The sequence below is a fragment of the Megalops cyprinoides genome, chromosome 22, assembly GCF_013368585.1.
Source record: "Megalops cyprinoides isolate fMegCyp1 chromosome 22, fMegCyp1.pri, whole genome shotgun sequence".
NCBI classification, from domain to species: Eukaryota; Metazoa; Chordata; class Actinopteri; order Elopiformes; family Megalopidae; genus Megalops; species Megalops cyprinoides.
Genome location: NC_050604.1, coordinates 17,131,532 through 17,267,954, shown reverse-complemented (window position 1 = coordinate 17,267,954; position 136,423 = coordinate 17,131,532). Strand labels below are relative to the sequence as shown.

The following is a 136,423-nucleotide window of genomic DNA, read 5'->3' as shown; positions in this document are numbered from 1 at the left end:
ATTGGAGTGGGCCAACCTCATATTCATTCACAACTTTGATTAAATTAATTTAAAGATTAGGAAGGCTCTCCTCTTTTTTTATTCCTAAATAAATTTGATTTTATATGCAAAATAATGGAGCTTCTGGTTTGCTATAATTGAAGAAGACATGTCTATGGAGATTTCACTTTCTTGAGTCAAGCTTGTTATAATTAATGCCATTTTTAATTCTCTCTAGTCTTCCCCTAGTTATCCGAACTAAAACATGAAAACTGATATCCGTATTGGACCACTTATTCTCTTTATCTGTTTTTAAGTTGGGCATGTTGGATTTGTGTATGATGTGTTCTCATCCATGATTGGTTCAAATATATCACATGAGGTATGTAAAGGACAAGGATATCAAAGGACAGTGTATGTTGTGAAGAGAAAAGCAGCAGGCTCTGCTTACTGTCCTTTCTCTGAAGAGCTTGTCAGTTTGCTGATGTTGAGCAATAGTGACATCCTGGATCATGTTGTCAGTCAGTCTGTGTTACCCAATGAGAGGAAGGGTTCTCTAACAAACAAAGTCTTACTCACATCTACACACACACAGGACATGATGAATGCTTTTTCTGTTTTTTGAGGAAAATTCCAACAATTCCTTTTCTCAAGAACATATTAATCTTTGTGGAATTTGATCGTATATGTGGAAAACTGCACATGTGAAAAAGCGCTTTAAGTTATATATACATATCTGTTCATGCATACATGAATACATATATATAAACACACACACACACACACACACACACATATATATATATATATATATATATATATATATATATATATGAGAGAGAGAGACAGAGGGAGAGAGATCAAACATTGCCATCTCAAGTTGTGGAGTCTTGTCAGAATGCATCACAAGGCTCAGAGAGTGTGAACGAAAATAGTTATTGATTATGTGCAGAGATGAGTGATGTGCAAAAGCCAATAAATCCCAAAGCATGCCACCATAATGAAAACAATGTTTTTTTTTCATATTTCAGCTGCTGTACTATGAACTTCAGCTTCTCTTCTCTTCACAATCATTTGGATGTCAGCTGAAATCCGTGTGTGGGTATATGTGTATGTTAACCCTTCCTGCGCAGGCAGCGAACTCTGTGCCTTGGTTTGGTTTTCCCTTGTACACAGCTGGACAGGGGGCTGTGGCTGTCTTTACCACTTGTTTCTGGACACAATAGTTCCTTTTTCTATCTCGTGTGCTTGTCTGCCGGTGCCGTCTACCCTGCCATCATGGTTTATGTGTCGTGGTCTGGCCTTGATGCCATGGGCCCCTCATTAAGAATCAACATTTCTGATGCCGTTTTACTCTTACACTGCTTACAGTGTGACCAGCCCATGGGTTGAATTGCTGCATTTAAAAATGCAATTCTCTGGCTACCCTTGTGGTTATACTGTCCGTGGCCATTTACTTCTGTAATACATTGTCTGCCTGATGAATTATGTGCCTAGGTACAAGGAAGAACATAGGCAAGCATAGAACATAGCATGGAAGACAGGTTATTCGGTCATCTGTAAAATTCTCCTCTCATTCATTATATCTTTCATGTCACAGTGACTGCTGCTTCCAGGACAACAGCAGTCTACAAACATGCTGTTTTTTGCCCCAGTTGATCTAATAGTGAAATTCATTAGGGAAGTGGGAGAGATACGCAACCGAACACAGTTAATCAGGTTAGGTTGTCAACAGTACCATGGCAGGCGCAAACGAGGTCATGAACTAACAGTAACCCTAAACATTTATGTAAAACAAACTTGACCTGAAATGTACATAAAAAAATAAATGCTTTACGTCTCCTTACATTAAATCCTTTCATTTGTACATAACAGTTCCGTAGTCAAAGATAATGCAATTTTAACAGACGTTGCCTCTCTTTTACATCATGTTGCCCCAATGACACTACCAGAGAGGCTGTGATGCTCTCTTTGGGAGGTTAAGCTGTGGTTATGCGTGGATAATAAACAGCAAGGAAAGGAACAGCATGTGCAGGAGGGAAAAACAGTATATACTTTCATATTTTTTGTAATGCTTTATGAGGAGGAAATATGAAACAGAAAATGATGACTTAAACATTTATGACCTAGCCTATATATTCTTCGAAAAAGAAGTGGAGTTTCTTTCCACATGCTCAGAAAAGGGAAACTTAGGTGGATGTTGAATAGTGACATCAGTGGATAATTGTTTGTTCCCCAGGCAATGTAATGTTTTATGAAACATTATGTATGTGTCTATGTGCGTATGTTTAAAAAAAGAGAAACCTTGGTTACAAAAATGTATGAGCTAAGGAAATGCAGGCTTGCTGCATAGTGTCTTAATGTCATGATGTCAGGTTTTAATGAAAGTGTCACAGATATACTGTTGTCATGTATGGTAAATGTATTCGTTATTTCATAAATATCTGTCCTTTCATGTGTTATTTGCTCAATGGTTTTCAGACCTTTTAAGCTGATGCGCCAAGAAAAAGTGCTCTACCTGGATTGGTAAACGAGTCCATGGAAGAGCAGTACAGTTAGACATACACAATAATCATAGTAATAATTCAGATGATCCTTTGAGTAAGCGTGTGTGCATGTGTGTTCATGTGTGTGGGGTTGTCAGCGTAAATGAAAAACAGTTAACGGGCTGGTCGCTATCTTGTCTGTCTCTTGGCGCAGGTAGAGATGCCAGCTTGACTTAAACATGGGACAAGAGCTGGTATTTAAAGGCTAGATAGCAAAATGACAAAGGGGAGTTGGGGACAAACAGGAGATCTTTTGGCACGTTATTATATTTGTCACTGGGGCTGGGGGAGGAAAATAGATTTAGCGAGAAAAAGGCTAGGATCAAATAACTACGTATGGGTCATAAGTATGAAAACAATCTGACTTGCACAAAAAATGCTGTTATTACTTGTAATGCACCAGTTATATGCAGTACATTTGTGAGATTAGAAGGAAAACGCTTCTAGAAATCAATATTCTTAAACAGTTTTTATTGTTGGGTTGAAATTGAGGAATGTGAAATTCAATGTAACACCATGCCTGCAATAAACAAACATAGTTAAATTTTTGCTTCAAAAGCTGTAGGTTCTAATTTTCCAAAACTCCATATGAAAATGGAATATTTGTATGTTGTATCATGTTTTCTTTACTGAAAGCCTTATCTTGGATATGTAGAGGGAATTTGGTGCTTCAGAGAAACACTCGGGTTTTCCTGTACGTGTACTTCCTGGTAGTTTCTGCACATTCGGCATATGATTTGTAAAGGATTCATCTCAGAAAACCAGAGTGATTCACAGTCAGCATTACTAGAAATAATACTGGGAGCTTTAGCTAGCAACAACTCTGATTACCATAGGTAAGCTAAAAACTTTGGATACTCTGATTTTCAGTATCTCAAAATTCCCTCCAATAGCAACAATGTATTGAATTAATTTAGCCTTTATTTTTTTTTACTTTTTCATTCCAAGTTTGAAAGAATGTCATTTTAGTTCATGATATTTTGACTGCTTTTTGACTCACAGCTATTTGAAAACGACTGCAGTCAAAGAGCATACTGTGACGCAAAAAAAAAAAAGGAGCAGTGCGCTGGGCATCACGGCAAAACATGGTGACATAACCATAAGAGCAAATAGTGTCATTTGCAAAAGCTCACTTGTGATAGGCAGAGGGAGAGAAGACTTTGGGGAAATAAACGTTTGGATTATCACTGCACCGAAAAGGCTCGCGGAGTACTGTGAGGTCAGCGCTAGCGACGTCACCGTTTGCCACAGATCGGTTTAGTGGGCTGTAAGGCGACACAGGAACTTGTCCTGACAGAGAGCAATCTCACACCACGGAGGGAATCTCTGGCGACTGCCTTGACCGGTTAAAATAGGACCGGATGAGCCTGAGTCACACTTGATGGCAAAATGGGCGATGAGGTACAACCTGTTTTTTTTTTTTTTTTTTTCAGTAGAGCTCAGTGGCGCGAAGGAGATCGCTGTGCAACTGAAAATGAGCATATGACTGAAACCAGACTGGGGGAACCAAAATGGTGGCCCTGTCTCCTGCACTATGCTGTCATGTCTGAAGCTGCAACAGACCTGGAAAACTTAATCAAGTCAGGAGTCTTGGAGCCAGGTGGCCAGAGTGTATGGGCTCACCCGCCTCATGGCTTATGGTTTCCAGTCAAAGATGATTCAATCAGAAATGTATATTTCGGGTTTTGCCTTTATCCTGTGTTGTGTGCTGAACAATACCCTCCTGCCTATGCTGAATGCTATATGCCTGGTATTCCGGAGCTCTCCATGCCCATCTCCTGTTATCTTCCACTGCTGTCTGCATTACATAAAGCACTGTAACAAGACTTGTTTTGACAGGGTCAGGAGAGGATAGCCTAGAACTCTATCTCATTTCACAATTAAAGACAACAACGAGTAAACAGATAAACAAATACACAAATAAACTTGATCTGTCCTAAGGGTAGGTCTCAAAACTGTGCCACCTCATATACATGTAAAATTATGGGCAGTGTGACCAGATTTTTCTGGGGAAATGCAATTTAATGAGACATGACAGGGCCTCAAAGTTTTTGAAAAGATTATGAGATATAAGCAACATGATGGTACAAATACAAATATGGTTTTGAGTGTCAAAAGGTTCTTTTCCTTTTTGGTTCTTGAGTTTCTGAAGTGCTAATATACACAATTGAGCACATACACGTTTGTGGTTCTCATCTAGCCTGTCTCACCTATGCACTTGCTCATTCATAATGAGTTATTTAACAGAAGGTGTGGAGTGCGTGGAGTTGAGTTTGCCTTGTTCAGTTTATAAAGAAACTTTTAAAATACAGACAGCAACATTTCAGCCAGACCAGGATAATATCTTCTCCCACTGGTTCAGGGTTCAGGTCAGAGACAATTTTGGCTGTTTCTTTAGATTTTGTCATCACAGACATTGCATTTCAGTTATTCTCTTGAAGCTAGCCTTTTTAATGGCTTTAAAAATTCTTATTTTTAAAATATTCAAAAATGCAAGAGACATATCCACAGAAGCCTAAACATTTGGTGGAAAAAAATAAATCAAAGGGCTCAGTTCATGGATGGGTTCATGAATGGTTTATGTATTGAGTTGATGAATATGCAGTTAAATTATGAATGACAAGTTTCACTGTGCAGTCTTGAGGATGCAGTGCAGTCTTGTAGCATCCCAGTGTGGGAGAGGAACTAAACATGAGTCACATTCACTACCAGTGAGATCACCACCGTGTCACTGAAAGTTGCAGACCTTTTAACTAGCGACAGTAGGCAGCGAACAGTGCAGTCATGTTCCCACAGTGCCATACTTAGTTCTGGAACTCTCCTACTTTGACACCAGCGTCGTGTTCCAGGGACAGAGTATGAGTCACTTACCATGTCTGTAAAAATCTTGTTACTGCATCCAATAAGATTTTCAGAGCAGTGCTTCCCTGCTCCTTGAGTTACTCGGGCAACAGTGTATTTCATTTAATATTATTGCTTAACAGCCACAATCAGGTGTGTCCCCCCCCCCCCCCCCCGGATTGTTTTGAGCGACATCTGCCTTTTTGATCTTTCAGAAAAGGGCTGTGATTGTTATTCAAACAGCAGAGATCTGAAAGTTATTGTGCGGTGGCGCGCCGTGGGTTGCTTTCCTCGCAGGGAGAGGGATTTCCTGATTTATTGATGTGCCCCGGCTGTTGTCTGCGCCGGCGCATCCTTGAGATGAAAGCAAGGCTCTCCGGCTTTCTCGCACGGCGCCTTCAATCACACGGGAGGCCGGCCCTAGTTAATTCTATTTATATTCATCTTCAAAGGCGAAGTCCTGCACATTTCTCACAACCGAACCTTGTTCTGTCACCAGAGGGGATGTTCGTGTCGAAGCTTGTGTGGAATATCCAGAGGTTCACGAGATAGATGTCTCCTCTGGAGAGCTGTTGCTGCAGCGCTAAATTATGGGATTTGAGACGATGACCAAGATTTTGGGGTTACTTTTTAAAAGAATGTATGTCAAAGGCAAAGGGACACATGGGTAACTTTACAGAATGAAAAGGGCACAATAAGTACATTTCCCATTCTGATTATTGAAAGGATTCATCGTTTTCCTAAACATTAAGGATGAGTTATTTGTCCAGACATTAAAAATAGCAAATGTCTTTGCAATCAGCATCTGACAGTGCAATATTGACGTTGCAGGCCAACCATATTGTACCAAGGGTGGCTTTTCCCTGGGTTTCAGAAAAAACTGTCAGTCTGTTTTAGTCATTTTTGTCTTCCACACCACCCTCCCTGTCGCCTCGTGACTTTCTCCCAGCTTGGCTTGATTCCTGTCACATCGTTTGATGAGTTCTCCCCTGCAAGGTACATGAGGCTGGCACAGTCTTGGACCATCAGGACCAGCACAAATGCTGAGAGAATCAAAGTGACAGTGGAGTTTGAGGATCTTTCATTACTCTTACAGTGGAAAAAAAAAATATATATATATTTCATTCACTTCAGCTCAACTTGTTCTACTTTGTTCCAAGGCTGAGTGTCTGATTCATTTGGGAGTAGTTGTGTCACAGGGGCACTTTCTGTCTAGCAGAGCACTCGTTTATTTTATTGACTTCTGCATCGATTGAGGCCACTTCACAACTGGAGGGACAATAATTTAAATGTGGGCGGCGATGATAAACTGGTCAGAACCCTTCTCCTCCTCTCACAGGAATACCATCGACAGTTGGCCGAAGAAAACAAGAATGCAACAGTTTCCCAGTGAGGAAGATAAATCTGCAATGTGAATAACTGATGTGGGAAGAGGTGCCAGCTTTAGAGCTTAGTGAGTAAATGATTAATGCCTCTGGTGTGAAAGATCAGGCCCTGCTTTGAGAATGTTAAGTCCTAGTAATTACATCACTTTATATCATTGCCTGGGGCTGTATTCAGGAGCTCTGCTTCCCTAAGAGTTTGTTACAAAGGATGACACAATATCCAGGAAGTTGTGAATATCCTGTCGTAAAGCCGGTTATGTTTGGCAGTTAATGACTCAACCAAAAATCCAAATGCATAGTCGCATCCAAATCGTTGCTTGACATCCTCAGAAGTGCTACTTAAACAAAAGGTCCGTGTGTAACAGAGGAAACGGTCCCTGGAAAACTGCAGATGATCCGCTTGCTTAGAGTAAATGACGTCACGAAGCATGTTTGACGTGAACAGTTGAATACGGACAAGGAGATGAAGCCAGAGACCAGAGAGAGCCAGATGGTCAATGAAGTATGATGCTTCAAGAGGAAATTACTAAAACATTTGCTATGCAGCTGCTTCTTAGAGAACAGGACTGGGAACCAGAGGGCTTCAGGTTGTCATCCTGGCTGTGACATCGATGGTGTGTGCTTAGGCAATGCACTTAACCAGAACTGATGCAGTACGTATGGAGTTGTAATGAATAATGTAAGGTGTGAAAGACATGATACTGTGACTAAGTTGCCTTCAACAAAAGAATTGGTGGCTTGTCCATTATTCTGCTCTTTTCCATGGGAAAAATAGTCATACGTGCACTTAAATGACAGCTTAACTCTACAAATCTGTTCAGTTCAATCCTGGCTGCCCTGCCTGTGCTGTCTATTAAATAGTAATACTGCATTAAACACAGCGAGGAGTAGCATGCTTTCTATGAATGGGGATGAGAGGAGGCAGGAGGTCAGGCCCTCAGGAGCCAGCACTGAGGATATGGAGGCAAGAGGAACAGCTGAGACCAGTAATCATGTGATAATATGCCTTCCTTTTCCCAGAATCCTCTGCATGCTTCAAGGGCCTCTACATTTGTGGCTTTGGCCAGTATGTATCAGTAAGTGGCACAGATCCTCCTATTAATCTCCTTTTTACTTTGAGAGGGAGTCCTGCATCTGGTGCCTTACATCAAAGTGGACTACCCTAGAGACAGTGCTTACAAGAACATGGGTTACGTCACCTGTTCTCACCTGTCTGCTGTTTTCTGCTATGTCACACCTGGAGTCTTTGCTTTTGTTCTAATATATGCACAGCCCATCTCAAGGCTAATACCTATTGCATGTATACTTGCAAGACATTGCAGTTGCAAATTAAAGGGTTTTAGGCTTGTCCCCTGACTTCTCACTTCTCACAGTTTCATAATGAACTCTTTAAACTGATTTATAGTCAGAATAGCGCTTAAAGCAGCACTGTTTTCTGGTGGTTTCATGTATGTTCAGGAAGAGGTGAGTCAGATAGAGATACTGCACACTGTGAGTTTCACTGTGTCAGGGGCTGTGACTCCATGTGAATATTATACTGAGACCATGTATGTGACCATGACCCTTAAAACACATGTTGGCACAAGAGGAAAAACTCTGCAAAACCCCTTCCAGGCAGGCAGAAACAGAATCCTTAGTAATAGCTGAGGTCTGATAGATGACTTCGGTTCCCAGTCCACGGAAATGCACACTGAAGGTTGCAGTCAGGGTGCTTTCTCATTCGATAAGCAGCAGTAATCAGCTGTCCACACGTATCATGACAATGCGGCCCCAGGTGCAAGATATTCATTTTCACTGTCAATAGAGCAAAAAAAAATCCCTCCCTTTGTCTCAACTGTGCTGTTCTGTGGTCAGAACACAGATCAATCACGCTAGCCGTTTCATTCTATGTTCCTCTATTATGTGTAAAGCATAATGTTTTTATAAATGTTCATTGTGTTACAATGTAAAAGACAAACAAAAAAGCATTGACCTGAGAGTTTTGACCTTGTGTAGTTCTATATCATCATAACAAATGCTGTGCATCTGCCCAAATGGTTTGGCTGTGTAAACAGTGGTGCTAGTCTGTCTACTCTGTCCTAATGATTTATTCTTTATCTTTCAAATCAGATGAGAATCATTCAGTTCAAGGAAGGGGCATAGATCCAGTATGCAAAAATGATGCAATCAGACATTACACTGTCTATCTTTAATGTGAGAATGGACAAAACAAAGCAAATGGTTTATTTGATGTCCCTTGTAATCTGAATCAGTGAAGACACTCCAAAATACTGCCCGCAGAATTACTGTATTGTCTGCAACATTGGTGTGATTTTTCCTGACTGTGTACGACCCCCAAACACGACTGCGCTCCGGGAAGGTGATATGCTCCACTGAAGGAAGTTGAGGAGAGTCGTCGAGGTGGAAAAATTGTTCTTTCAGCAGCACCCGTCACTGCGCATAATTCTGGCAGGGCATCTCTATCACGGCAGCCACAGAGAGGATATGGATACCGGAGTAAATTGAGTAAATGGGCAGTGTCACATAGTTACAGCTGCAGCGGGGACTGTGGGTTTGAATCTCAGGCGGAACACTGCGGCTTTGCCCCAGGGGAACGTACAGTGCCTAATGAACCTAATGACTTCAGTGAATCTCCAGCTATGCAAATGGGTAATATGCAAAACCTAAGCTGTGTAAGTGACCTTAGATAAGGACATTTAAAAACCAAATACATAAAATGATGTAGTATAAATAAGTGTTCTAAGCAGTGCTATATGAACGCTGGCATGCATTGATTTGATTACTGCCATTGATTTGGAGTTTTCTAATGTATTCTAAATTCATTTATTTGTTTCTGGCAGATTACCAGCTGCTGTTTGAAGAATGATGGCTGTACTTTTCGCACTTCATTGAATGATTTTTCCAGTGCATAGTGAAAAGCTTTGCACATTTTGCAAATGGTACACTTTCAAATTACGTCAGCTGCTTCATCTGCACGAATATCTTTATGAAACATTCGCTGGGTGCCTGGTGAGTTATGCTGATTGGCTACTCAGTTGAATGCTTTTTTAGCAGAGACTGGGAAACATTTCAATGGATGCACTGTATGCATGTCACTCAACACTACATTGTCCGTAAGGCCAGTCTGCTCTCTCCCCAGCAGGCAGCTGTGCCTTAGACTGACTCAAATAAATAATAGTGGCTCCAAATGAAATACTATTTATATACCTAGTGAGTAAAAACATTCATTTATCCTTGGAAAACATCTGTTTCCCATGGGAACTGAACACCTTTGTCTCAGGGCAACATTTCAAAGAACCTTACCCCTGTGCTGACCAATTTCCTGTTGTGCATTCTAGTAAAGGCAGAATATACAATAATGGGTCTGAGAGTGAAAATACTGTAAAAAGCTGAGAAGATTTTTCTGAAAAGCAAAGTGTGATATATTTTAGTGAGTTTTATGTTACTGGTGTGCTTGCACTACTGAGAGGTAATGTAGAACTCTAGTGACATCTGCTGGTAGTTTTTAAGATTACACGCCTTGTGAGCACTCGTTTCTTGTTTGTATATGTACATGCTCTCTAATATCTTTCAATACAATTCAGCTTCTATCTTAAAAGCTGGAGAGCATTGTATTCTGCCTTTCGTTTTAGTAGTGTTATATTAATGATTATGCAAGGAAGCCTTAAGATTTATGTTAAATTAGTAACACGTTCATAAATGGTGGGTGGAGTGTGTGTGTGTGTGTGTGTGTGTGTGTGTGTGTGTGTGTGTGTGTATCTGCATTTGTGTGTGCCTGCACTTGTGTGTGTGCGTGCACGTGCATACGTATGTGTGTGTGTTTGAAAAGGGCACCTGAAAGATTTATGCATGAATTTGGCTGAAATGGACCGGAAAGAAATGATATGATTGTAGTGCTGCTGAAACTGTATAGCCCTAGCTCCAGTTAAACATTGTGACACACTCCAGTATGTCATAGTATGTCACCCACTTCACCATATTATATTCACACTTTCTGTGGCCAAATAAAAAAAAGGAAATGGTGGCGCGTAGGAAATAAGTCCTCTCTTTTAATTTATTTCAATGGGTTATCTCTCAGCTCAAGTAATGATAACATTAGAATGTGGATTTGTCAAACAGTGAAATATATCAGTCCAAGACAACATCCACACCCACCACAGTGCTAAACATTCTAACCATTATAAAAACTAAAAAAAGGAGCAACTGTTAGTGACATACTCGACATACTGGACAGATTAGAAAGTTAAATGCTATATTGATTATAATATTTAATGAAATTCATTATATAATTCATACTATTCATGCTGTTTTCCTAAACAATGTCTAATGTTTTTTGAGTTCTGTAGCAAAATCCTTTTGTGAGAAATGTGTCTATCCCCCAAAACCTGTTGTTATGTTGTTGTAGTGTAAAGTTTTCCATGCTAAGCTAAATACCATTCCGTCAACCAATACCATCATATTGTTCACAAATAATAAAAAGTATTCGAGAAGACACAGCAGCCCTGTTTATTCCCCCCTCTGTAGTTTTGTATTTTTATTTTTAAATCCCCCTTTGGCAGTTATTACACTGGCAAGAAGCCTCTGGTAGTGCTCTGTAAGATTCTGGCACTTCTGAGAAGGAATTTTTTTATGATTCCTCCTGGCAGAATTGCTCTAGGTTTTTCAAATCTGAGCTTTGTTTGAGAACTGCAAAAAGAGTTCAGTCCACAAATGCTTGGTTGGATGAGAATACTTATTCTGTGCCTTCTTTGTAGATTTGGAAAAACCTGAATCGCTTTCATGGTGGAACTGGCCAAGCCTGGGCTGCTTGGTAGAGGGAAACAGATCTGTGACCAGCATGTCTCAGTATGTGTTGGAACTCATTAACTTCCTCTATTTTGACAAAGGCTCCAGGACCCATAGATGCAAAACAACCCCAAAACATAATAACCCCCCCCCCTCCCCCACACACCACCACATTTTGCAATGGCCATGAGTGTTTTTTTATCCCCCCTACAACTTCACTCTGTTATGCCAGAAATAAATTTGATGGCCATGTCTAAATTGCTCAATTTTCTTTTCATCTGACCATGAAAAAGGTTCTTACACAAATAATCAAATTCAAGGTACCCCTTTTTGCAGTTTGCTTTCAGAAGAAGGTTGGCCTTCTTTTCTTTTTAGAAAAAAATATTCTCTTTTCCAGTCATGAATTCTTTGTTCATAGAAGTAACTTTGAATGGATTTCTTTAAATATACGGATTTCTTTAAATATACTTTTTCTATTATATCCTGAAAACACCAATTTATTTTGGTGCTTTTAGTTGCCCTTGGATTTCCAGATGCCTCCTGATCCACTTGTCTCACAGTCTGCAGTGGCAAAATGTGCTTGCACTCCTTTCCTGGTGGAGATGCCATGGACTTTAGTTGTCCCAGTACTATAGTTGTATGTGTAGATATCCCATTCTGCACTTTTGCCCATCCTTCATTTCACTTGTTCTGTGTATGCAAATTTTATGTGCAATTGCTTCCCTTCTGTTTTACAAGTTCATGTGCATATCATTCTCATATCAAGATATGGCACACTACAAAAAGAGAAAGATATAAGAAAAATGCCTTCAGCAAGCTACAAGGCCTATTTGCTCACATCTGCAAATTATAAATCAGTGCACATGCATCCACATGTAGGCCTGCCACTCCAAGTCTTTATATTTCCAACAGAAAAGACAAAAAATTGTTCTGCCACTGAAGGCATTCGTATCCATCTGATGACAACTTTCAGCACACACACTACTGAGGTACAATTCCAAAAGAATGCTAAACTGTATTTTGTATTTTTCAAGTAACTGGTTTCAGTCATTTATTGGTCCTTATAAACGTAGTGTATTTTATGGCCAGTAGATGTCACTGTAAGCTTAGTATATTCATAAAAAAATAGGCGCACTTTCACATGATAACTAAACTTTTACAGAAATGTTGGTTTAATTAAAATATGTACACTAACACTTCAGATCAAAGGGAACTATAAAGCCTTATTTATGCTTCTGTTTCTTTCTTTTTTTTGCAGTCACAGAATGTCTTTGCAGTAACAAATAGGCAACTACAAAGACTCTTTCAAGACAGTGCAAGGACTCAATACTGCAAAAGTCATCAATCATATTAATGAAGATGCACAAAAAGCTCACCGCAGTAGCTGGAGTCAGTTTTGACCACTGAAAGCCTAAGAGGTGAAACTCCCTGCTTTGTCAGGAACTTGTGTGAGTGTGGAGGAGGTGCAGTTATGTTCTTTCTAGTGAGTAGAAACTGAACAGCAGTGATATTGAAGGAAATGGCTAGCAAAGTGGATATGATCAGGTACTTGTTGGTGGGTGGAAGATATTAGCAGACCTGCAAAGATGTGAAGTGAAGATGTATTGTGATATTTGTATTGTTTTGTATTGTTTATATTACTGTGATTATACTTGTGATATATCTGCAATAATTTTCATTGGCCTGAAGAGATGTAAGGGAGGGGTATGCTTTTACCTATTAATATGGAAATAAACATATATGAAAGGACAAGACCTGCTGTAGAGCTGTGCAAACAGAATAACCAAGACAGAGACAATGTGCTGTGTGCATTGGGTCTTTGGAAGAAGCTATATTGTTTGATTGTAGCTTTATTTGTGTGTGTATTTCTCAGTAAGGGGCACAGTATATGATGTATTGGTAAGGAAATAAAACCTGATTTTGGAAGGAGAGGGGAAGTCTCAGGATATCCTCATGGTTCCTGACACAATCTGTGTGTGTGTACAGTATGTGTGTGTGTGTGTATGTGTGTGTGTGTGTGTGTGTTTGTATGTGTGTGTGTGCACGTGTGTGGATGTGTGGGTGTGTGTCTGTATGTGAGAGAAAGAGAGAGAGAGAACCTGTGGGAAGTGGAGATAGCGGAAACCAATAAAGTGAGAAAGGATTGCGAGTAAAGAAAGCACAATTCAGAAATGATTCATTTTAGATGAAGAGATAGTGTTTCAGAGGAGGTATAAAAAGGAATGCTGGAATCAAAGCTGTGTGTGCCCTGCATGGGGGGAGGCCCGGGGCTGCGGTGGAGGGGCTTCACCGTGTTTAACTTAAAACACGAGCAGAGAGCGAAAGGATGAAATTCCTGTCCCACTGGAGGGTAGAAGGACCGTAAGGGCAGAGTGTGAGAAGAGTGTGTCAGCTGACCTTGGCCTGAACCTGCTTTTAGTCAGTTTTCCCTCCATCACTTTTCAAAGACACTTTCGGTTGACTGACTGACTGACTGAATGAGTGAACATGTTATATCTGTGTGAGCATTTTGTGAGCAGTTCAGGGGCAGGCGTTCATTCAGTTATTAGTTGCCTCAGTGTTTATGCTCAAATTTCTGTATGCCGCACAAAGTATGCATAGTATTGACTAGGGTCTGCACTTGTCAGTATCATATGACACTGAAGTATCATGTTTGGCTAAATGTTTATTATATATGTAAAATGAAGGCCATTAACTTTTATTTAGTCTGTGGTAACAGGAGTGTAAATGGGAAGTTGATAATTTGTGATGAAAGCAGTGAATTGTTTATCTTTTTCTAAAAGTCTGTGACATCTCAGTCACAACTTTTTAACTTTAATCACAACTGAGGTACAAATCATAGCTTATTTTAAGTGTTGTAAATTAATAACTGAGTTGTCTCACCATTGTTTCCTGTTCATTTGTTTATAATATGTGGCAAAAGCTTCAGTTAATTTCAGTTCAAGGAACCTTTTATCGAGTATGTCATAAAAGTCTCATCCATATTGTGCAGCTGTCAAACCATGAGACATTGAGGCTATTTTAATGGCCTCATATTTAAGATGTCGTCAAGAGATTCAACAAGACTCAACTGGACTGTTACCTGACAATCCAAAGGTACATTAATATAGAAGTGGGCACTTCATTTAACAACAAAAAAATCAGCCTTTATGATGCAGCGTGAAATGTATTACATGCGCAGCGCTTCTTGAGTGAGAAAACTGACAGGTGCCCCCCACCCCCTCAAACTGCAGGAAAATAAGTTGTCAGTTCTGAATTATATCTTTTTGAAGAATGAATATCAATTCATTGGACACGGTCATTTGTTAAGCCTCCCTGTCAAGACGAGTCTCTCGTCTGGGAGAAATCTTTCTTTTCTGTAGCTGGCTCGATGTTGTCTGAGCCCCGCGGTAGCGGCATCGCACAGCAGGGCGTCTGCCGGGGAATCCTGGCAGGCGTGCGTCGGAGTTACCTCTGAACATCAGCTATCCGCGATGCTTTCCGCCGGTGTCGTGACCTGCAGACGTCCCTGCACAGAACGTATCGCTCCCAGTTTGGGGAGAAAATTATAGAAGCCTTTCAAAAACCTTATAATTCTACAGCTGTTGACAGATAATTGGTGTGAAGATACTAATATATAATAATTTGTTATACAGTACATTCTGTTATTTATTACACAATACTATACTGTATATTAAACATATCCTTATATATGGTTTATCTTTTGAAACTTAATGTTTTACAATATATTTGTGTAAAGAACAAGGATTACAGAATAAATCAAAAGGATGGCCTCTGTATATGTTCACCTTTTTATTTGAAAGGGTTACCTTTTAACTGTGAATATCATTGAAAAAAGGATGTGTTTCAGTATTGTGTACATGTATGCTAAATCACTGGGGAAGCATTCATTTTAAAAGGCATTCTATTGAACAACTAGAATTAGGATTGGTTTCTTATGCGCGAACACATTTTGTATACTAACCCTTACTAGGGGGTGCTATTTTCCACAAAATGTTTACCTTTCATGATAATTCAGACAGACCGTCGACACGTTTCCAAGATCAAAATCCACAATAATGTAGCAGCGCAAGGTTATAGAGTATTGAACATCAAAAGTGGAACTCAAATTGATAGGTAGATGGTGTGTGATAGGTATCATTGCGTGTTCAATAATATGTGTGTAACACATGAAATACTATTATATCATCATCACCATCATCATCCATAATAATAATAATAATAATAATAATAATTATTATTATTATTATTATTATTAACAGCCTAATTTGTAGTACTAGTGGTAGTGCACTAACACCATCATCACTAACAATAACATATGAAATGTTCCTATAATATGGTGTATTAAGTCACATCACGGGTGCTGATTGTGTTAGATTAACTCATGTTTACAGTTAGTCAGTACCATTTAAATAAAATATAAAATCCCACTCTCCTAAACCTTGTATTCTATCAAATAATCGGTAAACGACTATTTTGATAGAAGCACAGACCTTACAGAGAACCCCTGTCTGCGCCTGCGAGGGTTTCCATTCAAATTGAACGCGCTTTATTTAATATCTGGTAAAACGCTTTAAAATCTGACACGACGACAGACTCTTTAGGGCTGTGTTACTTGCTGCAGGGGCGTTGATTGGTTGATACTGTGATTGCAATGCAAATCCACTCGGGACGCGGCCAGTTGGTGAGGTTGGCGCTGGCAGCTAGTAATTCAGTGGCGCCGGAGAGCCGGGAGAGGTGAGACTCGTCTCAGCCGGAGCTGTCCGTTCACTTACTGGTGCTGAAATCGTAATTCGGTGCTGGCACAAGGTGTTTTGTCCTTTGCGATTTTTTTCCACCACGGCGAGTGCAACTTCTTTTCGGGACTTTTACGTCGAAATCCCGTCATAAAAATGAGGATTTGAACTGTGGATTACTTCTGGAGATATCGCTGGTTTAAAACTATTCTTGTGTTCGATCGTATTGTTTTGAAAGAAGATATTTTACTGGAATACGTGTAACTGGATCCACAGGTAATTTTTAACATATTTTAACATGTCTTATCTATTTTTCGTGGAATAATTCTGCACCAAATGTTTCAGCAAACGTTATTGCCTGAAAGTAGCACTGGCAGACTCATTCACTCTTGACAGAATACTTCCGTTATAAACCTGTGCAATGTCAAAGAATTGTACCCTTCGTGTTATTTGATACCCAACAGGAACATCTTTAAGCAAGAGCAAATGATAATTTGAAATGCCCTCGTTTTTATATAGGCCCCGCTATACGGGAGCTACACGGTAAAATCTCTCAAAAGGACCATTTTTCAGTCCTTTCTTGTCTTCGCCACTCGGGACATTTAAGTCCGGGTTCTCTTAGCATTAATAGGGGTGGCGTTGTGCAGGGCGTTAAAGTTTGCGAAACCGTCTCTTCGCTGCTTATATTAAGTTTTGGTCTTGTGGATCGTAAATTAAACTCGCCTCCTAGTATTTTCAGCGAAACTATCAGTTCATCGTCGTGGCGAGTCGAGTTACTGAGGGTTTAGACCTTTAATTGAGCTCCACATAGTGCTTAGCTGGCGTGTTGTTTTTCGGACCGCTAATCCTTGAGTGACACCGTTACGGGCAAAGGGATTATGGCGTTATATTTTCCAGCGTCATAATATGCAGCGATTTGTTGTTTTGCTTGTTTTTTTGATATAAATAAACGTGTGCACATGTATAAATGTGTATTGTAGAAGCTAAACGTGATTCCGAGTTATATCAGTGCAGCACACTACTCCTACAGTACTCCACTACTACTATTCTGACTGCTCCTATCGGTGACTGGTTTGCTAATATTATCGTTGACTGTTTTTATTTCTGGTCGACATTCTCCCTTAAAGCCGCTAGGAACTGTCAAGATAAAATCAACACTGAAGTAGTTAGGATGTGCCGTGAAGCCCTCTTCTATTCAGAAGCATACGTCCCGAACTCTCTCGTTGTCTCACATCTAAAGTAGGCGCAACAATGCTGTAGCTCTCATGCCGATCAGCAGAGACAATATGCCCAGCCGCTTTATTGTCGAATGTATTGTGCAAACCGTCTGCAGGATATTAATGGAACTAGCCATTTGTGTCCACTTCAACCCAACTTTTTACTTACTATTTCATTGTGAGTGAATTATAAGCAGCTATTGAATTTTAAAAGTATGAAGGTTGGTTTTGAAGAAACCAAAACAACAGTGTCTCTCTCCACCCACTCTTTCTCTCTGGATTAGGTGGACATAGCTTTGTGGCACATCATCGAAAATGTCTGTGTAAATTTATTATGAACATACAGTATGACGTGGTAGCTCAGTAACATTTATCCCTAATTCGATGGTTTATTCCTACGATGATAACCGATAAATGGCACCATATTTTAAGTCATTAGTCCTGTGTGGTCCAGTTTGGTTCTACTAAAAATGTTAAATTCCAGAATCCAAGGCCTTCAATAACTTATGTGTTTCTGTGTGCTGTCAGAGGGATACTATTGTTGCCCATGGAATATGGGGTTGGTTGGAATAAGAATGCAGTATAACGGAAATTTATATTGCAATGCAATTGACAACAATGGGACAAACCGTGGGACTGGATTTTATGTTCAATTTTATATAGTGTTCATTGTGAGCCTGATCTCAGAAGTCAAGAGCCATTACACTTCTGGTAATTCAGTTCCTTGTTGGTACATGTTTCTTGAGTCCATGCTGTTATACCTTGTTGACATTGCTCTAAAGCTGAGCTAAGCACATTCTACAGTAACTGGCAGTTTTAAATCATCTTGACAGTATTTCAAGTTTCTGCTTAGAGTGCACACAATCAAAGCAAAAAGGGGTTAACAGGCTACTGCACTGAAACTTAGTGGAAGACAGTTGCAGGGTCTGTGGTGGATAGCTACCAGCCTGATAACAGATAATTTATACACATTTAATGCTAAAAAGCCTGACTGCATTTACCATAAAATGGACTATGGTCAAATATAAGGCTAACCTGTGAATGCAGTATTCATTAGAGGAATGAAGACAGGGTACCTAGCTAGCTAGACATATTGCATCTCCTTGCAATGCCCGTTGACAACAATATCAAGGTGTTTTTGGATGCGCTATATGAGACCTCACTCAGCCTGTGCAAAGTGCATATGTATTCTCTTTTGTTTTTAGAATTTCCCCATTTTAAATCGCTATGAAGGATAATTGTCAGCATCTAAGCCTGTGTTTTTTTTGTTTTGTTAGGGTCCCAACAAAACAACTTTGAGGAATGAGCACAGTTGGGAAATTGGCTTTAATTACACTGGTATCTGAAAAAAAAAAATAGGTCATTTATGAAAAGAGCAACAGTCTGCATAGACAATGATGGTAGATTGTTGCCCTGTTCATACATAGTTAATTTGTAATTTGTAATTTCATAAGGTAATTATGCTATTCTGAACATTGTGTCTGAGGCATATTTGTTTGAGGGGAACAGTAGTTCAGTGCAGAGTATAATTAAATAATACAGTATATTCACAAAAGTATGAAAAAAAAAAGATTTCATTTTTGGCTCTGGAACAGTGGTAAATATTACACATTAGTACCGGAGAACTGGAAAGAGAAGTGGAAAGAATGAAGCGTGGCGGGAGTATTTGTGTGAACCTGCATCTAAGCAGGTTTCTACATCACTGCTTTATGATTCCACCTGTGTGCTTGTCTGAGAATCTGCTTCTGAGCAGGTGTCATGAACACTGCAAAAATGTGCCAAGAGCAGCTCTAGATAATTAGATCAATTTGACACACTGAAAATTAAACTTTGAAAAAGAAGGAATTTTTGAAGTCTGCCATGGCAGCCATCTTCGGCTCTAGCACACAAAAAATGAATGCAGGGTTTTTTTTTGCACTTCTTTTTCCTTGTGTTCCCAAGTCAACATGGCTCCCTCTCAGATGGTAAATGAAGTGACTGGCTGAACAATAGGAAGTGTCTGTTTTTTTGCCATTTTTTTCCCTCACCTGCCCTTGCTGTGTTACATGATCTGAACAGTCAGTTGCCCAGGGAACAACTATTTGTCTCAAAGCCATTAAATTTGTGCTCTGAGGACTGTTGATATTACTGCCATATGCTCTCCATGCACAGTGTAGAGAGGGAAGTGATAGTCACCATACATTTTCAAGCTGGCATGTGCTACACACTGAGGAGAAATAGAGAAAAACACATATGCCTCCCTTCCGAGAAAGGACAGTAAATATAACAAGAAAGGCCATAGGATGAAGTGGTACAGCTTCTTATGGCCAGCTGCTGCAGAATAAACTCGTGTTTGAAACAGGGTGACGCTCGATTAAAGTGAAATCTCAATTTGAAAATTGATATTTTCACCAGTAGTAGTTTCTGGCATTGTTATGGCTCAGACGAGGTTGGCTGAGGCTCAGACTGCACTCTTGTTTGAACGCAGTGAAAGCACTCCATCAGGGACTACCGTCCTTCGTAACAAACAACATTATTTTTACGGGCCCATTGTGGTGCTCGTTCCAATTAAATCTTTTTGTTTTTGCAACAGGTAGTGGTTGCATTCATCAAGGGTTCCTGTGATAATGGAACAGCACGAAATAATCTGAAGTGCACAACTCACCAGTGTAATTGTCTCTGAAGCCTGGAGCAGTGGGAGAGCTAATACCGATTCAACAGATGGTGTTTTTGGGTACAAGTGCCATTTTCTTTTCAGTCAATGTGAAAGGTACATTGTGGAGAGCCCTAAGTGGTATGCCAGCAGTGTACTAGCACAAATTCCACACTGGAATATTCAGTGTGCTAGGCTGTAGGAGGCAAAATTCGGAAGAATGTATAAGTATAAGTAAATAGGGCTGTCAGTCGATAAAAAAAAGATTATTCCTGTTTTTATGTTCTGCTGGTGTACATTTCTTCATACTATGATACTGTTTGTCAGAGGCATTGGAAGAGTACTGTCTGTATGATGATGTCTAATGCACTGTCTTAAACAGAAAAGAGTAAATATAAATGAAAATAATTACAAAAGACTACTTGCAATCTGCATACGGACTTTTGGTTTTGATGTGCTCAGAATTTTCAGTATGAAATGTGGAAGCTAGATGGTATTGTGGGTATTGTTGTGGAAGCTGCACATTCATTTTTCCTGCAGCTATGAGCAAAAGGATGGTTTTCAGATAAATTATAATACAGACCCATACCATGACCTCTGTATGGAAGTTCTTTGACATGTCAACTGTAAACTCTGATCATATGAGTTGTATTACCTGTGCTGTCTAATTTGAAAGCACCCACAGTCTGTGCATTTCTTTTAAGAATTCTCATGTCAAATTTCAATCAAAATCTTAACCATTCATTAAAGCTGTAGGTGCTTAATATCAATGATTAATTATTTAATTGTTACATCCATTAAACATATGTGAAATATTATTTTGCAGCTACAGTAACTGGTTTGTGCTGTTGCTATATCAGCTCTTGAAAAATATTAGACACAACTTCAGAAATCCCCCTGAAACACTTTGTAGTCATAGAAAATTTGATTGATACATTCAAAACAAATTGATATGTACTTGCACACTTGCGTAACGCTCCCAAAAGCAACAAATCTCCATGTGAGAAATAATGTTGCATCAACTGTAAAGACCCTCACTGGACTTACTTAAAGAGAATGAGAATGAGTGGTGCATTCCGGCAGGTATTACGCCACTAACCCCTCCCAGGTGAATATGAAGGCTTCCTTACATTCCAGAATTCCGTTATTAATAATTAAACACGTGAGAGTATGACAGTCATTTATCTGTCTGGTGGGGACAATGTTATCACTTGTCTCAGCGTGGAACCTCTTTCCCTCTCTCTGAACAGACTGATGAGGGCCATCACCGCAGGAACGCCAGGTCATGCAGTGGGTACGGGGCTGATAGGGGAGAATTCAAGCCTTCTGCCACGGCAGCCTTTCCAAATCTCCGGTGTTTGAAGCAGACCACTTAACCTTCTTGTTGTTACAAAAATGGGCGAAGCCAATAAACACCTTTTGTGGTTGTTGTACATTTGAGAGGTCAGAATGGTAAACCCAAAGCACAAACAGCATAGTGTGCTGGCTTTGTCAATGTCGCCTGGCAGGTGGCGGGATTTTTGATTTGAATATTGAAAATAAGGCAAACCTGCAATGGAAGGACTGATTTCCTCCCTGAAGTGAGTGAATGCCACTGGCTATATGAATCAGACTTGCATCAACCCTCACTTTCATTTCTAGCTGTATCTTGTCCCAGCTGTGTCTTGTTTAAATAAATGAAAATGTAAGCCACTGTGATTCAGTTTATATGTACATCTGTTCACCTAGTGCCAGGTGGAGCAATAAACACGATATGCACGTTTTCAGTGAGAAATGATTTCAGTTGTCAGGTGTGTATTAATGGTGGGGGTCTTGCCAGGAGCTACATCCACATACACAGTAAGGGCTAAGGGCCTTAAAAGACACCTTGGGTTGTTCTTTGAGAAAATACAACCCTTGGGAAACGTTTTTTTTTTTTTTTTACATTTTGGCTGCACAGTACCAAGCATTTATAAACGATCCTTACAAGGGCCATATATACACATGATATATGACTACTGATGGTGTTTCAGAGAACAGCACTGAGTGCCTTTTTAGTCAGAAATGAATTGTGATGATCACTTTGAAAGTAAAGCAGTTCCAACGAAGGACATGGGGTCACTGAGATAACACTAACAGCTTTGCGGTATGATTAAATCAGACCGTAACTGGCTGATAGAAGGATACCTGAATTCAATCTATAGGGTCATTATCCAGAGAAACGTATATAGAAAAAATTCATTAGCTGGTTTTAATTTTTAAAATGATGATATCCAGATTTTCATGTTTTTAATTTTTTATGTGTGGCAAAGATTATACGCTCGCTTACATGACAAGTAAATGAAAATAAGACAGAAGCCGTAAGGTTTTTAATAGCACATTTTTATGTCCTCATGTAAAGTTTTAGATATAAAATTAGATTAATTGTGGATACTGCCACGAATGCTGTCACCTTTTGCATATAGTTGAAGACAGCATGTACCCCTGAGGTAAAGCAAAGCTGTAGCAAGCATCAACACTCATTTTTACAGTACATAGTTGTGAAAATCTCCATTTTGGGAGGAAGGGGGAAATGACCGTCTCTGGCCTGAAGAGTAACTGAAGTTGTTTGTCGACAAAACACTGCAAGATGTCTTCCTTTGATTTCCTGTATTGTCCATGGCAAAAGCACTCTGCTGCATCTTCACTTTGTGCATCTATTCCCATGAAGGTTGAGAAAGGTCAGACTTCGTAAGTATGAACAGTTGGAAATCCTTGCTCCAAAACTCAGAAGTTCAAAAACACAGGCTTTTGTGTGTGAAAATTCAGAGGGAGACTGAATTCAGGGATGAGAGGAGCCATGGCAAATTTATTTATTTATTTTACCTTAATTGACCCTAAATGGTAAAATAAAGAACCAGTTCTCTTTTACAATGATGGCCTTGAGGAGGAAATTACTTAGACCGTTAACCTCGGTACAAAGGCCAAATTGGAAATTAGCCACCTGGGACACCTGGGAAGCACTTGCTCTTTGTGGAAAGTGCCATGGCTCCATGGAGACGGCTGCCCCCTACAGGTCCACCAATGCTACTTCCAGTAGCAGCAGCGGAAGGCGCTTCCAACCTTAGTACTAATTGAGCCCAACCCTGTTTAGTTTCAACCATCAGACAGGAAAGAGTTGCAGGGTGCTATGGCTGCATTCTCCTCATCTCCTCATTCAGGCCCCACATATCGAACCACCAGCCATTATAAAATTACAAAACAACACATTTTAATGGTTTATGCTGTAGGTTTGCATCTCTGTAATCTAAAACAAGAAAACAACTGGCCAAGGCATCGACTCTGTCGTTTTTGAATGCGGAATGGTTCAATGTTTGATTTGCGCATTGGAGATATGGAAGACCGGCTATTGTGGGACGTTGAATCCTGCTCATTATCAAGGGGCAGGGGCATGGCTGCATTCTTTGTTGTTTTCTGCTGAATGACAGAAGATCGAAACTCTGACAGTGATATCACCTAATGGTCTTGTGAAGCATGGTATTTTAATGGCTACAGGTTGTGAATGATCAGAGGAAGTCGATACACCATTGCTGATTCTACCAAATGTCATAGCATTTCCTTGGTATTTCAGCTCCTGCGGATTGAACATTAGCTATGTATGTGCTTTAGTATATACAGTGTTGCATATTATTATAACAAAGTATCTTCAAAATATTATATATTTTATTTCTCTTATTCATGACTATTTCATAAAATGAAAGGAAGGGTAAAGTAATGCATATTAATACTGTACACACACACACAATAATGTGCATTAAAATACTTACTCCACGCTCTGTTGTGGGTTATGTGTGTTATTATTAGAGCCCAACCAATGCCTTCATCTGAGATGACTTACATAGGTTATTCATCTATATATCTTAATGTTTTACTGTCGCAATTTACTGCTTCAGTAAAACATTAAGTGCCCTAGCTGCTCAAGGGTACAATGCCAGTCCTTTACCTGGGTATGGAACCTGTAGCCTTTTGGTTGCATGAGTAATGGCTGTGAAAGTGCAAGCAAGGTCTGAACCGATTTTCTCATCGCTCAGCTAAACTCTAACAGCCAGCCTCGTTACCAGTTCAGCTAAAGGCAATTTTACCCTAGATCTATCAAAAACAATGCTAGCTAATCAAGTCTCAGGGAGTGACATTACCGGTGAAAATGATCTGCTACCTGCTACCCTGCTGGCTTTACGCAAGACTCACGCAAGCTACTAATTTCAGCTCTGCTACACATGCCACCAAGTTCCTGCAATATATAGTTACAAAGTAGTGTCTCTTGTGATGAAGGAAATGCTCATGGCATCACTGGGGTCATGAAAGTGGCAATATCACTTATATTTCACTATACCTTAGCTCTCTGTATAATGTCAAGGAAAGTGGAGCATTGTTTTCCCAATAAACTGTTAGATACATTTCCCCCCATTCTTCTAAATGTATGATAACTGCTCAAATACACATTACTGCAGGGTTTTTGTTTGATTGGATAGGGTTATCAGCCTGAGGTTTTACAGGGAGTTGGTAAGGTTTTGAACAGCCACAATTTTTAACTACAGATTGCTTCGATGTGGCAACCGCCACTGAGGTTGAAAGTATGCTGCTGTAACATGTTTCAATTAAAACTTGTCGGCGTTGTGTTCTTTATCTTTGCTGAGTTTCGATATCCCTCGATGGATTAATATAAGATTATCTCAATTATTGGGATTTATCTGAGCTTTAGTCGATTCAAAACCGATGTGATCTAATCGTTTGGCTATGCCCATTATAACCGCGGAGTTGAACGGAAGAATTATTTGTCATAAACATTAACGGTAATCTGAGGTAGGGTGGAACAGATGAAGGAGAGATTAGTGGAAATCAGGCAATCCACATTGCAGCCAGCATATTCAAAACAGTGTATCAGCAGACACCTGCCGGGATTATCCATGGATATAGGCAGGAAGGGATGGCTGTCCGTGCAGAGTGCCTGTTTTTTCATCTGTCTGTATTCATCAGGTAGCAGAATGAGAACCGCTATTAAGTATTTCAAAACAAGTGTGCAATTTTCACATCAGCCTTTTGCCAGCAGAGATTGTGCACCTTCATTGTAATGACTGTCATTTCGCTCTCAAACCTGCGGAATCTCAAAGCACGCTAAAAGAATGTTCCAGTCACTCTGACTAGCGTCTCTCTATCAAACGTCTTTTCCGCAGCGCCTCTGCCAGCTTTGCAACATGTCCACCAATGCTTCATTAATGACAAGTGTAACAGCAGAGGATGGAGAAATAAAGGTAGTTGTTGTTCGGGAATTGGGGACTTCAAATCTTATTATGATAAGTACTCCTCTGTGTTGGGATAGATATTACTGAATAGACCCGTTAAAGAGGCTTTAAGAGGATTTGGAATTTAATAAAAAGCAGTACTCTAAAGACATATTTACATGTGTATATCTTATTATGCATTGCTCATTGTCTGTTGCTGATTTAGTCATATGTGCCATCTCCCCCAACACTGGCTTCCATAACAAGAGACCGATTCTCCTCCTATACCTCCCTTTCCCCACACCGCTCATCTCTTGTGGTCACCCGTTTAAGTGCAGCCACACGCATTAGAATGGGCTTTAGACAATGTGAGCTGAGATTGACCACAGAGCACGATTAATCTTCTTCGGTTACTGGAACCCCCCCCCACACACACACACACACACACTTTTAAACTGATAACTAGTTCAGTTTCAGCGAGCCTCTCCTGACCATATGGGTTATTTTACGCTCCAGCGTCCCCCATTTGCTCTCCGGTCTATAATGGTGAGCTTTGGCTGCTGAGTGCCTGATGTAGCCCTGTAGTGCGGTTTATCTCGCAGGACTGAGTGGAGCCAGAGACGTACGGCAGCTGTCCAAATGTTTCTTTCCAAACTCCGCAAGAGTTGCTGCCCTTTATTTCAAACTGTTGCATACACAGCAGAGGTGTGGCATCACGAACACTATTGGGTAATTTTGATACAGCGGGCGGTCTGTGTGTAACCGAAGAAACAGATGGGCCAAAACTGGCGGCTAATAAACCAAAAGAAGCAAACAACACATTTTTAATTACAGCTCCCTTTCTTTCTACTCGGCAGGTTTTTTTTAGGACTGTCTGACCTATCACAACAATGTAGTACGTCGGAATTGGGGGTGCCTATTGGTCAGATCCCATCAGAAATGCAGACAGCGCCTTCCCATGACTAAATAGCAGGGGGTGTTCCATATCCAAACATCAGTCTGCTAAAAAAGGCCAAGAGAAGATAAAAAAAGCCGATTGCTGTCTTTGTTCTATAGCCTAGCCTGTTTTGGTAGAAGTTTTCTTGTCCGTTCAACTTAAAAAAAAGTTATGAGGCATATAAATCCAGCAATAGTTTACACCCACATTCTGTGAAGTATTACTGCATGTTTGGCTAAGAATTTTTTCTCTGTTGTTATGTGTATTTTATGCGTTGTCATTGGGTGTATGTTTGTACAGTAGGTAGGTGTCTTTTATTGAGCTGTGGCATTAACTCACTTTTGTGGTGACATCAGAATTGAAATTCAGGGCCACAACCAGTTGGCTCTCCTCTCTGAACAGAATTCCCTGTAAATAATGACACTATCACAGTAAACAGATCAGTAAATACAGTGCCCCTGCTCACAGTGCTGTAAATAATGCATGTGCAAGTAACATTATGTTTACATTGTAAAAAACGTTCTGTTAGCCTGTTAAGTCAGATTTCATAAAATCTATTACATTACAAATTGATGCTGCTTTCTGAGCTCCAATGTAATATGCTAGTCAAAATATGATAAAGTTTTGCATATTTAACCTGATTTTACTCACAGGATTTGGCAATAGGATGTCACATAAGGATACTTCCCGTTCTAAAAGAGATTAAACAACATATGGCAGAGATTGTTGTGACATAATGCTCTTTTAATTGTATACGGCCCACAGTACTCACATTGCTGGTTGACATTTGCTGAAAACCCTACCGGCTTTACTGGTATCTGTATGGTTATATGAACAGCTGGGCTCACATTTTATGCAGTTCTACTATCATCATATTCTATAAAGGGGAACAGTCTGTGTGTGTGTGTGTATATATATATATATATATATATGTATATATATATATATATATATATATATATATATATATATATATATATACATATATATATATACATATATATATATATATATATATATGGTGACAGTACTGCTAGCCCAGACTTTCTTGGTGGATGCACTGAGGGATTTGCACTTAACATGATTTATTCAGACATGGCTTTGAGCGTATGGGTGATGTCATATTTCCCTGATTCAATAAAGAAATATCTGAGAAAGAGATGGTCTGGATTCTGCGTGGACTTGATATATTGCCTCTATTTCCTTGTTATTTATATCTGATTCATCAAGATATCATCTGTTGTCTGTAGTGATGTGGCTTTTGAGGGAGCAGAAGATGCTCTTAAAAGCTTTTCTCCCATGAAACCGTAAAGCTCTGCGCAGCATTCCCACTGAGGCTGTGTTTAAGAAGAGTGGCTCAATCAGTTCTGCTTTAGGCTGGAAGGCACCTTCATTTTTCATGCAGTGTCATATGGATTTGCTTCTGTAGCAGGGACTGTTTAATGCCCTACTCAGTGTGATGAGAACAGTTTGTGTGTGTGTGTGTGTGTGTGTGTGTGTGTGTGTGTGTGTGTGTGTGTGTGTGTGTGTGCCAGGGGGTGACGACAATGCGAAGAGTGTGCGGAAACTGCGCTAAGACAGCAAATGTAATGTAATTCGGTACACCACATCTCCACAGATATGCTGCTGTCTTCTGTCCTTAATGTTTTCTCTCTCGTGCAAAACGCTTGAGAGCTGTAATCGCTGAACAGAGCAAAGTTAGAACAAACACTTCAAAAAGTTTTGTAAACTGACGGTAGTTAGGACTGTTAAGCTGTGAATGAAATGCCAATAGCAGAGCTGATTCAGCTAAGCAGTTGTATAATTGCTGAGAGATTGTTCATCATCCTTTAGTCTTTCTGTGTGGTACTCTACAGAGCAAAGGTATCGACAACACATATCCACATTGGTAAAATCTTCCAGTTTTAAATTAGCATCTGATTATAGAGGGAAGACAACTCCAAATCCATTGAATGTACATATATAAATAAAGTTCAGGTGGCTATTGAATCAAGCTAATTGCATTAGTTATCTTGTTATTTGTTTCCATTGCCCCAGACAGGACAGTTGCATGGTAAAGTAAAGATTTTCAGGAATAGATGCATTAGAACTAATTTACTATAAAAAGGGTTATTAAAATATTGAATGGGTGATTAATTGCTTTTTAAATTATGTGGGACAGAAGAATTAAAATCTAATTTGAAGGTGTTGTTCAGAAATAAACACCCCTCGAGAGCCTTAGCCCAGATTCAAGCAGAATGAGAATTCTAAGAATAGAGATGCTTCCCTCATTAATAAAATGTAACATAATTGTTTAAATTCTGCTTATACACATTTTGCCCCGGGTTAAGATACACTTACAGACCAGCATAAAGCATGAATGTGAAGAAGGAGCCCCCACAGGCTTGTAATGTTCGGGTACTCCTGGGATACGACAGCGATGCAGGCCTCACGAACATGTGTCCGCTCTCATTATGGCCACTGATGTGAGAGGTAAAAGCTTTAGTGACTCTCCCCCATTCTCCCAATCACTTTGTATAACCATCATACAAGCATTTTTATCACAAACCGGGCATCTGGCCCATTCCGTTTCTGCCATATTAGTGCACAATATGCATATTCATAACCCCACCGAAAAAAGCATTCTGCCTCTGGTGCCTATTGTTTGAAATACAAGTCGTAATTTCCCTGAGTCTACAGTTGACCCGAGTTGAAATTTTTAGCAGCTGGACAGTGGGGTTGGCGAACACAGTGCATGACCGGTAGGACTCCTGCTTGTATCTGGGTAATAAAGACCACACGCAGAAACAGTACCGAGGAGCAGAAGGGCATTGTGGGGACAGACTTTGCCATCCACTCCTCACAACATATGGTCCCCTCTCTGTGACTGTAGATTAGCAGTACTTGCCCTTGACCTTTGAGAACAGCAGGAAAGGAATTATCTCGTCAAGGTCCTGTGAGGCTTAAAATAAAAAATCTCAGCTGTTCCTCGGCTTCTGACGAGCCCTCGCGGAATCGGGCAGAAAGACCCTATGCTTATTGCATTGTGTTGCAGTGTTAACAACCAGAAAGAGCCTCAGATAAAGGTCCTCTCTGTGGCTGCCGATGATGATAGGACGGCTCTAATTTTCTACAGCTTTTCTTCTAGGTGGTAGAACCGTTCCTGCTGCATTATATCACACCTGTGCTGTGTGTGCTATGCAGTCATTCTAAATGCCACCCTCTGCAATCAAACAGGTGTCCTGATAACATCAGCCACAGTCACATATTCATTTTGCATATATTGGCTAATTTTCTCACACTGCTGAAATGGTTGATGTGTGATAAATGTACTTACTTGAAGGCTGCTAGCTGCTTATGGTTTATTTTGTATTTTCCTGTTTAGCTACGAATGTTACACATGGGTGAATACTCAGAACACTCCTACGGCAAACATCTTTGGAAAACGGACCTGTCAGCATACATTTTAGGGATGCTTACAAGCAGACATCCTTCCTTTGTTTTGTTTCCTGGTACATACTTCCCTATGCATCTTAAAAAATCTAAATATACTGAAAATAATTTTGGCATAAATGTTCAGAGAAGTATTAGAATAAGTAATATTTATAATAATAAAGTAAACATTTTATTTTTTTATTTTATGTGACACAAAATTTGGTCTGGATATCATAGCTCTACAGATTTTGCTGTTGATAGAAAACCAATGTTGCAAATAGTTCTCTCTCTCTCTCTCTCTCTCCCTCTCTCTCTCTCTCTCTCTCTCTCTCTCTCTCTCTCTCCCTCTCTCTCTCTCTCAAGCAGCCTGTTCTGTCTTCATTGATTCCAGATACAGTAGATTGTGTTCACTCCAGGGTATGACACAGCAGACATGTTATCATAAAGCCAAGTCTGGATGCTGTACATGCAAGTCACTGCAGCTGATGTATTACTGGTATAAACCCAGCATGGAAAAACATCTGGTTAAAGGGATGGTCTGTGATTGTTTATATAATTTTTCCTTTCTTCACGGCAGAGAAAGACCAATGAGGACACTCGGATGGTGGCCAGCACTTCTACTGCTTGGGGTTTTCTCACTGGAGACTGAAGGGAGGCCCAGCAAGGATGGATACGGGCCCAAAGCCTACCAGCCACTCATCAGATTCCGGCATAAGGTATTCAGTTCATCCTTGTTTTATTCATGACCCGTGCCGAACAGGAAGAGTGTTTGTTTCATCTACGAGGCCACTAATTGCCATGCGGTACCTTAATTGACCTTTTGCTGTACTAGCGGGTTTCGTCCCAGGCCCTTGTTTGTGCAACTGTAATGCGGATCCTCACTTTACAATCAAATGGAGTCAGGGCAGATCACGCCAAGGTTAATGTGGTCACAACAACAGACACAAATGCCTAGTAAACTCGGAGTCATTTGCTGCAGTATTACAATATTATTGAATACGTGAATGCATAATAACTCACCACAGAATGTGGCACAGCTCGTAAACTTAATCAGACGCTGGCATTTTTTATTTTTTTATATAATCAAAGGAAAATTATGTTGCGCTAATGAACCACCGGTCTACAGGGAGCGTGCTTAAACACACAGAGGGAAAGAGAAGAGAGGCGTCTGGCCTGCGAGTTCATTGGGATTGCACGCACGTGGCAGTGGATAAATGAATGTCTAATTTGAGCGTGGGATCCCGTAAGGGACACGGTGAAAGCAGCTCCGCTCTCTCACTGAGACGCAGAAACAAATTCAAAATGCATCTCCGTACGCAAATGTTAGGTCTGAACGTTAGGGCTGAGTGATGATAGCGAGGAAAGGTTAAATAAAACTGTTCCTCCACTCATCCAGAGTGCTTAAAAAACAGCCCTCCAAAAAACTTAAGTGCAGAACAGCATGGCAGAAAGGAGCAAGGACAAGCTAACTGGACAAATAACTGTTAGGATCAGGGTTCAGATTGTTGGAAAGGCGCCGCTTTCATATGCTTGTTTAAACTGAATTGCTTCAGTAAATATCAAGCTGTATAAATGGATAATGTGGTAAATGTTTGCAGTGAAAGCTGCCCTGGATAAGGGAAAAAAACATTTGCCAAGCAAATGAATTATGTAATGCCTTGGCAGTGCTCAGATTCCACTGAAATAATTGTGGGATGAAAAATAATGATCATTTCAGTTCAAGGCCTTGTTTCCTGATAGTGATGGATCTTAGAGGTTAAAATGTGTGATTGAAAGAAATTTTGTATATTTCTTACATGCATTTCCCAAAACAACTCTTAGAGCAGGGACGTGCGCACGATAATAAAGACTATCTTTATAGTTGCTGTCTACTTAAAAGGTGCTGAGAATCATGAATTGATTTTATAATAACTAACTGGACTGTCTATGAGGCAGGAAATGCAGTAAAAATATATCAAATACTAAATGGAAATTAATCTAACAACAAAATAGAAGCATTCTGTATGCTAAGAATAACATAAATTAGTTATTCATGTTATGTACAATTTTAAAAAGAAGTTCACTAAAGTTCACCACTTAAGTTATCTTTACCAATTGCTCCAGCTACCCAAGTCATGAAACATGCCCTAAAAATGCATTCCATGTCTAAGCGGCCCTACCCACCACTGAGGTCTTCTGTCTGACAAAGATACTAAAAAACTAAATGTATGTAACTAGCTCATATTGCTTCTATATATTAACAAATAGGCTATGCATTTAAATGCTTTTCACCTAATGGAAATATGTGGCTGTGATTTAAAAAAAAAAAATCTATTGGCTGTCTATGCATGTTTCAAACACTCCGTGTTAGTGGTCATAACATGATTAAAGCATTAAATCTATAGTTTGCCATGATTTCTTCAGGCGGTCTGTGGAGGATTTACTTTCTAATGACGTACTTTGATTTCTTTGATTACTCAGAGGCACACTGAGTGTTTCTAAGAGCATCCTTATTTAAGATGCTTTTGAGAAAACCTTCATAAATGAAAGATGCTTCATAAGAATGTTTTAATGATCATCTTTACTTTAAGATTCTTTTGGGAAATGAGGCCAAGGTTCACAAACTGTATGCAACATTTAGTCACTTAGGAGAGTCAGACAGATGGTACAAAAAAGTCTGTGTGACCAACTACAGAGAGAGTTGCTTCTAGACGCTACAAGCTGTCTCATTGAAATTCATGTTGGGTTGGCAGAAGAATTTAAAAAAGCAAATAGAATCAATGTTTTCATTAATTAAGACACAACTTTTGCTGTTATTGGCATGACAGCTTGATGAATAATCTGTAGTGCATGCAGATTTGTGGATGGAGGGCTTGTAGGATCACTGGTATCCAATTTTCGAAATGGCCAAATTGGGTAATGAAGGTGTACCGCTGATTACGAAACACTGCACAATCCAGCTGGTTTCTGTTTTAATGCTGGTGGAATGTTTTTCAATCTCTTATCCACAGTAAAGCACAGTAAGCACTGAATCCCACCCTCATGAGTTTCAATAGCTCATTGAAGCAATTGTTAGTGTTCGTTTTTGTTAGTTGCATTAGTTGTAGTTAGTTTGCAGCTTTTGTTTTGTTAGTCTTGTTAGTAATGGTAGTTTATTCAAGTCTTAAAAGTAAGTAGAAGTAAGACGTTAAGTCCAAGAAAAGGAAAGTGAGAGGACTGAATACATTCAAAATATTAGTTTGATCTGCTTCCTGCCTCTGATCCGCACACGGTATCAGAAAAAAACAGTATTTGACTGTTAAAATACTGGTGCTTACGCTGGAAGCTATATTGTGGCATTGCACGTAACAGAAGCACAGAGTATGCATAAAATGTTTACCGGGAGATTTTCTGACAGCTTTGGCATTTGTTGTCTAAAATCACATCACCGCCCACAACATACTGTTCAAGATTTGCATGCTGTTGAAATCATTAAAAAGAACATCAACCAACACCATGGCCTGAAATCTAAGACCTGGCCATGGGCGACCGAGAGTGCATGGAGAGTGTTGTACAGTGCGGCAACTGCTGATTAGCTGGCACATCTAAATATGACAAGTTGTGCTGTGTGAAAGTTTTCAAAATCGAATCAAAGAAAACTACATGAGCAGTCACACGCATTCCCCAACATTATGGCTAGCATTGCTACAGTACAGGAGCACTGAGAACCTGTAGCTCTTCCTATTAGAATGTAGGCTTACTTTGAACCCCTTGCCTCCACTGTTACTTGCAGGTCATTTTTAATTATTGATGACCACATCATTTACATACTCGGGTTTCAGTGCATGGATTTTTGAGATGAGAACTGGTCCCATCTTGTCAACTCTTCTTTCAGTACCAAGCTCAGGAAAATATTTTTCATAAATCACTCATTAGTAAACTTACAACAAATAATGATTTTAATGATGAGAGGCCAGTTTCATGCACACATCCCACATCTCTGGCTGTCCATTAATGATTCAGTCTTGACGGCGTTATTCTGCACATGCTTTGCACTAGCAGAAATGCATGCAAACAAGTGCTCAATGTCTGTCAATTTCTGCCTTCGTAAAGCACATGTGACGTCTTCACAATGCAGCTATGTCACGCTTGCTAAGGTGTTATATGTACTTTAAGACACACATAATGTAAAGTGGGAGTCACTGGGACTCACTGATTCAGTAACATAACTATGCAGCCCAATGGGTGTTATATAGCCACGTTACCCAAATCAGGCAACATTAGTTTGATATTCTGCAAGGTACATTGCATACGTACTGTCAGAACGGAAACACAGTCTTGGTTTGATCTTGTTTAGCAAAGGTGTGATGCATGTTTGCCACATTAAGCAGAATAGTAATGAGTTTTTGTATTGTTTCTTCCCCGCTGTCTTCTTTTTGTATGCAGAAAAAAAACTCTAGGACATCACATCAAGCAGTCTCTGACTCCTTGCACTTATTTATTTAATTCCCTCATTGCGAGTGTTTCTGTCAAAGACATACTATAGTTATGGCTCTGGGTTTATGATTTGACACCTTGTTCTAGCTTTTTTTTACATCTCCTCATAAGTTTAGTAATAGGTGACAGGCGCAATCGACTGTTAAAATGGCAAATGACTCACTCGCTGTCCTACTTTTCTAACCTTTCATACCAGTTCTGGTATCTCCAGGCTCACGTGTTGTAACCGAGCAACAAGTGCCTTCCTTTATTGAGGCCATCTCTAGGGCTGTGGTTGACGCTGATTTAACTGCAGTTCTTCATGACTCAATGTTCTCAGTGACATCTTTATCGAGACCATTAAGTAGAATGTGTGTCACTTTGATAGTGTATGCATATAGAGACTCTGCCATATGTCTGTCACCCGGTGCACTTTGTTTTGCGGGCTCTGCTTTTTGAGGGATCGTTGCAGTTAATCCCTGGCATTAATGTGCCATGAATTTTGATGTATGCATACTGTATGTAGTTCATCTCTCAACCTGCAGAAGTACTAGGATATTAATGACTGAGATGAGTTCCAAGACTGAAATGGGCTCGCGTAGGCAAACCCAGTGATGCTGTATTTGCAGTGATGTTCACTGTATAATTAAAAACAACAACAACCAAAAACATAGCAGAACCTTGTAAAGAGTGATTACAATCCTGAGCAGATGAAATCTTAGCAGTTACATAATCTGCTACACCTCATATCATGTCAGCTGCTTTATGACAATAGTGAATTCAAGCAATAATAATGATTTTCCTTTTTTTGGTCAGGTCAATTCTTTCATAAGGTAGGTCTAGGTCAGGCTGTTTCATTGTGTGATACTGTTGTCTCAAAATTATTTGGTGCAATTGACATTACAGTTCTCCTTTTAACTTGAATATTTGGCCTGCTTGCTGATTAGATTTCAGGTATCATTGTGTACCTTTTGTAAAAGTAAGTCAGTCACAGTATTGGCATGAAGACTGAAAGTGAGGTGCAGTTTGTTGCCCATGCGGTGGCTGTCTGATCAAAATCATTTCAAAATTACATTTGAATATCCAGCCACCAATTACAAAGAGTATACATTTTTGGTATATGGCATACAGCGGTTATAACTAAATCAAGTCACACAAAAACAGTATCACGTGGTAATACAGATGATCACTGATGTTATTTGTATGAGGGAGAAGATCTTTAAAATGTGCAACGCCACAAGCTGTGGATGTTTTTCTAGCACATTGAGGACACTGCTGGAGCAGCGTACAGTAGATCATAAGTGGGGAACGAGGCCAAACTTGACTCTCATTAAAACGCTTCTTTGTTGCAGAAGCCTCTTATGACCTTCCTCTCTGAGTAAAATGGGCTCAAATAGCTTTCCCGATACAATGGAGTTTTAGTAATAAAACTGAGAATAGGAGAAGATAGCATTATGCTCACAGTAAGGGGGGCCAAATCCCAGAGGAAATAAAGCGCACTGGTCCCAGTCCCGGCCCCGGGCCCGGGCCCCGGCGCCAGTGATTTTCTGATTTGGGGCTGATGTGTTTTTTTGGGGAGTGCGCTCCCAGAGCGTACATTATCGGCACGGTGATCACAGCGGGGGAGTGGGTGGGGGTGGGGGGCGGGGAGGACAGGGCGGCCATCGCGCGGCCACGCGTCCGAGCTAAAGCGAGATTAAAAGGGGATAAGCAGGGAGACAGCTTTCCAATCCCCCTGGCTGAAAGGCAAGGTTTAGTGAAATGAGGTCCCTGGGATTTTACAGATGAGATAAAGATAGACCCTGCCGGTCGGGCGCGTGTACAGGGGCAGATGGCCGCCTGGCGTGCAGCTGGGTGCCTGGAGAGGAAGGCTCTGTCATAGACGCCACCATGTGAAACCACTGCCTCCACATGGCCTTTCATTACTTACGGGAAAAAAAAAATCTAATGAAGGGAACATGCTGCTTCATCATTATAGTGGGTTATGCAGGACAGCGTGTGTGTGTGTGTGTGTGTGTGTGTGGCACAAAGCACAAAGGAACACAACGTGCCGTGCTTCTAAATGTTTCATATTTAACTGTTTTTGTAACTTGTATGCTTCATTGCGGATTCAGTATTCATGTATCTTTGTAGCTGCGAGTGTGTCTGTCTGTCTGTCTATGTCTGTTGGCTGGGAGACTGTGTGTGTGTGTGTGTGTGCGTGTGTGTGTGTGTGTGTGTGTGGGTGTCTGTGAGTTGGTCACATGTGTGGATGTGTGCGTGATTTCTGTTTGTTTTGGTTCTCCCATTATCACGTCAGTTTGAGCTGTTGTATTGGAATATACTGGTGATTGATCTTACCCAATACTGCCTGAAGCCTTCAGTCTTACTGCTTCACACTCTACAGCTTTTTATGAATTAAAATGAGAGATTAATGTCTGTTTCTCCATGGCTTGGGGGATACTTAGGGCTGAAGGTGTTCAGCTGGACCTAATGAGCAGACACCAAGTCAATGGACTTCACAAAACATTTTTAGAAATGGAACATCTAGCCAAACATATTCCCTGGGTATTAATTTCTCGCGGAAGAACTGGAGGCACTAAGAATTTCTATAAATAAGCTTTCACATTGTGAAATTAATTGATCAGAAATAAGGGTTTGTCTGGGAAGTCTTATAGCTCAGAATCTGCTTCAGTTAAAAAGTTTGCTTTTCGTAAATGTGGTTCTGTTGCTTTGTCAGTATTATGTCTACCCCTGCATATTCCTCAGGGGCTGGCATCAAAAGGTGAACGACGTCACACTGAAAAATGTAGAAAAGGTAGATGTTTCACTTCAAAGCCATGTATACAAAAAAGGGATCTTTCTTCTGCATCCTTCCTTGACTTGTCAATGAGCTGGGAATATGTATTTTTGAAAGCAATGCCAAGCTGGGATGGGCCAAAGTATTGTTTCAGGTTTAATGCATGTCAATATGTTATGAAAGATTGCCTGGCTTTTTTCCATTGGTTTTGTGTAATGTTATCAAAGACCTATATTACTGTCTCTCTGGATGGGCTGAATTATGAACGTCTTTTTTTTAATTGCACCCCCTTGAAGCCCATTGGATAAAGGATGAATCTGTAGGCTGAACACATATAAGACAGGAATATAAATGCCTCTGCTCACATGAAAAGAATAAATCTATGCATACTCACATCATTCATATTCATCGTATAAGCTCTGTAGATGGTGATATTTCATACTGATTATGGCAATTATGCTTTATTTCATGATAATTGCCTCAAATTATAAATGATTCTGTTATAAATCATTTTCATACTGTCGCACTTGTCTGAATGAAATCTTGATTATTAGTAGTATTATGCATCAGCATTATTGTAGGTGATATCGTCAGTCCTTAAATTAGTCTCAAAAGAGGTATATGCTGCAGTCTACGTTTTGCTACTGTGTGAATTATTCATGTGCATGAATTTACAAACACTGTGTGTAGTTGTTACATTAAAAATGATTACTCGCTGTGTAATTTGTTTTAAAAGAAGCCAACTTATATACATTACATATAGCTCCCCTCTGTAAATTGGATTTAATAGATTAAAATCAATAAAACCTTAAATTCATTATTGATTTTTTTTTTAAAGATTTCACTATTACTTTTCATTTTCTGTTTTTGTTGAACTGCATAATCCACAATTACATTAATACAGAATTACACTGAACTATTACTCTTGAAGCAATCGTAGTGGGTGTGTGATATTTAATCTATGTCTTTTTCCCTTTTTTTCCAGCAGGATGGGAGCCCAGAGAATTTGCACGTTAAAGGTACCCAGTTATAATATTTCATTTCTGTGAATTTTATACTGTATGTTGAACTGATACTGATACTGAAAGTGTTACTCTAAATGAAATTGTATCGAAACCACTGCCTGTCATGGTATATAGCAGCATTTGGTATAACCCTCAAACAGAATCAAAGTTCTCTTTTATTATAATTGGATAAGTAAATGTTACTGCTATAGTTCCTCTGCTTGTTTTAAAAGAAGCAATACATTCTGCAACAGCATTGCTTTTTAGTACACCTGCCTAAACTGGTGTAATCTTGTATTTTACCTCTATATACATTTTTGTTTTTCTTTACTTACATTTTGTGCCTTGGACTGTTCATGTATCCACTGTGTGGTGCCAGCCATGGCAAATGTAATGTAAAATATGTAAGGTGAAACACAGCATAAAATATCTAATGCTGTGTAGAGATACAGTGTGTTTATTTTCCCACTTTTTTATAAAATGTCCCCGCCTTTGTGCATACCCGTCTGTCACACTGACTGTCCTCACAGACAAGGTCACCAGCGCCTCTTCTCTCTGTGACAAACAGATGTCCATGCTTTACACTGCATGCTGGTACACTGTGAACTGACCTGTGAGGTCGTCAGCAAGTGCAAGCTGGCTTGTACAGTTTTTTTTTTTTTTACAATTTCTACCTTTTTAAATAAAACCTTGGCCTAGAATAAATGGGTACGTGAATAAATGTGCAAATGTAAGCTATCCTTAAATGAAGCAGGTACAATTAAACAGATAGCAGTGTGCATAAATGTGAAAGCATAGCACACATGCAAGTGCATTTTTACATCCACAGCATGAGAGACATAGTTTTGTACAGAAGGAAGTATAGTCACTGACCATCTAAAAGTTCTGGTAGCGACAGGTCATTGTTGGTTTAACAAAAACACCCAGAGCTGCTTTAGAGTTTGTTGAAAGTAAAATCAAGGGAAAATTTTTGGTTGGATTTACCAAGCTTTTATGACTCTTTTATGACTTGGAAAGGCATTTACTGTATTTAGTATATGTTTGTCATGTCTAAATAAAATGTCAAAACACTAAGTAAATATACTCTTTGAGGAATGATTAAGCAAAGAAGTGATTTTTTGAGAATAGTCCACAAAGCTAATTAATATATATTCAGATTGGCATAATGGTTCGTCAAAACAATTTCTCCTGAGACCCATCTCACAGTGGTCTTTGTACGATGCCTTCACACCAGCAGCAGGAAATCACTGGGGTCTAATCATGTACTACAAAACTATTTCAGAGACTGTATACTCACAAGATTATCCACAAAGCAAGGCAGAATTTGATATGTGTTTTCTTTGGCTGCTGTGGTATACTGCTGTGATAATGAAATGCATTCATCCAGTTAGTCTATTCCATTTGTGCAATTTATTTATCCGTCTGCACAAATACCCCTGCCTGGATGTCAGGATCTTCTCCCATAGTACTGTATTCATTGCCTCTAAATGGTACCCTCCAATCCCTTCTCATGGAGTAGAGCTGTGATCTCAGAATAGCTTAGTCATCCAATATTATATGGTTTAGCTTGGAGGAAAGTCCCAGGCTTCAAGCACTCAACCATATCGGTCAGAGCACATAGAGGGTGAGGGGCCAGAACCCAGTTCTGAAAAGATGGGTTTTGGGAATTGAACAAACAATGGAAACATTAATGGTGAAATTAGGCAAAATTGCAAAACCGTAGGGGGTCGTGTGTCTTTTTTTTTACTTTATTGAAATGCTGATGGGTTTGCTTTCTCCAGGCACTTGTCTACTGAAAATGGCAAACACAAACGGCTTCTTTCAGAATGCCACAGCTTATCTTTGCAGCTTGTTGTGGCCAAAATAAAAGTTTGGCGGCTAAAATGCCTATTTATTGATTTATTGGGAAAGCGAGGCTCTGTTCTTTTAACAATCTCAGCGGTGGGATCTTTGCGCTCTGAGCTCTGGGATACAGCTGAAATAGGATGCTCTTGCTGGGAAAGCAGACTTCAGTGTGAAGAATGCTGACAGAATTTGGTTTGCAGCCTGCAGAGAGAGCACCACAAGGACTTATTTGAACGGGCAGCTGTTGGTCCGCAAGACTCCTACCATAGTTTTCTCCTTTAAAAAGCTCCTCATAGACAAAATCGGAATGACCAGAGGACCCTGCTCCTCCCACACATGCACATCACTTGGTCAGTTGGTTATGTCAAGTATACTCGCTACATATTTTCTTCAGAAAAACCATGGACAGACTCTGACATTCCAACTTTCTTCTGTGTTGAGGTTCCTACCGCCAACTTTTTGTTTGTTATCTCAGTCTAGCAGAACCATGCATACCGACATCTCACCTATCGATTTGTATCAATTGGAATTTTGGTCTTCAACCAGTTATTTTATTTATTTATTACATAAAGCTAATCTCAGTTGTATGCCACTGATGTGTGGTCATACACGGAAAATATGATATTTTGCATGTGAATGTGGAAGTACTATATTAGTCACAATGGTTTTTTACAAGGGGCAAATGAGAGCCTATACGCTGACTAAATGAAGAATGGATTCTGTGCTCATTAGACATATTTGCAGTACCAATCAATACAGATGAATGCATTCATTGCCTGATGTTATGTTCCTCCTCATGCCTTGTTTGATAAGCTAAGGCAAACTGACAGGCAAACGTCTGGGATTTGCAGCTGTGTTGCTATATTTTAAATGGACTAGAAATGCCCCTGTAGATGAATACATCAGTATATACAGTACATTCGTGTGCCCATTGTTTCCCAGTCTATTATAGTCCTAATTGCCACTCTGAGACTTCTGCGAGAGTCCTCTGTAAATGCAATCCTGATTGCTTTGATGAGCTGTGGATTAATCACTACCATGCAACCACACAGTAATTATAAGCCACAATGCAGAATTAATATCACCAAGCAGATCAAGTACATTTAGCACCGCCTGACATATTGTCTCTTTATCACACAACCTGCACTATTTTCAGTGCCCAGACCCTATATTAAGTATAAGAAATACAAGTGATAAACTAAAAGGCTGAATCTTCCACTGACATATACTGTAATTATTTGTGCATCTGAAATTTACTGTTGCATTGTATATTTTGCTGTTGTAAACCAAGAAACGTAAAAAATGTTATGCTTAGTGTAAGATTCAAAATTTTATACTTAAAATTTTATGCCTAGTGTAATTAACATAATAATCTATTTCACCTGACTGAATTTTATATGCATCATTTTGATTGGGTATCTTACCGCTGCAGGTCTGCTGGTAAAAATAGAACAGTAATGTAGTGACTCTAGCCTGACTTGCAGAAGGTTTGCCTATTGAGATTTTTCAATTAGGTCACAAATTGCTGTATGTGCCTGGAGGGCATAAAATCACAGAGATTCCATTGACATGAATGGGAAAATGCAGTCAGTGTTCACTTTTGAGCAATATGTGACAAAACTGGCTAAAATAAAATGAATAGCTGTACATTGCAGCAGGGCTCTATGGGATCATGAGCATACAAAAATCATGCATGTCAGTTAAGCAGATTTATGATATGAAAAATCCCCAGAAAGTTTCACAAGATATTTACACCTAACTGGATGCTTAGCTACAAAACTTATTCTGTGAACTGGCATTGTTTATGCTTGTTCACAAATCTCATCACAAAATGATCTTATTTTCTGACTGTATATCAATAGATGCGGTGTGAATATAAAAATTGAAAATGTTTGACTTGTCAGTTCTCTCATTTCACTTTCTTAACATGTCAGTGTTACTGTTCCTGACGACCAGTCCGAGAAGGGATGTCATTTTAATTTACTTCTGAACAGTACCATACGTTTTCACTTCCATTAGGGTAGGAATGTTCCTATGAACAGCACATCACTACGAGCAGATACAATGAGGGACATGAGTCACGCTTTTTCTACACATTCTCTAGTATACATACAACAGTTGGCCCTGGCAGCAACAATTGCAATTGTACGATTGTAGCTAACTGGCATGATGTTTCCCTGACCCTGTTTTTTCATGAATAATCTGTTTGTCGTCTCTCGCTGCTGTCAACAAAAGGTTAGTCTCTGTCTGATGCTGGGCAATGAAATGACAGTTCATCACTTATGCCTGAGGCAGTGAGGCAGATGCCTGTCGCCCACAAGATGCAAGGTTCAGAACTGACCCTGACAAAATTCACCTGAATGCATTCCTTTCTCATGAAAAATACAGGAAACCATGCCAGGGAATGGAATTTTCCACTGATCAGAAGCATCTTTAATAGTGTTGTCTGATTTATGTTCTGGTATATAGACTTTTCACCAAAGAAATCTGTAAATGGATGGGGTGTATGTTCCCACTCGAAAGCACTCAAACTTGATACATTACCTGTTTTTTTTAAATTCCCTCAAACATGTGTTACCTTCTGCTATACCGAAAGGCTTTTCAGGACATACCTGTCAAAGAAGAAGGAGAAATAAACATGAAATGGGGATTAGGGTGTATATTTTTAAAGCACTTTATTTGCTATTCCCTTCTATTTCAGCATGTGTGGATGAAACTAGCTCTAACTCCCGAGCTGTAAACAGCTATCATTCCTTTGGATATGAAAATTAAGCCTCCACTGTTTGGAGCTTGTTGGGAGATGATGTTGTTAGCCGTTAGCTAAACTTTTCCATCAAATGTTGGAACCAGAGTGTCTATTTTTTACTTAAAAAGGAATAAAATAATAAAATAAATAAAATATAACAATAGAAACTGTGTAAGTGAACATCTCATCAGTTGTCTCTAGTCGTTGACATTCACTTGGCTACCTTCATAGCCAGGATTTTTTTTTTTTTTGGCCTTTCATATCCACATCAAAGCACATGTCTTTAGGGTATGTAAGGTTTGACAGGGAAAGATATGGGTGACTTCACTCTTAGCATCATAATCTCTGGCTGAAGGTTTGTCAGCTGCTTTTATTGATAAAGAAATGAATTCAATTAATTTGTTACATTCTTTGAATCTCATAAAGCTCGTTGTTATTATTGAGCCATATTTATTAACTCTGCATTGTGGATTTGTATGTGGCCTTGGATATGATGATGAGTGATATCATCAACCACAAAAGGCAGTGCCTTTTGGCATTTGGGTATTAGTCACTGTTTGCTCATTAAACCAGCTGCAGCTGAAGTTGTGCTAGACGACTGGAAATAGGACAGATTTCTGGTAGCTCGTATTATGCTCTGAAACATCACATAACATGAACATGTCTACTTTTTAGAGCAACTTACTTTGTAATGTTCTTCTGAGAAATACATTTATACAAGGTGCACAGGTACCAGAAGGTCGTGGTCAATATCTCATAAGCATATATCAATAAAATAATGAGGTCATTAACCGTAGAGGATGGACATGTATCTCTGAGTATTGACTCAGGTAATGTGTTTTACAGATGAAGAAGTTAAATTCAGCATGTTGGTGATTTCATTGGGAATATGAGATTTTAGCAATTATCAAATAGGGAGTAATCATAATCAGTTATTGTAGGTATCATTTAGGTTGCATTCAAAACTACAGTGCTGTAAATGATTCAATGTTTAAGCATATTCTTTTTGTGCATTACTCTGTGATAATTTTGCATTGACATAATTACTTTTTCTTTATGACATTTAATGTGTTAGCTTGTAACAAAAGCATATGCCTAATACATACAGTAAGTAAGTAACATTGAAAAGATGAAAAGGTTATTGTCACTGTTGAAAGGGTGTGAAATAATTCCAGCTATAATTATATTTCAGGGTTGTTATCCCTCAGTTAGGTCATACACCTTGTCTACCACATTATTGTAACACAGCACTGTCTTCATCTTATAATAATGAAGATGGCTATTCGTTTAAAAACAGCTAGAAGTAAGAAGTATATTTCATGCAAATTAAAAGTACTCTTCTCTTACTAATGGCAAAATATGGCAGTATCCATAATTAAATCTCAGGGTTAATTGTTTTATTATTATGATTCATGTACAGTTGATATTAAAGGGTATAGTGCTAAGGATAAAGTGTGTTTACTTTGCTTTTCAATCTATTCTATTTAAGGTCAAAATTAATTGAAAAGGAAAACATAAATGTGTTTCATATTAAAACCTGCCACTTAGACTGCTTTTTGTACATATAAATATGAGGGTCAATTCTCTTAAACAAACATTTCCCGTCATACCACATCATGTCTGTGCATTGGAAAAGGAACTTTTTTCTTTTGATATGTGCTTTATAGGTACTTACCCCATTTAGAGACACATTTATTTAGGCCTCTCTCTGATACAAATATACCAGGTTTCCAGTCAGAGACAGGTGGAAATGAGGTCTTAGATATGCAATAACTTCTTAACCAATCTCGACCCCTAACCTATTGCAGCTTGCTTGTGTTTTGTCCTTTCTTACGAGTTGCGCTGCATGTTCCTCACCCGCTGGGACAAATGAGGCAACAGGCAGCCTCTGTATCGCTGCATGTCTTTTGCGCTGACGCCAATTGCCCTTTCCAGATGCCAGTTATACGCCTCGCCTTCTGGCAACCATTAAAAGGTTAGAAGCATCCCGAGTAGATGTAGGTGACAGAGCCGTCAGAGAGGATTCACAGCGCCTCGCAGCCTCACACAGAGAAGGCCCGCAAAGCTCCCGTGCTGCTTCTCAAGCCTCCAAAAGTCAATATTTGCATTTTCTGAATATTAATGTGTAAACCGTGTACGGGAGCAACCGTATTAAGTATCTGAGATCTGTTACACAATGTAGAGAGGGGGAGGAAAATCCAGTTGTGAAGACATACTTATGTAAAAAGGAAAATCTAAATGTAGCTCCTAAGTAAACTGTGTTCTTACCAGCTGAACACTGTTTGCCATATTTAGTCTAACAACAAGAAGCGAGTGCCACTTAAAAGGAGTGTCCTGTATCATGAAATGTGATTTGGACAGAATTGGACAGGTACCACTGGACATATGTTGGGAGATAATAAACATATGAGTTTGCTCGCATGGATGACTACTTAGTAGATTACTTTGAGCAGTTTCTTCTGGGATAATCAATACTGACTGGTTTCGTACTCTGTAGTCTTTCGACATTTTCACTGCCTTATGACAAGGATGAGAAAGGAGGCAACTGTGATCTTTCATCATTAGTTTGCAGCCTGCTGACATTCACGTTTGCTTTTATTCAAATTCCAGTCAAGCATAACTACCATATTTATTCAACATTTTTGCATCCACAATTCCATGTCAGTACTCTTTATGTAGCATTTAAATGTATACATTCATCATGCAAAATTGCCTATCAACGCTTTACTTAACGGCTCTTCCCAGTTAATTAATTTATTATTGTAGCCCTAATTATATCGTCTTCCCTTCCTAGTACCCCTGACTTTATTATTCCCCATGAAATATGTAAAAGAGCCATAATTACCCACCCAAGGAGGAACTGAAGTTTGTCCGACAGTTGGTAACTTGATCCTGAGGCTGTTTCATCAGGGAAGGTAGCACTGACTCTCTCTCCCATAGACACTAAGGCTTGAGTTTCAGTGTTGTGAGAAGATATAAGTGCATATACATACTTACAAGCATGCCTACAGAACAATGTTGCTATCGTTAAAGTAATGCTAAGGCTTAAGTCGGCCCCTTTTTAACTTGATGCATGATTATTTCGAGTTTAAATGGAATTTCATATATATTATTTATTGTCTTCCTCATCTTTGTGTGTTTTGTCAATGAAAAGCAAGTCTTATTTTTTCATATATGTTTTGGAAGTTGGTGAAATGAAAAACAACTCAAAATAACAAAGTTAGTATTACACCTGCTCACTTTTAATTGCAGTTGTAATTTGAACACAAGCTGCATTTTGCTTATTTTGAATGTGGCCTTGAACTTCAGTTGAACAGTCCTTGTTGTGTGAAGAAGCCTGCCGTCAAGGTCAGCCTGTGGCTTGATCGCAGATGATCAACAGCCCCCAGAGGTGCTCCACAATTTAGGGAAAAGTACAAGTGGAACATAAATATGAGACTCCAATTACAGGGAAAAGCCTGTGTTCCTGGTGCCCAATCTCCATCATGCCAGGCACCCAATACATCTACTGTCAAGGTCAGGGGAACTGGGACAAAATCGATCATTTGTCTGTGGTCACTTCTTGTTTAGACCTGTTCCTTTTATTTTTCTGTTCTTTTCACAGGCCATCTGCCATAAGTGCGTGAACTAAAAGACAAATGTCTTCTGGGCTATGCTTTATGGGTTGTTAAATGTGGGGCATTTTTATATTTATACAGTTTAATTAAATATCAATGTCGAATCATTTAACAATATTCAGTCTGCCCGCCTAAAGCTGTATGCAGATATGCAGACAAAGCTATTTTTTAATGAGCAGTGAAAGAATAAAGTGCATGCCACTCTGGTAAGGCCAGCTGTGTGAAGTGCAATGTGACGGGAGAGGTTTGAGTCATGTTTGGGGAAAAAAGTATCCAATCTTAATAGACTGGAACAGTTTTCCCCAGATCTTAGTGTATTGAAACAAGCTATGAATTTTAAACAACCATTTTTATAATATTCAAATTCAATAAATGAGATTATGGCCTGGTGCTTTCATTTTATCTGAAGATGCACAGAGTTTTCTAGAGGCAATACAACAATGTTTTGTTTTACAGTCCCCTTGTCTCCATGAACCTTTTTCAAAAGTCTGACTAAATAAATATATAGTACGTAATTATCTTGCTATTTTTTGTACTGTTATTGAGATGCCATTAAACTCAATGAATGCCAAATGTAATGGATATACATTTACTCAATATGTCAAACTGCTTATCGAGCGAGAAACAGTTGCCAAAACAACAGGTTGCCGCAAACTAGATGGCTTAATCCAATGCTGAGTAAGTACCACACGCTCGCTGAAGAATTCACAATGAGCAGTACAATGTCCATCCAGCCTTACAAACAGGCCCTGTCTGCCGGGGCAGGATGAGGGATGCATTTAAATTTGGAAGACTCAATAACACCCTGTTATCCCGTTTACTGATCTTATGGAGGACTATGGCATTGTGAAGCGAAAATATCCATTTCCCACCTAGCCAGAAGTAAATCCAAACCTCACACTGCATGCAGCGTGGCCAGTTATAATATGCATCAAAAAGCCTCCAGTGCACAGTATAACCAGTGAGAGGAAACATACTATTACTGATGAAAGATGAATAATTTCTTATGTGTTAAACTTTGTTTTCCTTTTAAAAAAAATATGGTTTCATGTACTCGTATCTCTACCAGCTAGCTTGTACCTTGTCTGGCCAACTATTGAAACTTGGTCATGCAGCGATTCTAATATTGTTGACTCCTTGCGTGGTTTTTTGCTTGTGTTGTACTCTGCCTCACAAGTCGCTTTGGATAAAAGTGTCTGCCAAATGAATAAATGTAAATGCAATGTAAATGAAACGTCCTTTGCTTGGAGTAATGAATTTAAGCAAGTACTGTAGTGCACATTTTCGTTCTTCTTACGCAGTATTTTTGCACCAACGTCTGTGGATGCAAAGTATGTAGTGGTGCTAGAAATCATTTAAGATGTGTTATGCAAAGTGAACACAAGGGCAGTAAGTGTTTGATACTTTTGTTAAATGTGTTCCTCATGATTTACTTCAGTCATGTAATCTCACAGCCCTCTAGGGCTCCTTCCTTATTCTGCTTATCTCCTATTGTTTTATGTCCTTTACTCAACTCCCATATGATTTCTTAAACGTTGCGCATTATACTGCCAAAATTGTTCTGTATGGAAGGCAGGCAAAGCCTATATCTGCTTTTATAAAATAGCCTTTGCTTCAGTGAAAATTAAACTAAATGAATGAATGAAAAGAAATTATAGAATGTTGTACAACACATTGTAAGCAAAGGCAAACATATAATGCTGCCTTAAATTACATATTGGTACATACTGAAGTTCTAAACAAGCATGTACTGTCCATTACATTACATTACAGGCATTTATCAGATGCTCTTATGCAGAGTGACTTCTAGCACAATAGAATGTAAGTATATCCATTCAAGTCAGAACAGGCTAACAACACTCCCACACCAGTGAGTTTAACCATAACACCATTAAAGCCCTACCGCAAGTTAACTTGTGTAATCTTACTAGGCAGTGGAAGCCAAATATACTACGATACATCAGTCACTGCAACACAGAATCCAAAATACATCACAATATTACACGCCCATTTTCAAATAGATATAAATATATTTTATATCCTTTTGCGTCACTCATTGCAGATGACCTTCCTTTGCAATACCAGAGAGTCATTCTAGCACTCTGTGTTAAGGTGCAATTAATCATGACTCTTGTAGATATTCATATCAGCAGTTTGAAGGAGGACACAACCTTACTCTAACAAACATTGGGAAGAACAGTTTTGCATTCTTCATAATTTGAAGAACACATGCAGCATGGGTAAATCCTCCAGTTGTTTTCATAATAACTATGAGTGTATATTATCGTTTTACATAATGCTAGGTATGGTGTAAAAATATCCCCACTCTGCCAGAAGGCACACTAATTTCCTCTCTGGAGGACTGAACTGTGGTGGTGAGCTTCCTTTAGTTTTTCTTGTGACTCTAATTTTAAGTGTAAGTGCTACGTGGAGATGGCAGTTGCTAACTCTTTAGAACACACAACAACAACTACTAAAATCCTTTGGAGCGTGGTGGGTTTAAATCACAAAAAGTAGGAAGGAATAGTGTTTTAGAGTAAACCTGACACCTTCATTTATTCATTCACTCATTATTTCATTGTATTTATTCTTTAAACACACATGATATGACCTTCCTCTTGGGCTGCTATGAGCAATAACTGTAAATTGATTTTAGAACTTCTTACCGGAGCAAGCCCCTGATTAATGCTGAATGACTATATGCATCGTGTTTCTGTGTCCAGTTCATGCAGCTCATTAATTACTATGATGGGTTCTAATGACAAGTATGATTATTCCTCAGATCTTGTATCATGCTTGACCAGGGCTATTTACCAGGGAATGTGGCTCTCTCAAGTGTGGAGATTCAGTTGAAAAATATATGTCAACCAAACAATAACCTGTAGTTCATGGAAGCAGCGAGTTAGACTTAGAGAATAATAATAAAAAAAAACTTCTTAGATGGTAACAAACAAGTAGAACAATTGTATGTCTTCCTTTGCCATCAAAACAAAGCAAAAATAAGAGCAACCAGATAAGGCTGTGATAAACTCTATTGTAGTCTTCAGAAAGTGAAAGTCAATTCACTGAAAGGAAATTCGACCAGAACCTGGCACCAAACGTGTTTCTACCACTTTCTCTTTGAAAGTTGAAATCATCAATAATGAATCGTAACCCCAAATTACTCGTTTGTCTTTGATGCCGTTTTAACACACCGTTACTGCTATCAGAAGATAACTGCGCTGCCCTTCCCTGTCTGCAGCGGAGGAAATAGATTACTAGCTCTCAGGGGGTAAACTTTAGAATTTGGAAGGAAATAAATATTAGAATGGAATACATGTAAGGGTGGATGCTCAGTGCCTCTACTTCTCTGTGAATATCAGGTAGACTGAAACACTCTTCGGTGCATTAGCTACTATACAGGAGATTTTTTTCTCGTTGCTTTCATTGAACATTTATAGTAGGTACCACCGGATAATTCAAAATGCTCACAATCAGTTCACATTCAATCTGTAATGGACTCTTCTCCATGAAAGTCTTCATACTTGAATCACTTGGATTTTCCAGTTTAATTGTTGATGTGTTATGTTAGGGCCTCTCTTGGTTTTTCATATGAAATAATGCTCGGCAGACTTTTTTGGACTTTTGTACAATAGACTGCTTGCTCTGGGGAGATTTTTTTTTTGTTCTGCAAAATTTAATATGCAGTGACCACATAAAGAGAATATCCTGGATGTATTATTTGACTGTGATCAAGCTGAATCCAGCTGATTTTATAATGACATGGATAACAGGACTGCTGTCAATAAAAAGTCAGAGCTTGAATATGGAGATTAGCTAAATGGGATGGTTTTGTTGTGTCACGATCTGATGCACAGAGGATACCAATGAATGCGACGATGGATATTCTGTTCGGTCACTCTTCTTCTTATGGCTTGATGTATTCAGACTTATTTGTGCTGCTAATAAATATTCTATCTGAGGTTTTCTCTGCCAGTCAGGAACAAATCAAATATTAATACATGAGCTGTGTCTGTGTCCTTGCCATACATCCTGTTTCAACCTATGAGAAATGGTTCGATGTTTACTGTGCTAGTGTCTCATGGCCATCCAGCTGTCCATCTGGTATTCCCGCTTATATGTCCAAAACAATAATTCAAAATCTGTGCTATTTTCAGTAGAATACTGAAATTATAATAAAGAAGCTGAAATATAGAGCAAATTACTTAACTCATCAATGTACCACCAACTAATTATAATAGTCATAGATTACCAATATAATGTTTTTCCAAGGGGATGTCTTGCACCAAAAGAAAACACATTCATAGATGAGTTCAGAAGGGAATTGGTTTTCTGTTGGTGTGGATCGGATTATGGGCTGAAAATCCTTCACTACATCCCGTAGTGCATCTTCTTTTTGTGTGTCCTTTCTTGTAGGGTTCTTCGGCCACGATGGGCTCCAGGGACCCTGTGAGCATAAGTACTGTGGTTTGGGGCGGCACTGTGTAGTCAACGAGGAGACCGGGCACGGGGACTGCGCCTGCATGGGCCACTGCAAACCCCACTACAAACCCGTGTGCGGGTCCGACGGAGAGCTGTACGAGAACCACTGCGAGCTTCACCGCTCCGCTTGTCTGAAGAGGCAGAGGATCACCACCATCCACAGCGAGGACTGTTTCTACAAAGGTACGGTCACCTCCAGCAGCTATTCAGTTACTTTGACTACTTGGCTGCTGTGCTTGGCTCTTTTGGGTTCATTTTCAAGAAATGATGTGCTGTTTGAGGGAAACATCATTTAATTACATGCCCTACTTGAATATATATATTAAATCAGAATTGTTAGGTAGACTAATGACATTTTCGAGGTCAGCCCAAGGCTCCTTGACTTTCTGGAGTGACAGATTTGCAAAGGCAGTTGCAGGGTAGAGGGCAAAGTGCAAAGAGAGAGTGCAGAGGCATTACAATGCATGGGTGTACTTATGGCATTTCCCTGCGCAGCATATTTGGCAAGTTACGAATAAAATGAAATTCATATCATTGCCTCGCCCCTGCCCCCTCAGTGTTGGCTGGTCTTCTTAGCAGATGTGGCGTAACTGCAGACCGGCAGACTGGACCTTTATGCCTACTTTAGTCTCTCTGTGATCCCTGAATATTGCTGAAGAAGGCTGGAAGCACTTTTCAAAGACTAATTAGAATCTGAAGGGTCTATATCTACTGCCCAAGCAGGATCTATGACATTATGAAGGAGGGGGGAAAAAAAATCACATATGGTAGAGCCTATTATAATCAGTGAAGAGCTTTCAAGATCAGAATATGGTCCCTTTTTAGCACTGCATTCAAGTGCCATCAGAATAGGAGACACTTCAAAATGTCTTAACTCTTTTTTTTGTAAGCTTTGAATTCAGCTCCAAATAAGATGTTGTCTTGCGCTGCTACTGTTGTGCGTGTTATCCATGCTGATAAATGAGCATGAAAATGAAATGCATGATATGAAATATTGGTGATATATTTGCATTTTGGTTGTTTTTTTTGAGAAAGGGGTGTATTCTGATCAGTATATATACTTCAAAAGATTAAACTGGCATTGTAAAGTTGCCATCACATATTCTTCAGCAATCGGCCCAAGAAATTCTATCATTCACCTATTTTATTTGGCTCTGAGTATAAGCACTCCATATTATTGAACTGTTTTTATTGTGTGCAGAAGTGTTTTATTTTCAGTAGGGCGAATTGTATTGGCTTCAGATATATTGTTTTTGTCCACATGCTGCTAAAGGCTGTTGTTCAATTGAACTCCAATGCTCTTCGTTTTACATCTTTTACACATTTAAAAGGACCTCATGCTGAAAAATAACACTGGCTTTGCTACACAAAGACAGAATGTGTATTGCATAATACTCTAAGTTGTATATGAGACAACATTTATCAAATCTGTAACTTTCTCATGGGAATTCCCAGTTTCCGTCCAGCAGCCTGATTCTAGTATGATAAATGTCATAGCTGCTACACCCAGATAGATAGACAGATGGACAGACAGACGTTTATGTTTCCCAATGAAGAAATGTGTTATGCAGCAGAATTGGTGAAAACAAAGCATGCTTCAAGTACCCAAATTGATTCAGACACTCCTTTGACAACAGCAATTGATCAGCAACTGTTGACCGTTCTGCCAGCTAAACTCAAATTGTGCCTTTGTAGGACACGTGAGCCATGCATTTAAAACCCCTACTCAGCTGCTGTGGCATCACCTGTCTTCATCAGCTCTCTTCTTATAGTAACTGGTCTTTACCAGTCACTCCAGGACACAGGGGAATTACAATGCTTCTGTTAATTCTTTTATAAAAAGGTATACTGTCTTAAAATATTTTCACAAAGCCATTTAACAGTAACAATATGTCATTTAAGGGATTCAAATGAAATGACCAAACTGAATATTGTTATTTTTACACCTTGAAATATTCTGACATCAACCAGATTGTTTGTCGCTGATGTCGAGCGCAAATCAACAATCTTGTGACGGTCATAAAAATGACATGCCATTTGATTAGCAGACAGGCAATTTCTCCCCAAGGTCGTGCTGGAACAGGTAGAGCGTCTTCCACCTAATCATTGTTTTGCAACAGCATAAAAGATAAAGGCCCTGAAAACCTACCAGCCATAATGAGCAGAGCAGGAAGGAACCAGGAATGAACAGAGCCCATAGTTTAGTCAGCTGAAGTCCTTATCTATGCAAAACACTGAAATGAAGAATGACAGGACTGTGTTTGGAATGAAGATTCTTTCCTTTATCCCCGCCTTTTAGATCTGATTGCACATTAACAGCATGCAGTAACTTATTCAGTGTGAGGTTCTCCACAGCAGTCTATTGACAAAACAGTAGACAATTACCTTATGTTACCTTACCTAATATTATACAGACAGGGACAGAGCCCCTGCTTAATATACCTAATATTAAACAGGGACTCTGTCTACAAACATTGTATTTGGGTCTTTTCAGGTCGTATTATTTGACTCTTTATATTTGAGTCTTTTTCTGGGAACATCATTCAAGCTTCTAAGCCATAAAGAGCAGCCTTATTATGACATCTAATTATCACAATTGTACTGAACACTTTTATAGTATTATTAAACCTCAGTGCAACACAATAACACAATTACATGTGTTGGAAACGTACATGGAACTCAATGTACATTGAACTTGAATTACTGAAATCAATCGCATGTAGTGATCATAAACTCTGGGAAAGAATTATTCATATACTAATGCTATTTAAATACTTTGCATGTAAAAAAGCAGCCAGCAATCCACTCATAGGATATCAAAACAATTTTGATCGCACTCACATTGTATACAATATGATGCTCTACTACAGCGTGGCTAAGCGCCTGGATGCCAGTTGACATGTTAGGAAAAAGAAAGCCGCTTTCCACAGATTAAAAATACTGCTTTCTTGAGCCTTGTGATAATCTTAACATGCAGCTGAGAGACCGGGAACCCCGCAGCCTACGCTGTCTAAGATTCTGAATGATAGGCAGAGCATCGTGAAGAATGGAAGAGACAGAAGACTGGCGGGGCACCTATGACTGGGGTGGTGCTTTCAAACCAATTATCATGGAGACAGTCAAAAATAATTAATGTGAGTCAAATCGTTACTTTATGTTCAAAAGAATTTAGTCGAGGACAGTGAAATTGCCGTGGCGTGGTCGCCTTCGCCGTGCCAGGAATTTGAATGGTGACAATCAAAAATAATTGACATGAGTCATATTATTATTTTTTTATTTAATAAAAGGTTTTTTTTATCAAAAATATTGTACATTAAAATATATTTTGTTCCAGACCTGAAACATTTAGAAGGGAAAATTGCTCAGAGAAAAACAGTAGGATGCTGTTTAAAATATAAAACATCCATTTTATCTGTTTATGTCCCTGAATGGATGTAATTCTTAAAAGCCCAGTGTATTGTGCTAATGTAATTAGCAATTCTAAGAGATGACAGTGTGTGCAAGTCTTCATCTTACACTGAAAAATAGCTGAGCAGCATTATCACACGGTGCAAAATTAGCAAAGCTCAAGTGCAGAACACAATATACTCATTTTTGTAATGCAGAAAAATTTCCCTGTTGACAAACTCTTCAGCTGTTGCTCTTATGCATTCCAGTTACTGTCCTTCACAAAGTGTTGAAGAATGAATTATTTCAGTCCTAATTGTGTAGCTCATCTTGATTAATGCCTCCACATTCATGAAAGTAGTGGAGGGAGAAAAAAGAGAAGCGCCTCCTGGAGTAAACCCTGGCCTTGAGCCTGTAATTATTATGATCTGGAGGTAGCAGAGATGTGCCAAAATTTGGGTAACGGTGACTGCATGCGTCAGTGGATAGTCACTGAGATGGTGAGACAAAGTCAGTCTGTGTGATTATTGTGTGCTATTAGGAACTGAGGAAAGAGTGTCAACAATTAAAGTGTGAAGTCAACAGGAAGGGAAAGCACTGGAAAAGTGCTGGAAGTTGCTCCGGATAAGTTGCTCTGCTTCTGAACGAATGTAATGTAATGTAATTTAATGTAATGCACCACGACACACACAGTGATGATGGTTTATAGGAGCATGTGGCTGTAGTTTGGACCGATCAGCTGACCCTCAGCAGAAATACGGTGTAAATCAGCTGCTTGGGATTCAGCAGAATGTCATAATAAATGTTTCTGTTTACTCGCTGGAACTAAGCTTGTGGCTCCTTATCAGTAACCTGCAATATGTGAATGCACATGGAGTTAAAAATATCCATTCTTACTGAGCAGCTTGGTATCATTTTTAGTGGACTTGAAACATTTTCTTTGACCAGTCGATGTCTTATAATTATTGGCATTCCCTAAAAACCGTATGTTCTCATGAATATTCATTTAAATTCATGTAACCATGAATATTCAACGAAAAGTGCAAATGGGAGGCAGAGTGTCATTAACAAAATCCAACAGAGAGTCTTTGGTGTCGATGAGGTGAAACAGAACCATGTCATGTATAGGGAGGGTCTGTATCTTGCTGTATTTTTAAAGAAGCAAGTACTTAAATTAAAATCAGGGATATTAAAAATACACATGCAGCCTCATTTTTTACTTGACAGATTATGATTTACTAGATGTAGTTTGCCTTTTTCAAAGATTTTTTTTTCTCTTGATTTTTTTCTCCTTATTAGAAGTGCCATTTGCATTAGATTTGTCTCACCCCATCACACTCTGCATTTGTGCAGAAGTACTGAAGTGTAATGACTGCAATCCTTTGTTTCACTTCCATGTAGTAGAACCTCTTTTTTTTCACACTACAAGTCCCACAGTGCACCACAATGGGACAGGTGCCACAAAGATAGGTGCAACTCCACTGATGTCACATAGGCAACTCACAGACACTTAGCGAATCGCAAGCTGCCAGAGAGCAGTGAGAGAAACTGATAGCTCTTACTTTCTCTTCACTGAATAAAAAGGTTCCATAAAAAGGGCGCGTTGCAGACAAACAAACCCTACCATGGTGCCACTGGCTACAATATCCAGATCATGGTTATGTTTGATGCTAATATATTTTTAACCTATTCAAAGAAGGAGTACAGTGAATGTTTCACCTGTACACCTTCAAATCTGTAAAAATCAGGTGGTGCGTGCAGATACAGTGAGAACTCTTTTTGAACTCTCTGATGTTGCCCAATGGCAGGTTTCTGATCGCTGGAGCTGTCAGGGTGAAGGTTTCCCTTTTCAGTGAATAGTACTTACATGGGAGTAATTACCTACAGGTAGTGTGAGAGGAAGAAAACTTTCTCTACATTCCTGGGAAATTTCATCTGTCAGCTGGTGTGTTGACTATGGCTCACCAGCATGTGAAGACAGTCTGCTCCTACATTAGATGGAAATTAGTGTCAACCACTGATAATTGCATACAACGTGTTGGGCCTGTGTTGTAAATCAAACTTGTAAAAATAATATTTCTCACCCTCCTGAGGAGGGAAATAAATATATTATTCTCCTGGCAATAACAAAATGCTGAAAAGGTGAAAAACTGAAGAAAAAGCATCATTGGAAAAAAGTGATGTTTTCTTCTATAATCTCGAGAGAAGTTTCTTTTTGATGCCAAGGAGTATACAGCACCATAAATGGAATAAAATAAATTAAGCTAGGGCAAGAAAAAATATAACTTATACAGTAATACCTCAAGACAGTAGAGTTTATTATTTGTTATATTGCATCATATGTTCTTCATATTTGAAATCACAGCTTTTCTCTGTGTCTGAATGTCTCCAGAATACCACTGTACAGTGTTATACAAAGAACTTTTATCTCTGTGTGCTTCATGCTTTTTTGTGTCTTCAGCAGCTTGTCGTATCCTTGAGTAATTCTTTTTTAGATGTAGAAACTAATACTGTTCTTGCACTCAGAGAATAATAGAAACCCAGCATTTACTCTTTGCCACTGTTGTGCATTTCCTTCACCTTGTCTTGTCTCACATTTTCTTTTACTTACAGTACAAATATTCTGTGCATTGTGTCCGTATTGGGTGCCTTGCTAATATACCCACTTCATAAAACATGGGATGCTGAATGTAGAATTTAGGGGATGGCCTCTATGATATATACATTTTTATTAAAGCCTCAGAAAAACCATTGTTCAAAAATGTGTTGTGAAACGGAGATCTGGCACCATCTGATCTTGCAATGCACTTGGAGGCTGTGTCATCAAATAAATGATGAAATTGTGTTCATCCAGGAACCCCAGTCAACATATGATTCATTACACTGCCATGCACCAAGACTATGTTTGACCTCCCCTCGTAAACTTTCACAGCCCTGTTTGTTCTCTCTGTCTGCAGGGTGCTCTTTGTACATTCCTACATACAGTCTTGGACACATAGGCAGTTTCTTTCTGCAGGCAGGTCTCTATTAGTTCGACTGATATTTCATCCGGAAATACCCCTTGTCTACCTGAATGATGACATGTGTTGCTGGTTTGGTATTACCACAGCAAGTAAAAAGGAGCTGTGCTCCGACTGCCTGCTCCTTCTCTCTCTGGGCACCAATGCACTCGCTCTTTCATCGATGTGGCGATTTTGGAGCTTTCTGTCGCTTGAGTGCATGATGCTGGCAGGGAGAAACGCCCCCTGTGGAGTCTCGCGGCAGAAGTCACGAGGTCACCTCTGTAGTCTGGATTCTCAAGGTCATGTGGGGCTAGGGAGGTGGGGTGAGGCAAATGTGGCCTATCTACTGTATGTGTGCTACGTCTGTGCTTGAAATGTAAGGTTTAAAAAATGATCGCAAAAGAAAGAACAGAAGAAAGGGAAAAGGAAGGAGTTGTGAGAAAATAAAGAATGCTTTTTTTTGTTCTTGCATACCCCCATAACCCCCTCAACCTGTCTTAACATTTGCTATTTTTGATTTACATTACCGTCAACTGTATGAGATAAACCATTTCCAAAATAAAGCTCAGGGCACCCCCTTCTGCATATTCACCTGAGGCCCATGGCAATGACACACAGAGAAATGTATGCATTTTAATTTAACATAATTACTGTGGCTTTTCTTGTTTGTATCCATGACCCAGTGGAGCCACTAATCGGCCAATAGTCTAACCAGTAGCGAGAAGGAATTAATTATGAATTTGTGTGCTTAAATAGGATTGTGAGCTGGTCATAGATTAGAACAAGATGTCTACCCAGAACCTCTGCCAGATGCCTGTCTGCCTGCATATTTTTAGGAAACTTACGAAATATTAAACATTAACTACATTCCCCAGAGTGTTAAAAATAAATAGAAGCTAAATCTGTCTAGGTTGTAATTTAATTCAAATTCTAGACGTTCCCACCTGCACAGAGGAAATTGGAAGCTGGACTCTGCTCAAGAATGAACAGATAGATATTTATCGAGTAAGTAGCCTAGAAATGTGTTTTGTGCAGTCAGTGCATTTTTAGTTTTTAGTTTTAGTTGCCTACAAACAAGTATCATAACCCCATGCTGCTACCTTGTGTAGCATTATAGACAAACGTCCTCAATCGTGGCACAGACAGAAGAGAATCAAAAAGAAGGTGGCCAGTGTTAGTCTCAGTAATCTGTTCAATGACCAAGTCTGTGAATCACAATGAATGATCAGCAATAATTTTAACAATAAATGATGGAACACCTGTAAAAGTGTCTAGCAAACAATGGAAGGATGAAATGGATATCAAAGGAAGCCTTAATTGTTGTATGAAGTACTATGAAGAAGTAATGCTCAACAGTACACCACACATCAACTTGCTTTAGACCAGAAGGACATGTGTTACATACAATAACACCTTAGGATTTCTGCATAATTTTAGTGATATGCAAATTAGGAAAAGGGGCATTTGTGTTATGCTAAAGCATCCAGGAAATCTCCCAGTACACACATATATGCCTTGCTAAACAATGGTATTTGCTTTTCCATCAGGTTTAGAGCCATAATATATTTTTTTATAAATTCAAGCCATTATGTTTGCAGTTTGTCTGAACAATACAAATGTACTGATTTTTTTAGAGAAGTGATTCATCAAACAAATGGAATGGCACTCTTTTAGCAATGACAAAAATGTTCAACTACTTACTGTATATAAATATTACATGACTTTTCAATTGTAAAATGAGAAATAGGGCTAAAACTATATTCTTATGCATGATAAGGCATTGTATCAGCTTTTTTAGATTTGAACCACCACATTCAGAATGGTTTCCTGATCTAACTGGCTTAAACTGATGTAGCTGATTATGCAAAATGGTAGAAGTGCAAGGAACGGAGTATACATACCTACCCTTTAAGTATGCAGCTGTACAAATGTTGAAATTCAAAGCATCCGGTATCAGGTTGACAGAACTGATACTCTGTGAACCAGGGCTGGGGGTAAGGGAGGGAGATGGCTCTAATGTTACAGTACATGCCTGATGGATTTCCGTCTCTTTGCTATGCCTCTGAAGTTATCAGATGGGCTGATAATGGATACAGTAGGGCAGGATTTATTTGTCACTGGTCTCAGCACACATTGCAAAGCTTAGTTGCACTCAGTGCCACTGCTGGGACCACATCAAAGGTACATGAAAAAAAAGACTATGATTGTTACTGACAACATGGTTTTGATGGGTAGTTGTGATGGTGCGCATGCTGGTCTACCTAGGCCCCACTATAAAACCAGACCTCATACATAACACTCTGCCTTAGCAAAGTTTAATGACTACAGTATTGTGAGGTGGCAGCCAGATGCAGTTTGATAAAGACAGTTTTGCACATACAAACACAATTTCATTGGTCCCTTGGTCATGTATAAACAATTGTGTTTCCTGGCATGCACAGTGGCATACACTCCTTAATTATCTATCTCTCTCAAAAAATAGTGGTTAAAGTAACTTTAAACAAATTAATTGGAACTATTTAACTACTTAGAGTTGGAGCTCTTAAGTTTTAGAGTTGAATCAGACCCAGATAAAGTGTTTGTGTGTGTAGATAGGCTTTACATAATTTATAAATGCTAAACACATCCAGCTAATCCATTTAACTTTTTTTCTTCAGAGAAGAATCCCTAGTGTCCGTTAATAACATGCCCTAACTTTGCTGTATTTAGATTTCTCTTCATCCGTCTTCTCCTCCTAATCCTTTTCATTTTCATTTAATGTTTGCTGTCAGTCAGCCATGCCGACATCCTTCATTCTCTATTTACTAAATGAGAGTCAGCTCTGCTATTTTTGTTGTACATTGTTGTTATACATTCCTTACTCATTTAAGCAAATTAAATAACAGCACACCTCCAGATAACTGTGTATGTTTGTTCAAAATGTGTCTGCATGTGTTTGTGCTGGGACAAGAGCATAAAGGATTGGAGCATTTTCAATTCAAATTCATTTCCAATTGAAGTCCTACCCAAATCTTTGGATTTGGATACCCACTCATATTCTCCATGTGCCTTTTCTCCTGTCAGGCACTGGATTGTAGTGGCCAAGTGAGAAACAGTATTTGTTTTACTGGCTATGGACACTGAAAATTACATTTCATTTGCGTAGCAGATGATCTTACCCTTAGCAAGTTATGTAGCTTAGAATTTCTACATGTTATCCATCCATCCATGTACATTTTACTGAGGCTTTTTGGTTAAGTATCTCTCTTAAAGATGTGACAGCAGTGACCCATATGGGAATCTAACTGGTAGCTTTTGGGTCATGAACCTTGCCCCTTACCACTGTGCCTCAGTAATGCTTACCTGTGACAGGCTCACTGACCCACAGAGACAACAGAATTTCCAGAGAATTTCAAAGACAGAACTCGTTCCTCATTAGTGGAGAGACCCTGTGAGTTGGATGTGAGAGGGACGTTTTCCCTATCTAATGAACCAACTCTGCTCCATGACAATCTGCCCTCTACTCTTTTATGGGACCGATCTTCCCTTTGCAAACATGCATGTACGTGTAGCACACGGTAGGGCAACTGTACCTACCTGTAAACACAAAGAGGTACTACATTGTCTCATGAAGCAACCTGAGACTTCGCTCAGGATTCTGCTCAGAAACTGAGCTGGAGGGGTAGGTGTCTTTTTTAGTGTGTTCATATCACTTGTGGATAGAACCAAGTGGAACCAGAGAGTTAAAACATGCTGCTCTCTCAAGCAGCATAGATCGAAACTCCATTCAGGATTTGGTTCGTTGTGCCTTCCTGTTGATTTAATGTCTGTTTGGAAATCATTCTGTTAATAATGCTATATTTTTTAAAATCCATCAATGGTGAAAGGTGGGGTTTTGGATGATTTAAAAATGAAGAAATATGTTACAAAGCATGAAGATAATCATTGTTAGCTTTAACTGTATTACCACTGTTTGAAAATATGTTTGTGCTAAAAAAAAATGTGTTGGATTTTGTGACACTTCACTTCTAGTCCCAAACAAGTACAATTTACTAGGCTATACAGGCTATACATGATAACAGCTACTCTACATGACACAGCGTATGAACAGTAATCTGCAATTTTTATTTTTAAAAGGACATGCTAGATACATTAGCATGATTATTACATATGAGAGTCACCTCAGTCAAATAATCCTCTTACACTCTAGATTGCAAGTGCACATTGTGATCAAAGAGCAGTTCTTTAAGGTGGTGTTCAATGTTACAGGAATCCTACGAAGGGAAAAGTGCATGCATAGCATCTTAGCACAGCATGCACTATCGGTGTAATGGGGTGAACCGTGCTGTTTGTTGGGGACCATTAGGAGTCAGAGGCACGCAAGCCAGTCGCCGTGTTTTTCCTCTTCATCAAAAGCCCATTCATTCGATTCCCGATCACAGGAGAGCAAAGACGTGCCCGGCTCTCCTTGTTTGGTCCGGCAGCCTACAATCTAAAGTACATTTTGTGGCTGTCTGACCGAGCAGAGAGCATTAGAGCATTTTAAACCGTGCAGCTCGAGTGCTGCAACAGCATGTGCACCTAGCAAAAATTAGGAAGAAAATACTGAGCTGCCCTGCAACATCTTCACTAAACATTTAAAAATCAGGTTGTGTGCATTCACAGTCTTGTCACAATCCATGGAATATGATCATCACAAATGTAAAATATGGTCCATGTAATACAACATATCCAGTTTTCTAGTTGCACATGTAGAAAGTGTGCTGTACAGCTATCTAGATACGTATACCGAGATAGCCATTATAGAAAAAAAGCATGAAACACCATCAGTGATGCTTGCACAGGCTGAAAGGGACAATATTACTTTACACTGAACCTACAAATACAACGGCATCTATATATTACAACCCTATACTTTGATACATTGGCATGTGACAGACAGTAGGTTTTTTACAGTTTGTAAAAGCAGAGCAGGCCATTTAACTGTGTGGTAGAGCTTTGGTAACAAGAATGGCACTCTTTTGAATATGTGTGAGGAGCTAGGCTGTGGTGGCTGACATAGTCTGCCATATCCAAATGCCATCTCTGATACCCCCATCTCCGAGTGTTGTCACCGCAGCACGGTGTCAGCTTGAATAGTTTTGACTACAGTCACTTCGATTTATTGAAGTTGATGTTGCATCTAAATGTTTGTGAAGGCTACGTGTTCAGCCTCCTCATGCCTTGTAACATAAAAATAAAAATACAATGAAATAAAATGGCGAGGGAAATCAACTGCTGTAAGCATTTACAAATATTTATGAGCAATTGAAGTAAGCAACAAATTTCACCGGTTCTGCCCTTGTTTAAATGAAACATCAAGTTATGATGATTAAAATGAACTAACAAATTCACATTTGTGAATTGGAAAAATCATTCTGAAACATACTTATGTAATATTTACTTGTTAACTGAAAGAAATAATCATATTTTTTAACTGCACTCACTATTGATCTACGTAAATTTGAAAGTGTGATGTAGTGGTCTAGGTACTTATTAAAGCTTCATGGCACCATATAGCTTGATGTCTGCTTGAGAATCTCTTGAATTTTTTAGCTCATAGATGGTACATATACTCATAAAATGATCAATGCTTTTCTAGCTCACAACACACATAGCAGATGGTAGTAGTCACTTTATTTCCTTATGCCTCAGGAGTTGAGTCAGACCTCCGAGGGAAAACCACAGCTACAGTTCCTGCAATACATCACCATTTTGGAAGACATATGACATTCAGAAGAGTCATCAGCACGATTTTTCTGTGGTGTGTCTGCGAGCAGTCAGGAACATCTTTGCACCCTGCAAGCCTCATTGCTTTCATCAAAATGAAAGCAATTAAAAAGAATGATAAAGTATCTCCTCCAACATCTCTTTGAGTTAAAAAAAAAACAGTTATGTCCACACTAGATTATGTAAACTGGCCTCTTGAAAGAATGCAGAGTTTTTATACAGAGCTTTAATTTGCTAGAAATCACCTTGCCCAATGCTTAGTGCTGCTCTGGGAAGTCATTTGGTCCATTTTAGTAACCCAATCACTCTTGCTGCTACTGTTACTACTGCTAGTGCTCCTGTAGCTTATTCTACTGTCATGGCTATAACTCTGTGTAATGTTTCTCCTGGCACTGGCATGAGTCATTGCAATCACTTCTACTCCTCTGACATCGTCTTTGTGAAATCTATTCTTGCAAATTTACATTTGCTGCCAAGGAAAGCAATTAAGAGGTGTGAAAGTACAAGAGAGACCACTTTCATGTAGAGCTCCTAGAATTCCTGAGGTCATTTTTATAACCGAACACAAAATGCAAGACCTGTCCGATTCCATTCTTATGCTGCTCCGCAAAGCACCACAATGCACACGCATCAACCTGCCTGTGACACATCTGTTGATGGATTGTATGAGTGGTGCCTCTCTCTGTGTGGAACTGTTGTCATTCTTTGCCTTGTTCCATAAATAACAAGCCCTAGATTTTAACGGTGCCGTAATTAATATTATGTAGGACCAGAAAAATAAGTAATTGTGGGGTGCTCTGCCAGCTGCTGTAAGGTATTTCTGAATGCAAGACAGCATTTCTGTTGCCGTTCTGCTACATTGGCATATGATAATTGACAGCGATTGTCATTTTTCTCATTTTTCAGTTTTTTTTTTTTCTCACTGTAGAGATCAGTTATGCAAATTCCCTGAATTATCTCCATGAAATAAATGGAAATATATGTAGTTTGAAAATAACTTTCACTCAGCAGAACTGGGATAGTAGATAACCTTGGTTGATCTGCATTTGCACTTTATACACTCTTAAAATGTGCCTTGGGAATCAATACCGACGAACATATTTGTGGTAATACCTATGCAAATGATAACCCAATTCATAACTAAGTTGTAATGAATGACATTATTTAATACAAAAATAGAATACATTATACATGTTTTATACAAAATCATATATTCAACATATATATTTGAAATAGGAAAAGTAAAACATTGTCTGAAATGGAATGGGTTTAGTGAAAAATTGACAACTATACATTTGCTTTATACAATAACATTTGCCTTAACCCTTTTGGTGATTTACATTACAGGGTTTAGGTAAGAAGTTCACCTTGCCACTACTTTAAGGCATGTTACATCATTGTGCCATTAATAGTCTGAGAACCACCTTCATCCAGCTTACGTCATTTGCAATTGATTTATTCATTTGCATACCTGGATACAGTCGGAGGAAAGTCAGCTAGACTGCTGTATGAGTGCAATTCTCTGGTAATAATTCAATTTCTGTCACCAAGTTTTTGGATGAGCACATTCACCCCTGGGTCCAATCAACATTTTGTCCTTAACTTTGGCTTACAAATAAACACAAATGTGTCTCTTTTTTCAAAACATAACTGTTTTTTCTTTCATTTGACTGATTGCTGAACTCATCGCCAGTTTTTTGTGCATAGACAAAGCTATATATAATCGATGAATCAAGAAAAAGGAGAAATGTGAAGAGAATTCAGGTTAGAAGTTTGGAGAACATCATCCAGTCTTATTACGGGTTGGTATACTTGAACTTCTTACCTCTTCTAAAGATATTCAGTAGTTTAATATGGTGCTACATGCATTCTTATGAGCTATGTGTTGACTTTGACAAGAGCAAACTCCATGCTTTGATGATGTTTCAGGATTAGAAGAAATGCAAAACACTAAATAAGATCTGAAATTTTTAAAAATGAGCTGAACTCAAAGAAGTCCATTCTGTCTCTGATAAATATTGGATGCCATGTAACAGTACTGTAGAGTGCCCAGCAATGACTACATGTGGGCAGTGCCAATAAAGTTTTATTCAAAGACAGCATGGCCACATAAGGACCACTATAGAGTCTAACACTTTCTTTGTTCTGTACTGGCTCCGCTAAGGTGTTCAAGCCACTTTCTAATAATTGAGCAGCTGTTGAGTTCTGGTATTTAGAAGTTATGGAAATAAGGTGATGGAATTTAAAGAGTGAAAATGAATAGAGTGAAGTGGATAGAATTCTATAAACCCTCTCTGTCAAGAATATTTAGGTCATCTGTATCTGCATTTGTATTAAACAAAGCTCTATGTATAAGGATCAAACTTCTCAATGTAAACTCATCATGATCTGTTAATTTACAGTTATTATGAATAACTCTGGTAATAACTCTTAAGTCTGGTTTGCCTTCTCCTTGGGGTTTTGCAGTTTTTCTAGATTCTATGACCCTCTCTCGGGTTGCCAAGAAATGCAGCTCAGGTCAGACATCTCCATAAATAATATCCAAGATTAATAATTCAGGGGCTTAAAATGAAAAACCCAGTCCTTTAGCAATGATGAACCCAGAGGATGTGTGCAAATAATGGATTCTGGGTGCCCGTGTCTCACCAGAGGACATTTGCTGGTCTTTGTTTCTTACCATCCTAATCCATTGTCTGTCACGGCAATTTCTATGCAGCATTAATGGTGCAGCTTTATGGCCTCGGCTTTGTTTTCCACTGCAAAGTAGCTCTGAAAACCAGGCATAACCGAACGTCACACACTATATGAAACACTTCAAAGGACCTGCTTTTGTGTCATCAGAATAAAAGCTTTTGTGACAGCAAATCACCAGAGGTTTGATTCCGGGGGAAAAATAACACACCTATGTAATTATATGGTGTTTGACTTTAAAAAAAGCACTGAAAGAATTTCTTGTTGATTAACCACCTCATTATGGATAATTATTTCTTCAAAGGTAATTTTAGCCTGAAAGATACAGCGCCATGAAACAGCAACAAATTAGCCAATGAAATTGATTGATGTTACAAGCCTCCTAGTATACTCCGCCTATGCAGTGGCCACAACCAACATCCTACTACACCAGATGTGAAACAGCAATCAAATTAGCTAATTGTATTGCTTAACAAATCTTGAAGCACTTCTAGAAAGTAGTTTTCATTGGTTTGTTTGACCTGTACAGTATTACAGTTTAGTTTGTCCATGGTAAAATGTTCCAGCTGCCTCCATTTTCAAGTTTTTATGTAAAATGGTATTTCATTGGTAAGTCACTAAGTTCAAATGTTTTTTTTTACTTTTTTATTATTTTGTTCTAATTATGGAAATGTAATGAAAATGTTTACAACCTAACATAAGAAATTAGTATTCCAGTCACAGTATATCTTCATCAACACATTCTGAAATGTGTGATTTCATTAAATCTAATACTTTGACTTACTACATTTTTATTTTTGACCTATGTGTGTCTGTCATAACTCCTAATAATTGAACATGGATGGTGCTGACAGTACATGCCTATGTTCTCAGTTCTGTAGACTATATTTTGAATAATCTCAGACCATACACAGCTATAGTACATAGTGCTGCCATCTTGCCATGAGCTATCTGTTAACTTTACAACAGGCATTTTCAGAGTGTTATTTAATTAGGTAAGAAACCTTTTGACAATACAATGGCATGATATCAATTTTTTGGCCCATTCCATGATATTCAGTGATATATTACCTCTGACTCCTTATGTAACTTTTAATTTTGCTGCTGAGCTCCTCTGAAAAATAAGGAATAACTCAAGATGCATTGTATAACAGTTTAAAGTAATTTGGTACACTTCATCAGCCTGTGGATTACTGTCAAAGAGGAAATGTGCTTCTGACAGCCTGGTAAACCTCCAAGGCTGCAGTGGTCAAGATTGCACTACAGAGTCTCAAGTTTGTTTACCGCTGAAATCCCAGTTGTTTTTCATTTTTAATGTTACATCAGCCAGTGACTTTTTATTTGAAGAGACACTGTTTGTGGTGTGCACACACAAGCATGCACAGAAACACACACACACACACACACACTAATTGGAGAACATGTCCAAAGGCTTTTATTTTTAAAGATTTTGAGTTTGTTCTTAATCCCCTTTCTGTCTTCATAGGATTTCAGCCCCCCAACTGTCCCCCGATTTTTTGAGGTCTTTCATCCTCCTCAAGCAATCAGTCACACTGGTGATTCAGAGCACTTTTTGAAATTGGTTCATCTTCAGTGTGTTTGTCACTCTTTGGGAGTGTGATAAAACCTCAAGTTGAATAAAGCATTGTGCACAAAAGGGGAAAATAATGCACACACCTTGATGAAAGTTGGGGCCAAATTACTTTGTGCTTTGACTGAATTGACCTGCTCACTGTGCCAATTTACAACCAGTTCATACATACACACACACACTACACACATTCCATACCAAAATTCAAAATACACCTCCAAGTGATGAAAATTAATAATGGCCATGATTAGTGTAAATCCGATGGTTAATAGTATTGGATTTTATTTCAGTTCCCTTTCACAGTGATATTAAGTGTAATATAACTTTCAGATGGAGCTGTATTGGTTATAATATTGCCATTGACTGTGTGTGCATTCCATTGACAGATGTGCATACATCTGCCTGGAGTCTTTATATTTCCCTGCACGGTGCCATCTTCCTTTAGATCTCTTTATGTCTTTAAGATTGGTTATGAAAATTTTGCAGACCCACTAAAGCGCCAGTAAATGTTTCACAGCTGCCAACTCGGAAAGCGTAATTATCCCTCAGAAGTAGACGGCTGATGATCTCTCCAAATTCTAATCTCCACATTTAAGAAATAATGTTCAAGTTCAGATGATCAAAGCCTTTGCCATCTGCTTGATGTGCTCTGATCAAATTGCAAAAGCTCGTTTGTCTCAGATAAAGGCTGACGTATTGAAAGAAGGCTGTGTTGTTGATTTGAATCCTATTGTAGAACAGAATAATTCATGCCAGAGTTTTTTTTTCTCCTCCCTCTCTCTCTTTCTCAGAAGGCAGATGGTGGATGATAATTGTCTGATTGAACAAAAGAGAAAATGTCTATGTAAAATAAGGCCACAATGTGTTTCAGAAGGCCAGAATGATTCAGCAATAGATCATTTCACTGTTGATTAAACTCATATCATGGATACATCATGAAATTTAATATCTACAATGGCTTACATATTTGGAGATGTTTGATAGCACATAACACACAATTTCGAGAGAAGATTCCCATTAAGATTTGACGATCAATTTGGTTCAGTTATTCTCTACAAACGAGACATGACCTGGAAAGCCCAAAATGCATTACCAACTAAAAAAAACAATAATTGTATATAGCATTTCTGTTAACATTCACAAATCAGACATATTTGTCTCACCAAGGGGAGGCTAGAATTGATTTAGGTGTTCCTGGGATTCATGCTTTCAGAGGAATGAGAACATAACCAATTTCTGAGAATACTACAAGAGAACTTCATTAAATTCCGTATGGTTATCCATGCATGTAATAAGCCACCATGCCAGCCATACAAATTTCTAATTACATGGTTGTGTGAAAAAAAATGATGCATTGTTGGTAAGCACAGGGTCTTTGTGCCTTAATATTGTGTCATTATAGCTGGATGATTGATGCTTGGGCAGGTTAGTTTGGCTTCCCATTCAGTGGTAGAGTCCACTGTGCCAACTCTGGGCACCAGGGTCACTAATCGGGAGAAGGGAGTGGAACAAGATCCTTGGGTTTTACACAACAGAACTAAGTCGTTAGACTAAGGCTGTCTGTCAGGAATAAGATAAATAACTGTGCTATTTACTGAGTTAAACCTCTTATCCAGAGCAACATCCATTGCTTGAGATGCTATCCATCTGAATATTCTCTAAAAGGACATAAGAAGAAATGCACCTCAATTATATGCAGCCTACACTCAATTCGTGATATGGTGCATTTCACACAGTGGAGTTCACGATACAACAAATATCCGAATATTACAAAATTATATTCCCCTGAGAAGTCATACTAATGATTTTACAAATCTTATTTTCTTTTTTCTTCCTAAATTCATATATCTGTGTCAGTTTTATTCAAAATAAAGTGCTTGACATAAAAATACAGACTTCTTAGTCTTATTAGAGCCTTTCACAAGTCTGTTCGTTCCAACAATGGCGTAATGTAGTCATTTTTAAGGAGCAGTTCCAATGGCTAAAAAATGCAAAAATGTAAAAATTCCAAAAAATGTAGGTGTTGCCATGGGTGAAGATGATTGTCACCAGAAATTATTCAGAATTCACTGAAATGCTTTTAATTACTTTTCTAGGACATCAGATAGATACTAACAATGCCACAAATGATGTTTGTTGTCTGTATGTATGTCTGTATCAGATTTGTTGGATCACCGTTTTTTGTCAATGCTTTAAAACTAGAAATACCTATGACAGCTTTCTCTAGCCTGGCTGTTTTTGGTGGTAGTGATTGATTGTGGTGTGATTTTGCAACACAGTGATGATTTTACATAAGATTGATTACTACACCAGAGTCATTCATGTTACATTTACAGTTAATCAGGTATTTGCTGACAGTAAAAAGGATGTAGCAGACAGACATTGATTTGCTAGGACATGTCATCTTGACGACTTGTATTTTTATAGATGACAACCCGATGTGTCTATTTTTAAAGGTGTGCATTTTGCTATTAATCTGAATATTAAGTACTCGGCTCATACTACTTACTGTTCCCATGAAAAGTTTGTTTTTCTATTTTGTTCCTCACTGTAGATGGAAATGTATTTGACAATTGTGTTCACAGAGCGAGAGTGATTCTTTTTTATGTATCAGAGCATTGCTGTCGTTTCTGTAGTCCGCAGACTGAGTATCGAGATTTCTCACCTCTTTTGTTTATCACTGGAAGAGCTCAGTGCTTCTGGAGTCCCTTGTTCATGGCCTTCAATCATGTCAGCAAGGCCTGCCACCAAAGGCCAACAGTAGCTAATGAACACCATGGGAATTGTATGTGTCAACATTGTATCACAGAGGAATATGACCAGCTAAACAGCCATCCTTGAATACAGAGTGTATTCCTCTGTCTTCAGCGTAACTGCAACATTGATATGGAGTTGAAAACTGGATATGGAGTTGGAGTTGAGCTGCAATTCAACTTTTAGAACCATTCCCCTTCGACAAAGAAATATTAAGTTATTATCTTGTGGCCATGATGTGACAATGGTGTGCATTCATGCAGTACATAGAGTCCAGTGCTGGTGCAAAGCAGTGCTACATAGATCATAAAATATTTAATATGTATTTTCTTCATCGGACATGAAATTGACCCCCGTGATTTTGAGTTATGGCAGTGGATGTTTGTAAGGAGCCATGTCATGGGTCAGCAATACCCAAGTTACTGGACAGAAGTTGTATCACCGCTGCCAGTAATCCGTTTCTGGCTGGCTCAGGCATCCCTGCCAAGTCACTGTAGTTAGTCTTTAAGATTGCGACCGGTGACCTGTGACCTTTCGATGACCGGGTTTGTCACAGCATGCACTGACTTAATGTAGGACAGTGTGACAGGCCACACAGGGCTCTGGGACAGCTAATGGAATCTGCCGGCACTTCTTTTGCATAAATAATACAGTAGAGCCCACCACAGGTGCAGTTCACCGATGCCAGGATTCTAAGGGACTCTCCCATCTCACAGCAAATCCCCCCCCCCCCCCCCCCCCCCCACTCAAGCATGACCTGAGCTTGCAATTCACAGACCTTGCTGAAAAGAGCATGAGGACATGGCTGATTAGAATAACAACTTTTTTCCATCGCCTCTCTGCTTTCTGCATTCCATTCATATTCAGAGATACTCATGCAAAAGGATGTGAGTTTGCAAATTAGACAAATGGCTATTTCACACTGTGCTGCTTAGGTGGGGGACTGAGGATTCCAGCACCTGCAAAGAAAATTGATGTTCGGATTTGAAATCCTAGACAGTGGATTAACGTTGTAGAGGAGCTTCTGTGCTTCTAAGTTGATCTGAAATGAACTGTGGATATGACATGTAAGAGCAGTGTTATGCTACCGCTGCAACAACTTTTGCCAGCAAAGAGCTTATGGGTCCACGTCTATGCTGAAACACTTGCCACACACAGCTTCTTGAGGAAGCAGTTTTTTGTTTTGTTTTTTCTTTTGCTCAACCTGATCGATAGCTCCAATATTTCTCACCCTCCGGGGAGAAAGACTTTAGAGAGCCCCTGCTACAGTGTCAGTAACTGAAGTCAAAGGTGACGTGATGACAGGAGAAATGAACAAAGCTTTCATGGTTGAAAAATGAGAAGAGACAGGTACTCCTGCTCCAGCGGGAAGTTGAATCCAGGGCTTTGCAACAGTTTCAGTCACCAAAAATGCTTCTGAAAATGACCTACAGTGAAAAAAACCCCAAAAAATAAAAGCTGTGGCTCTCCTTCTCTATCTCTCGTTCCCTATTTCTTTTGGTATTTGTCACTCTGTCTAGCCCCTACTCTCTATCTCTCTATTCTTTTTTTTGGTTTTAGTTGGGGTTTGACTTATGTTTCTTGTAATATTTCTTATTATTGTTTTATTCCTCTCTACTATATAAGTAGTAATTTCACAATGTTCTTTGTTTTTTAAAAAGTCAAAGCTCTCTCTCTCTCTCTCTCTCTCTGTCTCTAACAAAACCACACACACACAGTTATTCTCTCTTGCATTTGATTAATAGGAACTTGTTCTGTAGAGGAACCTCCAAGACAAGTGTTTGGTTACCAACCTTTTCATACCTCATGAGCTTGCACTTTTTGCTTTGAGCTTTAGCTATGTTGTGTTGTCACAACATTGTGTCACCTTTTGTGATGTTATGTGTATGCTTAAAGGTATTACCCGGCTTTATAAAGGTTTATTCAAGATGATCCAAATATAGAGCAGACCTTTTAGGCAACTCATCCGTTCTGCCCAAATGCGCTTTTTGTTGCATTAATTTGGTGTAATATGTAATGTGGATAATATGCAACATGTAAGCTATGTAATTCCCCCTGGATAAGTGCATCTGCTACAGTAAGCAAATGAATAGTTTAATCCTTCATTATGACACTGGGGACATGGGTGGAAAATATGGATTTTAAATACAGCATGCGAAACAATTTTTAAATTTTTATTTTCTATTTATTTTCTATTTTTACAGTCATTAGCTGTATGGAGCCACATGAACTCCAAACCTACAAACAGACTGTTTGGATCAGTCTTTGGCTGCATCTGGGTATTCCTTTTAGTTGTGGCTCTCTTGGAGCATTGTTAGAAATAGCATCTCATTATAGTGATCTTTTTTGCTTGCATTTACCATAAGGTATGGTACATTTTGCTCCATCAGCCTATGTTTTTTGTTTTGTCTAATGAGGCAACAGTGTTGTCTGCAATGTGTGTTTTGGCTTTATTTTCATCAAGGAAAGCTCTAACTAAAATTATTTTGTTGGCCAATTCATCAATTAGCCTTAGAGGCTAGGTACAGTACAGTGTATAATAACAACATACAAATCTTCCCTTATAATAAAACTTGATATTTTTTTGTCATGAAGGAAAAATAATGTAAGGTAGTGAGTAATTGTCCTCAAGGTGTAACAGAAGTTGTGTAAGTAGAGTAACTGATTCAAACAGTCACCTAATAAGCCAGAACTGTACTAGTTTATATAGGTTTGCTAGTGGTAGCAGAATCAAATGCACACCTGGGAGTCCCTGACCAAGGACAGAATTTGACAATAACAATGTTAGCTGTTTTGCTGGCTTAGCAATTAAAGTCATATGAATGGAGTATAGTCTAGGTGTATCTCTTTGTGCTCAATGAAAGGGTAAGTTTTACAAAAAAAAAAAAAAACAACAACAAAAAAGACTAAAATGTGGCCAAAACTGGTGTGACAAAAACTAGACTTTAACGTAGAGAGTGAACTAAATCTATCTATCCTATTGCAAATCCCAAGAAATGTCTTTGTTTAAAATACATTCTGCACTAAATTTGAAACCTACTCTGACACCATTTTCATAAACAACATGATCTTTTTTTCTCAAAAATGATCTGTTATTGGATCACCTGTAGGTGTTGGTCATCTTAAATTTGTTACCGCATTATTTTTGACTGTCAGTTGTCACTAATCAGGTGTTCACACGGGAGGGCTTTGACTGAAACTTAAATAACAGAGCTCTTAAAAATACCTATGCAAGGCGCTAATAGCCCGGAACACACCTGTCACCAGCAATGTGATAAAAAGCTCCTTTATATTGTCAAAGATACTACATACAGTACGTCAAAATCAGTGGGTGGTTCTGTGGTTCTGATCCCTCTCAAAGTTTATAGCTGCAGTGTTTGAAAAAGCCTCAGATTACGGTGGATTACTAGCTTTGCCTGAGGAGTGAACAGCTGCTTTCTCAGCTAGTGTACCATAGTGCGGTGTCTGCATGGGCATAAATCATATGTGGAATATTTAATCTTTTCTGATAGTTTTCCTTATGGTCTTTTCGCTCTCTAGTGGGGAGATGGATGCTTCAGAAAGTTCTAGTGCAGTGTGTTAACTTAAAGTTTTTTTTCTTTTTTAAAAAAAGAAAGGAATTACCCTACTGCCAGCGTGGATCAATAGAAGTGATTCATGGTCTGCCCAGAGCCTGACCTGCAAATTACTTTAGCAGTCCATTACAATTAATATCAAACAGGTCTGTGACAGTGGCACGGCCAACCACTATCGGCATCTAGCCAAGGTGACCAGAATCATTCGTCAAAACAAGGTCACGATACCTGGAAAAAAACAGATGTAAGCTAAAGCAGCTGATAACAAAACCACATCAGAAGCATCAAGCATCCACAAAAAATGGGTTTATGTAACACCTTACCGGCCAAAAAAGGATTTTCCCTGAGTCCTCTTAAAATTCCAGGAAATAAATGTTGATGTAAAATACATTATGCTGTACCTAAGGAAGTAACAGATTTATTTATTTTTTCAACATGACTCATGCTTTGTCATCATTTTCAAATACGTCAGTACAGAATTTTTAAAAGCTCATAATTAAACACACAGATGCAGTATGGAATGCTTATAACCAAGTATATCAGAATAATGTTGAAAAAGTTAATGTAATCAGCTTCAATAGAAGGGAGGGCTAGCAGCAGGAAATGACTCTATCGAAAAGATATTTTGTGAAAGACAGATCCTAAGAACATGTTTTAACCCTGTTATGTTTGCACACACATTTTAGAGCCTAAAAGTACATTTCTCAAATATAGAGATGCTATGTGACAAACTGTTCTCTACCTTTACAAATAGGTGTTCCATGGAATAATAAAATTTTATAAAAGTACAGACAAAAAATTCTCTAGGATTTTCATGGTAGTGAAACAGAAGGGTTTGAATCATCCACGTCTCCATATTCTGTGCAATGATTGTTCAACAATCGAAGTGTCATAGTTACCTACATTCATTACACATGGTGTATCATACTTTTGCACCAGTTCGTTGAAGATAGGCACAACTGTTGCATTGTTTCCATACCAGACATTTGTACTGTAACACGTGTGATTATGGGGAGGCCTTTGGGTTGACGTCCTGGGCAACAGATCCATTCCTCACCTGGCAAGGTAGGAATCACCAAACGACAGAAAAGCAATTACACCAGCCTTTGTGATCGTGCAGAAAGGAGAACATCTCACGCTGACAACCGTTGGGATTGGGGAAGCAACCTTGATTATAATGGAAATGTGACTGTGTATATATTTTTTAACCCAGAAAAATTTGCCTCCTCCCTCACAGCTCTGGCCGAACGGGTCATGAAGGCACACAGTAAAAGGGTGTCACAGAAATGACGCTGTCCAGGTCACACCTACTACGAGGGACATTTTCACATTCACAGCTCATCAGCGGCTAGTGACACAGCACCGGGAGTGATGCTTTCACCTGCTGCGCTACGGGCCAAAAAAGGCTCTAAATATTTAATAAACCACAGATTGTCTTTATATGATTTGTCAGAAATAAGATTCAGAACACTCTCCATGTGTCTGTGGCAGTTTACAACAGGCTAACAACATACATGTTAAAACTAAAAAAAGAAAGACATAGTATTTATTTTAAGGGGATAATATACAGCTTTGTCCTAAATTAGAGCTGCGTGGACATGATTTGCCTTCAGTCAGCCAGTGCTGGTCTCTTTGCTCTCCAGAGCAGGCTTGCTGCTTCAGTCTGCGTCTCTAAGGAAGGCAGCGTCTCTGTCGCTACAGACTGTCAAGAAAGCTGTCATTTTATGACAAGCCGTGTTAGACAGCTGAATCGTGTATACTGGAGCATTTTAACAGGTGATGTAAGTCAAAATGAAATGCGGGCATGAATCAGAAGCAGTCTTGACAGTGTCAATGAAAATTCTCTGTAGCATTGGGGAATGCTAGTTGAAAGCCTTCAGAATACCGCAGTGCACTTTGCTATTCTCATCTTTTTTTTTCTCTTGTTTATTCATTTATTTATTTATTTATTTTTTTTTTTGTATTAAACTGACAATGTTCCGCAACACAGATTCTTCAGATGGCATGAGCCGTTGGACTGGTACTTGAATACATGTGCCTACATTACAGGAGTTCCAGGATGTCGGAGCAAACAAAAAAAAAAAGTGCATTTCAGTTATGGGACGTGGGGAAAAAAACAAAAAAAACAAAAAAACTTGCCAATCATTTTTGTCGACTCAAGCCTGAGAGGTACTTCCTTAATCTGTAATGCTTTTGACATGTGGAAAAATTCTAACATGATCAGTAATTAGTAGTGGATTGCAGTCCGTTCACAGCTCAGTAGGATACCCGTATAAAAACTGACAGATGGAGCTGAAAGTGTTCAGCGATGATTTTGATTTACTGAAAAGTGCTCCTGCTTTTTTATTTTGTTTTTGCTTTTGTTTTTTTCTTGGGGGTGGGGGGGGGGGGGGGGGGGGGGAATGACAGACACTTTTTGTAAACCAAAGTTTATGCATTGAATAAAATTGAATGCATTAATGAGGAAGTCGAATAAAAAAACAACAGCTCCCTGTTGTTGTCTGAATATGGTTCAGAACTTTTGTTCTTACTTACAGCTGTTAACCATTCTGCTTCATCTTCAAGCGCTCATTGCTTTGCAGATTCAGTCTTATCCCCCTGAGAGCCTCATCTTGTGGTAGACTATCTCTACCATTTCCTCTCTTACCAAATTTTTTTCTTCCCCAGTTCCCTAGTGGTGGCGCGAGCTGCCTGTCAACATTAGAACTTCAGAAAGGCTTGTCTTTTCAAACAAGAACTGTTTGTTCCTCCTTGTGTGTTTCTTCAGTTCAAACCCCATTTCATACCTAAGTTTTATTGTGCTCTTTCTTATAACCCTTATTTTTTTAACTCTGTAAGGGCACATACTCACTTTAAGCACCCAGTTCTAAACAAAAATATATTTCCAAATCAAATTAAATATTATAAAATGTTATTCTGATGAAATGGAAAACATTGATTAAAAAACTGAGACATGAATGCATTTGAAGATTTTTATCAAAAGAAAAGAAATAAGCACTTCAGTTATTGCACCAATGACACTTAAATAAAACAATGTTATATGACTTTCCATATACAAGGTGCAGCAACATTTCCGACACACGTGCTTTTTTAGCGATCATACCTGACCGGCCCTGTGCTTCGTGTCTGTTTCACAGGTGACAAATGTCGGTCAAATGACTACAGGAAGCTGAAAAATAAGATGCTCGACCTGCAGAACCAGAAGCAGATGAGGGAGGGGAACAGAGGGAAGAACGAGGACAAAACCTCCCTCAAGAAACTGCTGGTGGATCAGATGTTCAAGCACTTTGACGCGGATGGCAGTGGACTGGTTGACAGCAACGAGTTGTCAATGGTGAGCAGACGAGGACAGCCCTTAATATGAAGCTGAACGTTGTTTTAGTGTCACGACATTGTGTGTGCTCCTTGGAAGTCATTTGTAACAATACATTGAAATATAATGAGCACAGAGTAACCACTGTATGCTCTGAATGAGTAATGAACATGAAGTCTTGATATAAACTATGCCTTATTCTCCCTCAGTGTGCCTTCTCCACAGTAAGAACCAAGGACTAATATAATTATACTCATGACATAGTATAATATAAACTAATAATAATAAACTGATAATAATGGTGCCTCAGAACTATTGAGTACAATAAACTTATAATAATTCAAAGGAGTATGATTACACAAAAAGAAAAACAAAATAATGTGTGTAATGGAATCACTGATCAAAATTACCAGTTCCACATGCAGCAGTGCAGTTCACCTCTAAAATGAATTCAGTGCAATATGATGCTTTTGGAAATAGACAATGATAAAAAATAACACTTTTAATTTCAGATTGCTTTTTTGTTTATCAAAAATCATGGTCTTTTTGTGCCATGAGTGGGTTTTAATATATTTTGTTTGACTGCATTTTATTTTATTTTTTTTCCATATAAATACAGCCATTGCGTCAGTGAAGAGAGTTCCATGAAAAATGACTTTGATTAAACTGTAATATCCAGAATGCATTTTTCAGAAGAAAAGGATAAACATCCATTTTCCAACAGAAATAAAAACAAAGTGGTGATTCAATGGAAACTGATTCATGTTTATAAAATAATCATGATCTTACCTGCCTCTCATTCCTTATTGTATATGTTTCATAGATACTGTATACATGAAAACATAGTTCCCCTTTTAATATCTCATCTGCAGCTTGTAGCTGAGTAATTTTTATAGGTTTGTATGTGCAATTTGAGGACTATGGAATAAATCAGTAAACAATGTTGTGATTTTATTTTTTAAACAATATTGTAGCTTGTATTTTCTTGTATGAAAGTGAATAGAGCTACTTTATAATTAATGTTGTTAGAGTCACGGACTTGTACAATGGGCAAAATTGGTAGGATGAAGACTTTTTGTCAAATGAGCAATGAGAGTGACTTCAGTAAGGAGATATAAAACTGGTCTTGCCCTGTGTTTTTTTCTTAGGTTTTAGATATAAAACACCTATGATGTCTGTGTCACTTATCTCCTCTGACAGTAGAACTGACCTGCCATCAATAATGAATGTATTTCACTTACTGTTACTGACTGCCTCAGAGTGTGCTGGAATGTGTGTGTGCACTTCAGAGATCTTTTCACTGATGTTGAAAGTGCATTAGCCCGGGCCTCAGAAATAGAACAAAAGCTCCACCAGCCTTTATACTTGACTGCACTTCATCAGAAAAGGTTTTATGTACACTTTTTTTCCCAGCACAACAGACCTGAGACATAGTCTGTATATATATAAATTCTTTTATTGTTGTGCTGAAATACATTTTGAAAGTGTGAACGGCATGTTTCAGCCCACACACCTACAGAAACACACACACACACACACACACACACAAACATTGAATAATCCCCCTTCTTCTGCGTATTAGTATGGATTATAATGCACTTCATGTAAAAATAGAAATGAAATGCAATAGAGAGGATGGAATATAGTGATACATTAAAATGGGATATTTGATTGGCATCTGTACAATATCATTTAAACCGCTCTGTTGATATGTAGAAGGTTTAATAAGCACTTAGCATGAATCAGCGTTGTTATTGCTGGTAATCCATTACTCAGAAAATCTTTTTCAGCCACAATAATGTTAGATATATATTATATCTAGATGCACATGTATATATTATATCTAGATGCACATATATATATGCTAGTTATAATATATAATATAATATATAATATAATAATATATAATATTATTCCTTCTTTTCACTTTTTACCCATTGTGTTGCAGATAATCAAGCAGGAAGGACTGGCTAAGGATGTCTCTGACTGCACGCTGTTTGATCTTTTGAAATACGACGATGACAACGGTGATAAGCACTTAACAAAAGAGGAGTTCTACACAGCATTTGGTGAGTTGGAGGTGATATTGCTGCTATTCATTGGCTTTAGCTCTTGGTCACCATTTCATTTTAAACTGTGAAACACCATTGTCCCGGCCAACAAATATTCTTTCAACAGACCTGCCATTGCCTTCGACTGTGGGTGAAACCAGCTCTTACAAAAACAGTACATTTCTTAAATGCAATGAAAAATTCCAGATGTTTTCAGTAGCCTTACATCATTGTTAGCTCAGTGTTGGCAGTCTTTAATGTCTGTACACCTTCAAAAAAGAGGTTCAGCAAATAAATTTGTGTGACCTGTTCATCAATATAAAATGACCCAAGCTAGCTTATAAATAATTATATAAGCTAGCCAGCATTATGCCAGTGTAGCCTTTACCCTCAAGAGGGTATTATGGCAATGCGTGTCATGCCATGCTTATGAGAGGATGTGGATGGTAATCAGTTATTCCCTAGAAATGAGCAGTAGCTAGTTATGTAGTAGTAAGTAGCTAACTAGTTATTTAGTCAGATGTGTTACATGGTAATATGTAACATGGTAGTATGTGGCTCTGCTTGTTACCTGTGGTGAGTCTGGGTGTGTGGAACCAGAGCTGATTGACAGGTTTGATGAATAGTATTAAAATGATTAATTTATAATTACAGTTTTTGTTACATTTGGCATTATGACTTTAATCTGGCAGTATTCTGGTGCATGTATGTGCTTTTTACTAGAAGATAGTATTTGATGAATATGATAAACTGTTGCCGGATAATATGGAGGCATTTTTTGATTGGCACGGTTTTTTTAAGCCATTAGCTTAATGTAATGTAAACAAGTTTGATACATATTCCTGTGCTATTTATGGTGAACGTGGTTGATGGGTTGAACATGTTCTATAAAAATTGTGTTTATCAGGAAATTGGAAGGTACTGAATCTTACTGCCTTTTGTCATTGTGCTGATATCTTTGCTGTCATTACTGTTCATTGCTCTTCATGTTAGTATTTTGATATTTTATTTAACATGTAGTTAGAAGGATCCAGAACAAATGTTGAAAGTACAGTCAGTGGGTCAATGTACATGCTTCTGTAAATCTGTGTATTAACGTTTATAGTGTAGTGGAAAAAATGGCCACAAAACACATCAGCAGATGCACTAGCCAAAAAGACAGTCTTCGCACAAAATAAATCTCTAATAACATGGTAAACAGAGTATACTGGGTCAATCAGAATGTGTTATAAGCATATTTTTTACAATCGCATTGTTGTTGCATTGGTGGACAGGTTGCGTTTCCCACATGGAAATCGAAAAACCAAGAAAACCAAGTGGCGACTGACAAAAGCATGGGAAATAATTCCCTCGCCACAGGAGAAGTTGGTAGAGCGAGACATTGTGACAATAGGAGAACACAAATAAAAGCTTGTGAGTGGGTAAATCCATCAGTTCACTGAATATGACCAGAGCCTGTTAGATGGCCAGAGGACAGCCTTCGGTGACCCGTGACAGACTATGTATATAGTTTAATGGCATACCGGAGGGGATCACAAATATTGGACAGCATTTTTTCTCCACCTTTGGCCACATACCCTTGTAAAACTTGAAAATGTAATAGATTCTGTGTATATGACTTGACGTCTAAATTATGACATTCATCACTGCCAAGGGAACAAGGCAAAAGGCATTAATTTGCTGTATAAATAGTCTATGAGTGATGAGAATTCTTGACAGGGGCCGCAAAGGATGTCTTTTTGCAGAGAGACATGGGTAAGCAGGACTTTCGAGACTGATATATTCATTCAGCAAGTCTCACAGATTTCTGAGGGCAATATGAAAAAAAAGGATTTGATCTCTCGTCTCTCTTCTTGCATTAATCCATGTATTTAAAATTCTGTCTGTTAAACTAACTTTGATTGATCAGAACAAAATCAAGGTGAATCTGACAAACAGTGTATTTAAATTAGGATTTGACTTCAGTTCAGCTCAAAGGGGATTTCCTACGCAGCTATAATAAAAAAATAACTCTATACAGAAAAAAAGTGGTAGGTGTAATATGCTATCTAACCACCTAAAAAGCTGCACATTTGCCTACAGTGTTCATATCGCATACACTCTGCTTTGAATAGTGCTGCAAGCCTTCCACCAGTTGCATAAATCATCCAATCAGCATGGCTGTCCAGCCTATGGTAATTGGCTTCTGGTGTGAAATGCGAAGCCAAGACCAGTAATTTATAAGATTACATCAGTTGAAATTGAAGTAGTGTCCAGTAGTTATTGCTGAAACAACAAATAAGAATGCATGCAGCACTATGTTTTGTTAACTTAGCTGCCTCCATTAACAAGATGAACATTCAGATTTCGTCTTGGATACGGCTCTTACTTTATAGTGGCAAGAGGGGATAGAGGGGAAAAGGAGGGTTTCCATTGTTGTTTAGATCCTGCCCTGTAACAGTACGAATATATTCCGTGGCTTGACATAAGGGTTTATAAATGTTTATATAGTGCTTGTGAATGTTGTGTTGTCCTCATATAACAGATAACGTTATTCTCTTTTCTATTCCAATTGAACAGGCTGAAGTCACTGATTACTGGGAGATAATATATAGAATTATATATTCTGCTTTAAAAGTAGTAATTTCGCTTTACTGGCACCAAATGGCAAGTTAAATCATAGTTTCACTACACTGCAGTCATGTAAGTCAATTAAGCTTTCACTGCATTTCCACTGCTTTGTAACCTCAGTATTTCTGGGGAAATATTATGTTGCTGGTGGCCTTCACCTCTTAAGCCGACCTGACAAGGCTGAACAGGAAATCATAGTCCCCATGGCGATAGTTCCTTGGCAGTGGGGTCATGTCACTCCTAAGCAGGTGGTCAGCTTGATCCCAGTACATTAAACTCTGGCCAAGCTCCTGCTATCATTGTAGGTGATTATAGAGCTGAATGGGCACTGGTCATCTGTTAAAATCCCCATGTCCTGTGTTACACTCTCAGGCAAACACTTCCTTTGTAAGCCTTGTTTTCAAAAAAAAAAAAGGAGCTGTGCAATAAAATCATGTCTTGCAGGCATCTTAAAGATGAATGATCCCTAATTAAACCTTAATTTCTGTTGACCCAGAACTGTCTTTAATGGTAACACACAAACCACAGCACCCGGTGTGTGGGATTCACTTAAGTGTTGAGTTATTTGGGTTAGGTTAAAGAAAGGTCAGCTAATTAAGACTCGGTTATGGAATACTCTCTGGGGTAGAGACTTTGGTTTGAGCAGGTAATACACTGTTAATGTGTATTTTGAATGAGGGCCTTATTTTTAATGGTTTCAGTGGACTGAAATGAATGAGTCGACACAGATATGTTCACATCACACACAATGTTGTAGAATCATACTTTGCATATCATCCCATATAATACACTAATAGCTAAAACATTAATGTTTAAGTCTGTGCTAAAATATGAAGCCTGGACTCACCTTATTCATGTAGTGGTGTTACAGTATGTTACACACCAGGACTTTTAACAGCCAACAGATTAAGAGTGCTCACATTCCAGGAGTGTTACATAATGCATGTCTGCAGATTGAATTCCTTTATTTACATTTGCATTATTTTATGTCATTATTATGGATTTTAATAAGTAGCAAACACTACATGTGTGTTAATGTTGTGTCATTTTAGAATAACTCAGCCTTTCCAAAGCGACTGGTAAATACAGGTACCGTTGTTTCAGTCAGGTTCTACTTATCCTGCCAACATCACACCAGCCCTGTAACTGTTGAACACTCCTCCTCACAGGAAAAAAAAACAACACTGGCAACATGGTCATTCAAATACCTGTCAAAGCTAAGCTTTTTGTTCTTGATAAATTTGTTACTGGGATTTTAGGTTCAGTGCTCTTCTGGGCATAAATAGACATAGATTGACAGCACTGCTATGAACCTTTGATTGTAGCAAAAACGCATTTACTCCATGACTTGGACCTTTTGTGTCTACACTTAAGTATAAAATCCAAAAAGCAAAATCTTAACGTACTTAATGTACGAGTTTGTACCATTATTGTCTTTTCACAATGCAAGGGGTGTTTAACCCTGTTGTTTTGTATTGGTTATCGATGCTCACTTTACTCTGAGTTATTTCATCTTTTTTTTTTAATCTCTCACTGACATTTTAAACGTGATCAGTATCCCCTGACATTTAGCTAATCCCTAAAAAGTGGCACAAAGTAGAGTGCATACCCTGCCACCCTTTCTAGGATAGCAGTTCTAAAATTAGACAGTTTCCTCTTCATACAGACATCTCACCCATGTTTCATCCAAATCTATCCTTATTGCTCTCACTTATTCTGTACACAAACAGACAGATGCAAACGGATGATCATGTCTGCTTTTTAGCAGAGAGGGAAACAATTACGTTACCTTGTCAATTATTGAAAATTAAAATGACTTATATGAAAGTATGTTAGCTTTGGTCTTCTTCTTATTATTATTATTATCATTATTACTATTTATTATTATTATTATCATTATTATTATTTTATTAGTCCAGAGCTTAGGTACAGGACAGTAACAATCATCAAGTACCAAGATCACATCAGTCATTGTCATCAGTCATCAGTCAAGCTTCAAGCCCAAGAAAAGACGTTTAACTGGTTCTTACATGGACACCGTGCTTAGAAATATGATCATAGATGTGTCATAAAGCACTCCTTGAAACATCTCCACAGGAGGCAAAGTGGCAATCTACCTTCTGAGTGGAGGCTGTTGCTAGGGCAAAGCCGCACATTGGGTCTGCCACCACTCATCACAGAGGAGACACTGACAATTCCGAAGACAGCCTTTCTTCCTGGGAGAGTTCCGCCTTGGTGTCAGATATAACTCCTTTAGCTTTTGTGAACATGAAAGGAAAACAAGAAATTTCATGATGAATCAAACAACACAGTAACTGTTGCCTGGGAGGTTTCTTCTACATGCTTTCTGTACTGCTTTATGGGGTTTCTATTTATTCACAGCATGTATACAAGAAAAAGAAAATATATAGATAATTCCCACATGGAATAACATTTAATATATTGTTATATTACAGTAAATTGGTGGTCCATGCAGCTATATGTACAGCAATTCTACTGTCTATGTTAGAGAAGGAATCTGAAATCTAGATCCATGAATATGTTCCTTGTATTGTCTGTAAAAGGTTATTTCTGAATTAGTTTGCCCTTCAGCAAGCAATAATCAAAGACAGTAAATGTTAAAAGACATTTCTCTCAGCCTCAAAGAGAATGTGTGTTATGCGTGTTCCTTCTAAAAACCCAGGGGCTTCACATCATTATGTGCAATGACTACATTTTTCACTTCTACGAAATATCTCTTAAAACATTCAATGACTTTTGGCATTATTTCCATTGTAATGTATTCAAAAGCACATGGAGTATGCAGATATATTCCACCCAAGTGCTGCTTTCTGCATTATTTGTAATTTCTTTTTCCCCCCAACAAGCTGAACGACATGGAAAAGTTCTTATTGTCATGGTAAAGCCATCTTTTTAATTCTGGATCTCTGCAGTGTCTTTAAATATACCTTTGTTTTCCCAGAGGAGACAGGCTCAATAAAAGAATAAATATAAATATAAGAACAATATAAGATATACTAAAGATGTTTTGATGTTTAGATCATAAAATTAATTTAGAGGGTCGGTGGTGGGGCCCAGTGACAAGTTATTGCTAGAAAACCTGAGCAGAGTAGGAATGCTGAAAGCCAAGGTTTCACTGTTTGCAGCACAATAGGTCACATAGCTGTATTTTTCCAACATGCACAACAATTAGAACAAATAATTTTGACAGATGCATGGTAGTTGCAGCTTGCAGGGTCAGTGCCCAGGTGGGGTAAAGTTATTAATAATAATAATAATGCAATATTGATGTCTGGTGTTATACACAGTCTGTCAACTTTGTATGAAACAGTATATGAATTATTATTATTATTATTTTTCCTGAGACACACAAATTAGGGCTGACCACTTTGGGAATTATTTTATGCGAGATTGCTTAATATTGGAGAGACATAGTGTATAAAAAAACAAGAAAGCTATTAAAATCATTAGATATTCAGCTTTTACAGGGTGGTCAATTCTGGCACCTGATCTTGAGTTCACTGAGCTTTATTTCAGCATACAGTATCTGACAGTTATATGGCAGTGCATGGAAATATGAGTCACCACTCCTGTGCTACATTTCCTTCAACTAATCCCAATGGATTTCCATAGCCAGCTGACTTTCTTTGTTCTTTGCCAAGGGCTAGTTACAATGCACTTGATGTTTTGGAGACAAAAAATGTCACTTCACTCATGTTGTGTCTTCTTTTTGTGCTTGAATGGTCAGATATTTTTTTCTATAAATCACATTGATAATTTGAGTGCCTGTCACTAGTGACTCACATTATCAGTTGATAGTATTTGTGAAACTGGCCATGCACTGATATCTATAGCACTGCAGTGTCTTTGAATATGTAATATAATTACAGCAGTATTGTGATTAGCTGTTAGAAAGAAGCTAAAATGGGTGACGCATAATAAAAAGATGCCTTTTAGAATAACGGTCCTTGTCCATAATTTCATAGACCAAAATAAATGGTCTGGCGTGATTAAGGTATGTGCAATTAACGTGATGCCTGGTCCAAATTGTAATTTTTTGTTTCTGTAGCTAATGGAATCCAACAGCTGAGCCTGTAAAATAATGAATTATTATAGGAAGAAAACACTGTTTGATATTAGACCTACTGATCTCACAGTGGCAGAGACTTTATGCCTTTAACAAAATTAAGTACTATTCATTGGCATTCACATTGCTTGGCACCATTTCCCGAAATATAAATGTCTCTGCTGCTAATAGAGAATATAATTTCACCCTCTTTGTACAAATGAGGAAGGGTAATGGAAGGAAATAACGATGAGAACGTTTTTGCAAATTTTTACAATGTGGTGTGTTTGTAATTATGGTCCACCGATAATTTCAGCAGAATCAAAGCATTCATATTTATGGTCAATGAGAAATATATGATCCTGAAAGGGGACCAAACTGTAGTATCTTGAAGTCACATCTTGGCTTGGACTTCAGTTGCCCACTTTGTGTGTTGCTAGTTTCCAACAGGACACGTGTCTCCCACTGACAGACACAGTACTTTTTTCATATTGTTCCATTATTTCTGCAGCTAATTGATGAAAGCACAATACATTGTCCAGGAAAAGCCAGAGCTCAACATTCATGGTTGTCTATATTCACCATCACTTCTGCGACAGGAAAAGAGGCACTAAAGTGAGCTCAGATAGGAAGAAACAATATGAACCCAATAAAATTCTAGTCTGGATGCAGCATTGCTGTATTCAGTTTAAGTAAAGTTTTATACAAAGAAAACCTAAATTGAAAAAAAAAGAATGGTAGTAATTTTTTTTTTGTGAGAGCACCCCCATGTGATTAAAATTCATATCAAATGTAAATGCAGGTATTTTTTCTGATGTCTTGTACATTTTAAGTATCACAAACACAGACACACAAACACACATACCCACAAATGTACACACACATATGCACATACACATTCAGTCACACATACACACACACACACACACACACACACACAAACACACACGTACATTATATGGATATTTCTTCTAATTCTGGGCTCCCAAAGATGAAAGATAAATTAAATAACATGTAGTTTCAGAGATTATTCTTAATGGTTTCTGTATTAGCTCCTCTAGTTTAGTAACTTTTGACTGCATACCATCAGGTTTTACACAACAGTGATGGGAGGGAACACTGCTGGTTCATTCTCTGCTTGTGAAACCATTTTTACTTGAACTTGAAGAAATATTTGACAATATAGTTTTCATGATAAATCAAAAGATACATACAGCACACAACTGTTTGGCTGCAGCTTCACAGACCAATATGAGGCTGGTTTTGATTGTTGTTCTTTTTTATTTTATTTTGTTTTTATGGTAATGTACATGTTGTGTAACGGGCTGTATTGAATTATGAAAGTTTGCTGTAAGCGCAGCCCATAGAGAAGTAAGATGGATGTTATTCCTTGTACTTTTATCTTGTGGTGATTCTCTGATTACACAACAAGACATGATAACCTCACTGAGAAAATACAGGCCACTTGCTATTCTGGTGTTTTGTTGTTGTTTCTGATAGTACTGTGTAATACGTTTGAACCAAAGAGATCACGCAATGTTGATAAAATCAAATCTTTGTTTCCCAAAGGACTCACACACAGCTCTACTTTCACGGAGCATTATTTATTCTCTGTATCTCTGGCAAAATATCTTCCTTAATGGTTCCTCACAAACTGTTTGCCTAATGTCCGTGGCTGTAGCCCGAACAATGGCAAACCTCCCAAGCAAAGTGTTCAGCAAGGTAACAGACGTGTCTGGTGCTTTCAGTGTTGGTTACGTGCCATACAGAATGAAATGTTTCAGCACTGTGTTTTCCATCTTTGTAAGTACCAGAGTTCCCCTGGTTATGGGCTTATCAAAGGGCAGTCTGTGACATTATGTTTGGAGAGCCAGCCTTTGAGAAAGTGGATACAGAGGGCTGTGGAGTGTTTTGACTTTTGGCTTTACAGGGCTTATTAAACATTCAGTACAAGAAACTGCACATCAACATAGCAACAGATATGGATACACATGACAGCTTAGCAGAGGGTGTTATAGTGAGGCATGTAGCAACATCTATTTCAACCTAATTGCCAAAGGGTTAGCATGCACAATGGCTGTTCATTTATTTATCTATTTATTTTCTAGGTTTCATGAATTGTTTTTCGGTTGGCACTCACTGACTGGTAGGTGAGGTCGCCAAGGATTCTGCAGAGAGTGATTCTTACGACGATCTCCTGCTGTTTGACAGAGACAAGGCTGTGGGCGTTGTTTGAATGAAAACACCTACTGCTTGTGATTGAACCTCTTAAAAAATGCCAGTCTTTTGCAGTAATCCCTCTAATGAAGGAACTGTCAAATAATTTATTTTGCACTGTATTATTCATTTAATAAACCAGTGACATTTATTTAGAATTATAGATGGTGTGCTGATTATATTCAAACCTGGTTTTCAGGTCTCTTGTATTGTGTGGTGTATCTCTGCAGCAATGGTTTCAGCATACAAATAGGCTACATTACTCATGTGTCCAAAATATATGTGCCATACAAGTCAGTAAAAGACATTGGGGACAAGGGGCATGTGATTAAATAAGTACATCAGCCTACCTGTCAGCTTGCTATTCTGGCTTGCAGTCATTCAATTTGTAGCAGTTCTTTGCAGTTTTGATTGTATGTGATGTAAGAATTGTGTGCAGTTTTGCTGACAGCGGTGGTGAGTTTGATATGATACAGTATAACATCATAGTCATAGCAAGTGTATGAAGGGTACAGAGAAGAGAGTACCTGCTTAAGATGATGTTTGTGACAATTACACCTGCCAATCGTCCACAGAGTGGCATATAACATTACAGTGTTGATTATTGCCAGTGTGAATTGTTAGTAGCCAGTTTTGGCTTTGCTAGCTGGGTAACTCACACCTGATTTTGTGATGAAAAAAAATGGTAACCAACACTATTTACATTAAAGTAAATAAGGCCCTTGGATGCAACCTGTAGAATTCTGTAGTTACCTTAATGTTGGTGTCTATCTCTCTACCTGTACAGTGTTTGTAGTTCAGTACAATGCAAATGATGCTAATAACATACCCTGCTATTAAACACAGGTAATTAAAAATTAAATAAAGTTGAAGGATCTACACACAAAATTCACAGATACTGCTGTATCGAAGGAATGCATCATGAAAAGAATTTACAATCATCATCATCTTCAAATAATATTAATATTTATTCAAGCCAGCATCTAACAACCGGTACAGGTAGGTGACAGCATGACCAGTTAAACAACATCCATGCATCTGACAGTGCGTTACATGCGTAATTTATACATATCTTATATCAGCCAAAAACAGTCCCTTACGCAGCTGACAGTTTTAGTAAGTCATCCTCTGCTGAAAGGACCTGTGAAGACCCTATATTTTCATATTACTTCAAATATTATGGAGCCTGGTTGGACGGGGCAATCTGAGGTTTTTGAGTATGAAAAGAGAATATTCTCTTATTATCAACTTCACACTTTCAGGATGTGTAATGGCCTCTCGCTTTTACCTTTGTTCTCCATGTGAGACTTTCATTAAATCTGACGGCGCTTTTTCTTTTGTTGGAGTCATTAGAAGTCGGAATTACCCAGCCTGATGTTTAATGAGCGGATTGTCAAGCTGGTAAATTAGTTAATTCAGGCTGTGTCCTTTGTGTTGGATTACTCTTGGCTTTTTTCAGAGAAGATTGTATTCTCCCTTTCGGTCTATGGAAAAAAAGCGAATGCTCTTCGGAGCTGATATTGTGAAGTGAGATTTAATTCATAGCCCGCAGTGCAATGGCAATTAATGAACGTTCACACTCCCTCGTGAGTTCATACAAACTTTCATGGTCCAAAAAGCTAACAGGTTTCAAGGAAGGCCTGTGGGTTCTTTTTATATTGTGGAACTTGTTGCGGATTAATTTTATAGCATTAGTGTAACGTCATTAGTGAAAAAAATAACTTTAAAATGTGAAAGTGTGAAGACCTGCTGTATAAATGAAATATGATGCATTTCTGTATTTTTATTATTGCAAGGACTAATATGTGTATGACAGGAGTACAAAGCAGATCTCCTAGATCAGTTTAAATACCTTATGAGTTATGAAAGAGTGCATCAGACAGATGTGTTGATATAATAACCAAGGTCTGGATGATCGTCAAATGTAAGTAAGGATGTTCCATTCAATTAGCTAGATTTAAAATGGGACACTGGACATCTTAGTTAATGTCCTTTAAATTAAAAATGATTAGTGAAATTGCATTGAAAGACTAATAAAGACATAACTAATGGTGTACTGAAATATGAATTTCTCATGAGAATGTTCTTTAGTTATGCATTTGATATATATTAATACATGTAGTATATAATATGTAAGATAAAAATTTAATATGTAATTCAGGTATAACTAATAGTGTACTAAATCCTATTTGTCATGAACAGTGGTCTTCATTTTCATTTTGTTTCAGAGTAGTAGTTAATAAACTTGTTAAATGACTAATACTGTTTTACTAATTGGTTACTGATGAGCACACTGAGTTGCTTGTTTAGATGTGGGTATATTTAAATATACCCAAGTCTGCTTGTGTTCTACAGACAAATTAGAGCTAAGCATTTATGTAGGAATAGTAGCTGGTCTAGTCAGTATTAGCAGTATTAGTGTTAGAACTGGGGTTACTTGTACATTCATACCTTGTTACACAATATAATCTTCTCAGATTGCTTTCATTAAACAAAGTAAGCTAATCAAGGTTGTTCATGCGTTTACTTATTTTTATTAAAATATCATTAGGTGTCTGAATATAGCAGTGGTAAGAAGAGTGACATTGTTTGAAGGACTCCAGGACTGTGGTGAGAAGAATGTTGCATCCTGTATGGTGCGAATGCAAGACAGTGAAAAGAAGCCAGAGGCAATTACTCAGTGTCTATGTCAGGCCACTCAGTCACCGTCAGACTCTGTCCGGTTTCTCATTAGCTATCCCTGATGTACTTTGACCCAGCGCATATCACGAAAACAAACATAACCTGAGTTCAATGTCACACGAAAGTTGATAACATAATGGCAGGGTTCAGGTGTTGCCGACGGCTTGTTGGCTTTATTAATTACATTGTGACACATTCAAAATGAAGGCTAGAGCTAAGGGGCTAAGCACAGGTGGTGTGGACGCTACTGGCACCATCCCCTGCACCGATGCTGTTTGAAAATCTCTCACACAAGGCTGTGCTGTTAAAAATGAGTCCTGTCAACACCTTCTCAAATCAGGCACCATGTAGCACATACAAATCAGGTGTACAATATGACAGCAGGTCTGGGACACTTGGGCAAAGCCACCACTTGACAACCTTTTGTTAGTATCAGTTACATTTATGAAATATGCTTGCAGGACTCTGCGCTACACTGATTCATTTTTTATAGGCTGTCCGCTGTCATGTCTAAGGTTTTGCTTGTCACTCAACTGCAAAATTCAAGGTTTCATTTGAACATCAGGGGTAATCACAAACAGTAAATTTTCTTTATGTTGATAACAGTACACTGACAGTGCTACCATCCAGTCAACCCCAACTGTAGCATAACCATACAGATAGGTTAACACAGCACTCTAGTGAGCAACGCTCTGACAAGAGTTCTCTAACTACTGTCAGTAGTGGACATGTACCCCAAATCAAACATCTATCAATTGCTAGGTAACAATAAGACAGATTTCTCAACCTTTTTCCTGTTTCCTGATATAAATGACAACTTTGTTTCTCATGAGCCATGAAGGTTTGTTTTTTTTTTTTGGTTTGATATGCTCCTAATATTGCAGTGGGCATGTCCCTCTGTCCCACCCATTTCTACATTTTTGCATAGGAATACAAACACAGTAGCTTCAGTCATGACTGAAAGTGATGACTGAAAGTCCCATTGAACATTGAACATAGTCTTGGCGGTAGCCACTCTATGCTTTCAAATTAGTCTTTTGATTTATAAAAACTACACACATTCTGTAACCATGACACATTTTAGTATGTATAAAGAAACAAATGTATAACTTGCAACTGCCATGGTCTGGTATCTGGTTACCATGCCATGAATTTAATTATGCAAAAGGACTAGCCATTTTTCTCCCTCTCATCATCGTGTAGCACTGTAGATTATCTGAAAGACATCTATTCCTTTTCCTTAAGGGGTTAAGCCTTCTTAAATGGATCCTTGATAGTCTTTCAGTGTTTTGAAATGACTTTCTGCAGAGGTGTAAATGCGGATATTACATTTGCAGGCAAAGGCTGACATTGACAGGAAAATTGAAAATGATTCTGGGTGGAAGGACCCAGGAATGAAAAGAAACCTGACAAAACAAGATCACACGACACAGTGAACAGAAATTGAATTAAAGATAGAATGATTTAGTTGTGACCTCAGCATGTCAAGGAAAAGTGACAGGGTACAGGATTCTGTCTTCCTATCTACATCACCAGTGGCAAAAAGCCCTATCAGTGCACTTATTGTACACTTTAAAGAAAGAGGGCAATGCATCGCTTTGTGTAGCATAGTTCAGTGTGAATGGGTGTATTTTACTGCCAAGAGTTGTGATGAGAGTTCCCCGTGGGAGGAGCCTGGGTCATTAGTGCAGTAAGATAATCATATGTCAGGAACTAGTGTGGATTGGAGGGGTGCAGGCCCAATTTCCATTTTGGGAAAGCTAGTCCCTTCTTTCTGTGTTTTATTTTTCATCCCAAGTGAATAAGAATTCATACACAGCAATCAATCGTGCAACAATCACCTCCACTGTCTTGAATTAACTGTTTGCAATTTGCAATGGTTTCTGCTGACCAGTAACCTCTCTGTTATTCATTAATGACAATCTCATCAGAAGCCATGATCATATATCCTGCTTTGGGTACAGCCCAGGGTAAATCAAAACTCCAGTTAATCTCCCCTCCTTTATGACTTACAGGCCTCAAATGGAGGACAGACAGATCCATTTGAGTCCAGGCCTGTGCATGGGCAGTCATTTTTAGTTTGCATTTGGTGGTGTTTAGCCTATAAGTGGATACAAATAGTTGTTTACTGACAGTGCCATGTTCACCTAAATACATTTCATACCTTGTATATTTTTTGACTGAATATGACTGACATGAAGGGAACATTAACAAATCTGTTGAAGGGGAAGTCTACAATGAGGAGTCTGCAGTAGTTTTTTTTTTTTTTTTTTTTTTTTTTATCAAGGGCAACCAAGATGCCATACCTCATACAGAGTTCAGCATTTCTACAAGAATTAGCAGGAACTTACCAAACATATAGTAATTTTTTAGGTACTATTAATTAGTATTATTAATATAGTAAGTAATTTGGCAGCTTTTTGTAGGTGTAGGTGCTGGCTAGAAATGTCCTCATAATGACTTATTGATTTTGAATTACTTAATGCATATAGCTTCAGTGGCACAAAATGTATCAATGCTTTGAAGGGCAGAGTTACAAACTGAACTCAGGCGTGCTGTTAATTTGTTACACCAAGTCCGCAGAATCGTTTAATTTTATTTCTCTTGTTGTTTTGTTGTTTTCGGACGCTGTAGGGGAAACCAGGAGATGGATTACTTGTCGGTTTCCGCACAATTAGATATAATGAACTTACAGTGCCACTCCGCACCAAAATGTGTAAATGTAGCCTGATTTGCATTTGCTTATGATCCGTAAAAATAAATAAACATAAAACCTGATTTTTGTTTTATTCTAGTGAGAAAGTGCCACACAATGCATTGGTGTTAATGAAAATTCTATTATTAATATTTTTGCAAGGCTATAATTGTGAATGGAAAGACTCTTAAATGAATTAGACAGAGGCTTTTCTTGTGGAACCACAGACCTGGTCACGTCTCCTCAACCCTCTGTAATAAAGATCACCACTCGGGAGCTTGACATCAGTGTTGAACTATCTTTTTCATCTAACAGAGGGCTATAATCATATTGTCACTTGCAGAATGTCTGTTCAGTTAGCTTGAATCCCTTAATTACATGCTGTGCGAACATTTTTTTTTGTTACAATTGCAGATTTCTTACAGTTGCGGTACTTTGATTTTTGTTAACACACTGGCACACACACTGACACACACACACACACACACACACACATGCACACACAGACACACACACACTAGGGTTGCCACCTTTTCAACAAACCAAAACTGGACACCCCTATGCAATAACACACTTAAAGTGAACAACCTAACCACATGATTTCCCCCAGAGAGAACATTGCAAAAACCAGACAAATGACAGTCATAACTGGACACCCAGACATATAGCCTGGAAACCGGACTATCCGGGTTAAAACTGGACGGGTGGCAACTCTAACACACACACACACGTGCACACACACAGACACACACACACACGTATACATATATACATACATGAATAGAGTGGTGTATTGATAAGGGAATAGGGCTTGTAACCAGCAGGGCACAGCAGTTATACCCTTGAGCAAAGTAATTAAGATTAATTGCCTCAGAAAATGTCCAGCTGTATAAATAGATAATTTGCAAAAGGATAAAAATACAGTGTGAGCTTTATGAGTCACCCTGTCTGCTAATCAAACTAGTAACATAATGAAATGGGCAGCTCCACAAGTACAGTTCAATCAGTATGTGTACTGAAATGATAATTGCAGGTGAGCAATTATCTATGTTCCTTGCCTTTGGTGCTTTTGGTACTTCTGCTTTCAGCACACCTTTTGTCAGTTATTTGTGTCATAGTCTTCTCATTTCGCAGAGCAAACAGTGCGTTTGGAAAGTAGAGGTCTTCCTACAGTGGTCCATGTATGGTAATCTCAGTAAATCTCACAGATCCTTGCAATACAAGTTGTCTACAACAGTGGACTAAGGCTGACAAAGGGCTAAGAATTGCACTCTGTACTTTGACGAGCCCAGATGAAGGTGTAAATTACAACAGGGTTATATCCTTTATTCTTACATTATCTCTCAGAGATTGTTTTTTTTTACTAACAGTTGAAGACTTAAAATGAATTAGATTACACAATACATTTAAAATGGCATTTGTCACGCACCACAGTTCTGTGAAGGTTTTGTTGGGCGGTTCAAAGTTCCACAGTAATTCAACAAATGGATGGATGTCTATGAAAACACAACAGTGATTTCTCCTCTGAGTGCATACAGCCTGAGGGTTTAACTACAGCAGCAGGAAGGAATTACCCTGGTTAGTGCAAGTTATCAGTTCATCCCTTGAACCTCACAAACGTAATCTCTGATTCTTTTTTTTTTCTTTGCCTTCCCCTTGTACTTATACAATATAAAGCATACTTAGAGTATAAGGGCATGTTTCTGTAGTTGCACTAGAATCCACTCCTTCTTTCTACAGTTAACAAATCTGCATTGTCTCTCTGTGGGAATTGTGTGTTCAACGTTGTTTTGTCCAAGACACAAGGCTGAAAAATTGTTGGGCCACACTTACGCGTATGTGGAATGGGTGCTGTGCAGCTGCAGCTTTCCAAATAAGCCCCCAAGGTTGTTAATGAAAAAAACGCTGCTTTAAGTTAAACAGATGTACTAAGCACACACTAAGTCAGCTCATTTAAATAGTGCAAAAATCACACAGTCAGCTGGAAAAAATGACCATGCTTTACTAAATCAGAGTCTGAATGATTTCCATAACCTTGCCGCCATATCCTTGCGTCAATGTCCACACTGAACCCTTATGCCAATATTATCAACCAATCCAAAAAAAGTAAGCAAAACGCATTGTTGATAAACTAGTAACACTTAATGGAGCCTACTAACGAGGGTCAGGTCCTTCTCCAGCAGATTCTCCTCATTATGAAGCACAGTTTAAGAATACAAGAAATCTGTCATGTTTTATTGCTTATTTTTATGTTTAATCACCCACCAGAGGACCCCCCGCTGTACACCACATGTCAAAATAATAACACAAAATTAAGAACTAAACAAACCAAAGTTGCTGTGAGCATTATATTTTTTTTATGCTCATATGTTCTGGAAATGTTGAAATGCAAGTCATTCCTTGTGAAGCAAAGAGCAGATTTATTCATTTATTAAGATTCGTGAATAGCTTTTATTAAGACTATAACTGCGCTAATTTTAAAAACGCATTCATGCTTTTTTCAATCCTTTTCATTCATAATATAATCATAGGTGCCTTTAAGGTTCTGCAAAACCTTTGGTAGATATCATTTGAAATGTGATGAATGTATTTAAAGACACTTTTAAAAGTGTCGTTGATCTGCTGGCTAGTTTGAGGCAGTGAAACATTATGGAAGGAAAGACTGAGAGCAAGGGACAGCTTTGTCATGTTTCCCTTCACGTTTGGCATGGCTATCTATCTGTGTATGATAAATACTAGATGTGTCGCTCTCAGCCAAAAGCACTGCTTGGAAATACTTTGATCAAATAATGAAAACACTGTTAAATGTAATTTATGCACTTTTCAGTTAAGCAACTGCCATACGCAGATATTTCATTTTGAGGCATCCAGCAGCAACTGACGTCACTGCAATGGTGGTGATGGCAACTGCTCATGGCTGCCCTTGATGTAACCTTACTGTCATATTATTGGACTACACACTGCGGTGGTTGTTCTTCTGGGTGCCACAATGTACACAATGTGCCAAAATGCCGCTACACTAATAATATTCATAGCCTCACCTAATTTTTCAACCACGACTCATCACCCTTCTACCCTTTTTGTAAGGGGAAAAAGTAAGTGCAGTTGGGACGGAAACTAAAAACCCAGTGCAGCTGGCATTTTTGCTGACTGTGCTGACATTGAATTAGCAAAACTAATTGCACAGGGTGTGTTTGCCAAGTGCGCCATGTTTTTACAGCATTACAATAGGGCGCTCAGAGTGTTCCATTAATACAGCAGTCAGAAGATTGTCTTTTTGGATTGTCTGCAGGTTCTTCACAGATGAGCAAAGCTATTTTCCTTGAGACAGATAACATGGAGGACTGTGCCCAATACCAAAGCAAAAATATACAATTAGATTTGTTTCTTTTAAAGTATAATTATTAATGTTTTTTTTTTTCCTTCATATTTCAAGAGTGCATTGTAGTGAGAGGTACACTTCTGCCAAGAACATCCAGTAACTCTTCAAAACCTTCAAGGAATCCTTGTCAGTTTTTCAGAATTTATCAATTTGTTAGCAGTACGATTGAAAGGAAGGTCATTCAGTGGAATCTTATCTTCATTTCTTTATTTCTCCTTTTTTCATTTTGCTCTGCTTTCTTACTTTTTGGTTCTCCTGGGGCTATTAAATTTAAAATTAAACACCAATTATCTGAACCACCTGCTCTCCAGTTACCCCATAACTTTTTTTTATTGAAAAAGCAAGTATTTGGGTCCCAAATGGCTTAGTCAGCAAGGTGTTCACTTTGAGTGCTGGCTGAGCCCTACAGCCCAGGTTCAAAACCTGACTGTGTGATTTGCTGACAATGACTATGACCTGACATCAGCAGAACATAGTGGCTTTGTCCCACCAAGGATAAGGGTGGGTAGGTTGTCCAGGGTTCCCTTAGCACATAGCTCTCTCATCACCCTACGACTCAACAGGGGCCCGCGAGTTGCTGGGTTAACATAAGTGGAGTAATGCCTATTGTCCAATGAGCGCTTACTTTACTGTAATGCACTGTATGACTAGATGTTACCAATAGCTGAATTGGCGCATGGGTTGCATTTCCCTTGCTCTGCATTTCCACATGAGTCCTGAGCTTGTTGCAGTGCGAAAAGCCTAATGTTACATCTGCAATTCCAAAAAAAGCATGATTGAATAAAGGAAAAAATAATATAATGCAAGCACTCATTTTTTTCTTTATCTGTAAAACATTCTCCATTAATGTCCAGTAGTTCACTGTTTCGTGGATAATCAAACACTCAGCACTTACTCAGGTTTGTCAGTCAAAAAATTGCAAAGTTGGAGGATTGAACAGATCACTAAATTGGATTAAGATGCTTTTCCATCTTTCATTGTTATTTTTTTCTAAAATCAGTCCATTTTTCATGGCGGAGTCCTTTGAAAAGATCATGCAGTCGAGGCACAAGTAAACAATTATGGCAGAGGGAGCGCCAGTAATGAGCATTATTGTTACAAAGTGTTCTTGCAGGGTTTGTAATTCCTTTACCTCGTGTTACTCTGACACCGGGTGGAAGGCATTGTTCAGAACCAGGCTTTCATTTCGTTTGGCGTTTCACGCCTCCAGGAGTGGAACAAATTGAGTTAGAATTCACTTTTTCCTCACAGGATAGAGCTATCCTCATTATCCAAGAGAGACATCAAAAGCACACAAGTCTCGTTATACCATGAAATGAGAGCTGAGTCACCGCGAACACACTTTTAATGAACAATATGATAAAACCGTGATGCTTTTATTAAGTCTAATTAATTGTCAAAATGACTTCTGAATGAACACGAAATTTCTTCTGTGCGTGCCTAGTTATTTATTTTTTGTGTAGATTGTCCCTAATTTACTTGCGATTAATGATATTTTTGATGTATTCTGGGATGCAAGCATATGCATTCTCCCTTAAAGGAAAAGCTTGAGTAACAGGTTATCTCTGGAATAGGTTATAAGCAAAAGACTTGCCAAGACAGATTAAATGTGTGTTCTCATGGCTATACTTTTGTTATTGAGCTTTTTGTATTATTTTAAATAGCGGACATCACCTCATTTTTTTTTACAAACAGCTCAAGCTAAATGGATCAGGGTGTGATTAACGCATGTATGGATGACTACCTAGGAAAACTGTTTGTCCAGTAGGGGGCATTCTTCCCTGTGGAACTTGTGCATGCCCCTGTGCATTGTTGAGGACACAACCGGATATGTCCTGTAAGAGACACCATACTTATGATGAGATAACTGGGAATTTTGACTCACTGTGATCATTTCTGTTCCTCCTGGTGTCCCAGCCATGCTCTCTGTTTTCCAGTGTTTCCAGTCTTATCTTTGGCGCCTCATATTGGACATTTCAGTTTAGGTTGAATAGAAATGTCACGAATAAACACACACACAGCCACTGACTGAAACAGTGATCGTTTCTTTGCAGAGGTGGTTCAGCTGAACCTGCCAGATGAGCAGAAGTTGAGTGTTACCACAGCAACGGTGGGTGAGAGCATCGTTCTGACCTGTGGCATTATGGGAGTACGGAGACCCCCCATCATTTGGAAGCGAAACAACCAAGTCCTTAACATCCTGGACCTGGAGGACATCAATGTAAGTATCTACATCTAAAACCTAAGTATCTAAAGAGTGAGCAGGATTTTAAAATGTACTGCCATTTTCTACAGACTTCTTAAAAGTATTATTTTGGCAACATATTTAGTTATGGTACAGTATGTCTTGATGAAACACAGACACAAATTTGTACCAGACATCCAAAAAACTAAGCCCAGCTTATTAATGCACTGATGATTATTTTGAATGATTCATAGGGAGTACTGAGCATACAAAATTGAACTCAAAAAACAACAGACAAAAGGTGATTGGTACAAATGGGGACAGTACCAGAGGAAATGAGTGACAGCATAATTTCATCATTTTTACAAAATAATGGATATTTGACCGAATGGAATGAAAGTAGACTCAAATAAACAAATAGGGTTAGAATGGGCAAAAGGGAGGACAGTGCAAACTGAATCATGATTGGATTAATGGAATAGATTCAGTACAACTTAAAAACATTGGTGATGTCAGTCATTACATTAATACTGTTACTGTTCTTTGCAGTGTGTTCACTGGAGTGATGTGTACAGTACATTGCTCCATTGAACAGTATTATCATTAGTACATTACATACATGTATGAGTGCATACATACACAGACATAGGAAAGAGAAAGGAAAGGGCAAGAAAGAAGAGCTGTTGCATACCAAGATAGGAAGAGGGAGAACAATGGTGACAATGAAGCTTTGGTATCACTTGTCTTCTGTACAGCTAAGAAAAGTGGTGTAGTGTTTAAGGTATATTTGAATGTTATTTTGGAGGAAAGCTGTCTGTTTTAATGGCTGGAATGTTCACTGGGTAAGTTAAAAAGTGATCTGTTGAAATTCTGCCTTTATTTTTCAAGTTAATGTGTTTTAATATCTTCAAAATACTATAACATACTATAATACTTTAGTTATGGCAAGGGAGGTAACTAGGAAATTGGAGTGGGAGAATGAGTGACCTACAGCTGAAAGGTTACCAGCTACATAAAGAGGCAGATTTACAGGGGTGTCCTATCAAAGGATGCCAGCTAATTTTGCCACAAAATTTCCCAGAGGTGTTGGACAGGGGGCAAAGCCAGAGTGCACTCAAGTAATTATATGAGAGATTGTTGTTTCATTGTGAACATGTCTGTGTCGGGCAGTCAAATTACTAATAGCTTTATTTTTTGATGTGAGTCCAGAATCAGTCCTGACTTTGTATTTTAAGGCCTGTTTTATCTGTAGGTATTAAAAGGAGCATTGATCCAGGAGATTATATTTTGTTTAAGACCATTAAAAGGTTGTTTTCAAGCTGGTGATATAAGTGTGTTATGACTTTTTATTTCCAGTGTTCAAAAATAAATGGCTTGGCATTGATTATGAAAATGGGATTTGACCAGATGGGAGTCTGGATGTACAGAGTGAGATTACATCCTCAAGACTGTCAAGGTTACAACTGCAAAAAATTTTGAAGTTTGTTTTGTTTCATTGATGAAGGGAAGATCATGGACAGCTTATTGCTCTCAGAATGATCAATATCTTGTAATGCTAGGCAAAATGCATGGTACATTTGGTCAGTTCATTTGATTATGTATATTTTGATTGCCTGTGAGCACATTGTGTAGGAAGTTAGAAGCTGCTAGTCCACCATGGGTTTTCAATGGCTAAAATGTTTTTAATTAACATTGGGTTTTTTAATTCTGCCAGTGGAATGAGGTAATTATGAAGTCCAGAGTTACAAACCAGTGAGGCATGGCATAGACTAGGATCCTAGAGTATAGATACCACTTCATTTGTGGTAATATATTCTTTTTTTATAGTAGCTGTGCAGCTAATTAGAACAGAATAGTACAAAGTTCAAGCCACAAAGGTCACTGGTGTTTACTGTGATCTTTATACCTAAGTATTTGAAGTCGGAGGCAGACCATTTGAGGGGAAAATCCTCAGAGAGGGCATCCTAGTCTTTTAAGAAGTGGAAAGCCTGATTCGGTCCAGCTGACTGAATACCCAGAATATCTGCTGAGTGTTTCTTGCGGCCCTAATGACTGTGGATAATGAGGTTGAGGGCTGTTGAAGAAATAAGAGGGCATCATCAGCATATAAACTGATGTTATGATAAGACGTGCTCATTGTAACTCCCGCGATTCGGCTGCTCTGGAGAATAGCTGCTGCTTGTGGTTTGATGAAGGCGTAAAGCAGTGCAAATAATGAACCTGGTACGTCTGAATAATCGTAAAAAATATCTGGCCATTAGCGATGGCAGATTCTGTTGGGTAGTTGTATAGAACTTGAAATTAGTTTGTTCTTGCATAACTTATTACAAAGTGTTTTAGGGGGGAAAGGCAGGTTTTTGCCAAGGATTTGCTATTGGTGAGTCAATCTTTTTGGCTATGTTAATGATGTTGAAAAGACAGAGATATGTTTACGTACCATGGGTACATGCAAGGGGCTTAACAAGTGTATCTACAGCCATGCCAATCCTGCATATGAGCCTGTCATTACAATATTTACCTGGTTTATTGCACTCAATCAACATTTAAATTTGTTCATTTAACAGGCTGTTTTTTTAACCAAAAGGACATAAAAGGCCACTATGGCAAGAAACAAAAATTGGAGATAACAAGGGGTAATCACAGGCAACAAAACAAAAACAAAGCACTCAATGCTGACCCGAAAGTTTTGTTATTTGTAGAATTAATTCATGTTTGTGAGCAGTCACAAGTAGGTGGAGTTTCACAATTTTTAAGTAGGTGGAGTTGTTTGTTCTTTGCACAGACACTACAGAGCAACGTATTGATGTTAATTAATTAATGTTATCAAATTTTAATGTTAATGTATTGGTAGTAATGTATTGCTTTTAACTGTTAAATGAGTAACTGCTGTTATGTATTGTTGTATTGCAAGCAAAAACTCAAGAAAACCCTCAAGAGGACCCACCGTATTATAGTGCACTATAACAGTGACAGCTGACTTGAGATGCTCGTTGATACTTCCCATCTGTGCTCAACCACCCATTAGCATCCTGGTCAGAACTATGTTACAAGAAGAAAGAAAAATGTATTTTTTAATTAAGCCACAGATTGGTGAGTGCAGTTTGTTTGTAAAACTTTAGGTCTTGTATGAAAAGATCTGTCTGATGGAAGAGGGGAGGAGGTAGGCCAAATCCTCTGTGGGAAAACACAGACACTGATCCAGCTGAGTTTTTGTGGATGAGCTCGAATAACAGTTGTGCCAGTATTATCCCCTTCAAAGACAAGCTTTCAGAAAGAATGTTTACACTTTTAAGTCTGATGAGGAGCACACTACAGTTGAGTGGGCACATTTAAATTAGTTCCCAGCAACCATTGCATAGCCATTATTCTGGAGATGTTCTAAAGATTGCATATTTACTGTTCTAGGTTCACTATATTTTAATACATAGTTAACATATATATAATTATACATTAAGTACATTATATATAGTTACTTTGCATCACATTGTGATTGCGTTTTCCATAGCGATAGAATGGTCACAGAATGGCAAGTACTTTGATAAATATGTAAATGGTTTAAAAAAAAAGTTGCACTTTTTGGTCCCGTATCATGGTATTCTTTTCTTTTCTTTTTTCTTTGCCTTTTTCGCTGCCACAATTATGAATTTATTTCAGATCCAAAATGTGTAATACATATCAAATATATTGCCTTCAGTTGTTATATAAACTGTTTCGGTGTGATGCATCCTTGGCTTCACAACTGCATTGAAAAAGATCCTCAAGCATTATGAATTTATGTACCTCGTTTGAAAATAATTGAATTTTGTGACTTTTAATTGCCTTTGAGTGCTAATGATGTCACTAGATCAATGACTGCCTCTCCCAGCACTCTGTGAGTTTGGACCACCACCAGACACAGTCTGTAATTACGAAAACAAGTGATGCATTAAAACAAGTGGCACGTGGTGCCCACAGTGGAAGCCTTCTCATACTGCAAGCAGGAACTCCTTGTCTAAAGGCGAAAGAAGGAAACGAAAAATGCATATCAGACAGCAGAATGATTTCAAATGCATATAATATGGATTTCCTTCAGCAAAAGTCAGACTTAGGAAAACATAATTTTTTGTCATTGTAACATTTACATAGGCGAGAAGTGCATAAACGGATACTTTCTGTGAATCATCTCTGCTGATGTATTTCTAATGCTTCAATGCCGCAGAAGGATGTGCTGGATGTCAGAGAAACCCTGTGCGATTCAAGCATCCTGGCACTCCAGTGAATCAGTCACCATTTGCTAAGCGGCTTACAAGGACACCCAGGATAAGAGGGCTGCTGTGTGCCGCATCTCCATTTTCAGTTTTTACACACCGCGATTAACATAAAGAAGCAGGATTTAAATACGCTGTAATGAAGACTGCTCATCCTGCAGAACATATATATATATATATATATATATATATATATATATATATATATATATATATATATATATATATATATATATAAACCCAGGAAAAAAAAATCATTGTTTTCTGAGACAGCTGATGACATGCTGCTGGCCTCATCAAAGGCATGTTTCATTCTGTCTTAGTCTGAACTGGGTAGATGTGCAGACGCTTCTGGTGAAATTATGATTATTCTGAAGGTGATAATATACAGTGGCAAGTGATTTTGCACAACAAGAAGAAACAATCAGTGACAGGTTGCATGGCTAACTAGTTTCAGATGTGTGTAAATGTATATAAAGATAATCCTACACAATTATCCATATGGTCCATATACTGCATGTCTTCTCTCTGCCTGCAACTGTTTGCATATGATCTTGTCATTTCTGCCATTCCAATTTTAGTCCTTTTAAACATTCAATGCTGTCTTTTTTTTACAGATTCCTCCAAAGGTATGTCCATGAACTGCTGTTCTTTAACATTTCAGAAGCCCATAAAGCTAATGAGATCAGGCTAAGCCACAATACACAGAACAACAGATGCTATGCATATCTTTGAAAAGGGCAGTGAGGGCTTTTCTCTGAAAACAGCATTCGGTTGGCCATACCAAGCGGATACGAATCTGCTTCATAAAGAATGTCTGTTTGCTGCATACCTGGCCTGCCTGAACACTTGCCCTCAGTTTCATTTTCAAAAATTTATGAGCTTGAACTCATTCCTAGGAACTTTATTTCAAGATTCTACTGACATCAAAAAGTAAAATAATACTAGTAAAGTGAGCTAGTGATTTTTTTAACAGAGAGAGCTCTTCCAGGCACTTTAAGAGATTGTCTCTGTCAGAACTGGAAGAACAGAATGTGTGCAGGAGGCCATATCCTGTGAGCGCTGGTTCTCCATAAATACTCCTCACCCCGTCCCTTGTCTACTGGCTCCTGCCGAGTCTGTTTTTGGCCTGTCTTGTGAGGGGTGGACTGCCCGAAGTACTTCATGTTCTGCCCGCTCAGTTTCACTTTTACCACTCATTTTTCATTTAAGTGGGTGACTCAATATGCACAAATGTGCCAGGCCAAGCACAAAAAATATATACCATCAAATCCATCTATAATGTTGAGGGAGTGCAGGCCTCCACTCTGAATATGGGCTTTGCCATATTTAACCCGCAGTAAGTAAGCACAGTTTAAAAAATTGCTAGTGGCTCTGAACATATTTTAAAGCAGTCAGGGAGTTGGCCCAAGGGTCACGCTTTGCTGAAATTAAAAAAAAAGACAGACGTTTTACAGGCACCTGGCGATATTTGAATCCCTCACACCTTTATTTACTGTGCACCTCTAGCTAATGAAAGTTACAATCAATAATCAATAAATCAATCTGAGACCGGACCCCCACATATTCTGCTGAGGGGTAAAAAAAAGTCTGAAAAGTTGTTTTTTTTTCCAGACAGGGGTACTTTTAATTAATGTGAATGCTGTCGTAATGTTTGTCTACAAGGTTACAAGCAAATTCATTAGCTTCATGGCTTTTTTCCATCTTCTGACTTTGCGGCACTTTCCTTCCCCTGCTGATGCAACACCTTTAGTTTTCAGCTTCAGAGGAGGCGTGTGTGTGTCTGGCTGATGTCCCCTCACAAAGTGCGTCTTGTATTTTTATTTGCTTTTTGTTTGTACACTCACATTTAATGAGTTGAAAATATTTCCCTCATTGAGATTGCTTACAGGTCTATTGCATTACTTTTTATGTAACAGAGGTATGTCTATTATTGCAGAGGTTTACAATGCTACCTACTTACAACATATGATTCCAAAATCCGTGTATAGTTTGTTAATTATGCAGATATCACCTGTTTTAGTTTAGTTGATGTCCATCATTTGCAGAAAGGTTGTTAGATGTACGCAGACAAAGGGTTCACTACCATAAAGCCTAAATGATCTGTTATTGGCAAAAAGATAATCTGTCATGATAATTGCGAATTTTGTATAATTACATGGGTCTGTCTGAACCTTCCATTGAGCTGAAAAGGAGAAAAAACAATTCTGTATTAAAATTAAAAATAATTTTTAAAACTTAAGACAGCAGCCCCTATAAAAAAGCATAAGCTGAGCTTTCCTGTTTTACATTTAAGCAGAGACTATATTTCCTGGCACAAGCAGGATAGAAATGAAGTTTTCTGCTGCAGTCAAGACTAATGGTACTCTCCTGCTGGGAGTAAAGTGAATTTTACTTCCAATCTGCCTACATTAAGAGCCTTCAATTTGTCTTCAACCTCTCTTGCTGCAATAGTCATACTTCACCCACAGCTTGATTGATTTGCCATCTCATCTGTACCGTACACAAACAGGCTGCCTTTTAAGCATTTCATTTCTTTTAATTAATGAATATAGCATTTATGTATGGATTTTCTTTCTGTGGGGGAGCTGGTGGCATTTTTCAGTGTATTTTACATCGCACTCATATTGTATGCAGTGTTACATAAATCCGTAGTTGTCTTTCATTTTAAAGTCCTTTTGCTCATTCACTTCTAGGACTTTGGAGATGATGGGTCCCTCTACATAACAAAGGTGACCACAACTCACATGGGCAACTACAGCTGTCACGCTGAAGGGTACGAGCAGCTGTCCCAGACTCACCTCCTTCAAGTGAACGGTATGGGAAACACATCTGCTAGACCTCTTAAACTATCTGTGCCATGAACCTGCACCCACCCTTTCCAGTAGCCAAATCCACAGTTTATTTGCAATATAGGTATTAATGCCTTAACAGTTAAGAGGTAAGTAAGTATATCAGCATTCATTCAGTATTTAATTCATATACATGAGTGTTCTTATGAACTAGAACTTTAGTTTGTTCTAAAGATAAGATAGTACTTTATTAATCCAAAAAGGACACTGCTTTGTCAACAGTCAAGCGCATAACATAAAACAATAGAACAATGAAAAATGCAGGTACCAGGTATTCATACACGTAAGAGTAAATTAAAGCACTGCACCAATAAAATAACATATCAAAAAAAGAAATATTGTTTAATGCACCTTTGAGAAATAAAGATATCTGAGACAATAGGGTGAATTCTCTGGTTCTCACTGCGATTCTCTGTGGTTCTCAGTGGATAGTCAGGATAGCTGCACTGTCTGCCCGCCTTCCATGAGGACACAAACAGACATGCCCTTTGTTGCCCGTGAAGTCAAGCGAGATCCAGTAGTCATCGGGATTTCACAGCTACTCGGGGGACAGGGTGGCCTTGTGTGTACTGTTGCCAACCCTGCAGAGGGAAGTCATCAGAAGTGGGGTTTTTTTTTTTTTTTTTTTACAAATGTCACTAGACTCAGAGGTTATCTAGAGGAAAAAGTAGCTGATTTATACACAGTTTCTTCATTTAGGGGCATTGTGGTGTTGTAACAAATCCAAAAAACATTACTTTTTGTTACTTGGTAAAAATATATCCTGAAAATTATGTATAAAAATTACGATTATGCAGTTAATTCTTCTCAATCAGTTGACAAAATCTGTAAGCTGGCAATATTGCCAATGTGGGCTGCAGCAGAGAAGTGTAGCAGGCAAGCACTTCTCTGATCGTTTAAGTTGGCCTCAGGACATCTGTTTAGAGTGATAACTGTTGCTGAAAAATGTATGTCGCAGCACGCTGATTACTCTGCGCTCTGGAGGGGATTCCAAGAATTAGAGTTTATACCTTACTCACTATTTAAATTAACTGCAATGCATTCCTTGGTATAGCAAGGAAGCAAAATATGAGCCTGGCAGTCATTTAAATTGATTAAGAATTCTGTGACCGAAAAAAGTGACACGTTCAAATTTGTGGCTCGAACTTTGTGACAAACGTCACTATGGTTACACCGGGGGGGAGTGAATGGGAGAGGTTTAAGCATTTTACAGCACATTTCACTTTCACATTTAAACAGTGTGGAGCTGAATTATTCGAAAGAGCGCACAGTGCTCTCAGAGAAAAACCACTGCCACAAACAACAAGACGCCTCACAGATGTTCAGACAAAGCAAAAAAAAAAAAATAAATAAATGCGCCATGTTCTTTAAATAGGCAATCCCAAGTCTCTGCCGAGGAGCTGTGAGGAAACTGAGAAATGAATGTTAGGCTAGTGAGATTTCCAGAGACATTGTCAGCATGACTGTGATGCTCGGGGACCCCCGTCCAAGGTAGCGTTGAGCATTTGCAAGTCATCTGCATACTAGATTGATACAAGACTGAACTGTGGCAGAACACCTGTCAGTGCTACCTAAGGGACGCTCTCTCGCTGTCTGAATTCCCCGTGCTGTGGGATGGGGGGACCACGTCTCTCTTTCATTCCAGTGCTTTGGGTTAGTAATGAATTGTCCTTTAAAAGAATCACATAAGTTGATGTGTGTTCAGGTTTAGCTGTTTGTTGGCAGTCATTACTGCACAGCCCATGCCATACAGTATGTGCTTTCTTGAAGAAGTAATTTGCATCATAAAGTAAATATGGAATGGAGTAGGAAATTTCGGTTTGGAAGAATATTCTTGTAGCTGATTTAGTATCATTTAGTATCAGGGTCTATGTGGTTGTTAAAGGACAGATTCGTAAGACGAACAGAGACCATTGTTTCATGTCTCATTTTGTGGTGGGATCATAATAACAAAAAAAAAAAAATACAAAACGTCTTTATTGTGAGTTCTCACCTCTTCTGAAAACGTGACAGACTTGCTAGCCGCGTGGCGTGGACTCAGGCAGATTACCCATGGTGGCGGGAGCAGATGGCACCCCTGGCGCCCTCTCTCCACCGGTTTGGGCGGTGCACCCTCCTGCAGCGCGCGTTCAAGGAGCCGCTCTCTCTGGAGGAAGGACTCCGTGGAGCTATGCCAAGAAAGGAGAAAAAAAAAAGCAGTCTGTCCGGGCATTGATTAGATTTGTCATCCATAAAAAAGACAGATGATGTATATTTAATAAGGAACACATATACAGTACAGTCCCAGAGATTTTATTGTGATATGTCAGGGCAAATGTATGGCCACAGCCATATCCGTACACAGTCAATTGTTACCGCTTAATATACAGTTGTGCCAGCTTTGATATTGAAATCCCAGGTGCTGCTATACTAAGTATGCCCTCAACTCAGCTAAGGCATTTTAATTTGAAGCAGTAACAGCCAAGTCACTGTTTCTTTATTTACATATTTTTACATGTATCATTCAATCATGAATTTTTCTATTCATTTAGATATCTACTGACGTATAACATCGCTTTACCAGGTGAATCAATGTGACTTCATTACATACACTATATGCTGGAGATGCATTCAATCCCATTGATAATATGTTGATTTCGATCAAAGGGCTCAGGGAGTTTGACATACTGGCCATATTTACAATTACCGTATTTAAAAGGTCGTCTTCTCCCTTCAGTGGGCACTGTGAGCGTGCTCAGTGCCGGCCTGTTTCTCCATGTCTGCACTGACCAATGCTCTCCCTGCTTTATCTTCCTGTCCACAGTCCCCCCTGTCATCCAGGTGCACCCAGAGAGCCAGGCCAGAGAGCCGGGTGTCACCGCCAGTCTCAGGTGCCACGCAGAGGGCATCCCCAACCCACAGCTGGCCTGGCTGAAGAACGGCATGGATATCACCACAAAGCTGTCCAAACAGCTAACTCTACAAGGTATTGTTTTATTCCTCACTGAAAAATCTCTCTCTCTCTCTCTCTCTCTCTCTTTCTCTGTCTCCCTCTTTCTATATATATATAGTGTGTATTATATATATGGTTGTCTGCCAGTAGTATTCACTGGTCAAAGTGAATTCTGTAACATGAGCCAGTCACCTGATGTAACTGTAAGTGGCAACACAAGCAGTAAAAATGAAATAAAAATGTATGGTCTGCAAGGATCTAAGGAAAGAAACACATCTTCAAATCTGTGTGGTTCAGTACCAGCACTACAGACAGTCTTACGCAGTATGAGTGCTACATCATTTGATTGCTCTCTAAAACTGTAATCTGGCCCAAGGGGTTTGCAAACCCCACCCTCCCAGTCCCGGGTAAACAAATCAGTATGTCTCTCCAAAGGAGACTGTGGATGTGGCAACATGATGACGCCATGCTGAGAACTGTCAATGCGGATCATTCTTAAGTTTTATGCAGCTGGACAGGTGTGCCAGGCTTGTACACACTGAGACGGAAAAAAACCACACACAAACTATGTCAGCATGTCATCAGCTTTTGAGTAAGAGGCCAGCTTTGATCGCCGCCTCCGCCGCGGCCAGGCAAAATCAGAGGAACGAGGCGTATGAACAGCGGCTTTCAGCCACTGAGTGTGACTGCGTGTTAAAAGTCTCTAGGCGGGTGGCAGTGTAACATAGTGGTACAGAGCAGGGCTTGTAACAGAAAGGTTGCTGGTTCGGTTCTCCTGCTGGGGCACTGCTGCTGTACTCTTGGGCAACCCAGAACTGCCTCAGTAAATATCCAGTTGAATAAATGGAAAACATTTAATTGTAACCGATGTAAGTCATTCTGGATAAGAGTGTGTGCTAAATGACAGTAGTGTAATGTAGGCCCTCACAGTTTGGATAAGAGTGTGTGCTAATTGACAACAGTGTAATGCAGACCCTCACAGTTCTGTGTTTGGCACAGCTAACGGGAGCGAGGTCCACATAAGCAACGTCCGCTATGAGGACACTGGAGCGTACACGTGCATCGCAAAGAACAAAGCGGGTGTGGACGAGGACATCTCCTCACTGTTCGTGGAGGATTCTGCCAGAAAGACACGTGAGTATCACTAATCATATGTGCAGTGACGCTTATGCAGCGGCAAAACACAGAACTCTCAATGAAAATCAATATTGTGACACTAACACAAAGTAGATCTGGAAACCACATTTGACTGGCCAGTCTGGTCAGGCTCTTGCGCAGAGAGGCCTAATCACAGTCCTGGAAATTGACCAGCTCTCTTTTAAACCACTAACAATCTCAGAACAGGGAGAAGTGGATAAATAATTACAATTAAAGCAGTGATTTGCTGAATCAAATTCCTCAGCAATGGGTTGGAAGGAAGCCCTTTTGGCCCTCCTGGAACAGGACAAGACAGGAAGCCCTAATGTATTCGGCATATTTGTCACAGATTGTGTTCATAATTTTCTCTCTGGTTATTATTGATTGATCTGTCTTGCAGAAATGCATACATCAGCACACCACTTAGTCATGACATTTCATAAAGTGCCTTGAGATGAATATGTGTGCTGTACATACTGGTAGAATGTGTACAGCACATACATGAAGTATGGGCTATTATAAAAAATAACCCAACATTTGCTCTGCAGTCTCTGGTATTGTGCAGTGCTGCTCGTCTGTCTTTGATGGTGGATTACAGATTTCATCGGACCCTTCTATATTAGATATCATTCAGTTGTGCTTCTATTCATCCATTTTGCCATTAGAATAAGAGTGCACTCTGTATTAAAATTAGTCAGCACTGTTTTGTTTTGTTTTCGTTTTACCCTTCAAGTGCAGTGATCAATGGGAAAATAAACTCCAGTGTAATTTTGTTCATAGATTAAAAATGCTGACTGTTTTATGGCATTTTGTTTTACAGCAAGAGACGATAATTAAGTCAGGACCGTTCGATTTGGAATTGCATTCACAGAGATAACTGCTGTTCAGTGCTCAAGTCTGAAACTGTTGAAGATCTATGGTGATCATGCGACAGCAAGCTGTTTACTAATGCCAAAGAAGTGCTTGTTTTATCTTTCCCAACACAATTATTTCCCAGACTGCTTCATGCATTGTGGCAAATGACCTGTGAATGATATCACATGTTGTGCATCGCATTCACAACACTTTTCTTTGCTGTGTTACTATAGTCACCTTTTGAGGCAATTTATTGCTTCCTTACACTCAAATGCCTTGATGTCTGTATGGAGTTTAAATCATGAAATTTGTCAGGCGCATGCATTAATATTCATGCTTAGAGAGCTGTCTCATCTTCCACTGTTATTGGTAAATGACATTCAAGACCCGTGCACGCAGGGGCAATGGCTTGGAAGAATTCAGCCACTGAAATGTATGCGTCTTTCTCAGTGACTTTTCTTCATTCATACTTTAAATGGTGGTGTTAACAGCCTGCTCACGGCCACAAGCTGAGGCCTTCGCTGTGTAATCTGCTAAAGCCACAGTTCCTTCGCCACTGCAGGGTCAGCCCAGGTGTAGCCACAGATCAAATGAGCCAAGAAGTCTGGGTCAAAGGTCATCCATCACAAAGCATTCTACAGCCTGGACATCCTGGAGATAATGAAACTATAGAGTGATATAGTGACATAAGTGATAGCTTCATTCAAATTTGTATTATATTTGAGTAAAGTGGGGTGAGTTTGATTTAAATGATTTACATATCAGAAAATACATGAATAAATAGGGTTCCAGTGTGTCTGATGTTGCTGTAGGTTCATTCAACTATCAGTGTTCTCATCATGTAAATGGCTCTGTGTTGAGTTTGGTTTATTGTTTGTGCAGCAAGCTTCCATCCTCATTAAACTGTGTAAACATATTCATTGAAACACAACCACGGAAATGTCAGCTACAGCTATGACATGGTGAAATGAGTATTAGGCCAAAAATCCACTGCAGTTTGAATTTCTGTCAGAAGATTTGGCCTGAGCCCGGGTCATCGTCAAGTAGGATGTTTCTGTGTCACCCCTGGAGGGAGGCCTGGCTTGCAGTTTTTGTCCCTGAGCATGACAATCAATTTATTCTCATCTCACTTCGCTGCTGTCTCTGCTTGCCTAAATTCTGAAGTGCTCTTTTGATGTGCTAAATTTTTAGGGCTGCTTTCAATTGTATGATGTTATGCATACACACAACTTTTGAGTCAAACAATCTAGTGTAGCAGTGGCCAGCAGGGCTGTGTACAAGTGAAGATCTTGTAAAATTCATAGCCATTACCGTTTGGCAAGGTACTTAACCTGAATTGCGTCAGTAAATATCCTGTATTATAAATATTATAAAATATTCTGTCCATTGTTTAAATGGGTGAAATGGAAAAAATGGTAAAATATGTGATTTTAAGAGTGTTTGCAAACATACCTTGGAATTAAGTAGCCATATTTGATGTATTGTAGCTTTGCATTGGTACAAACATGTTAGTCTTATTGAACTTGCCACCCATCGTCAGTAACGCCATATTTGCACCCAGAAATCTGTCTTCACCACAGTCATAACATTGAGAGACTCCTGATCCCATTGCAGATTTAGCTTTGACATTTTTACATATATACAGACATTAGTGCAATTTTCTGTATTCAAACCAGAAACAAGCAATCAGCAGAGCTGTCAGATTCCAAGACACACAAGCTCACCAAGATTAAATGTTTTAAGAGCAGTTCAAAAAGCAGATGTTGTATAGACAGGCATTGTGATATGACTTTTAAAATGAAAATAAATATATGTTAACATCACCATGTTGTCACTACTTGCAGTTATGACTTAAGCAATTCATGAAACCATACTTGGTGGTCGAGGGTGTACAGTTCCAAGCACAGTTCACTCCTGCCCAACTTCCACTGTGTTAGCTAACAGTATGTGTACATGCAGATAACTAAGTTTTTTTTAAAAAAAATAAATAAATAAATAAATAAATAAATAAAGGCATTCATAAAGAGCCCTATTCAATACTTACTTGCTCTGAACAGGAGTAACTTGAACTATTATTTAAACTGGCCTCAATACTGTTATAGCAAATGAGTGCTTTAAGTACAGTAGCATTTGCATTGCATTTTACTAGTACTAAAATTGCTGTTTGCACAGTTTAACTTACAAAGCACTGTAAAATGAATAAAGCTTTGTGAGATTTGTGTATGTGTGAGGTGTCTGTAGTATAAGATATATAAAAGATGATTTTATAGTAATTTGTTCATAGCTTCAACAAAAAACACCCTTAGCAATAGCTTTTTTCTCAGACCTAAAGGTGTTACATCTGCAAAAAAATATAATAGAAATAAAATTAACCCTTTTGCTTACAAGCATCATCTGCAGCTACAACAAGCATGATCAGTCCTTGCAGAATATTTGCCAAACTGATTCAGTGAAATTCTTATAATAATAATTTTAAAATCGCAGATAAATAATTACACTGTGCCACTGTGCCACAGAGCACCGTGGTTTTTAGTTGAGATGTGTGTGATGTTTAGATGGTCTTGACTCTGCAGGGCCCACTAGTGGAGAGGAAACGGACATGCATGTGCATAGTGAGACCAGGATAGGATGTCAGATAACTTTTTTATGAGCAATGTCACATGGTCCCAGGAGACCCAAGTGCTGGCTCTGGTAAGACAAATCTCACTGTGCCAGCACTGCCTGGTGCTGCTGGTCGTCAGGGGCAACTCAGACATGTACATCTGTGCTTAGATGACACACCCTATGAGGATGGTTACTCCCTATGTATACCCAAACAAACCATGTGTTGTAGTCTGTCTATAGAAATATATTAGCGTTGTGTAGAGGTGTGCATGTCTTCTGTTTGTACAGATAATGTGTGTCTTGCATATGTGTGTTATATATGTGTGTTTGTTTTATATATGAATATATTATTACATATATTACTTATGTATGGGTGTTTACATGCTTTCTTCTGCATGTGACTTTACTATTATCTAAGACCAACCCCTCACAGCAAATTTGCTGGAATATGAAGAAATACCCAATACCCAACAGGCCACTTGGCAAGCATATTTTGGAGCAATATCCAAAATAACTCGTCTTTGTTGATTAACAATTAGGAATGATCAAAAAACAATTAAGAATGATTTCAAGGTGCATTTACCCCCTTAGACAATATTTTAGAAAGAAACAGTTGTTGTGTATTTACAATGGGCGAGTTCTACACAGGTAAACTCACCCTTTCAGCATTCAAGTGATCTGAAATGCTGAAACAAAGACATGACTGTCACAAGCAAAAGGAGGATCAAATTGTTTGCTCAGCTTGAATTCTCTGAGTGATTTCATAGTGCCCATTTAGCTGCGGCACTTGTCCTAGATGACACCTACTTTATCTCTCCAGGGGTTGTAATACCTTTCACCTGACCACCAAACAGGTTACTGAGGCAACAGATAGCATTGCAATAACAATGACACAACAAAGACGTTCTGTAATGCCACTGGATTATTACACCCTCCTCTATATAATGATATTACTCAAACAGAACCATTTCCCGGAATGGGGTGAAAACTGACCTGTAACTGACCTCAACGCTTTTTTACAATTTGCATTAAAAGTATTGCATAAATGATCATATACCATAAAATTAGGTGAACAATTGTTATGGAGCACTTACTGTAACAGATTTCAAAAGAAAAAGTAACAGCCGTCCCATCACCCTCAAAATAACAAGAAAGTCGGTTATGAATCATGGAAAAAGCTTTTAGTTTTGCCCTCTTGTACAGGCATATTTTCCTCTCCACAAACTCTTTGTGACTATAAAGCTGTCCAGTCACACCTTTTGAGAGCACGTCTGAGTGCACTTTCTGCTGTCCGTTTGACTGGACACACGAGACGGACATCCGGAGCTAAACGCGATCCGCTGGCCACGTTACATTTCCTGCATTCCCACCGGTTTTCATCTGTCGGACAATATCCTGTGTTGAAGACCGTCTCTGGAACACAGCGCATCAGCGGCTGCCAACAGGCTGTGGAATCACATAAACTAAGGTGTTCGGGCCTCTAATCTGAAGTGCCAGGTAGCCGGTATTCCCGCCTTGCCCTCCATGATAATTACCTCCTGTGCTTTCTTCAATGATCTTCAATAGTTCTCCGGGCATGAGTGAATGTCAGTGTGGCCACCTTGTGCTTAGTGAAATGAACAGGGATATCTCTTTTGAGGCGGGCAGGATGCCTGTGTGTAGGAGATAAAATAACCTGTGCTTTCACATTCTCTCTCAGACCTTGGAGTAGGCACATCCTTTGCATAGAACTGAGGCCAGGATGCATTGATCTCCATTTTCCTGTTCCATCTAACTCTGAGGGATTGAAGGACATTTGCCCTCCAGCGCATGTTCACTCAATTTAGCCGATGCTGTCAGATAGCAAGCCCTCTTTAAAGGTGCTTCAGGGCCATTATTGCCAGCGCCCCTTGTGCCTGGCGGGAATTAACATTTGAACGTTCTGACCACCTCGCTTCCCCCAATATCAACATAAAAGAAGGTGGAAAAGCACTGGGAGAAATGATAAAATTGCACCGGGCTGATGAAGCTGTCATTGTGCAGGTAGATGAAATAAGAAAGTGTGGAACAGCAGTTGAGAGGGTTGCCGTATCAAAGTCAGAGTGGTTTTCTACCACTGTACCCTTGAGCAAGGTTTTCAACCTGAATTGCTTCAGCACATATTCAGCTGTATAAATGGAGATTTTTCACTATGTAGCAAATGTGCAGGTACTGTAGTTGCCCTTGATAAGGGTGTCTGCTAAGCTAATAAATAGTGTAATGAGTCAATTTGGGGGCTTAAGATAACTGACGTTTAATTGAAAATCATAGAAATTGTTATTTTTTAATTTTATCAGATCTACTCATTTTGGAAATTCCCCCTCTTTACATTACAATCTTTTCAAATCATTGACTGAAAATTTATTCGATTTTTTTTTTTTATTTTGTGTTGATTTGATTTTGTGATGAGAATGTATTATTGCTAGTTATAATTTAGTCATACAGGAATGCTTTTATGTCTTTTCTGAATGAGGGCACATATACAGTACTGCTTACTCCACTGTTATATTTTGTCTCAGGCTGTGTACTGTAGATCCATATTTTATTTATGTGTCTTAATCAAATTGTAATGGAAAACCATCCATCAACAGATCCCGCAGCTGAAAACAATGTCACCAGGATTCCACCCCTTGCATTTTTATATTCCCTGCATTTCAAACAACAAACATGAAGCTCTGCTAAATATTTCACACCTGACTCACTCCAGAGTTGGTGAAATGTTATGCTTTGTCAGTAAAAAAAAAAGAAGGAAAAAAAAGAGGAAAAGGACTGTCTGTATATTACAACTTTTCTGACACCAATTATCTTTTCAAAACATGAGATTCAATCTTTTTTTTCTTGAAAAACAAAATAAAATCTTAGTTATTCCCCACACAGAGTGTAGTGTTCTCCGTAGCTGTCTGCTTCCAGTCATAGTTAACATGCTCACAGGAAACCATTTTCCATCTGTGTGTGAGGATATACAGTAGAATGTTACCTCCCTTCATCTACAAACCATTTATCCTGAAAAAATCCTCTCCCATTAGGTACTGTTTAGCTTGTCAACATAATTGCAGTGACAACTTTGGCAGTCTTGACTGTAGTTGATTCCTGTACAATATAAAAGGAATGTTGGAAGGGACAAGAGACTCTGGAAGCTTAATTTAGTTTCTATTTTAGGCTTTAAAAATTGAAAGCAGAATATGTATGGAATAAACCATGACTGGCTGTTCTGTTATCAGAAAATGGGGAGAGGTATGGGGGGGATACATCCCTGAGGCAGGAGCCGAGGGGTCTCTGCAGCCCTGAAGTGTAGTCATTTTCTGATAACCGCATTACTTATTGTTTACTTGACGCATACCACATCCACTTGTAACAAAAATAATTTCATACACATGAAAAATTAATTTTAAGATAATTTACTAAATGTAAAAAAGTAATTGCATTAGACTGTACTACCACTGTATTAAAAATCTTTCCTTAGGCTGACTTGTAAACAAAACAAACAAACAAACTTGTTTGGTAGTCATGACGACAGAGGGAGCAGTATTGGTGGACAGCATGGCTGATTCCCGTAGAAGGAGCGAATCTGTGTTGAATATGTGGAGATGATGCTCCCCGCTGTCTTTCCCTCCTTCTGTTTCATGCTTCAGTACTGTCTCGAAAACGTCATTCCTTGTTTGGACCTCCTTATCCCCGATGACATTGAATCCTGTGAAATTACCATTACTGCCAGCTCTTAGGGCCAGGAAGGAAAACAAACAATGACTGCTCTTTGAGGCGTAAAAAGAGCAGAGCATCCTGTTTAGTCCCTATTTTTCATAATTACATAACTTTGCGCAGGTTACTGTATGTCGTTCTTGCCATTAAATGCTAATCGCCCATGCTGTGGATTTCTGCATATTGTCCTCTTGTCTTTCCTGTTCCTCCTTATTCCCTGTTCCATCACACTCAGCATTGTGCCGTATCGTGTACCTTTCAGATCTGCCATTCACCACATCACTCTTCCTTTCCATTCCCTGGCCTTGGATTTTCTCTTCTGAAGTGTCCATGTTGGCTTTCGTCCATGTTTCAAAACCTCCATATTCTGCAAACTAAATGAAAACAAATTTCTTAGAAATCTTAAGTAGCTTGATATTTGTGATATTTGCTCGTGCTATTTTGTTCGACTACAGATATCAGTTGTAGATGAAATTTAGAAGGTTTTGAAGAGTGCACTCTGTTGAACTGTGGAATGATAATTTTTTGGAGCTGCTTCATTTGAGTGTGGTTATCAAAGGTTAATCAACACTCTCTTGACCAATCATAATCAAGGATTTAACAAAGCCATGGTATAGTAAATAGTATTATTCATATAAATTTGTTAGAAAATAAATGCCCAAATACAGAAATTTGTTGACAGGTAATTGAACCAGAAAACTAAATCATTTGTCAGCATCTGGTTTAGGTAGTCAAGTTTTATTGATTTGCATCACAAGGATTCAATTGTTATTGAGCTGGTGTCAAGATACATTTATCATATTCCTTTTCTTACGGACATGCACATCCAAAACTTTGGTGGACAACCCCACACAAAACAGGAAGGAACATGAAACCTGAAAAAAGCTTTAACAGTTCATTAACTCTCATTGAATTTCATATTCTTATTTTTCTCGCTTTTTATTGTCTTTTTAATAGCTGGCTAGCAAACATTAAGTTGTATGGCATATACAGTGGCTAGTTAGCTAGATATTCACTGAACAATTTTAATTTACCAATCCAGCTGCTGACTCTTCATCATTGCAGAGGCTCAAATTGTCTTTTAATTTTCTACACCTGAATAAGCACTTTCAAAGTGTGTCTACCCCTTTCCCCACTAACTCCTATTTTGCAGTCTTGACTATATAGTTAATGCCAGGTGGAGCGCTGCTTTTGTGACCTTGAGCAAGGTACTTAATCAGAATTCCTTCAGCAAATGTCCAGTGTAGTAAGTGGATAACATGGAAAGTGTGTGCTGTGGAGCTCGCCCTGTGTTAGAGCACATGGAGAAATAATGTAAGTAGTGAGAAGTGTATTCATCATCTGGAAGGGAACAGATCGTGAAAAGGGCAGTGGCAGTTGTACACCATTAAAAGTGTTCCCATAGCTTACTTGGGGTGGCATTGTAACATAGTGGTAAGGAGCAGGGCTTGCAACCAGAAGGTTGCTGGTTCGATTCCCCACTGGGGCACTGCTTTGGGCAAGGTATGTAACCCAGAATTGACTTTAATTCCATCCTCAGTAAATAATTCCATCCTCAGTAAATATCCATCTGAATAAATGGATGACATGTAAAAATTGGAACCTATGTAAGTCACTCTGGATAACAGCGTGTGCTAAATGACAATAATGTAATAATCTGCTTGATTAAAGTGGGCCAACAGTTACCCTCCACAAGCACGGAAAGCCCTCCAGTGATTCAAATACTTGGTCATGTCTTTAGAAACAAAGATGATATTATGTGTAACCTTGCTTGCAGGCAGAAGTTTTTTGCTTAATACCTCAGCATATCCTGCTGTGCTTTTTGCCTGATGTTAGACCCAGCTGAGCAGCCCAGAACGAACAAGCGGCTGAACTGGCGCTGAGCCACTTCTAATTTGGATGAAGCATATGATGTATGAGTCCTCATGAGGCCGGAATGACTACCACAGAGCATTGCAGTGATGAATAGTATCAATTCGCTCTGGAACTCAGAGAGATTGTGGTATCGGTTGGCTCATCAGTTCTTTTTTTTTTTAAGAAACATTTGCAGCAAAGTGTCACACTTTCTTACCTAACCTCTGATTTGTTAATTTCAGAATGGTTTGCATAATACTTTTGAAGTATGTTCAGAAATGCAGACAGTTTGTAGAAGTGATTCTAAGTAAAGTTTAATGTGTTTTCACCCATCAAGAAACAGACAGAGGAAAAGAGAGAGAGATTGCATTAGAATTCAAGAGGATAGAGTTATAAGGCGAGCTGGAGTGAGATTGCTTTGTAGGCAGTGAGGAGTGGAGATTGAACGGATTTAGCAGGAGTGTGTATCTAAGGGAGGAGCTGAATCTTCACATGTAATGGTAATCAATCCTTTAATCAAGGTCTTGTTGCAGTTCACATTGTTACGTGTATGACTCATTAAAGTTGGGAATGGCTACTTCCCACCCACTTTAGGAATGTTTCTGGCATTCACCAATGTGATTGCAAGCCGAGATTTGATGTAACTGCAGTCTTTTATGTACTTAACGATGTGGGTCAGAAGCATGTGTTTTTAAGCGACATTTGGAGTTATGATGTGAAAATGTAATACTTGCAAAAATGTTACCCAAATATAGTTACACACATTGTGGGTAAAGTGAATCTGGGCCACAATCATACCCTAGAATAATAATGACTTTGGAATATGAGTGTACCAATGTAGGAAAGTTGTAAAAAAGATAGTGTTTCATAGTGTTTGCAGTATCATCTGGGTCATGCAGCACATATAGCAGCTTTTTACAGTAGCTACTATAATTACTTTGATAGTTATCCCTGCTAGCAGTGTTACTTACAACAGTTGTATGGGCAGCACGAGCTATATTCCAATAGAGACTGCACAAGCAAGTTATTTTTTCCAGTAAAATGTTGGTGGAGCATGTTGGCACCCTTCTCTTCACTCAAAACAAAATCAGGAATGCGAAACAATTTAAATAAGCTGAAAGGTACTTCACTTCAAAGTGCTAAACTCATCAATTGAACTGCATTCAGTCCCATTCCAGCTTTAACAGTGGCCTGAGATTCAGTATCAGGACTAATGTTACAAAATGTACGTATTTGAAAATCTGCTCACGATTTTTAAACACAGTCAATACAGATTTTACCACCCTGAGGGCGGTGTCAGATTTCAACCTGAATAGATCAATGGTTAAATAAACACATGCTGGAACAGCATAACAGAACCATGTACTGATGTAGGAATGTTCTTAGGTTTTCCATCATTTTCCTTATGAAGAGTGTACAGTAAGCAATCTGTCCGAATGTAGCGGAGCATGACAGTCTCAAGTGGGCAATAAACCAGTCACGCAAAAAAGTATAGTGGCTCCAGCGAAAGCACCGGGACATAGATAATGCGCATAGCTTTGCGGGAGGGTTGAATGAGGCCTTAAGTAGGACCTGAAGAGAAGGCTTTGGGTCATGGGAAATGGATCAGCGTCGTCAGCAGGGGAATAAACACCTCCTGCTCATCCTTTGAGGGGACGCACCTCATTGTCGCGTGGTGACCGAAGCCGCGGTGAAACCCTCGGCGGTTTCAACACGCTTGTTGTATGATGTGATGCTCACGCTTATCGCCCAACCGCAAGGGGGTAAAGACAGATATAGTTCATTTCACTCAGGATGGTGTGAATTACCTGCTGTCCTGTAAGAGCCACATTAATCCTGCCTTGAAAGGTGCGTTGGGAATGAGCCGAGGATAAATCATGTGACACGGTATCACTGTGTACCTCTCTGCTCATGCATTAAACCGTGTGATTACCATATTAAAAAGCTAATGAGCTCAGTCCCATCTGCAACACCCCGTCCATCTTCCCCGGAGGTTTTTTCAGGTTCTGTTATCCTTTCACTTACTTCTCACTATTTTCACGTTACTCAGGCAACCCAGGGCCATACTCTGGGAAAGAAATATATCATCTGTACCTGGCAATTTTTTATTTAATATGTGTATAAATTCAGATCTTGAAATGTTAATTAATTTTGAAAGAGTCCTTGAAGTGCAAGGTAATTAACTCTAGTGGGAGTATTTAATGAAATTCCAAATATTTTTTGACACATTTAATCAGGGCCCACATATTGTTAAAGAAATATGAAATGTATTTTATAACTATTTTATTGACTCTATTGACTATTTTATTTTATTGATTATCTATGTGTATTAAACTGTGCTGTGGTGTGGAGCCAGGTGTAGCTACCATGCCGGCTGGTTGGTGATTGGACGAGCAGCACACAAAAAAGGTTAAATTGGCCCACTATTTTTATTCCCCTTTCTGGGGTGAGGCACAACCAAACAAATAAAACCGGTATACACAGAGAGAATCCTCCCACTGGGGCTGTTTCAGCTGAGTGAAGGTCATTTAACAGGCAGAGCCCGCAGTGTCATCAGAGGTCTCTCCTGCAAGTCACATTGGGCTGTGCCTTCATAACAGGCCTGACGACAGCAACACACAGCACCTGGGCCGATTAGCAACATGTCGGTGAAGGTCTGGGAAGCCGCCCCTGTCCCAGGTCCCAGAAAGCTCCCAGGCTGTGGGAGACAGCAAAAAACATCTAGCAGCAGCCAGAAAATTAAATTAGCCCTTGCTGATTAATCAGGGCAAATTTTATGTAAGGAGCTTGTCGGCACATAATCTCCAGGTCAGATTCGTGAAACACAAACTCGGAATTTCACCTGCGGCTATTTATGCTACAGCAGTCCCATGGTCAGAGGTTTTGTTAGCTGCTCCCCCTGCTCGGTTTGTGGCCTGGCAAATAAACAACTTACATTTCATCCAACGCATGCTGCCTTTTAATACTTCAGCAGTTTTATTACTGCGCATGGCCAAATGCATAAGGGAATGGGACATTGACCTGAAGGCATGGGGTTTGAATCCTGGCTAGGGTGGTGCTGTTTTTTCCCCGTAAAGTGGTGCTTCTGTCTCCCACAGTACAGTAAACATATACATGGATGAGCTGTCAAATGTAATCTATGGACTATAAGTCTCCTTGGAATAGGTTGTGTGCTAAGCAATTAAGTAATGTAACTTAACTGATTTTCAAGTGTCAGCAGTATAATACAACATTACTTTTAACCTTGATGTTGCATTTCTTTCCTTCTCCTTTAATGCTTCAGTGGCTAACATTCTGTGGCGTGAGGAAGGTACAAATTAATATTATATCTTTTTTATTGTCTCTGCAAAGTGATGACACATTGTGTAATTTCTTATCACTTTTTTACATTTTCTTATCCAATATTACAATTTGAAAACACCTAGCCTGGATCATAAGCACTGTTTTTTTAACTTATACTGTCTTTGTGTACACATCTCTCTCTCTCTCTACGTAGGCCTCGGGATCAGCAATATGTTCTATGTATTTTATGAGGATGGAATTAAAGTCATCCAGCCCGTGCAGTGTGAGATCCAGAGACACATCAAACCCAGGGAGAAACTGCTGGGACTGCAGGTAATGCGTGCCACTCATAAACGTAAATTAAAGCAAACAAGATTACTGCCGCCTGAAGCCGACACCCCTACCGCATTAACGCAGCCGGGTCACTACACGATGGCCCAAACATCCAGAAGTGATTCACGGCCGGTGCGGCTCCTATTACTCTGGGAAAGAAGAAACAAACATGACATGATTATTGTTTAATGCTGATGCATCGCGTAGTTAATTTAATGAGTTCAGGGATCTGGAGCCATTGAAATGTATGGTGACAGCCCAGTCCCATAGGCCCCTTCCCTTCACATCTTACGCTCGCCACACATGCAGTGAAGCTTTGATGGGTTTATCCATTATCCAAGGCAAGTCATAAATAGAGGGGCTTGGAATTCAATACATGTACAGCATTAAAGGTGCCAATCCCTCCTCTTTTATTTTTCTCATAGATTTAGTTTACCGTAGACAGGCTTTTATATGAGGGGTAAGGCCTCAACAGAAGTGCGATGAGCACAGACTCCAGGCAGAAGGCTGAGTATTAGGGAATCCATCATATAGAGCTGAAAGGAATCGCGGGCTGTCTGGCGAAAGAGAGGGCACATTGTGATACAACACTGTGTGTTCAAAAACTTTCATCATGCATGTTATCAAGTCTTTCATAAACTATTTTAAAAATAAAATAAAAATTTATATCTCTGTTTAAATGGAGTCACGTGTAAAACTGTTAATTGCTGGAAGTGAATGTCACAGCCTCAAAATTTATTTAAGAAAAACTAACAGTGACAGATTTCTTTTTTACAGCACCCCCCATCTAATGCAATGTTGACATGTCAAATGTAATGAACTGCAATCCAGTGCAGTGTAATGTAATGTAATGTGATGTGATGTAATGGAATGTAATGTAATGTAATGCGATGTGAAATCTGCACCAGTGAAGAGTTATGACGGCATCTCAAGAGAACGGCTCCAGATGGTGTCTCCTCTAATACGGAGAGGCAAATTAGAGAGCATATTCCCTTCTTATGCAGAGAGTCCTCACAAATTATTGATGCAGTGCAATTTACGAGCAGCATGGGGTCATCACACCGGCACTCATGCGTGAAGATATAGCGCACACACTGATGCAATTAGGGAGATGCCTCCTGAGCCAATTTTTTATTTTTGGGGGGGATTATAAACTAAGAAAAAATATGAAAATTGCTTAATATTCCCATTAGAGTTTTGCAGCGGGAAATCTTGTGTGACGGCAGGTCTCGATTTGGGAAAAAGGCCATCACTTATCTAAAGATATGTTTCATCCTACAACTTACAATGATGCCGTTTCATAACTTAGAATTTTAAGATGAATAAAGCAGTATTGACCAAAAGTCTGCCTATTTGTTGCTCCATGTTAATCACAGAGCACCATTGCAATTAGACAGAATATCCCCCTTAATGCTGGTACGCTTTCAGATTCAATCCAGCAAAATCACATGCATGCTGGCTATGCGCACCCGTGCGCTCCGTGTGCCCGGAGCGAGGTTTCCACGGTAACTCATGCTCCTTCTCACGAACATCTGATGGTAAAGTTTGGGCCCCAGCCTGCAGCCGGGCAGGATGAGGATAAGACGGAATCCCCCCCGCGCCTGGCGCTGAGATCAGATCCATCTGGTCGGACCGGCAGCCCGGCAGAAAGCCCGCTCGCAGCCCGGCGCGTCCCGGGAGCACGGGCTTCTCACGAGCCTGTGCGCGGTGCTGGAGAGGCAGGATGGTGCTGCGGCAGGGGAGCCGGGCTTATAACCGGGGGTTCCAGTCTCTGGTGGCATGCTGCTGTTTTTGCCTTAAGCAAAGTAATTCACCTGAACTGTATCAGTAAAATGTGACTTGCATAAATGGATAGTGTGTGGGAGATGCAGTCCCCAGTAAGCAGGCAAGGATGCCTGCTTTATGGGAGATGTAGACGATCTGTTAGGCGTGTGCAGGAATTTCATTTCTCCAAAATGATTTCTACACACAGCACGTCTGTCGGTACTGTGTTCGCATTTTGTTTCAGTGTACCATTCGTGTGTTGAAGAGGCACTGTATTTACCGCAGTTGTGTTCGGTCCTCAGGAGGAGGTTTGCCCCAAATCGGAGAGCGACCTGGAGCAGAGGTGCGTGTGGAGCTCAGCAGTCAATGTCAAGGACAAGTATATTTACGCCGCTCAGCCAACTCTGAACCGGGTCCTCATTGTGGACGTGCAGTCGCAAAAGGCTGTGCAGGTAACTCGTTTCTTCATTTCACCAGGGACGGATATTTTCATGTGTATAAAAGTTAAACTCTTACATAAAATTAAAGAAAGTGTGAATCAACTGGTGCTATGACTGTAAATTGATGTTGAAAATAAGCTTTATGGTTGTCATGAATTCCTCCATCATCGTTCACATCATAATTTGTTCCACTTTATGGTGCGCGGTGTTTATTTCTGAGACCGCATTCCACGAGCCAAACTTCCATCCATCAAAACTCCCTGCTCCTCTTTAGTGTCAAATAAGAATACGCATTTTTCATTCGCTTCCAATATCTGTGACCAAGGAGTAATGAATTGCTAGCTTATCAGGCTCATCTCACAAAATGCATCTGTAATTGATATCCTCACGGGTTTATTGGAATCAAAATTACAGTTAAAATCATGAAAACAGTTTTGTCCAAATTTGTCACAGCTTCCCAGTGCAGTATTTCAGAGCGTTTAACTCTTTAAAACAATGTTTCTTAAATTGTTCTCCATTCTCCTTTGGGACAAGTTATTATGCTGAACATGTCAATGTACATCACACACAGAGGGGTTAATGTTTGAGCTATGCACATATCAGTATTAGCATGTTATTTAATTGCACCCACAGAAAATCATCTTTGATAAGTCATGATGAACAGAGTTTAATGACAACAGGACATGGAAGTTAATGGATTTTAGGCCTCTTTCTAGTCAATCTAATCATAATGGGAATCGTACACTTCTTTATTTATCTTTTGCTTACCTTACATGTACAGTCACGTAGGTGCATGGAGGTGTTTTCAGAGACCAAACAGTGCTTCCGTGGCTGGGTCGTGTTATTTGCTTCTGAGCGCAATGGCTCTGTCATTGTCTCAAGGTGGGGGCAGAATTTCCTTTTCACTGTAGCGTGTGCCCCAGTTCTGCCTCCCAGGAACTGACTTATTTTGCTAGTGACAGTCACACAGTCATTAGTCGGTTACCTGGAGATTTGACTTCATTACCATAGATTGGTTGCTCCTACAGTAATTAGCCACCTGGTCCTCCTTTACCATGAGGAGAGTGGGAGGGATAGAGGGAGACAGCAAGGGGGGGAGGGGGGGATTTTAGAATTGGATTTATTTCCTTTTCTGAAGCCCCACTGTTTGATATTCAATTTAAAAAGGAGGTTCAGTACAGAGCTTTTGAGCATTATTTCTTCCCTCATGTGAAAAGGTTGTCTGCTGTTTGCAAGGGTTACCATTACTTTCATTGGTATCAGGTTCTGTGAAAACAGATTTATTTTGGATATCTTTAAAGCATCAAAATGGAATGATGTAATTTTCGAGATTTAGAGTTTATTCTGGAATGTTCATTATTAATTGTTTTAGCCAATAAAGCTATTACAAATTTAAACAGTTAATCTCTTAATCCAGTGGAGTGTATTGTTTTCGTAAAGCTGTATGGACTATTTTCAGTGAAAATCATTTTCGAATACAAATGAGTTATGCAGATATTGCCACGTACATGAGTACAAACCCGAAACCATAAAAATCAAAGCACCAACATATTGTGTACATCTGTTTTCTCTGGTGGCCAGATAGGCCAAGATTATTTTTGATTCTCAGCAAATGTGCATCTATCTCCCATGAAAAATGAATTTCGTTATTTGCCTCTTCAGAGAAATCTGTGTTTCAGTGGTCTGTGTAATCTCAAAAGCAATGCTTTGCAATCACCCAGTGCTGCAGAGGTAGGAAATCTTCACAACACAGAGCAAAAGGCAAAGATTGATTTAGTAATAAGGTTTACTGGTACATGATAATTAATGTTTGTCTAGGTGAGTTTTCACCTACAACACCTTCTACTGATTTACAAGCAGTGTTCTGAATGAAGCTTGTTATTCAGGTGTTGTCCTCAAAAAGCAACACTTAATTTCTGAGACAAAATGATACTAGCACCTGGAACTACTAACACAGGCTATATGTCATTTCTCTCTACTTAGCTGATACAACACCTGTGCTATTTTATATGGAAGGCATTTTAGTAAAAAGCCATCCACATAAGAAAATAAACATATTAGAAGAGATCATGATGATCAGCCCATCTTATGATAGTTTTTCATTTGCCTATGCTGTACGCTAGAGTGAGTCTATCACTGTGCTGAATCCAAAGTCTCTGACCCCACTAATCCTGCCAAGTTATTCCATGCATTTACTATTCCATGCATTAACTCCCAGTGTAACAGTGCAGTGGCTTAGTGCAGCCTCCATCATACCATACCAGTAGCACAAAGTTGTAGCTCACCTTACTTATGCTTCTTTCTTGGTTTTCATGTTGATTGACATTCAGCAGGATAAATTATAAGATCACTTGTGCCTGATCACCTCTGTAGCTAATCAGATGATGTAGTGCTTATGTAACTGCCAAAATGACTTGAGCATATCACAACAGGTAGTACAGCTATGATCAGTTTGCAGAATTGTTATACTTCCTATATTTTTCCTACAGCATGCATACATGCATAAAAGGAGAGATACATTTATTCTGATCATGTTGTACTTTTTGTGTCTTAATCTGTATCTGTGACCTCTGACTCCATTCACACATTATAATGATATCAGCAATTTCTTAAAATGAAAGCATATTTAAACTACTCTGTAATTTTAAGCAGTGGTATAACACCACCATGTGATTTCAGTCAGTTAGAAATGTTAAAGAAGGAAAAAAACACTAATAAGCAAATTGATAGTTGTATCATGCCCAGGTGATGAGGGAAACAAGAAGTCTAGATTTTAGTTGACAAAAGAAATGGAAAATAGATGTGGGAATTTGTAACAGTTGCACAGTTTCTTCTGAGAGTTAAGTTCTCCTTTCGTCTGACCTACAGACTGTGAGTACTGACCCTTTCCCTGTCAAACTGCACTACGACAAATCCCACGATCAGGTGTGGGTTCTGAGCTGGGGAGATGTGGAGAAAACCAAACCCATGCTACAGGTAAACACATTTTAATAAGTATTTATTTATTTTAATAATGATAATAATAATTTATTGTTATTATTATTATTATTATTTTCATAGTGTTAACATGGTACCAAAGAATGTCCAGTACAATCTAGGAGGTGAATCTGAGGACAGCTTTGGAGAGTGAAAGTATCTGTCAGAATCAGTTTACACTGGTGTTCTGGCCTTTGCTCCAATCTCCTCTGATAGTTTCATCAGCCTAAATGTTGACTCAGGTTGACGTGTTTTTCCACTGAAGACAGCATTTGTGTTTCATAATCCATAAATATATAAATTCTGGGAAAGGTGTGTAAGATGAGATCATGCATTAGTGTGCATGTATGCATGTCTTTCTGTTATTTTATCAGTCAAAGCCCACTGCTTTTGCTTTATGGATTTTGATGATTTTTTTTTCATTCAATATTGGTTGCACCATATAGAGATACCTTTGATATAATCCCATTATTCACAAACAATAAATAGTCTTCATACCTTTTGAAAATAATGTAATGACATATTTATCATAGTGCACTGCTAAAGTGGGCAACCCACCTGTCCTGTCCCTTGGTGAGTCAAGATGTTAAAAAACAAATTAGTCACAGGCAAAAGGAGGAAGAAAGCATTTACTCAGCTTGGATCTCTTCAGTGATTTCACATTTGTCCCAGTTGCCACTTATTCATGGGGCCTCTCTCCAAGAGAGAGTGTGTGTGTGTGTGTGTGTGTGCACGCGTGTGTGTGTGTCATTGATTTTGATTTCCGGTCAGTTTACTTTGCTCAAATAAGAGGCTGGCAGTCTGCCCCATAATTAAGACTTCCAGTACACGTCAAGAAGAAGCTCACCCTCTAATCCGGACGGACGTGTTGAATAATTCATGAGCGCATGTTAAATATATTATCTTCTCCTCTGTTCAGGTGATCAGCCAGGCCAGCGGTGGAGTTTCCCACCACACCATCCACACGCAGCCTGTCGGCAGGCACTTTGATAAAGTGGACGATTTCTTCATCCCGGCCTCAACCCTCATCATTAATCACATCAGGTAAGCCGGCAAGAGGGGCCGCGCAGCTCCGCCGGCGCCCCTGACCCACCTCCCGAGCTTGTCTGCGCCGTGACACCTGCCGGAGAGCAGACGCACGGCCTATCCGTCAGCGGCAGGGCCGGGACCGTGCGCGCAACGGATTGGGTCTGCTCCGCGCTCTGACAGTAAGCAGGCTGAATTAAACGGCTGCTGTGCAGAATGCTTTATACGGGGCCGCTGGCCGATTCCCTTCCGCTGGCGTTCCACCAGAAACCTTTTGGCTGCCGCAAGGCTCCGAGACATTTATAATTCGCTGGTGAGATCATGAGCGGCTACAATAATAAAAAAAAAAACACACATACATCTCATAAAACTTTGGTCAGCGTAAAATGAATAATGTTAAAGTATACTCATGAATAAGGTGATAAATAAGCGTGAAATATAGTCTGTCGTTTCGCAGTATTTTTATGTACCCCAGAAGGGACATCTGCAATACCCCTGCAACTTCACATACCCAGTTTGGTGAGCTCTAAGGTTGCAGTAAAGGACACCATTTGTTATTTTCCCCAAAAATTTCCCCCACAAGGCATGAGTCATGGGCCAAGAGATACAGCCAGAAATGCAGAGTCTGAATGACCTATCTTTATGCAGGCTTTTGGTTTACAGATACTATCACTGTATAGTTTTCTGTTGAATTTCATTTTATAATTTGTTCAGGTCACACTTTAAACAAAGTGTTGCTTATAAAGGCTTAATGAAGCTTACGTAAAGGCTTCATAAACACAACATAATGCCTTCATAAACCATACACAAGCAAATGTCATACTTTATAAAGGGAGACATAACACTTTCTTATGCAACACATTATACCAAATGCGACATAACCAAGAATGCCACCTGGCATTTACCCTTTAGCCAGGTGACATTCTTGGTTATGTCATATTTGGTATAACGTGTTGCATAAGAAAGTGTCATGTCTCCGTTTATGAAGTATGACATTTGCTTGTGTATGTTTTATGAAGGCATTATGTCCTGTGCAGTGGCATGCAGTGGGAAGAATTTTCTCTTGTTCCGGTCTCTGAACCAGAAGATACTTCCTCCATTGTTCCGCATTGCAGTGAGAGTCTTAGTACTGCCTGCATTAAGAACTCTCATTGAGCACACATTCAGCAGTGGGGGAGGGTCATAAACTTATAATGTGGTCTCATTACTCTCAGTTGTGTGACATAATGCAAATTTGTAAATGCAGTGCCTTGTAGGTCTCTTTTGTAAGTTTGGGAAAGGGTGGTGATTTTTTTTTTCTGTCATGTCTTTTTTCATCATTTTTGCCTCAAGACTACATTCTTATGCATTGTTAGTTTTCAGCGTAGAAGTACAGTTGAATGATTGAAATGTCATGGTGAGTGAATCACTAAAATGTAGGGAGTTTTAGTTTGTAAAGCAATTATATAAGAAAGTAATTCTTTTTAACATAAATGGCATTTGCACAACATACATGGTGGTCAAATGTAATATAAACTTGAATATTGACCACTGCACAGAATTGCAAGAATTGACCATTTTCACTCAGGACATGACTCAAGACTCAAAAATTAGGGCCTGAGACTGTCAGGACTTGATTCAGTGTGAACTGGTCAAATGTCTGGTAAAAATGACAAAAAAATGACACACTTACCATAATCATATCATGTGTGAATGGCACTTTTCAGACATACAGAGTTTCATTCTGATTGGATAAGTTCCACCTTAATCGAACTATTTTCTGATGCCTAAACTGATCTAACATTTTATTAATGTGTGTGTCAACAAATGTCAAGAATACATTGTCAAAGCAGAATGTATTGTTTACTCCGAGTAGTATAGTAGTATAGTAAATATTGCCATGCCTTTGGTTAATTTAATGAAATTCTGATTTACAATTTCTCCTAAAGCTTCACAAAGCAGAGTCTCTTAATGCCTAATTATTATCAAATAATTGCTCTATTTGGAATAGATGTTTTATTTTATTGGTCCCACGAAGATATTTAATAGTGAAGATGCAGTACAACTGCATGGTTACACACACACACACACACACACACACACACACACATTCAATTCAAATTCAAATTCTGTCCATGTAGGTTTAACAAATGTTGCCTGGGCGGCTATACCATGTTTCTGAAATTACATTCAATGCGTGGAAATCAGGCAGCAAGGTTTCAGGCCTGTGATGTGATTCAAATAAATATGCAATGATAATTTTGACAAAAGACACGTTAAAGCCTTTTATCCCACTCTGTCATTTTGTTTGCTCTTTATCTTCTGACAAACACATTGGGGTTCAATTCTGTGGGAAATGTTATTTTCTCTTTTTAACTCCAGGGGGAATTCTCCGGAATAAATCAATATTGTAGAGCTGCTCTTTTTTCATTTAGAGTGACATTTGAAGACCCACCTTGTGCCTCAACATAAAATATGACATAAGGAAATCCAGCTGCGTCCGTGTTTCTTCAAAATTCTATATTTATTAAATTTGGCCCAATACAGTCAATACTTTGATGTACCTCTGTTGAGAGCACCTTTGAATTTGAATGGTTCAAACTGGTAGGCTCGAGATGAAGTGAGAATGAAAGGTCCTTGAAGCAATTATGGTTCAATGGTCAATGATTTTGCTCACTTCAAAAGTCAAATCCAGGACCATTAACAAGTACAGTATTTCCTCTTCTGCCAATATAATAGGTGCATGTGTGTGTATGTTATTAACAAGAAAAGCTAGACTGAACAAAGTTAAAAATTAGCACAATTAGCACAAAAAGGTTTATGATATACAAAGGCATTATGTTATGCCTTATGGAATGAAGGTATTAGAAATGTTATAACAAATTACCTTAATGTTGCTCAAGTTTTCATGGAGGACAAGCAGTGTTTCTTTGACTCTTTGAAAGGCAACACTCTGCAGTGACCAAAATCGTGGGCCCACGGCTGCTCCCAGGGGTATGGATAATAACCTGAGCTTTAATTGTGGCTCAAGCTTTGATTATGCTGCACGTTCATGGTGTAGCAGGAGTAATCGTAATGACATGAAACTGTGACTTTCTATGCCATTGATGGTGCCTCTGTGCATTTCAGCCTTTGCTAAAACAATAGCTTGGCTTTTACAGATTTATTTTCTCCTTTTGTATGTTTTATCATATTAAAGAATTCATCCAGGGCTTTTGTAACCTTGCAATGTGAGCAAATACACACACCCCTAATACAGATAATTGTGGATTGTTAGTTTGGAGAAAAAGCAATCAAACAAACAAGACAATAGATTTATTTGACTTATGAACATTTTCCTGTGACAATTTGGAACATTTCATGTCAGTGATTCCCATGAAGGTTACTATGTGACGCATGGGGTTATGGGAAACTCATAGATATTCTACCTGTGAGTAGCATGCGCTAATTAACATCTTTATAACAGCCCTGTAAATAATAAATGATAAATGCATGTCAATATCATTGACAAGAATGCATGGGCTTGACGTGGTTGACTGGGCAGGTAGGTGGTATTATAGTCATGAGAAACTGTCACTGAAATAATTTATTCTATGTGTTCGGAAGACACATGGAGGAGTCAAGAAATGTGGCAGATCAGGAAGGTGATTTGGTCCTTAATTTGATCCTCTGCCCTCACTTACACTCAGGTGTAATTTAGATAATAAATACTACATGTCCTCTGAAGAAAGGTCTGAGCTCAATATGGCTGCAGATTTCTTTAGCACATGTTAGTACTTATGTATTCATGGCACAAACTAAAGCACAAGGATGTTTTGGCAATTGTAGTCGTCATCATCTGTTTGTAGGTGTTTCCTTTTTTGTTGAAAGAAACAAATGAATACAAAGAGCCAAAATTAAGTATGTTTTTCCAATATGTTTAGTCCAATGATGTTGATTGTTGAATATGTCCATTCATCATAAATTCATGCAGCTACATACGGATTAAATCAAACATCTGCAAACCAATAGTATTATGCATTCCATGTAGGCATCATCCATTTCTGTTCAGCTGTTACCCTTTCGTAGTACCGCATTAACATGCTAACAGCACACCAAATTTAAACTGGACCTGCTATGAAATTTGTATTCAACGTTTCTATCTAAACATGTACAATTTCTAGAGTATTTAACACACCAGTTGTAAAACATCAACAGTATTTCATTTTTTCCACCTTTAAAACTGTGCTTGGTGATGGTGATTGGTTATCATTAGCTGGCTGACTTCAGTTACCACAGTAGCAGCTACATTTTCTCCATCAGTGGTTTCCCCTAGCCTTTGACCCTGGCCAAGTAACAGACCTGCTGAGGTCTGTGCTTTAAGAGGTGTGAGGTCAAGCCTGAAAAAGCAATGTACCGAATGATACCATGCCTGCTTTAATCAGTTATATGACTGCTGTACAAACTACATTTATTCTGTCTGTTTCGTAGCTTGAATCATATTGCTTTTGATTTTGTTGTGAAAGTCATTGGTCTTACTGGAGTCAGTTAACACCGTTGCTGACAGTGCAGTGCACAAAACAAAGGCTTTGGATACTGAAACTGTCATGCACAAACCGAACTCTGATATGTTGGTTCTGTTTTTTCAAAAATGGTTTTGTGTCTCTCTATTCATTGAAATGGAAAGCTTTGGTTGGCTTGTAAGTAAGGCTGTTTTGCAGCGGTGGTGGTTCGGAATGCTCAGTCACACACGGAAATGCTTTATACATGTCATAAAAAACATTAAATTTGACTCTTTGACCAGACTTCTCCTCTGAGGATTAGACAGTCTTATTGTAAATGTTCTTTGGAGCAGAGCTGATAACACACTCCATCTCTTTGAAAGAGCAATTTCACTTTGATTAGCTTTCATCTGCATGTTCAAAATTGGATTAAATATATTGATGCAAAAAATTTGCAGTAAGTCAGGAACGATAATAGGTGCAGGGCTAAAGAGTTGATTGCAGCAATATATAATGGAGAACATATATTAAAGCCTGCAGAGGACAAATGAAGATGTCACCCGTAAAAAGGGAATGGCTCCAAAATCAATGGCTCTGCTCATTTTGGATACAATTTGTGCATTTAATGTACCTCCTTTTTTTCCTCTGTTTCAATTAACACTCACCTAAGGTGTGAGGGAAATGATCACTGACTGGAGAGAACTGTTAGAGGTGCGATTCTGCCATTACTCTTCCAAATCACGCTCCTCTGCCTCTACCCACTGCAAAGATCCCAGTGTTATCAAAGCCACCACTAAACTTATGTAGGGGTCCATTATCACAATAGTTATAGTCGGCCTGTACCTGAACAGTAGTCTTAATCGACTTGCATAGGGACAGCGAGATTCAGAATGGTTTTCAAAAAAAGCATTTTTGTACTGTGCTGTCACTGTGCCATAATGGCAAATGGCATCCTCCTTCAAGTTTCAGTGAATCCTAATTGGTAATAATTTTCTGGGAGCACGTTTTAAGGGCCAGCTTACATTGTGATAAGAAATCTTTTTAAACGTTTTTTTTTTTTTTTCTTTTCAACGTGAGGGTGAATTGGGCTTATTCTCTGGTTAAACTGAGGAAGTGGCTTCAAAATGGAGTGGAAATGGCAGATGTCCGCAGGGTATGCCCTTTGAAAGCACTGGAGGGGTTCACGCTTGTCAGAATGCATTTCAGTTTGTTTTTTTTTTTTTAAATACACGTATACATTTCTCTCTTCAGAATTGCCAAATGAGTTAACTGTAAACCACTTCTTTTTTTCATTTCATGTAAGGTTTGGATTCATCCTTCATAAGAATGAACCTGCGCTTCACAAAATTGACCTCGAGACAATGTCCACCGTGAAGAGGATCAGTCTGAAAGAGCACGGCTGCATACCGAAGTCTCTGGCATACACACACCTGGGTGGCTACTATTTCATCAGCTGTAGGCCTGACGTGACCGGAGCCTTGAAGCCACAGCTCATACTAGACAGTATAACCGACTCCGTGATTGGAACCAACGGAGACGTCACCGGCACCCCCTACGTTTCGCCAGATGGACACTACCTGGTCAGTGTCGACGATAAGGATGGCCTGATGAGGGTTCAGTCCATCACGGTGCGGGGGGAGATCCAGGAACCCTTCGACATCCACACCAACCTGCACATCTCCGACCTGACCTTCCAGCCGTCCTTCACGGAGATCCATCAGTACAACGTCTTCGCCAGCTCCGGCCTGCAGACGGACGTTCTGTTCGTGGAGCTGGCCACCGGCAATGTGAAGATGATCAAGAGCATGAAGGAGCCGCTTAAAATGGCCAACTGGCCATGGAGCAGGAAGAACCGCGTGATTGTGGACAGCGGTCTGTTCGGACAGTACCTGATGACCCCCTCGCGAGGGTCCCTGTTCATTCTGGACGGGCGGCTCAATAAACTGAACTGTGAACTCACAGATGTGCTGAAAGGTAACACTGTCGTGTGGGTTGGGGACGCGTAAATTTGTCACTTTGTTAGTTGTAACAGGTACCTCTGCACAGACATGTCATTCTGTTAGTTATGAAGGGTACCTTGTATCTGGTCGTAAGGAAACACCCTCTTTTATGGTTTCTAGAATGTACTGAAGCAAAATGAATAAGAACAAAAACAAATCAAATTACATTTTCAGAAGCTGGTCTTTCATTAAAAGATAAACTGAGCAAGTTTGCTTTTTTGGGTGCGCTGGCAAAAAAAAAAAAAAAAAAAAAAACAGGGCAGCAAGAATTTTCAGAACTGTGAGATGAGTGCGAGTAATGCCGTGGTCTCTCTTAGATCAACTCTATAAAAACAAGCGAGAGAAATCCTTTATCTTTAGCATCGGGTACACTTGACCTGCCATTACAAAATCCCCCAGTCATTGTGGCTCATATATCCAATTGATTTTCCTTTTGGCAGCATACAGAGGATGGGTGTTTTTTTTGGCTGACCTTTATAGTTTGGTATCTCTGCACAGCAGTGGCTCGATCACTGTTTACTCGTGTGCATTTGTGCCTTGAAAGAGTGCACTTTCAAAAAAGGGGGAGAGTGAAATAAGTGTCCCCATCCATCACAAAAATAGGAGAAACACTCCGTCATAGAGAGGGGGGCCAGAAGTAATGCACCACAATTTGGATGCTTTGGTCACAACTGGTGGACCCCTGTTGTTATTAATCATAGGCTCTCTAGCCATTACTGTTCTCAAAATGCAGGCCAAGAGACGTATTCTGATTTTATGGTAAACAACTTGTTATTTTCCAGGGTTTCCAAGGGTTTCTTCTTTACAACAGTTCTGTGTGAATTATAAAACTTTGTTCTGAGCAAGAATGAAAGGATAAAATAGTTACTGCCCCATTTATCATTACCATACCACAGAGATTATACAAATTGAAAGAGACAGGTAATATGGATGTTATGTAAGAAGTTGCTAATTTGAAATTGAAATTTTTTTTTTGTTCTTAAAACCGTTTATAATAAAACATGTAGTAGCTATTGAAGTGCTTATTGGTAACAATATTTGGCAAGTCAAGAAATGAACAATAAGTAAAGCTGAGAAGAATGCAGAGTAAATTCAATGAGAAATGCTGGCGATTGTCCAACTTAAAATTGTACTTTGTAGGTAAATGAAGGCAAAGCTTCATCTGCAGTGAGGTTTATTTAGGCCTAGAATCCAGAATTTCTTGAGGCAAGAGGTTCGACCAGTAGCTGGTGAATGCTATCAATTATGATAATTAGGAATATCAACACATACTTTTCAAATGGCTTACATATTATGACAAGCACAAGACCCAGTCTTGCTTCTTGGATTAACCCTTGCTCCTGGCTAGGTGTAGTCTATGCATTTTCATTCAGAAA

General features: G+C 39.0%; 1 protein-coding gene across 7 annotated transcripts; it reads left to right on the top strand.

Moving 5' to 3' along the window:
* The first annotated feature begins 16,230 nt into the window (after positions 1-16,230).
* LOC118769776 (follistatin-related protein 5-like) lies at positions 16,231-135,310 on the top strand. Of its 7 annotated transcripts, none has more exons than XM_036517085.1 (17): positions 16,231-16,548; positions 30,290-30,428; positions 37,914-37,944; positions 50,554-50,802; positions 76,505-76,701; positions 78,629-78,749; positions 98,438-98,604; positions 103,433-103,444; positions 105,512-105,632; positions 108,471-108,632; positions 109,599-109,733; positions 122,050-122,076; positions 122,263-122,381; positions 124,448-124,597; positions 127,454-127,561; positions 128,481-128,605; positions 134,351-135,310. In XM_036517085.1, exons 2-17 carry the CDS (start codon positions 30,300-30,302, stop codon positions 135,051-135,053), a joined length of 2,556 nt encoding a protein of 851 aa, XP_036372978.1. In that variant the 5' UTR covers positions 16,231-16,548; positions 30,290-30,299; the 3' UTR covers positions 135,054-135,310. The 7 variants fall into 7 exon arrangements, with proteins under 7 accessions (XP_036372978.1, XP_036372975.1, XP_036372980.1 ...); XM_036517082.1 differs by having other exon boundaries at positions 37,911-37,944; XM_036517083.1 differs by lacking the exon at positions 16,231-16,548 and adding an exon at positions 30,134-30,208 and having other exon boundaries at positions 37,911-37,944.
* The last annotated feature ends 1,113 nt before the right edge of the window (positions 135,311-136,423 follow it).

Bases quoted from the DNA above. Each gene is read 5' to 3' on its own strand.
- LOC118769776 (XM_036517082.1), top strand. From the start codon at position 30,300: ATGAGGACACTCGGATGGTGGCCAGCACTTCTACTGCTTGGGGTTTTC. The intron at 37,945-50,553 runs GTACCCAGTTAT...CCTTTCTTGTAG, and splicing joins AGAGAATTTGCACGTTAAAG to GGTTCTTCGGCCACGATGGG. The intron at 128,606-134,350 runs GTAAGCCGGCAA...ATTTCATGTAAG, and splicing joins CTCATCATTAATCACATCAG to GTTTGGATTCATCCTTCATA.